At 37.9% G+C, this 144,179-nt stretch overlaps 3 protein-coding genes across 5 annotated transcripts in view; all 3 read right to left on the bottom strand.

Moving 5' to 3' along the window:
- The window catches only part of LOC117400165 (little elongation complex subunit 1-like), a 5,236-nt gene extending 841 nt beyond the window's left edge, over window positions 1-4,395 (bottom strand). Inside the window, exons 1-5 of one of the 2 annotated variants that reach the window (XM_034920647.2) lie at window positions 4,271-4,395; window positions 2,949-3,109; window positions 2,448-2,638; window positions 725-801; window positions 526-624 (exon numbers count right to left, since the gene is read on the bottom strand). In XM_034920647.2, the coding sequence (XP_034776538.2) occupies window positions 526-624; window positions 725-801; window positions 2,448-2,638; window positions 2,949-3,023 (442 nt within the window). In that variant the 5' untranslated portion in view covers window positions 3,024-3,109; window positions 4,271-4,395. Of the gene's footprint in view, window positions 1-525; window positions 625-724; window positions 802-2,447; window positions 2,639-2,948; window positions 3,110-3,596; window positions 4,161-4,270 lie in introns of those variants that run through there. The other variant, XM_059022954.1, reaches the window with a different exon arrangement.
- A 7,161-nt stretch (window positions 4,396-11,556) lies between these two features.
- LOC131737017 (little elongation complex subunit 1-like) lies at window positions 11,557-18,700 on the bottom strand. Its single transcript, XM_059023437.1, has 5 exons — window positions 15,601-18,700; window positions 12,679-12,790; window positions 12,280-12,362; window positions 12,153-12,190; window positions 11,557-11,672 (listed from the first exon to the last, which is right to left on the bottom strand). The coding sequence occupies exons 1-5, from the start codon at window positions 15,669-15,671 to the stop codon at window positions 11,557-11,559; spliced, it is 420 nt and encodes a 139-aa protein (XP_058879420.1). The 5' UTR covers window positions 15,672-18,700.
- Window positions 18,701-49,275: 30,575 nt separating this feature from the next.
- Window positions 49,276-129,701, bottom strand: LOC117400666 (A disintegrin and metalloproteinase with thrombospondin motifs 16-like). 2 transcript variants are annotated; one of them, XM_034000931.3, is made up of 23 exons: window positions 128,997-129,701; window positions 128,737-128,833; window positions 126,227-126,552; window positions 114,243-114,525; window positions 111,299-111,501; window positions 106,523-106,606; window positions 105,138-105,297; window positions 103,656-103,761; window positions 102,381-102,518; window positions 98,406-98,559; window positions 88,764-88,859; window positions 88,217-88,365; window positions 87,104-87,276; window positions 85,785-85,915; window positions 82,766-82,889; window positions 82,094-82,338; window positions 78,021-78,159; window positions 74,504-74,630; window positions 62,013-62,217; window positions 54,850-55,044; window positions 51,939-52,163; window positions 50,110-50,257; window positions 49,276-49,931 (listed from the first exon to the last, which is right to left on the bottom strand). In XM_034000931.3, exons 1-23 carry the CDS (start codon window positions 129,084-129,086, stop codon window positions 49,816-49,818), a joined length of 3,714 nt encoding a protein of 1,237 aa, XP_033856822.1. In that variant the 5' UTR covers window positions 129,087-129,701; the 3' UTR covers window positions 49,276-49,815. The 2 variants fall into 2 exon arrangements, with proteins under 2 accessions (XP_033856822.1, XP_058878935.1); XM_059022952.1 differs by lacking the exons at window positions 128,737-128,833; window positions 128,997-129,701 and having other exon boundaries at window positions 114,243-114,521; window positions 126,227-126,302.
- Window positions 129,702-144,179: the final 14,478 nt, after the last annotated feature.

Below are 144,179 nucleotides of genomic sequence, written 5' to 3'. Positions count from 1 at the left end.
AAGTTAAGAATCAAAGAACAAAGCATCACATTTGAGATCATTTGAGATACCGCTAAAAATAACACACTGTTTTTAGAATTGGTCATATAACACAAAAAATGTTGTTTTGTTTTCTGTGCATCAGCAATTCAAATTCAAAAAGATGGACTATCAATAAACACTCAGAAGCATGTCCATAAATATCAGCCTCTGTCCATAAATAGCATGTAAAATAATTAATAGAAAGTGAATATGCTAACTTTCAGCACTAAGAGTTATCTTTCCCAGACATACAGGTCTGCAGTACTTATAGAGTTAAACTGAGTGTGCAAAATAAAGACTGTTGAGTGCACAATGGCTAGTGGACTGAGTGAGAAAAAGAGCAAACTGAACTAAATGGTAAGATATTCTTTTAATTAGAAACTGTAGATGTAGAATGTTATATAAAATCACTAGAAAGTGTATATTTAAACAGAATGGAATGGGAAGGTATTTTATACCAGCGTTTTGTATTTGGAAGTTGTATAATAATAAAAGTAACAATACCTTCTGCATTAGCATGTCTGCCAAACATGTTGATGACTGTTGCAACATTTTTCACAGAATCAACATATCTTTTCTTCAGTCCCAGCTGTCCTAGATGCCCTAAAAAAAAAGAAAAAAAAAAAAAATAGATGCAATTTCTATTTAATTATTTATTTATTTTAAAACAGTAATTCTCAGTGGGCAGGATTATTGTACTTACCTATCAGCCGCAGGACAGCGGCTACTGTAATATCTGCCATAAAAACCCATTTGTTCATTATTGGCCAAAGCTCCTTGCTACACAAAAATAAAAATAAAAAATACAATTGAAACACTTTTGTAAACATGGTAGTCTAAGAAAAGCAAGGCCAACTTTATCAATTTATATATCTATTTATTTGTAAATTTATATATAAACACACACACACATACACACTGCTATGCAAAAGTCTTAGACATGTTGTAATTTTCTACTCTGATGCATTATGATCATCAACAATGTACTCAAAGCCTCCACTAGTGTTTTCTACTATTATAACAACCTTGAATTGCATAAAAGGAGGAAAAACATTGAGTAAAACAGCTTGCATCACTTGATTTTCAAGGTGTTGTATCTGAAGCATAATCAACAAGTACAAAGAAACATCATGCCAAGCCAAGGACCGGAAGACCCAAAAAGCTGTCTAAGAAGAATGAGCAATACTTGAAGATACTATCCTTAAGGAATAGAAAGAAGACAAGCATTGAATTGACAACAGAACTGGCAGAAGGCACATGTGTCGTCCATCAAATCAACAGTATGAAGGTCACTCTTGAAATCAGGACTTAAAGGATGTGTTGCAGTAAGAATACCTCTGTTAAGAAAGGGGAACCAGACTAAAAGGCTAAAATATGCACAAGAACACAGAAATTGGACTATGGAAAAATGGTCAAAGGTGCTTTGGACTGCTGACGGATGGACAATGACCTGTGCCTTCTGCCAATTCTGTGGTCAATTCAACGCTTGTTTATTTTATATTAAAATACAACAAATCCTATAGATACCAATCATTGTCAGACTCGTAGGCAAACACCACACTAAAATATTATTTATCCATTTTATTCCATTGATTGGTGTTAGGTACCAAACAGTATTTGCATGCTGCATTATTGGCCATCCGTTTTGCATTATTTTAAGATATGCGCATGCAGCAATTCATTGCATTTTATCTGTGTGATTACTCACGCTATTATTAATGTATTTTTAAAATTGTGAACTTTTCAGTATTATAAATGAGATGTATTTTTAAAACATAAAATAATTTCAAAAGGCAGGTTCACACTTTATATTTCACCTACAATAGCTTTATCAAAATAATGCAAAATTCGGCATGACATACTTAATACTTCAAGGTGTCACAGCTAATGATTCAATTACTTCCGGATTTGCTAGAAAATCTATACGCAGTTAAGTATACAAATATTTCAGTTTTGAGGTGGCTGATGGAATAGTAAAACAATATAAACAAGTCCTTGTTTTCCTCCTTGAATACTGTGAAGCAAAGCACTAAGTTAAAGTTATTGCTTTTCATATGTAAATATCTGTTAACATCTATATATATATATATATATATGTTTGATACTGCAATTATGTTATTATATTTTTGTGTTTTGGAACACTTCAGTATTATCGATCTCAAAATGCGTGCATGGTATCAATATGGTTTTCATATAGTTGCCCACCACTAATATGTACACACACACACACATATATATGCATATACACATAGAAGACAGAATGTATACAGTAGAATGTCCACCATCTTTAACCAGCAAGTCCATCTAGTGACACTTTTGACCTCTAGTAATGCCTGCATCTGAAATACTAGCCTCTTCCAGCAATCAATGATTTGTTAGTTTCATGCTACAGCAGTCAAACCACTTAATGTAATGGACAGATTTACCATATTAAATGGTCATGTGTCCACTTCCACTGAAGCTGGGAACACAAAAGTAATGTTGCAAAAATATGCTCCCACACAACAGGGCACAGGTCCTCTCCACATTTGTCATGAGGCTGGAATTTCATACAGACGCCTGTTTTTAGAGAAACAAGTGTACCAGTAACCAACTTTGCTACATCACAGGGAGGGTTCTGGAAAAGGTTAAACATGGTTTGTTCAGTGACATGTTTGGAAAGATTATACTCTCATGGTAGATAACAAAGTTTGACTCATAAGAACAAACAGCAGGTGATATGAAGCTATTAGTCATCTATATACAGCAGTAGGATAACAATCAGCTTTCTCTCCTAGAGAGTATCAGCATGCATTTATGATTGTTTTAAGTATGCATTGTATTTTAACATCCTGAAGTGTAAAATATAACATCAGGATTTATTGCTAAATGAATAGTGAGATATGGCTTGGAGGTTGTAAAATATAGAATAAAAGCTAATCAAATACCTTCTCCCAGCCCAGATAGGCACTGAGACACTTCAGAACTTGTCCTTTAGCTCGTTGCCTGGTTACAGCCTGCATTGCCTTATTAATTAGCCCTGGCAAGGAGAACACATTGTGCCAAGTACTTGCAGCAAATAAAGTGAGCTTGTCAGACTCTGGAAAATCTGCATTAAATATAAAAAACAAAATATTGGTTATGTTACTACTGTACCATTCATTTCACATATCCCTAAAACCTTCACACAAATTTGTATTTCATGTAAAAAGTACTGATTACATGTTTACAAACAAACATTGCTAAAACAACCAAATGCAATGCTTTTCCATGAACAAACTTAAGCAACTGCACCATATGGATCTTGTATAAAATGCAAAGCCCATAAAGGATTCTCCAGGTATGGTACCAAATTACTTTACTTTTCACTATTATCAGCTTAGTACCGCAGACTGATAATTTTATAGTGCAAATGAGCATGCATTACTATTGAATACTAGTAAAATGATCTAACCACTGAAGTTTACTTGCACCCTACAGATCCATTAAATTCAAATAAAATAAAACTATGGTATCCTACCAATACATGGTCAGCTTACACTGTATAGCTCAGTAATATTTATTGAGCTATTTGAATAATTCACATATAACATTACCTTCTTTAAGAATACTGTATGAAAAAAGGCGGGCTCTTTCCAAGTCTCCGTTCTGCCGACAAATTCCAACATAAACTCTACAGAGGGCCTGACGGTAGCAACTCTTAATGGTGTGTTTTCCTTTTGCAAATAAATATGGATAGGAGTGCTTTATGGTTTATGCCACTTTGTGATTCTGCATAAATTACAGCAATTTTACTTCTGTAACATTTAAATCTAAACAGTTTTGCGATTGTTTTACAGTCTAGTGTGTTTTTTCTTTTTTTAATCAAAGAGTATTCTGGCGCAGCTCTACAATACATATTTAAACAGAACAGAAACACAAATACAAGGTTTCCTCCCTTCCACTCATTTTCCCCTTGTTCTACTGGGTTTGGCTGCGTGGTTGCAATTCTTTTCTTTTTTCCTGCAGTGTTGCTGCTGACTCTGTGTCTAGGCATCACAGTGGAGAAAATAAATAATAAAAAAATATATATTATATATAATAATAAAGTTTCCCTTTGTTTTAATGTAACCCTGAGACTAATTTAATTGCTTCATAGTGTTACACTGAAAACTAATTACTTGTCGTCCCCCCCCCCCCCCAAAAAAAAGGAACACATTTCCTGTAATACAATATGCTATGCAGTGTTTGTGGTTTAAACTTTTATTTTGAAACAGTGATAATAGCTCACCTTGTTTACTACACAGAACTCATGGATGACCTCCTTCTCTTCATCTCTCAGTACTGGTACCTGAGAAATGTTTCTAACGTTGACATGGCTATGAATAACAGACATCAAACCTAAACAGCACTTTGCAATTTTTTCAAATGCCTTGGAAATGGCCTCTTCAGTAGGATTACTTTGTGACTTTAGCATTTCAGATGATTTAATATCAACTGGTTGTTCTAAACTCCCATGCAAATCTTTAGCTCTGGAATCCTCCAGAGATGAAACAGGCAAATTAATCTTTTCTGCTACTGGTGAATCGTTATCTAACCGAAGCCTTTTGGCACTTTTTGGTAAATGCAAGTTTACTCCTGGTCTTTTCCAGACTCTATCAGGCAATCCCATCAGCTTTAACCTCTCTGTGGGTTGTCCAAAACAGCTGTTTTCTGCTTCACAAGCTTTTCCAGTTTTGGTGAAAGCTGTTGAAGAATTGATGGCTTTAAAACCAGTGACCTGATTGACTGGTCCTGGTACATTGCTCCCAACTCCAGATGCACATCTGTTCAGCTGAATGTTTCCTTTGAGAATGTTGAGAGTCCTGGCACGAGCTGAAAGATCTGGGTACATGGTGTCAAGGATTCTAACAGAGTTTTCCTGGGGCATACCAGGGGAGGAGTTGATTGCATGAATTGCTGATGGAGGCAGTCTACCAGGAACAGAGACAGCGTGCCTGGGAGTGGCCGCACAGAACTGCAATGGGGAGGACTGGATCCTTCCATTTTTGGTTATGTCTGATGGGGATGGGGTGGCCCATAATGGAGATTTGCTCTTGGGTCCATCAGATAGTGTTGACATGAGTGGTATTGGTGTTTCTCGCAGTGGGGAAACCAAATCCTCCATAAGGGAAGGGAAAGATGACCTACGGCATGTTGACATGGAAGGAGAGATACTTTTTAGAAATCTTGGTGGGGCTATAAGTGGTGGCAGAAGTGGACAGAGAGGTGGTCCCATCTCTGTCCTAACTTTGCTTATTGAGTCTGGGGAATGCTTTGGTGAGGTTGGGGTGTCAGCAATGTCTAATACAGGGGGGTTTGTCTGGCTTGGTTCTTTATCTTTTTGCCTGGCTTTTGTACTATTCTGCACTGTAGCTGGATGTTGCCATCTGTGACTAGGCACAGCCGCTTCTTCTTTAGTCGCAGTTCTGGGTGCAACTGGGGGGATACCCTATTATTTGTATTACAATCTTTTATGCTTATATTTTCTGATTCTGAGCCTTCATTCAATACTATCTCTAATGATTCACACAAAAGGCTTTCATTTGATGCATTATCACCATGCTGGGCTCAGCTGTTAACACACAAACTAAACTAGTCACTTGTATATTGCACTCTGACCCATTAACTTCTATATTTTTTTTGCAGATTTCCATGTTTTCCTCTGGCTTATTCTTATATGCTATTTCATCCTGTTTTAATTTGGAATTTTCAATGGTTGTAGTTTCTGAAGTACTTCTATTTGAATGTTTGTTTAAGGAAGTATCTGTTGTGGTTAGATCTTTGCTGTCTATTTTTACTTTCAATGCATCACACATATCAATATTTGGAATTCCCTCTTCATACATTTCAAGTGCCTTATTGTGATTCATACTCATCTTATTATCGACTGGTGTTTGCACATCTATGAGGACCTCTGGCACAGATCCTTTGCAGTTGCTTAAATTGATCCCCTTTTCATCCAAACCAGAGCTTCCATTATTCTTGTTCTTGGTGTTCTTGACCTTTCTCTGCAGTATAAAACTCTCTTGATCATCCTCAGATTCTTCTTGCGTCATAGGACAAGCCTTGCGGGAGAGTCTTTCTTCCAACATAATGATGTCACTGGATGTCTCTTCAATGGAAGATTCCACATCAGTGGTAAAGTGATCATCTCTTTTTGTAAATGAGACTGACTCCAAACTGCAACTGGGGTGTTTCTCTTCTGTTATTCTGTCTACTCCATTGGGATTTGTTTCATAAGCATTTGGGGTTAAATTTGATTTTTGTAGTAAGCTAAAGGAAGTTTCAGTTATTTTTATCTCTGCTTCTCTTGCACACTGAGCTTCATCTTCATTACATGCTGAGCTGTTAATGGATGATTTATTCTCTATTACTGGATCAGTTCTATCAGTGTTGGATTTATAACAAGTTAACATCTCAGACTTGGCCAAGTGCTCTGTTTCATCTTCAGCACATCTTGTGCTGTTATTTGTGTATTCAATCTCGGTTGCTGGATCAGTTTCATCACGGTTTGGTTTGTAAGTAGTTCCTGTTAAATTAGCTTTGTGTGAGACGGAACCATTTACAGCGACGGTTTCAATCTATGTTGCATTTGTGAGCCCTGCTTCGTCTTCAGTAGATTCTGAACTGTTATGGGAGAGTTCATTCTCTTTTGCTGAATCTGCTTCATCAGAAATTTTTACATACGCAGTTACCTTTAAATTAGGCTTTTGTAAGACAGTAAAGTTTTCAGTCATGCCTACCATCTCGGTTTCTGTTGAGCACACCACTTCATTTTTAGTACACCCTGTCAACTCACCTGTCCAAGAAATCACCTAACAGAAGCTTCATTCACAGTCTCTGTATTGGTAGTGCCACTGCTTTGTGAATGATGAGGTTCTTTGATCTCAGATTCGTTAGTTTCTAGGAAGGTTGAAGAATCTTTTGTGGAAGAATCTTGGACTTCTTTTTCCCCTGGACTTAAATTACGTTTTGTAGGAGAATCTACGACTAGCATATTCTGATCATCACTAGCCACAGGAGAAGGGCTTTTTAGGTTATTTTCATTATATCCTCAAGGTGGCTTACACGATCTGCTGAGGCTGAGTGATTTATTAAACTTTCTTTAATAGCTTCAGTATCCTTTTCAGTTTCTTCTTGCTTTACTTTCTCTACCTCCATATATTCTGTTCCTGCTTTCAGGCTCTTGCAGGGATTGTATTTTTTTCAGTTGTTCAGAGTCTGATTTTAGAACACCTGTGTTTCCTTCATCAGATGCTGATCAATTTAAAACAGTCTTCCAAGGCCTCAACTTTCACACTGCTGTGTTGTGAGGTTTCTTTTTGTAAATGATCTACCAATGTGTCATTCTCTTTAGCTTCAACCGATGAATTAAAGCAGTCACTATTTTCACCAATTTGCAAATTGTCACTCTGAACATCCATCATTTCAGTGGACTCTTCTGGGAAAGACGGGTGGCTTTCCCTCATTTCTTGCTTTAAAACTGCCTTGTCATCACATTCTGCCTCCGTAAGTATACAGGGTGGGGGTTTGTGAAATAACACAGCAGTGGATGAAGTGTTGTTAGAAAACCCAACTAAAGGAAGATCTACGGTCGGAGCCATGCTTGGTTCATTGAGGGATTCAGGTTTTTTATTGGGTTTGTCACCTTCACATAGTTTATTTAACTCATTGCTGTTGGATTTCACTTCCTCTTCCTCCTCCTCACTTAAATCTATTGCATTGCCATTTAAAGTATCCTGAAACAATAAATAATTTCTGTAAAAAGCAAAGGAACAATAAATAAAACCTAAAATAATTCAAAAGAATCATATTTAAAAATAGACACACAAAGCATGAAAGTTACATGTAACAGAATATACTTTCTAACACAATTGGTAACTTTAAGTTAACTCATCTATCAATAATATGACATTTTATTTTATTTATAAGTTATCACCAAAATATTTGGTTTAATATTAACTTTCCAGTCTAAACTTCATGATAAATACATTTAATTCAGCATGCCTACCTGATTACAAGGCAATAAAAAGTGCACAGGAGACAGGAGTGGTGGAAGAGGTTTGAACCAGTCGAGTATTTCATCAAGGTTTTTGTCCAGGTACTGGACTTTGTCCCTTCTGTTCATCTCTGGAAACATGCAAAAGGTCTTTATTCAAGTATTTTTGTCCAGTTTCCTTATTTAAGATGGGGCCTTCATTAAAGTGGTCTCTCTCTCTGCTACTGCTTTCAGTCATTTGTGTGTGCTTAATGCTTGCGTGTTTTGTGTTGTGCTACATTTCATGTCCTGCTAGATTATGTAGATGAATAGAAGCTACCAGATTGTTTATGGGAATGGATAAGTGATTGCAAAACTGTATTTCTTTCAAGGGGTTACTGAGAAAGGGTGCATTCTTGCAATGTTGCTGGTCTTTCAATGGGCTATCAGGAAATGATGCTAGATTGCAATGTTGGTGGTCTTTCAAAGGACTACTGGGAAAGGGCGATTTCTTCAAATAGAGATGGTCTTTCAATGGGCTACCAGGAAAAAGTATCTGCATGGAATGCTGCGAGTCTCTGGATCTTCTGCAATGCTTTCCAGTCTCCTTTGCAAAGGAACCAGTAAAAAAGTTGAATACCAATGGTCTGTTTAATGCACAACCCATCTTGCAACATCACTGCTTTATTTGCATAGTTTCCTTGCATAGCTGTTGCCCCACTTAAGATGTATTTGTATTTATCTTTTTTTATGTCCCCTGTTTATATCGGATCAGTTAAGATGAATTACCAGTTTAAGTCTCATTATGACTATCTAACTCCATTATTTTGGATTCAAAGAACCTTAGAACCACACTGTATTAATATTATTTTTTCTCAATGTTTATAAATGTACATGTGTTCGTTATTCTAATTTTGTTTTGTTGTTTCAAATGTTACTATAACTACTTAACAAACAAGTAGAAAGTATCACGTTGTTTAGATCAAATGTTGCAAATGAGACTTGATTTTAAGAGGTCTTGAATACACCTGTTTCTTGCTTTCCAACAGTGTACAAGTTATAAACGGAAACAAATTGGCACAGATTCCTAACAATGTACAACAGAAAGGAATATTGCTAATATGTTAACAAGATGTGGGATTAGTTTACCAGAAAAGTGCTGAATTTCCTTCCTCTGTGATACCTGGGCTGAGGGTTCTATACACATCCAAAGCTCTTCCAGAAGCAGCTTGATTTTAGCTACAATAGAAAAATGAAACAAAAAAGATGAATAGATTACAAAGCTGAATACTAGGACATTCCATGTATTCAAAAGCTGGACTAATGTGTGGAATGTCCAAGCCTGGGATTAGGGGAAAATAAATAAATATACAACTGTGATCTAACCATGCCGTGAACACCTGGCTAGGAATATCCACATCACATTACTGTTGTCACAAAATAAGTAGGGCTTCTGACTTTCGGTAAACACACATAAAACACAATTTAATCAGTGTATATCCAATAAAACACAGGAAATGGTTACTCAATTCACATTTACTTCACCCCGTTCCCAGTAAAAAAAAGAAATAAAAAAAAGAAAAACTCCCAGTGCAGTTAGGCAATGTCCCTCTTTCCTGACTTAAATAATATGAAATAATGTAACTGTATGTAAAAATAATGTGATATTTTGTAACAATTGTAAGTCGTCCTGGATAAGGGCATCTGCTAATAAATAAATAAATAAATAATAATAATAATAATAATAATAATAATAATAATAATAATAATAATAATGACAGTCATTTGTTTATTTTCACAGCATTAAAGGTTTGCTGCCAATGAATCTGAGTTGGGAAATGATGGAGAGATCTGAGACTTAAACGTCCCAATATTTTATCTCAGATTGGCCCGGTCCTTTCAATACCTGGAAGCTAAGTGGTGGCAGAACAGGGATTTTCACAAATGAAGTTATTGAAGAATGACTGGTGGAGTAGGCTTAGTGACAGGCACTTGTCTGATCTACTGTTGATACAGCTTCAGAGTCCCGGTATTTCTGATTTTGACTCCAAAGAAGACTGTGTGGAGCTTACTGCCCATTCTATACCTGATGATGGAGAGTGTATGGAGCTTGCTGCTCCTTCGATACCTTATTAAATCCAATCAATGTTTCTGGGAATAAGCATTATTGTTTATTGTATCTTTTTTTTTTCTTTTTTTTTTTAAATCTAAATTTATAACAGTGTTTATTTTTTTTAGGAAAATCTAATTTAAGCCTAAAATTGTTGTTGTTGATTCCGGCTTAAGCACTTCACATGAGAACTAGTAAGTTTATATCAGGACTAGTTTTAAAAGTTACTAGTCCTTTGGACTAGAAGCACAATTTTGTTTGTTTCAAACCCTGCAGTTAGATAGGGTGAATTTACAGTACATGCTCCTGGGATTTAAAACAGAATTATAAATTGTGGCAAAATGTAACAAAAATGCCTAGACACACAAACCCCCCCCCCCCCCCCCGAAGAATGTGCCTGTGACCATAAGGATTTCATTGTGGAAGACAGCAAAGGAAAGAAGGTACACGTTTGCAAGCACTTTCAAGTTACTATACATACTGTGACAGAAAACAAAAAAGGCCAAGACTTTTGGAAAGTAACTTAAAACAATAATTTCATACAGCATATAAAAAACAAAACCCCCTAAAAAATAAAACTCAAACAGCTAAAAAATAAACACCAAAAAACAGAAGCCCTAAGGATAAGCCATAATATGCTACATAAGAACTTAGGCATTCTTTTTCAAAACAGTAAACTGATAAGTTCTTCAAATTAAAAGATTAAAATATACTTACTTCTATCAATTTCTGTTTCCTCTGTTGCATTCTTTTGAGTCCATGCATGTTTTAATAGTGCAAAAGAAAAGTGACTATGAATTTCGGATCAATACATAAAGTTTGATATTCATGAAACTGTTCAAGACTATAACTGTTCAAGACTATAACCGTTTCATGAATACACATGTTTTTTTTTAATATATATAAATGCAAACTGAAAAACTAAAAATGCAGAGTTGACATTTATTGTGAAAATGTTGAAAACAAGCATAATCAAAAGGGTCTAAATCACACAATGAGAAAGTAAACAATGTGAAAATGTGTAAACTCTTAATTGTTCCAAACATGACAAATAAAATGAACTAATTTAGTTAACAATATCAGAGATTAGTTTAGTGAATGCTTAAAAGCAGCAGTTAACACTTATAATTACCTTTCTATTGAATTCGTTTCTCAGTTTTTTCAAGATGTTTCTGTAAAACAAAATATATTTCAGTTACTTGAAGTGTTTGTAGTCCTTTAAAACCTCCCCCAATCACAATTCACCACTAACTTAATTATGAAGAGGGAGGTTGTGGGACCTTGCCTTTACTCAGTGTTCCAACTACTCCCAAGTGCAAATTGTCTTTATATTAGCAAAGAAGAAATGTTTTCTGCAGATATTCAAATAAAAGCTACTATTTCATCTGCAGACATTTTTGCATCCATCAACTTGATGCCATCACTCAAAACTAAAGCATAAAATTCATTATTTGATTGATTTGACAACTAAAGAGCTTATTTCTGTCCTCTTCAAATCTTTCTCCAATGTATTTTTCTCAGTTTTTAACTGTTTGATCTCTTGGCTCTGCTTGGTTGTTGTTTCTTGTTAAAACCAAACAAAAGAAGAAAATTAAAATCAATAATATCTCTAAAAGAATTAATCAACAAGACTACAACAACCGATCGCGATAGCAGAAAGTGTCTTTGTGTATGTCAGTGCATGCACGTAATTATGCAAAATAAACCTGGTTATATATCGTTATTAGTTACAATTGAGGAGGTGAAATTCAAAGCAAAAACTCACAACTACTTAAACTGTATAAGGTTTAAATGCAGTAAGTTCTCGGTTGTTGATACATCTTGGAAAGTTTATTGGGAAAAGTCAACTCATTACTCACAACTAACCTTTATTCTAAATCAGAAGCTTGTCAAGCTTTTTTAAAATCTACAAATGAATGCTGACATTTGTAAATAAGCTCAAAATAGAACAGCACGCAAACACACAAAATAAATAAATACATTTAAAAAATATATATAAAATGAGTTGATTATGTAAGCAGCTATTAGAAACATTATACTAACCTTCAAGCTTTTTCACTTGCGCTTCAAGCTTCTTATTCCTAAGTTTGGAAAACCGACAAGATGTTACAAAAAGCTTACAAAGTAAAGTACGATAAAAAAGGGAAACTTTGAATGAAGCAAATCTTACACAGCCTCAGTTTCATTATTCTCCTGTTTTAGGCTTTCAATTTCCAGATATGTCTGTTGGTACATCTTTATGGAGCTCTTAGCCTACAAAATAAAAAGTGGGATCTCTCTGCTATGCATTTTTGTATGGATTCTAAATCTTGTTATACAGTATCAGCTGTCAAAAGGCAGATTCATTTAAACTCAAAACAGAACATAACTTTTTTTAAACAAGGAAAGACCAAAGCAGGATCATATAATAGCTTTAAGTAGCCCAATTATACCTAGGTCTCTCTTTTTATTAGTGCTTGCACTACTGAGATGTACCTGTGCTGGCTTTGTGGGCACAAAGAGAATAACCTAAACTAAGTCTTCACCCAAGTTGTACAATAACAGAATTTCAGTGAATAGATGTATATACCCTTTTTTCTTCCAGCTCAGATTTCATGGCCTCTATTTCCTCAATTTGTTTCTCAAGTGGAGTACATTTCAAGAGAAGTTCATCCAGTTGATGATGGAGTGTGCTGGACTCCCTGGAGAGAGAAAAAAAAGGAGGATAAGTTCTACTTATGCATTTTCATTGGCAAAAAGAAGCAGGCTGAGCTATTTAACTCCATAACTAAAACATCTGCAATAACAATCCTTTGACAAAGAGATACAGTTTACATACAGCGCATCTTGTGATTATTGAATCTATATATATATATATATATATATATATATATATATATATATATATATATATATATATATAAGAAAGCCAACCAGGGTTGCATAGCTGTTGTGTCCAGGATTAGTCATTGCTATACTAATAATTAATATCACTACTATCACTAATAATAATAATCATCATCATAACAATAATAATATACACCCCACTGTGAGTAATAAGGCTGTAATTGTATCGAGGGTATCTGATGACATAAATCATGAGAGAGCTAGCTTGAGTGATTTACCAATGTCACTAGAAACCTGATATGAATTACAGCCTTATACCAGGGTTAGAAACTCACGCTCACCCACAGCAAATTAAATCTTAAAAGGACTACTTGATGTCTGTGTCTCAATAGTCCTCTGGGCGAGTACTTAAAACAAATGTACACATATACTCTTACGTTCAGTCCTGCGTTAAAAAAATGCATGTAAGTCAGTTTTCTAATGGTGTAGCAGTGGTGAATAAGCATTCACAAATAATGCTTTGAAAACAGTCACTCGATCGGAACTGAAACCTCCCTTCATCTCCCCTGCAATGCAAACCCCACTTAATGATGTTTTACATTTGTGTTCTCCCTCTGCGAGGGATGTAAAGTTTATCGTATGAATTTACTGAAACACGTTGCATCTTTTGAAGTGTAAAGTCATTTTACAAAAATGTGTTGATTTATACTGGGTTCGACCGTGACTGAAGAAGATGTCGTTAGCAAAGGGGGCTAGTTGTACGAACGAGGTCAAACAATAGGCCACGTTTTACGAAACATTTTAAAACTAATAATCAAACAATTACCATAATGAACATTATCGTAGTATGTTGCTTAAAACATAATAACACAATATATTCATAATAAAGTTGAGTTCTTATCTGTAAACAGTAATACATTTAAAGCTTGGGACTCGCTGTCTGTAGTTTGGTGTAGTTTACATTATCGTCAGCATATTTTAAGTGAATGGAAGCTGTAATTACTTTTTTTAAAACATGCTTTTCTTATACCAATACAGTACTGCTGAGCGGTAATCAGTTCGTTTGAAAAACAGACTTTAATCACTGACAATAGGTGCACAGGCGGTCATTCTGTGCACGCTCTGGGGCTCAAGCACCAATGGGGGAAAATAAAGTCCTGCATAGTGCAAATAAATCACCTGTTCTGTCAAATTATAGCGTGGATGCTTCACAAGCAGAACTGTTATTGCAGTGTTTAAAAATATAACATCCATTTATACAAATTCTCCCAGCTTTCTTGAAAAGATCTGTGTTTCCCTCATTTTCCTTTGTATTTGTTGTGCTCTTTTTAGTATCTAAACCTAGTAGACACAGCGTCTGTCAGTTCTGGCATATTCTACTGTACTTGCTAAAGCGGTTTTCTCCCACTGCTAATTAAAAAAAAAAAAAATGCCACCTATCAATTTCACCCCGAGGGCTACAGTGAAACGTACTGTGTATGTGAGTACATTAATTATTGTAGATAATAATTCATAGCCAGGCAGCATTTTTGTAAATAGCAACACATGTAATGTACAAAAAAATAAACATTTTATTTGTGTCATCTGTGTCAATTCCAGGCGGAGCTTCATGGTTGGCAAGGTGACACAGATGAGAGAATTTTTTCCTCTGTCATCCTGTCTGGTGCTGTCAGTGTCAGTTTCTCAGCACACAGTACAGTTAGTCGCTCAGTAACAAGATGCAAACAGGTGATTGATCGATCTGTATGAGCGTTTACGAAGGTGCTTTGTTAAAAAAAAATGTAAATCTAAATTTATAAATGTGTTTATTTTTTAGCAAAATAAAATCTAAGCCTATTTTTAGGGACCCCAACTGTTGTTGTTGATTCCAACTTAGGCACTTCACATCAGGACTAGCAAGTTTCAAAAGGTACTAGTCCTTTGGACTTGCATCACAATATTGTTAGTTTCTAACCTTGCTTATGCAATACATACAGTTTTGGTGTTATTTGTTATAATTATACACTGTGACACGCCAGAAATTGTACCAGCAATGTTTATGTTTAACAATTTAATAAGTGTTGAAAATAACACTGAAAACAGAACTTTAAAAATAAATAAATAAAACAACTATTTTTTTTAACAATTAACTTTGAACTGGGGGTGCACAGGAAAACTACATGTACAGGTATTATTACCAGGAAAAATGTAATCAGAGTAGAAAATCTGCTTGGCTTTTTAGGAGGGTGGTTGGATAATTTCCTTGTCACTCAAGAGCCTCTGTCTACACTGCCTGACATCCCACGGAGGGCATGTGGTTGAGGTAATTTATTGCTAAAATAGTCTTTTCTAAGAGTACTTGCATATTCGGTTCTTTAACAAATTTCTCCCCTTCTCTGCAGATTACACTTTAAATCTGCTGGCCACTGTTGTTTGTTTTGGTGTTGAGTGCTTTATATTCATGTACTGGTGGTAGAGATTGTTTTTAATGACTGAGGTTAGCAGTTTTATCATCAACCTTATTATACATGGGCAGTCTTATTACACACAGGTCTAGCGCCACCACCGTGTATAGTAAGACTGTAAATCCCTGAAGTTTATAGGGAAATTATTGTTCACAATGTATAATAATTATTATTTGACAAACCTAAAGCTATTTGCTTCAGAGGAAAAAAAGAATACTTACTCTGTGTCAATTATCTTTTGCTTCAGTGCTAGTACTGCAGCTACATATTCGTTTAAATTCTGAAATGACATGAAAATAGAAAGTCAATATTATAATGCAGTGGTTTTCAAACTGTGGGTTGTGACCCAAAAGTGGGTCGCAAGTGCCATTCAATGGGGTAAATGTGCACTTTTAAAAGGGATGTCACTTTGTATAATTTAACAGGTTCATTCTACCACCTATTTCATTTAACAGGTAAGCTACTTTTTTTTTTATTGGTACATTGCTGATTTTACTCACAATGAGTCTTTATACCTGCCTGAACTGGTTACCTAGCAACCAATTCATTTTTTTCCTTCTCTTGCATGCGAGTATCAGTAGAATTCTCACAAGTAGATGCTAAAGTGGAAGGGAGTTCAAAAAATTGCTGTAATAGAAACTTACCGCCAATAAACATTTAAAAATGAAGCATTTTCTGAAGAAAAGTGGTGGAAATGGCAGTAAGGGGAGTCGAGTTGCACTGCAAGCAGAATAAGTGCAGATAGCGAGGTTCCGAGCAGCAGTAAAAAACCAAGAAGCCGAAAATCTGATCCAAAGTATTTGGAGTTTGGTTTTAAATGGGATGGTTCCGAGTAGGCCAAAACCTTTTTTTTCTTTTATACACCAAGCAAATGGTCTCCATTATGTTGGGGGAAAATGCAACCAGTCAACTAGATTTGATTCCTCTGTCTAATGACACTCTTACCAGGTGTAGTCACACAGTGTGGCTGTTGATGTCTACAAGTGTTGCTCAGATGCTGACCTACATTAGATCTGAGAATGATGGAAATCTCGAAGAGGAATTTCTGTTCTGCCAGCCATTACTTCAATGTTCTACAGGGGAACAGCTCTTCGCTGTTTTGCATGGTTTTGTCTTCCATGCTGGTTTGGAATCGCTGTGCTGTGAGGGTGACAGTGCTCGTGCAATAACTGGAAAAAACAGCAGGTGAGTCAGAGTGCAGGCTGTTGCCCTTGTTGCAAAAGTTCTCAAAGCTGTTCACATTATCAACTTCATCAAGAGTTGTCCAACAAATGCACGCCTATTTGGAGTTTTATGTGATGAGATGGAAGCAGAGCATCGCCAGCTACTTTACCACACAAATTAGCTGGCTGTCTCGAAGTATGGTCCTCAGATAATTTGTTGGAGCTCAGAGAGAAAGTGAGAATTTCACTTTCTGACAATGAATCTCCACTGGCTGAAAAGTTTGTACATGCTAAATGGCTTGCTTTGCTAGCCTACCTGGCAGATATCTTTGATCACTTAAATATTCTTAAAAATTTTTTTTCTCTCACTGACAAAATCAAAAGCTGGATCAAGAAGCTGTCCTTGTGGTATTCTCATGTGAACCATGGCAGTTTGGAAACATGTTCTGCACTGGATGACTTTTTGGATGACAGTGCCTTGCAAAAGAATGACTTACAACTAAGGGTTCACTGATACTCAGTAGTCTATCGACATGGCACCGATTAGGAAAAAAAACACAATCGGCTATCGGCAGTTTTTGTTATTTTAGCCGATAATGTACACCGATATTCACGCTTGAACTTCTTCCAGCACTGAATTTAATATTTGGTCAGGCATGCTTACTAATGACGCAAGAACACGGAGACAGTCATTTTCCCAGTGCTGTGTAGTGTACAATCATCCTGCAGTAAATAAGTCTCAAAAGAGCGGTGTTTGGATTTTTTTTAAATATCTGGAGACAATAGGAAAGCGAGATGTGTGCAGCAGAACAGACCTGATGCTACATTAAATCCAATGATGAACTGTGAGTAGAATATTATTCTGATGCTTTTTTAAAATAAATAAATGGACTGGGGTGTTTACAGTTCAACCTGTGTTATAGCTTCAAATTTCTCTTATTCTTACTGTGACTGGCTGCAAAGGCAACAGGGCTAAACAGAGACTGGATAATGTTTGTTCTGCTGTTTTTTCTTGTGTACAGTTAGTGGAAGTTTTCGGGGAGGCAGACAAGCAGTGCAGCAAAATTATACGCATTAAATTTAAATTTAGTGCATATTTAGGATTATTTAACACGTAAAAACTGCAGGTACGCAGCTTATCTGGGCCGCTGGACAACCCTGGAAAGGATCAGAAAGCAGAGGGTGGATTAGAAATCCTTTTATTGCAGAAATGACTGTGTTAAAACCAAAGTGTTAATTTGCCACTTGCAACAGAAATAGCATTGGTGGATCTTTCTGTGACAAGACATTGAAGCTCAGATTTTCTCAACAATCTTGCTAACTTTTGGATTTCTTTGCATCAAGACTACCCAGAGCTATCATCTGCCGCATTGAAAACACCCATGCCGTTTTCATCTACCTAACTCTGTTCACTGAAAAACAAGTATAGGGCCTGCCTCACCACTGAATATGTCGGTCACCTTTACCTCAGCAGCACAGAGCACCCGATACGCATGCCAGCGTCAGTGACACACTGTCGCTGGAGGTGAAAAGCGCTCAGTGCCTACTGGCACTGGTGTATAACACCTGTAACATGTTAAACCAGCGCTCAGTGCTGCACCGCCGCGGACCAGCAGCCAATTGCGAGCTAGCAAGCCAATATAGAAAGTGTCACATGACAAGTGTTCGTGTGGTGTTTTAGCTTGCTGAAATCATCTTCTTTAGAAACTTTATTTTTATTTTTGATGGCGCACATTGTAAGTGATATTCTGGAAGAGGAGACTCCCTTTTCAAAGCGCGTAGAAACAAGCAATCAGCAGCGACAGTGCTTCCCGGCAGCTTTTGTCGAAATTCTCTTTTTATATTTATTTTCTGTTAACATTAGTTTATGGATAATCTTGTTTGCTTTTAAACCAATTAAATTGTTACAAAAAAGACTATTCTATAGTCCATTCATGTTAATTCCGTACAGTCTCGTTGTACTAGTGCTCAAATATACACTCCCTTTTTTCTTTCTATATTTACCCAAAATCTCGCTTAATATAATTTTAGGAAATGACATATCAGCACTGTGCTTGCATCCAGAGCGCGTCTGCCAATGAAAATAAAAATACGGCTAAAAACAAAACAGTATTCGGTTCAAATGAGACAGTCAGTATCTTAAAAACAAATAAGCTAAGTGCACATTTCCCACATAAACTGTAGAAGATACCACATTGACTCAGGACCCCAAACATGGGGCTGCGGGTGCTCTTAAAATGCCTGTTTTGCAAAAACTGTTCGCAATATGCATTTCAGCAAATAAAACAAATAACTGATTTTTTAAAAGTAGTATTTGTTGATTATAATTGATTTAAATGGCATATATTTGTTATTATGTTATTTACATTTGAGAAAAGTGTATTACAATTAGGAAAGCATTAAGGCAACTAACAAGAAGGCCCCAAACTGTGTCATTTTATTTTTATTTTTCCCGAATTACGTATTACGGGAGCCCTGAACCGCAGAACCGTACACGAGATAATATCTTTCCATAGATATTAACTCGTACGTACGTGATAATATCTATGGAAAGATATTGATGGATTTCCATATTATTATTGTTATTATTTATTCATATAGCAGATGACTTTATCTAAGGTGACTAGTTTTGCTATGCAGTAAGTGACAAATGCAAGAAATAAAACAAATTATTAATTACAATAAATTAATAACAAAGCAGTATTAGTAATAAAAAGTTTGCAGAATGCATCAGTCCAGTGGGTTGGCAGGTTATAGCTGGTGATGCAGTGCTGGAATCAAGGGTGTTGTAATTGAATTACAGTGCAGTGTGTAAATAATTCTTTAACAAATGACTGTATTTAAATATTTAATGAAGTGTGCTTTTAGAAAAAAAGACATGTCATTTAAAACCCAACATTTTTAGTTATCATTTATATGTGTGTGTGGTTGAAATTACTCCTTGAAAAACGGTTATTTTTTGCTTAAAGAAATGTCATACTGTAACTGTAAGCTTTAAGTTACCATGGTAAAATTGCAGTTTTCCAATAGTTATTACTAGTATTATTGCTCAAAAGGATATCCGAGTTGAACCTCCTGAATGACTTATTTCTACCCATTGAACAACTAATACAGTTTGTGCTTAATACATTATGACATTGTTGAAGAAATAGCTTACAACTTCAATACACATGTTTTTATTGTAGGCCTATCTTCTTATGGTGTGTGAACGTTGTGTATTGTGTTTGTACCTTCTCCTGTTGTCAGTGGGGGGCCCTTTAAATGTTGCATTCCCAGCTGGATTTATGGTACCTTATGTCCTGTATAAAGTGACTTCACATTCTTCCAGACAAAATCTGCACGGAGAAAGGGACTCCCGTGGTGGCTTAAGGGAAGTTGCTGTGCAATTTGTTAACTTCACAGGGGGAAATTAATAATTGCATGGTTAAAACTTATTTCAAAGATTAAGCTATTAATTACTGGTACCAGGAGTCTTTTTAAACTGTCCAATGAGATAGGATAGATCGTTTTTCGGGTTTCGAGTTTTATGTAAATAGTTTTTTTTCGAGGCTTTCGTTTTTGATATATTGTATGAAATTAGTGTTTTCGGTTACTTTCTAAAATGTTTGAGCGTTTTTTTTTGTGTCAAAATATGTATAGTAACTCAACAGTACTTGCACACTTAAGTTGTACCTTTGTTCCTATGATGTCTTCCACAACGAAATCCCTATGGTCACGGGCACATTCTTCTGGGGTTTTTGTGTGTAGGCATTTTTGACATTTCGCCACAATTCTGTTTTAAATCCTCCGTATTTTAACTGTAATACAGTTTTAAATCACGCTATCAAGCCTCCATCCTGATTGTAATCTCGTTTTAAATCTCGCAAGCGGAATCTCCAATAGAAATGTGCTGTCACTCAGTAGTTGGAGCAGATTTAAAGTATTCAGAACGAATCAATGATATATACGTCAGGAAGTCGGGATATTGGCAACAGCATTGGGAAATGTATTTATTATTATTTTTGTAGTAGGTTTTTAATGGGAAAAGGGGACAGTCAACGTGAATAGATTAACCATTTTCACAGTTTTTCCGGTGTTTATTGACTATACACCGATTTAATTTTTTTGCATCGGTGGTGTTTTATTGGGGTTTAGTGGATAAAAACCGAAAATCAGAACCCCTAATCATATTGCAAAAGTATTTGGACAAATTCCTTTTTTCTCCCTTTAGTCTCAACGCACAGTACGCCTTAATTCTGCAGGCCATCTTCTGCCCATTTTTTTAAAATATGAATTTGTTATTCTATGTACATTAATAATAAGGAGCATAACTTGAGTACATTTTAACAAACCAACCTTAAACTTGGTATAAAGTCAGATACCTTAGGTTCGAGAACTAGGGTTGCCGCGATTATCGTTTACTACATGTATGTTCGATATTGTATTGCTACGAGACTACTTGTCATATTGATTTTAAAATACTGTACAATATGATACAAAATCAAACCATTTGATAACCACGGTAATAAGTCATTATCTACTCGTATTGTCATCAATAGCAATAGTTTAATTTAAGATTTCGTGTGATTTCAATTGAAACATAAGAGAAGGTTGCACTCGTTAACCAAGGGGGCAAGACTGACGGTATATAAGAGGATGTAGCAAGGGGGTATTTTCCTTTGTTTATGGTTAAGCTGAAGTGGAAGGAGTACTGTGAATTACCGTGAGTGTTTTGTTTGTTATGTCGTGTCTGAAAATGTACTTGTTTGTTATTATTAGATGGCTAACACGAGCCGGAGCTGTTGCTTGAGGCTAGCACTAAACCCGGACACTGCACTATTGTACGTGGAGAAATTGTATTACGCCACAAGCATTACAGCACTCACTCTGGACTTGTGTTGTGAACGTGTGTGTCTTTGTGTGTATTCTATTATTTACAAACTGTGTCTCATTATTTTGCAACCCGTTGTTTTGGAACAGTGCAATACACATTGCTCACATTGCTGTGTATTGCCTGGGATTATTCTTTGTGGTCACCAGACCAGGATTATAAAAATAAAACCTGTTTGTTTTCTGTCTTCTGTTTCATAATCACATCACCACTACACCTGTGCACTGCAAACCACTTTGCCACACTGCCATTTGTTATGCCAAATATTATGTAGACTAATTTCAATATTGTTTTGTAGAATTTCAGTAATCGTAGAACAAAAATGGTTCAATAATCGAAAACTAATTTTGATATCGTGGCAACCCTATCGAGAACCCCTTTGAAAAGCAGTTGGATTGAAGTTTCTCAGTGGGTCAAATCTACCCAAGCAGGTCAAAAAATCCCTCTCAAGTGGCCATCTGGAAACAACAGCTAACGGTTTTCCTTTTACAAAAAATAAAAAGAAAAAGAAACCAGAAAGAAACTGTGCAGACTAGGGTAAATGGTTTGTGAATACAGCCTAACATCTTTGAAAATGGTGACAAGCTTGTGTTAAATGTTAGGTCCAGATGTTGCACTTTTTTAGTTTTTGTCAGATAAACCTGTTAGCTTGGATTCCAGCCAGTGCATTGAAGTATTAACAAATGCAGCTCTGCAGGTTCCCAGACCAGAAAAATGAAATCATTCCAGGGTGCCTCGCTTTAATTAAAGGAGAATGTGAGAAGGAACTGAAAAGAGGCCAGGAATCATCAGTAGCTAATATTACATTCCACTTTCTTCAGGTTTTTTTTTTTTAATTGCTTTATTTTTATTCTGGACTAAGCTCAAGTTAATTGAATGGACTTGGTATACACTTTACATGTTGAACATTGCTCATGTAACCAGATATATTTACTGATACTTATTACAATAATGATGTTTATTTTCTATATAATATGTTGATGACATGTATTGTGTGCTTGTGTGACTGCTGCTGTGACTCCAAGACCCCTTCAAAATGAGCTCCTGAATCTCCTGGGTGGTATCCTAGCCTGAACATTTTTAATTAAAAAAAAAAAAAAAAAGTGAAGCCAGTTCATGGAAATACATAATGAGAGAGAAAATCAGTATTTACTGACTACATCAGTTTAATGAGATATCCTCATCCATAAATTCCCACACTCGCATCTAATGGCAGATGATTTACTGGCTCAATCTATTACTGGCATATTTAAAAAACAAATAAATAAAATAATTAAAAAAAAAAAAATTATAATACTTATTAGTGCGTTTGATAACATTCCCAGAAACGGCACTATTGAAAAATAGATTCAGGGTGTTTTTTTTTTTTGTTTTTTTCTCAGAATATTGGATGGCACTTTTTTATTAATTGAATAAGCATTTTAAAAGTAACTTTTTTCACTTTAATTGGCTGTAATATAGTTTAACCCTTCACAGTGGAATTTACATTTTCATTCGTAATATGCTTTACTTTTTTTAATTAGGGCAGACATTTAGGTGTAGGCAGAGTAGAACAGACAACCTTATCAAGGCCTTAAATTAAATAGAGTAAAAGAGTCTTAAACAGGAGTACACAATTGTCAAAGAAATAGAACTGAAAATACTTGTAAATTCAAGCTCAGTTTTTGAGCAGGTTGAGAAAAAAAAAGTAACAATAATAATTTGAAACAATTATTTTTAAACACGATACGCTGCAGAAAGACGTGGCAGTGTGTATGTCTGGCGTAATACTTTTTGTTACACTGTGTACTTTTATGGTTTATTCTGTTTATATAACACACCCTGTGGTAAATTTATAATAAAATGTTTAATCAGATTTTAAATGAGAAATTCCCTTTAAAGACATGCTGAGGCTGTTTTGTGGTATTTATTTATTTATTTATTTATTTTTGTTAATGTAATAAGCTCAGTGGGCCCTTTTGATGGACACATGCAACGTAGGAATTTTCTGAAAAACTACATAAAATGCAAATGTAAATCAACATAGTGTTTTTTTTATTAAACAGACCTGTGTGTACAATAATTATTAAACAATGCCATTTTTTTACATTTTACTAAGTAACTGCATTATTTACTTGTACAATTAATAAAATACAAGTAAAAATGAACAGAACTTGAATCTTTTTTGGTACATTTAAGGACCTGTGACTCTTTCACTGTATTAGTTCTGGTATGCTGTAGTGTAAACACAGGGTTCACCTTTTGTGGTGGTAAGAGAGAAAGTAACAGTTGTCAGCCTTTTGTACATTTCTGTTTGCTGCTTCTTTTTCTAAAGGTTTACTGTCATAAATGTCATGGAAAACTTTTAAACCTTAATTTAATGTTTGGAATAATCACATGTCACATGTTGTGTGCAACACAATGTGTTGCAAACAAAGGTTGTTCTGTAAATATGAACAAATGTCCCTTAACCCAACCCCCATTTTGTTTTTAAATTCACTATACAGATGATAGCATACTCTATTTTGTAAACAAAAAACAAAAAAAATCTTATTAACAGTCAGTCACCTTGCATTTGCAACCTCCAATGTTCAGTCCTACTGGATGACCGATTATGAGGGTTTCTCTGAAGGTTCATTGTATGAATTAAAGACAAACAGCAGAGGGCACTCTTACACATTATATTAAACAGGAGGCGTACCATTAATTTAAATGTCTGTTTTTTTGCAATTCTGTGAAAGTTATTTTATATTTATTTTTATTATATGTGGGGATTCGTATTATATAAAAAAAGTATAGTCAACTATGGTTGTTAGGATAGACATTGTGTTGGACTAATGTACTTAGTCAACTTATATTAATAGAGAATTTCTTCTTATTTTGTGTAATAAATTCTTATGAAAAATTCTTGCATTGGTCTTCATTTTTCAAGTTTTCTTACAGTACATACTACAGTGTAAACCATGGTTATAACCATAATAATAACTATTTTAACTTTAGCGACTGCTGACCCTTGTGCAATGCATGGCAGGGATTGTGTTCACACGACAAGATCAGTTTATTGACATACAGTATGTCATACCCAGTCATATTGGAGGAGCGTATTGGTTTATCACTGCTGTTGCAATATGATTTGATGTGTGATTATGTTTAAAATGTGGGAGTCAATGGAATGCGAAGGACTGGAGTTAGCTACACGCATCATTTTCAAAGTTTCTGAGATATCATATATCTGCCAAGTCAACATACAGGGCGTAAAGTTGTCTTTAAGGCACACATTTGGTGGGGGGGACGTTGACTCAGGCAGGGGCAAAATTACAGCCATTATTGCAGAGGGATTATTTTTAACGTTAGGTAAATAGATTACGTTTACTATTAAGCATGCTTAAAATTCGAAGGTAGAGCACAGCACACAGCCACGCTAAAGAATCAAGAAGTGCAGTTAACATATTTAATGACTGGTGAAATACAATTCAAAGCTGCTGCAGTATATCCACTGTTTTGTCATTTCAAATCATTTCACAAAACAAACATTAAAGTGTCCAGTGCAAACCCACATCATGAAAAACTACATTTGTAGGTGAAAAACGCAAAATAAAAGTCAATAAATTAAGAACATTTATAAACACGTGAAATGTTCAGTCCACTAAAATAAAGTGCTTACATAATTTCTGAAAGTAAGAAATGTTCCGTACAAAAAAGGATGACGGAGTTACAAGCTCTTACAGTGTCTTAAGAAAAAAAACAAAAAAACATTCAAAATATGGAAAGTGTAATCAATCAGACTGCAAAGTCTGTGTCATCTGATCCAAAACCACAAACTCTCTCTGAACCGAAGATAACGCAGTCATTCAATGCACAGAGCAACTACTTCTAGGCAGTTTTTTTCTATTCATGTGTGCTGCAATATTTCCTCGCAGGCATTATTTGTGCACGGTTATTAAAAACCATAAATTAATGGTGAAAATGTGACTTTCAGCTGAAAGTTGGGGTGGGGCGATCGTTCAAACTGGGGCGTTGACTCAACAGAATCCGGTATATTAAATAAAGTCAGCCTGTCGGGTCAAGCAAGTGAAATGGCATCTATGAAATCAACACCAAAAACAGAAAGCGTTCATTTAACAGTGACTAGAGTAACAAATATTAATTTATTCTGAGCAGTAGAGTTAGTGAAAACCACGCTTCATCATGTCTATTTTTAGTATCATGATAGTCATGTGGTTTAGTTGGGGGCGGGGTGGGGGAGTAAGTCTGTTACTTATATGATAATGAGTGTTTGGTGTATGTGTGAATTTATGCGTATGACCCAATTCCCCCCTTAACATTCTATATACAATAAAATGTGTTGACCTCACTTCCTTTTTCATCGACCAGTTGCTAAGGTTGATGGAGGGCATTCTCATCAATGTACCCTAAATAGCTTATTCTCAAATCTGCATAAATGCATCTATTCTAGAAAACTGTTGTATTAACAGTCTGCTGATATCCATTTTCAATAACACAATGATGTAAGGCTACGTGCACGCGGAAACCATGCTTAGCTGCCATAAAGTGGGACTTTAGCGGACACTAAAATGTGGCGTATAAATAATGTTTTTGGAGCTCCCGAGTGGCAGATCCAGTAAAGGCGCTCCACGTGGAGTGCAGGATGCACTATAGTCTGGACGTCGCGAGTTCGAGTCCAGGCTATTCCTTTGCCGACCGAGGACGGGAACTTCCAGGGGGCGGCGCTCAATTGGCCGAACAATTAGTTAGGGCTCTGGACTCCTGACCAGAGGGTCGTGGGTTCTTTTTATCTTAGTCACCAGATTCCGGATCCTTTGATCTAATTCTTTATTCTTTACTATATCCATCTACAGTAGTATGCTGCTTTATACTGGTAAAACCCAGGAATTAAAAGGTGTTGAATCAAGGTGTTGAATCAGATGACCCCTTGATGAATAAGCATGCATTGCCTTACTACTAGTATAAAGCTAAAGTTTTGGTTTATTTTGTAAATGTCTTAAATATATTCTTTTTTTGTTTGTTTTTAACTTTAAAACTGGTGTGCCTCCTCTCTATTTTTCAAGAATATACACCAGGCTTTCAGTAACATTAAAAACACAAACCGAGAATATATATATTTAAAGATCTGAGCATGGTGTGAGATTGGAAACGGGTTGTTTTAATCACTCTGACTTAGACTTTAAAGATTTAAATATATGCCAAGTCACTATATGTAATGGGAGACACATGTACAAATAATAATAAAAAAATCTTTATATAGCAAGAACTAAAACAGCCTCATACTGTATGTGCACATATTGACACGTGTAATGTGTGTCTTTGTTTTTCAAATGTAAAAGAAGGATAGGGGGAACCTCAGAGCCACAAAAAAATTAAAAAATGTGAAATACCTTAAAAACACATTGAAAAACACCATGAGCCTAAAATAACCCAAGAGCTAGAAACACAATGGGATTGGATTAAACATTGCACACTGCACTGATATGGCACAAAGGTGACTACCGGTGTGTATTGGTTCATACCATTTTGATATCTCCAAGATACAACTGTGATATCCTGCTTAAGTATGTTAAAGAGAAAGTAGCTTTAAATGTCATTAAAATACGTTTTATCATTGTTGCCCCATTCTACCTAGGCGCTTAAGTACAAAACCATTGTGTTTAATTCGGTTTCCAAGACTATTTTCACGTTGAATTGGATGATGTGCAATTAAATTTTTCTACCACAATACTGTAGAGTAGATCCAATCCCTGTGCAGCAGATGTTAGTCTTATATTTTGGACTCTTGACCGGAGGGTCGTGGGTTCAGTCCCCGATGGGGGACACTGCTGCTGTATCCTTGAGCAAGGTACCTTACCTAGATTGCTCCAGTAAAAACCCAACTGTATAAATGGGTAATTGTATGTAAAAAATAATGCGATATCTTGTAACAATTGTAAGTCGCCTTGGATAAGGGCATCTGCTAAGAAATAAATAATAATAGTAATAATAATATTTTAAAGACTTTGAAAAATGCCTTGATTATACAATCATTTGTCAACAGCATTCAAGCTATAACAAAATAGTGCAACAAAACATTTTTCAAAGTAAGTCTACCTTTTCATAATATTTTCTTTATTAAACTGACATGCTGTAATACACACAAAAAAAACGCAAACAAATAAAGTGCAAACATTATTTCCATACACTTTTACCAATTTTACTTGGGATTTGCTAACTGACTTTTATTCTCATGTTTTTAAAGCCAGCATTTCAGATATAGGCCTGATTTATACAATTCCATATGGGCTGGCTTATACAAGTGACAGCATTCATGGCTTTACAGCACATTTCCCCACTGTTTAATATGTCCCATTTGAAAAGCCCTTGAGTGGCACCCATCTACAATTTCAATATTGTGTGAGGTTGTAGCGTGTGAGGTTGTAGAAAACTTTCCAAAATGAAAGGGGAAGCTATGACAGTTTCTGCTAGGAGATTATAAACAAGGATTTGTTTCAGCTGAGATAAGGCCCCATTTCCAGGACCCAGAGTACCCCACTAAAGTATGATGACCTTCATAAAATGTTGTGAATGCTCCTAATGGTGACCGGTCAGACTAAACATTGCTTACATCACTGCTTTAAACTTTGTAGACTTACAGCCCGCATGAGCAACACTTCTAAATGTATAAGTTCATGTGAACTAGGCTATCTATAGCCATGCACAGATGACTGCTGTAGCCTAAGGGCTTGTCGTTGATTACTTAACTCTGCTTTAGGTTGTGCTTGTCAATTACTTGAGGATTTAATTAGTTTTAAATAGTCAGTAGTTTGGTGGTACTATATATGTCAAATAGTTAATTTAAAAGGCCACAAATCAAAAGCCATAATTCAGCTATTTCCAGCATTTTATTTATCAGAGAACTTGCTTTACTGTTAATACTTATAACAGTATTTTCAGTATATCTTCCATCATTTAGAAATACTAAAAGAAACATAAAAAAATTAGATGACAAATGTTTTGAGAAAGACTTTTCGAAACATTTGTCACTGAATTGATTTTCTTTCAGTATTTCATATTTAATGATACATCTTATCTATATTTATATAAGAATAGATGCCTAGTGTTTACTGATTGCAAGTCTAACACTTAACATATTGGCAAATTCAGCTAATATTTTAAAGATAATTTATATTCAGAATACATTAGGTAGCTAAATGCATAATAAACCATATATTTAATGCACATATTGGATACAAAAAAATCATAGATATATCATATAATTTGTAAAATAAGAAAATGGCTTGTGGTTTGAAGATTGGTGCAAAATCAAGACAGTTATCATGTTCAGCTGGTACAGTGTGACAGACAGATGGACGGATAGACAACTAGTGTATTCACATTTTTTGAAAGACAACCATAATAAAAATGCTAATTACAATTTGGTGTACACTCTGTGACTAAAGCCCTGAAGTAAAGTTCTTGTTTAAAAAGGTTTGGGAAATGCTGATTTAAAAATACATGGCATCAGTTTATAAACTGTGAAACCCCATTCTATTTAGAAGAACGTTTTCAATTAGAAACTTATCACAAACATCTGTATGTTAAACAAAAATGTAACCCTGTGGTCATGAACAAGGGAAGACAGATCATTTCTCAAGTCTCCCATGGTCCTGCCTACAGAAATTCCACATATCCCTGGCCGGAACTGTGAGTCTTGGGAACAGAACACTGGGTTCAATGGAAAGTGCTTTCCTTCCTCTCACACCTCACATGGGGGTAAGAGTTTACTGTCACATGGATTGTTATTTGTACAAAGGCCTTTACTGTATGTACAATACATAAATGCATTTGCTGTACATTGTGGGACAGGTGCATATGTCCTACTCCGTCTTCTTTGCTAATGGTCAATACGTGGGAGGATGTCTCATGCGCTTTCATCTACAAGATGCATCAGCAAAATAAACCTCTAGACGTTCACAGACGCCAAATTAGCACTACTCTTGGACTACTGAATCTAAGTTAACATTAGATACTGTAGTCCAAGGTTTGTGCTAATCGAGGTCTGTAGAACCAGCAGTAAGAGTATATTCATAAGCTTGGGTGCACAACCCCTCTGGTTATTACAGTTGGCCCTTTACCCAGAGTTCCAGTTGTCAACGCTAGGGGTGAGAGGTATGAATAAATCTGAAACTGAGCTGAGTACAGGCCCAAACATAATCTAACCCTGGACACTGCACTTACAAGAATTCTGTAAAGTCTGTTTTGTGAACTGTATGTAGTTGTGTTTGCCCAAATAAAAAGAATGCTTGGAAGTTTTGGGTGTTGTGTGTTTTCAGCCTCCTAGCTGGAGACATTTAGGGAAATCATAAAGGAGAATTGCATATTATGAAAAATGTTGACATCAAAATTAACAATAGTAATGTGGATCACTCGTAGTCGAGATTCTTTTTTTTTTAGTGTAACACATGGCTAAATCCATTGCTGTTTCTATGGAGAACATAAACCCCCCAGAATGCTCTTTGGATGAACTCAAAAGATTTAAAAAAGATTTTGAAAATGAAGATTTTCACAAAGTCTGGTATCCGTAGGATTTGTTCTGTTGCTAAAAAAACCAAAAATATCGTAATGCTTTTAAATTAAAACCGGTCTCTCAAAGTGGTATTTTCAAACAATCAAATCTAATTATGTCTACCCTTTCAGGCTACTCCTACCTCTTTTGTCTAATGTTTTTTGGCATGCAATAACTCATAAACTAGTTTATGGAATGTAATGCATGTGGGTTGAAGGTTTTTTTGCTCTAGACACTTGGAAGAGAAAGGACAAGGTGGGGTCATTACTAACACCATTCATTATTAATACTGAGTGGAACATTCAATTTAAATCTGTTTTATTCTGCAGTACTATATTTTATGTTTTACAGAAGGGCTATATACAGTGCAGCTACTATACTACTGTCAATCAAATAGCGATTGAGTCATATAAGAACAAAAGAATGTTTACTAATCAGAGGAGGCCATTTGGCCCATCAGTGCTGGTCTGGTTCCAAGTAACTGATTGATCGCAAAGCTTTGTCAAGCTGGGTCTTAAATGATCCCAGTGATTCAGCATAAGCAATGTGGCTTGGTAACCCATTCAATATCCTCACCACTTTCTGTTAATTTAACTAATTTAAGGTTGTTTATGTGTTTCAAAACAATACAAGCATACATGATTATCGTTGGTAGAAGGCCAAAATGCAACATCAAAAAAACCTTTCTGAGCATGTTTGAGTTTAGTCTGCAAAAGACAAATCTTTTTCATCAGTTTCTTTGCTATTATTTTTGTCACATTTTTTGTTTTAGTAAAATAAACCTAATTACCATTGTAGAAGTTTACCACATTATTTTTGCATGGTATTTTTGCAGTTTTACTATGCTTTTCTCAGGGTTATACTATTGTATGCATTTACTGTAGTTTACCCTAGTTTGCCATTTGTTTTTATCATACCTCACTTTTCTGTATAATGCTTATCTATCAGCATTTTATCTATGCTTTATCATGCTTTCACTATGCTTTATTACACTTTGCTATGTTTTTATTATGGGAAACTTTTATAAGTATTTAAATGCTTAAACTTTATTACATTTGTATATGGTTATTGGCAGGGCTCTTTTAGCCAACATAGTTTTGTTAAACTATATCTGTAGTTCACAAGTATATTATTAGAGCCTTGAAGAAAATATGGGTAAACATTAAAAATACAATTCCAAAGGAATATACATTACAGTACTCTGTACAGGGCTAGGTCAAACCACAGATACTAATGACCTTTTCCATTTGTCAAATCAGAAGGAGCCAGAAAGTCCAGAAGAGGAAGCATACCCCGATTACACTCATTTTACAAACCTTGAGGTAAAGGCATATTTACAGTATGTCTTTATATCTATATTAAGCGCACCCTAATCCCACAAGGAGATAAACAGAGTCCTTAGCAGAGAGATATGATACAATGCTGTGTTCAGTCCATGATGAGTTATGTATCATAAACAAGATATAGATCATAAAAGAGAAAGGGGTGTAGATAAATATGATCATTGGTTATATATGGATCACTGGACCTATATGGTTAATTGCTCAGAGACAGTAGACAGTCCATGGCCAATCATCCATTCACCTCATGCTCTTAAATCAGAGGCAGTAGCTGTATCAGGTTAAAATCAAACATGAACTTCTGTAATTCCCAACAGAATGGACCAATACACTTTTAAAGATCAAGACCATGCTGATTCCTTTGGGCTACATTTACTCTGCATTATAGAAATTTTACAAAGCTTTAAAAAATAACACACTGTCTATGCCAGTCTGAGAGGCCCCTGATAAACCTTACATGTTTCTTGATAGTTCTGTAATATTTACTTTATTGAGCTGCCCTATATAACTCCAGCAAGACAACAGAACACTCATATATATTGTTAACCTGACTTCAAAAACAAAATTAAGGTCAAAAATGGTTTCTTGGTGCATACGTCCTGGTCAAACACCCAAAGGGAAAAATAAGCAGGGGCTCAACACCCACTCCATTACAGTTTTTGTTTTATGCGATAAAGGTGATTAATGATCTGTCATGTTAAAAACAGTGACCTGCAATCAAACATTAAAAAATGGCTAAAATTAAAAGGTCCCACACAGTGAAAAAAATGTCTCAGTCCATACCATTACAGTTCCGTCAAACTGTAGTGTGGATGCTTCGCAATCCGACCTATTGCAGCTATTGAAAAGTAAAACATTCACTGGAGAGTACCATTAGGTGGCGCCAGTGGCAAGCTCAGTTTAGGTTTAGGTGGCGGCAGTGTCAAGCTGGAAGGCTGAATAAGACCAGTAGGTGAGCCGATGTACAGTATGTGATTAATGGCATGTCATTATTGGTCTTGATTTTTGATTTGAGTCTGCTGTTAGTAAAAAATTGACAACAATGGTACAATTTGTCTCTGGCAGTGAGATGGTTAAAGTCAAGCAAGTACTGGAGTTTTATGCAAGTGACTTCAATGTGCAGAGATTAAAACTTCATAGAGGCATGTTTTTGGATATAACTCAGCAGAAATGTATCCCAATATCCAGTGTTCATGACGTCACCGCATTTCTAAAAACTGAAGGAAATGAATTCTTGTGGAATATGTTACCCAAGTAATGCAAATCTTTCTGACTGCACCTGTTTCATTCTATGTTGCAGAACGCTCATTGTCTTTGGACAGATGAGGCTGAATCCTGTTGCAGTCTTTAAAATTCATCAAGACCTTACCAGAGATCTAAATAAGATTGCCGACAGTTTCAGCCAGAGTTACAGTGAGAGGGAATGTCTTTAAATTAGGACATTAGTGAAGACCATGTGTGTATGTGAGTACATTCAATATTAAAGTAATTCATAGTCATTTAATCTGAGGCTGTAACTCCCAACTCCACAACCTCCCCCCCCCCCCCCCCAGCACATTTCAAAGCACCCAGAAACAAAAATCGGTGCCTACAATATGTCTTGGTGTGTGTTTAGCCTGCACTGCCTTGCAACCTGTTTGTCCATAAATACTGCCACCCAGGAAATCCCAAAAGATTTAGAATGCATACATAAACATGGCAAATTAACTGTAATTTCAACACATGTAAAGTGTTACAAATACCAAATGATGGTATTGTAATAGACAGCACAGTTCAGGAAAGCAATTAAAAAGGCAAACAAAATGCTTGGGTTTACATCCAAAGGTGTAGAGTACAAATCCAAGAAGGTTATGTTGAGGTTGTATAATGCACTGGTAAGACTGCACTTAGGGTGGATTGCGCAGATCGAGATTCACCCTGGATCAGACTTGATCTCAGATTTAATCCTGGATTGATATTTTTTCCGCTGCGCAGATCGAGATTCAAATTCAATCCTAGATTATATTCCAATCCTGGTAGTAGGTGGATTGAGTCTAGATTCTTGTGAAGATGTTCGGTTATTTTGGATGGTTAGATATCGTGTTGTTCATGATCGTAGCAATCCTTTTATTGAATAGTGACGAAGGTTTTATATAAAGATTCAGAATGAGAAAAGAAAGCGTAACGGAGCTGGTTAATATATTAAAGAGACAGAGACAAAAAGACTCTCTTCCTCCACTCATTAAACTGCTACTTGAGATTTCATGTCACTGGGTCATTTCAGAAAGTAAATCGGGTGCAGTACTTGTTTCATGTCGATGCGTCATCTGTGTGTAGTAATTCACAGGATCACTGAATTTATGTGAGCAATATATTCATTTTCCAACGGGAGAACAAGCCATCGTATACAGCAGCTGCTAACACAGTTTTTCACCATTAAACTAGGGTAAAATAACCGATAACTATTTCACCGATACACATGAATTTGAGATATATTTGCAGTAGTGAATTATTGGGGAGGTAGAAACTGTATTTTTTTTATTATAAACACAACATGTTTACCAGTATGTATTAGATTTAGAAAGAAAAACAGATATCATGTAAGATAAAATAGTTACAAGTGTACGGTATTTCTTATTCTGTACACGTTTATGTACAGTTATTACTGCTTATTCCTCTCCCTTTTCAAAGCAGCTATCTGGTAGGCAACTTCAGCTTTTTCTTCTTTTGATGCATGGATGTGCATTTTCAATGTATGCGCTTTACGAGCCATCTCCAGAAGGGTGGGGCCAGGGTCAGCTGATTCACATCTCTGCTTTCTTACAGGCGGCGAAGTGACAGTGGGCGGGCCTTGCTCTGTGGGCGAGAACTAGTGGCTGAGCTACAGACAGCGGCATCAGAGGCCGGGCCAGTATCAATCAGTACCTCAGAAAATGTTTTGTAAATAAATACATGTCCTAGTAGTTAATTCAGTTATTGATTATTATTCTTATTCATAACACAAACATAAATTAGTGTGGCGGAGTGTCCCGCCCCTATTTATTATTATTTGTATTTTTGTTTGCGGCGCGGGTAAAAGCGCCGCGTCTTTTATTATTATTTAAAAACCCCGTGAGGATGCATGGCTGATCAGCTACTGATTACTTAAATAGCTGACAGTCATGCATCCTTACCAAACGCGTGCAGACTCTGGCCGGGGGATAATAAGATAATTACCAACTAGTTAATCCCTCGGCCAGAGTATATAAACCTGCAGCTCTCTGCACTTGATGTGGGGGTGTTGGAGTAGAGAGTACGGGGAGCGGAGAGAAGGAATAATATTTAAAAAACAATTGCTAATACGTGCTGGATAATCCAGCACGGCACTTACTTGTTTGTTTATTTATTCGTTTGGCCCTCGTGCCCTTTTGTTTGTATTTTGTTTAAATATTTTGTTTGTTTATTATTAAATACGCTGAGTGCTTTTGCACTCAGTTTCACCCGCCCATCCACTGTTTTGGAGTCATTTACTTCCTGGTCCGTGACGTCATCCACCACACCACTGCGAGCCAGACTGTCACAATTAGTCATTTGTCAGATGAGTGTTGTGTTTTGTTTGGTTTGTTTGTAATTGTCTTGTCTTCTACATTACTAGACAGCTAACACAGTTCCGTAGCTGTCGCCAAAGGGCCAGCAGTAAACCGGACAGCACTTCACCACTGTCACAAATATAAACTTGTATCACCCACCACTAGCACTACTGCACGCACCCAGGACTGGTGACCATGTCTGTATTACTGTGGGGCGGATATTGTTTATTACTTGTCTTTTCCCGTGTTATTTACCTTGTGAAGTACACATTGGTGTGTATTGCTGGGGTATTATTATTATTGTTGCCTGGAATATAAATAAAAAGCACTTTCCAAACCGGATTACAAGACTGCCTCTTTCATTAACGCACTGCATCACTCCTGCACCTGTTTCCACTCAGCCACAAGTTATCAACAATGTAATTTGATAAAAGGTTTTTCTCAAAGAAGGAAAACTCACAGGTTTTAGTAGTTGCCATGGTTATGCTCCAATTACCACTTCACTAGTCTGTGTTTCGTAATCAACTATCTTCACAGACAACCTGAATCCAGGATTAAATCTCGGATGTGCAGATCCACCACCAGTCTTGATCTGCGCAACAGAAGTGAATCCAGAATCCAATCTTGGATTAGTCAATCCTAGATTGGGTCAAATATTGATCTCGATATGCACAATCCACCCTTAGAGTACTGTGTCCAGTTCTGGTCAGCACAGTACCAAAGGCACATTGTGGCCCTGAAGACAGCCCAACGAAGAGAAACCAGACAAATCCCAGGGCTTAAAAGGAATGAGGTATGAAGATAAGCTGAAAGAACTGAATTGGGAGGGGCACGATTGAACTCTTTAAAAATCTTAAAAGGAGTTGACATACTTAAACATAACCAGTAAAGAAACCAGGACCAGACGTAGGACAGAGGGAAGGAGACTTCACACAGGAGTGAGAGTATGAAATGGGTTACCTAGTCATGTTGTTGAGGCAGAATCACTTGAATCCTTTAACACCCAACCTGACAAAGTTTGGAGATTAATCAGCTACTAGGAACAGGACGAGCTCAAATAGTTCGAATAGCCTTTTCTCATTCATAAATATTCTTGTTCTTATGTATTTCTTTCAAATTGTATTGTGTTATATACAGTAATGTTACCATTTACACGGACGTATACTGGCAACAAACCTATATATAATCACTGACCACCAGACTATTTTAATTTTTAGTAGAAGGAATTTAATTCTTACAAAGAACAGGCCCACTAACATATACATAATGAATAAGCTGTCAATATATAATTACAGTAAATTAAAACAAAATTCAGATTTCAATTACAAATAAAAAGTGTGAAATTCTGGTGCAAAGAATAGTTAATCGGAACAGATGTCAGTATCAAAGACAGTACAAAGCATATTAGGAACTCTGGAGAACAGGCTGGAGAAAAACATTAATGGTGATGTTTAACATATGCTGAGAAAACTGTCACTCTTAGTTTCCAGAAGAAAAGCGGCTGATGACAGTACCATCTTGAGTGTTAACAGGCTTGGGGAGAGCTGAAACCTCTCCAACATGCTTTTAGCAAGACACTGCTGATATAAGCCCTATTTCAGTGAGGATACATCTGGGGTAAGTGAATAATCCAACTTCATGGGAACAAATAAACATTCACGCAAAGATGACCTTCACAACCTCAACTGACCAGTCATAAATCAAACCTTACCACCACTCCGTCTCGGTCAAGTTGTCAAAACGGAATGTATCTGCTTTTTCCTTAACTTTCCAGACATCTTACCAGCTTTCCCAGACAGTTTTGTTTTTAAAAGATAAGCGGTTTTGTTATTTGAATGACTCTCAGGGAGTCAATGCCAGTCCAGGAGTGTTATTTGTCTTAATCACTCACATTAAATTGTGGTGACCCCCAGAAGGCTAAATTACCAGCCTAGATCTTAACCACATACACTACGTCCTTAAAAACCACACGGTTTAGCCTTGTAGTGACTCTCAATGTATACTATTTTAATATTTGATGTATTTTAGGTTTTATATTTTTCCACTGAGGGATACAATGTCGGAATCATGACTACTTGTTTTGAGTACGGGTGATGGTAGTGATTATTGATTATTTGGCCGCTGGTCCCGCCTCTCAAGGAGAGAAAGAAGCCACTGCCCTCTGAAAGACCGATGAAGCCACGCACTTCCTCCCCCCCATCAAGGTGACTGTCTGCAATAAAGTGGTGGTTGGGAAGGTGGAGGATAGGGTTGCAACTGGGATTCCTACAGCAACAGCAAGGTGAGTTTACCAGAGGTTTAAAGAATGAATGGGAGAGGGATCGAAGGAGAGAGCAAGCACTTATAATCCCGCCCTAAATTTCAGCATAGGCCTCTAAAAGGTTTTTATTCTTTCCCCTGTTGTCTTGTTTGTGCCTAGGAATGTTACTTCCCTCTTCTGGTGATGTGGTCTCAGACAGGTTAGCATTTGCAAGCTAATGACATTTTGCTAACTGTTCAGTGTATTAAAAAAAATTAATATACATAATGATTTTCATCAATAAACAATGCATTTGATGTATTTTAACTACCAACAAATTATCACTAGGACTACAGGCAAAGTATTAATTCTTCGAGAAAACACTAAATGTTTAAAAAAATACCAATAAAACAACTGTAAACCAAGTTGTTTTTATTAATAAAGTTCAAAATTGATCTGACAGCAGTGGCTCAGAGCCAAACAATATCACTTTGTAGGATTACTGTCATAAAGTATGCTACTGAAATACATTATTATCTTGAATAAAGGTTTCATTATATTAGTTTAATCCTACTCCACGTATGAACGTTTTTTGGGGGGGAGTTTGACTTGTTTTCCTACATAGAACCTTCCCATACATCATAAGACTGTGCACATTTATCTGCTTTCATGTTCATTCTGGTTTCAGAGAGAATGAGCTCAAAATGGTCTGGAGACAAATATATTAAACTCCTGACCCATGGATGTCACAATAATTTTCTCTTTTGAACACAGGTTTCTGCTTAAATAAATTAGTGCAGATAGAAATAGTTACTTTTAATTCTGGGCTCAATGATAACTATGTCTAGCAAGAACGTGCCTGAACACATACTGCACCTGAGTAGGGCAACAGTGTGGAAACACAGCCTAGCGGAATGGATCTGAGCAACAGAGCGGAAACACAGCATAGCAGTCTGGATCTGATGCAACAAGTTGAGGAAGAGTCCTCAAAGTTCTCCGTAAAATGTTAAAATATAGCTTATTGGTATTTCCCAAAAAAGCTTTTCATTTTGATTTTCTATGATGAGGTTAGCATTAGCATGAAGCCTGGCTATCAATTAGCAGTAAAAAACAAGTATTACACTTTCATTTATTTTCTATTTTTGGCAAATCAGTATTCTAAGTAACCAACAGCTGTCGAGTTAATCTGTGCTAGTAGGGGAAGGTTGCCTAAAACAGGATAATCAGGTAAAATGGGACACCAATGTTTTCACCCCTGCAAACTGCAGCCATTTCCTGGCAGTGAGTGTAAATGATACAGCCACCCCCCATATGACCATTTCCTCATGGTAGCCTGCTTGTGAAACACGTTGTGTGTAAACTAGGTGAGTTTGTTTGATTTTTGCAGGGTCTACTATAAAAAGATGGGTCTGCAAACATAGAGTCTGTGTCTATAAATAGCGAGAGAATATGATTAAAAATATTTTTTTAGGGATTACACACAAGTTAATAAATAGGGTGTTATTTGGGCTTAGGTTTACACAGTTGCGTAGTAGTATCTGTTGGAATACAGCGGCATGGGAATGGGTAAAACGGGATATAGGTATACCGTGTTACCCGCCCGCAGTGGTGGAGCAATAGCCGATGCAGCCGGTGCAACTGCACAGGGGCCAATGCACTCAGAGGGCCCCAGAGAGGTTCGAAAGTTTTGAAAAATATATATTTAACAATGGTAATATCCTTCACATTTGTATGTGCAGATGTTACACATTTGTATCATTGTAGCTGCCGATGCGTGCTGGTGTGGACAGTGACAACGACCAATTCACTTGTGAACTGTGCTTGTAGACAAGCCTAGAATGGCCTTAAGCTTTCAGCATACTTTCACTTTTTCCTGTAGCTATAACTACGAATAAAGGTTAGGCATTGTTGTTCATTAACACGTGTATCCCATTTTACCAACATAGTGTGGGTAAAATGGGAAATTGCAAGGGTTTGAAAAAAAGTTTTTTTGCCCACTTAATACTTTAATTTTTTTTATTTTGCAGTTTTCTTATGGTAGTACAATATCCTCTTGAGTTTTATGAGCAATTGCAAAGTGATTGGTGTTCTAGGCTGATCTGCAGAAATGTCCAAACCTTAAGTATCCCGTTTTACCCAGCCTTCCCCTACTTCATGAATATTCAATACAATTTATGTTTTCGGTCTGAAAAATGTGGCATGCTGTTTCTGTTTTATTAAAACATGAGAAACACATGGAATATGAAAATTAAGTCAAATGGAATCAAAAACGTTTATCTCTGTATTGAACTATATCCAGGAGGCACACAATCTGGAAACAATAGAGTAAAAAAAGTACATTTGTGAGTCACCATGCAATGGGAGGTTTAGACGAATTTAAACTAGATAATAAGGGGAGAGAAATCAACAAAAAAACAGAAGGGAGACTACATCAAAACATGGGCAACAACTCAGGTATGATAGCCATTAAATGCATAAATGCTAGAAGTCTCAAAAACAAAATGTTAGAACTTGAAGCTAATGCACTAACAAGTAACTACGATATGGTAAGTGTTACAGAAACTTGATTCTCCGACAGTGATGGAGACCAATATAACATTAGTGGGTATACACTGTATAGGAAAGACAGGCAGGACAGAAGAGGCGGAGGGGTAGCACTATACATCAAAAATAGTCTTGAAGCCCAGGTGGGTCAGAATAATGGACAAAAATTCAAAGGGCATAATAATAGGTGCATGCTATAGACCGCCAAATTCAGATACTGAGCAAAATAATCTGTTATACAATGACATTCGAAATGCGTGTAGAAAAGGAGAAGCCATACTAATGGGGGATTTCAACTTCCCCCATATAAATTGGGAAAGCCTGGTGGGGAGCACGACAGCCAAAATTAAAATGGTAGAAATGACAAATGACTGCTTCCTAACGGAATTTGTCAATTCACCGACTAGAGGGGAGGCATGCCTTGATTTAGTCTTTTCAAATAATGAAGATAGAATAACTAAAACAGAGGTCAGAGAACCATTGGCAAACTCAGACCACAACATGGTCTCATTTGAAGTGCTTTTTAAAACCACAAAAGTAACCCCTAAAGCTTTTTACAAGTTTACAATTTTAAAAAGGTAAACTATGAAGGAATGAAACAGATTAACAGCAGCAGATTGGTGTAAAACAGAGAAAATATCCACAGAAAAAGGATGGCTATTTTAAAAAAAATAGTACTAGAGGCGCAAAACAATTACATCCAAACAAATCAAAATCTAAAACAAAAATGGCCAAAATGGTTTAACAGATCAATAAAAAAAATATTCAGAGAAAAAAGGCACCTTACAGAGCGTTTAAAAGGGACCAAGAACAAAGTTCACAGAAAGTACACAGAAAGAACTGCAAACACAAGACAAATAGGAAGTTAGAAAGGCCAAGAGAGAGATAGAAATGAACATCACTAAGGGGGCTAAAACCAATTCCAGAAAGTTTTTCCAATATTAAAACAGCAAAAGAACATTCAAGGAGGAAGTAAAATGTCTAAGAGATACAAATGGCAAAATCATAGATGAAAAGAAAAAATAGCAAATATATTAAATTATTACTTTTAAAAAGTTTTTACAAAGAAGGATATGGACAACTCTGCTCTTCCTAATCTACATTAATGACTTCGATTCTGGTATAGTAAGCAAACTTGTTAAATTCGCAGATGACACAAAAATAGGAGGAGTGGTAAACACTGTTGCAGCAGCAAAGGTCATTCAAAGTGATCTTGACAGCATTCAGATCTGGGCAGACACATGGCAAATTACATTTAATATAGACAAGTGTAAGTAATCTAAGAAAACGATCTAGGAGTTTATGTTGACTCAGAAATGTCGTCATCTATACAATGTGGGGAAGCTATAAAAAAGGCCAACAAAATGCTCGGATATATAGTGAAAAGTGATGTATTTAAATCAAGGTAAGTAATGTTAAAACTTTACAATGCATTAGTAAGACCTCATCTAGAATATTGTGTTCAGTTCTGGTCACCTCGCTACAAAAAAGGCTGCTCTAGAAAGAGTGCAAAGAACAGCAACCAGAATTGTTCCGGTTTTAAAAGGCATGTCGTATGCAGACAGGCTAAAAGAATTGAATCTATTCAGTCTTGAACAAAGAAGACTACGCGGCGATCTGATTCAAGCATTCAAAATTCTAAAAGGTATTAACTTTTTCGACCTGAAAAAAAGAAACAAGGACAAGGGGTCAGAAATGGAGATAGATAAGGAGCATTTAGAACAGAAAATAGGAGACACTTTTTTTACACAGAGAATTGTGGGAGTCTGAAACTCCCCAGTAATGTTGTTGAAGCTGACATCCTGGGATCCTTCAAGAAGCTGCTTGATGAGATTCTGGGATCAATAAGCTACTAACAACCAAACGAGCAAGGTGGGCCGAATGGCCTCCTCTTGTTTGTAAACTTTCTCGTGTTCTTATGTTCTTATTTGTACATCCATACAACCTACTAGACTAGTATTACAATCAAGTATACATTTACAAGGTTGTTTCAGCCAACCAGAGCACATTCATTTATTACACAGCAACAGCATGAACCCAGCCTAGTATCAAGTATCCTCATGCAGTATGTTTGCGTGAATGTCCATGTCCATCTGCTTTGTCTGTGTGTCTTTTTTCATCACAAATATATTGCAGACCCAGCACTGCACAAACCCAGTACTTAAAAAGTATGGCATGCAATAATGACAGCCCACAAAATGCAATTCATTATACAGACGTGCTCAAATTTGTTGGTACCCCTCCACAAAAAACGAAGAATGCACTATTTTCTCTGAAATAACTTGAAACTGACAAAAGTAATTGGCATCCACCATTGTTTATTCCATATTTAATCGAAATCAGACTTTGCTTTTGATTTTTTTATTCAACATAATATTGTAAATAATAAAACAAATGAAAATGGCATGGACAAAAATGATGGGACCGCTAACCTAATATTTTGTTGCACAACCTTTAGAGGCAATCACTGCAATCAAATGTTTTCTGTAGCTCTCAATGAGACTTCTGCACCTGTTAACAGGTAGTTTGGCACACTCTTCCTGAGCAAACTACTCCAGCTGTCTCAGGTTTGATGAGTGCCTTCTCCAGGCTGCAAGTTTCAGCTCTTTCCATAGATGTTCGATAGGATTCAGATCAGGACTCATAGAAGGCCACTTCAGAATAGTCCAATGTTTTGTTCTTATCCATTCTTGGGTGCTTTTAGCTGTGTGTTTTGGGTCATTATCCTGTTGGAGGACCCATGACCTGCGACTGAGACAGAGCTTTCTCACACTGGGCAGTACGTTTCGCTCCAGAATGCCTTGATAGTCTTGAGATTTCATTGTGCCCTGCACAGATTCAAGGCACCCTGTGCCAGGCGCAGCAAAGCAGCCCCAAAACATAACCAAGCCTCCTCCATGTTTCACTGTAGGTATGGTGTTCTTTTCTTTGAAAGCTTCATTTTTTCGTCTGTGAACATAGAGCTGATGTGACTTGCCAAAAAGCTCCAGTTTTGACTCATCTGTCCAAAGGACATTCTCCCAGAAGGATTGTGGCTTGTCAATATGCATTTTAGCAAATTCCAGTCTGACTTTTTTATGTTTTTCTGTCAAAAGTGGAGTCCTCCTGGGTCTTCTTCCATGGAGCCCACTTTCGCTCAAAAAGCGACGGATGGTGCGATCAGAAACTGACGTACCTTCACCTTGGAGTTCAGCTTGTATCTCTTTGGCAGTTATCCTCGGTTCTTTTTCTACCATTCGCACTATCCTTCTGTTCAATCTGGGGTCGATTTTCCTCTTGCGGCCGCGCCCAGGGAGGTTGTTTACAGTTCCATGGACCTTAAACGTCTTAATAATATTTGCAACTGTTGTCACAGGAACATCAAGCTGCTTGGAGATGGTCTTGTAGCCTTTACCTTTACCATGCTTGTTTATTATTTTCTTTCTGATCTCCTCAGACAACTCTCTCCTTTGCTTTCTCTGGTCCATGTTCAGTGTGGTGCACACAATGATACCAAACAGCACAGTGACTACTTTTCTCCATTTAAATAGGCTGAATGACTGATTACAAGATTGGAGACATGTGTGATACTAATTAAAGAAACTAATTAGTTTGAAATATCACTATAATCCAATTATTTATTATCTTTTCTAAGGGGTACCAACAAATGCGTCCAGGCCATTTTAGAATATCTTTGTAGAATAAGCAATAATTCATCTCTTTTCACAGCTTCTTTGCTTTATTCTATGACATACCAAAGGCATGCAAGTATACATGATAAAATAGCTTTTAATTTCATCACTTTTCAGGAGGAATGAAGCATTATTTCAATGATCTGTAAGGGTACCAACAAATTTGAGCACGTCTGTATATACTGCCTTTTCAACAATCATTATAGTGCAATCGTATTTATCCTGGCAAGGCGTTCAAAAGGTTGGGGGTAAAAAAGTGAAAGCCACCTGTCACAGGGTAGCTTGGGTGGCGTGTGTGGTGATGTCACAGACCAGGAAGCATCAGAGGTACGGGGCTGAAACTGCGTGGCAGCATCGTATATTTATTAATAAAGGAAAATAACACAAAGAAAAGACTTTCAAACACAGAAAATAAACCGGCACACGGGCCAAAGTAAAACAGAACACAAAACACTAATAAGTTTCAAAAACCGAACGAGTACCTACAAGGTCTCCCAGTTGGTAGCAATCTTTTTTCACAGTACTTTCCACAATCCTACTCTTAGCTCTCCCCCTTAATGAGCCGAAGCAGTCTCTTTTATATCCTGTGGCTGGAGCCTTACCTACCCATTGATCAAACAATTACATTCTCACAGGATTATTTAAGGATAGGGAAGCAACCCCATCCTTGCCAAATAATAACAATAATGCCTGCTTTTAAGCGGTCTTGCCGCTCTTTCTTCCCATTTTTTTAATTAAAGAAAAAGGGGCAATGCAGCCCACAGTGCCAACGGCACCCGTGATGACAGCCCTGAAGGCAAGGCCACAGAAAATGATGGCGGAGGATGACCCCGAGGCTTACCTGGTTGCGTTCAAGCAGCTGGCTACCACCATGTCATGGCCCAAGCAACTCTGGGCAAGCCAGCTGGGACCCTGCCTGATCGGGGAGGTTAAGGCACCCTACCAGGCCATGACGGACACCGAAGCCGCCGACTACAACCTGGTAAAGCAAGCCATCCTGCGCCGGCTTAACATCACGGGGGAAATGCACAGGGTACGATTCTGGGAGTACCGAAGATCCCCTGATACATGCCTCAGGGTGGTTGCACAGCAGTTGTGTGACCACATGTTGCACTGGCTAATCCCCCAGTTTCCAAATGAGTGAAGCCATAGCAGTGGAGCAATTCTGCCATGTGGTTGGCACCGAAACACGGGTGTGGATACGGCGCCACAACCCCGCCACCCTGGAAGCAGCAGTAACTGGCTGAGGATTTCGAGGACTCCCTGGTCTCAACCAACACCAGCCTGCTCACAGCTCCTGTCCACCGGAGCAGCCGTACACCACCTCCTCTCTCTGCTCCATCCACAACCTTTTAGATCTCCAGCCCCAATGGGCAACCTTGCCATACCAGCAACAGGACAGATAAACAATGTTTCCTCCTTCCCCCTACCTGTTTTAGATGCAACCAACTGGGACACCAGGCCAGGTCATGCCCATCGGCAATGGAGTGTGACGTGGCAACGTGTAATTGGGCATCAGAAGTGGGTAAGCAAGGGGAAAATGGTCGGGAGGGGCCTTGTATTGTTAATGCGGTTTTGGGAAAGTTGAAAACCCACGCATTAGTGGACACCGGGTGTGGGCAGACCTTAATTAAGGCAGCTCTCTTGGGGGGGGGGGGGGGGTGTCGTGGCAGCCGCAAGGCCAGGTGGTGATCTCCTGCGTCCATGGAGATACGCCGACATACCCCACCCTAAAAGTATATTTATCTGTAGGACCGATAAAATGCCACCTAGTAGTTGGGGTGACGGAAAGGCTACCACACCCAATAATTCTTGGTCGAGACTAGCCAAATTTTAAAGAATTGGTCAAATTAATGTCAGACTCGACCGCACATGTAAACAAGGTAGAAAAACAAGAAAAGGAAATAATTGATATTTTTCCTTTTCAAACTGAAATGTTTTCCCCCCTCTTGCGTCCTAGAAAAACTAATAAAGAGAGACGGATTAGAAAGTGGGAAGGAGCATTAATGAGACGATGTCTGGTGGGAGAACGCATGGATGCTAACAAACGCCAATCAAAAGGAGTCGGTACGCAGTGTGACCGAGAGGGCGAGCACGACCTGATTTTGCTGTGTGGCTGTTATCCCCGGAACAACAACTAACTCTAAACCTAACATTTCATTGGTTAAGCGGATGCACATGATCAACGTTGCTGTTCCAGGGACAACAGCCACATAGCAAAATCAGGTTCTGTGAGAGGGCGAGGTTACTGGGCCATCAAGGGCAGATGCAACTCCAGCCCCTCTCAATATACTGGACATGTGGCACTCAAGTGCAGACATAGTATGGGGACAACACAACGACCCCTCACTAGTGCACACTTGGAGACAGGACCGGTCTATTGAAGATAAGGAAGTTGACGGCGCGGTGCTAGTATTTCCACTTTTCATTATCGAGGGGCAATTACTGTGTAGGGTAAACTTTGCCACGGGCACAGGACAGCCTGTAACACAATTATTGGTTCCCCCGTCTTGTCGGATCGAGGTCGTGAGGCTGGCACATGATATCCCTTTTGCCGGGCACCTCGGAGCTGACAAGACAAGGGAGTGAATATTGGCTGGATTTTATTGGGTAGGACTTCGTAAAGATGTGACGAAATATGTAGCCACATATCCAGACTGCCAGCGAGTAGCGCCGGGTCGAGTGCACCCCGCCCCTTTGGTCCCACTGCCAATTATTTCCACTCCTTTTGAATGCATTGCAATGGACATAGTGGGCCCATTGCTACCTTCTGACTCTGGGTATATGCATATATTAGTGGTGGTAGGTTATGCAACGAGATACCCGGTGGCAGTTCCATTGAGGTCCACTAGTGCAGCTGCAATTGCGAATTATGCAGATTGTGGCTAGAGTAGGGATCCCCAAGGAGATTTTGACAGATCATGGAAACAACAATGTCTAACACATTACAGCAAGTTTATAAAATATTAAAAATACGTCCCATCAGAACATCTGGTTATCATCCACAGACGGATGGTTTGGTGGAATGCTTTAATCAGACCCTAAAGCAGATGATGAGACATTTTGTAGACCAAGAGCAAAAACATTGGGCATCGCTTCTTCCCTACCTCTTTTTTACAGTGAGAGAGGTGCCACAGAGTTCGACAGGGTTCTCCCCCTTTGAGCTCTTGTACAGCCGACAGCCTCGCGGCATCCTTGATCTGCTGAGAGAGAGGTGGGGAGGAGCACAAAGGCTTGTCCAAAAATGTAGTGCAGCATGTGCTCCTACTAAGAGATCAGATTGGATTTGTTTGGTTGTTTGGCCTAGGGCAACCTCAAATCGTCTCTGCGCTGGCATCTATGAAGGTTCTAGAATCTTGTTGCCCATCATTTGGTGCTCTACCTTTCTGGTATCTTTCCCTCTGCCTTCAAAAAAGCCTGTATCACTCCCCTCCTCAAAAAACCCCACCTCCCTCCAGAGCTACCGTCCTGTCTCCCTCCTACCTTTCCTCTCCAAAACCCTCGAGCGGACTGTACACCGCCAGCTCTCTGCTTTCCTGTCCAACCACTCTCTGCTCGACCCTCTCCAATCTGGCTTCCGCTCTGCTCACTCCACTGAAACCGCCCTCCTGTCTGTCACCAACTCACTTAAGTGTGCCCGAGCTGCCTCTCTCTCCTCTGTCCTAATTCTCCTCGACCTCTCTGCTGCCTTTGACACTGTTGATCACTCTATTCTACTATCATCTCTTGCTGACCTGGGGATCTCTGGCACTGCTCTGGCCTGGTTCTCCTCCTACCACTCCAACCGCACTTACCAGGTAACCTGGCGTGGAGCAACCTCCACACCTCACCCTCTCTTAACTGGAGTCCCCCAAGGGTCAGTCTTGGGTCCTCTCCTGTTCTCTCTCTACAGCCACTCCCTGGGCCTCCTCATCGCATCCTATGGTTTCTCATACCATTTCTATGCTGATGATGCTCAGATTTTCCTCTCCTTCCCCACCTCTGACTCCACCATCTCCTCCCGTATCTCTACCTGTCTGTCTGCTATTTCCTCCTGGATGCACTCGCATCACCTCAAACTCAACCTCTCTAAATCTGACCTCCTTTTCTTTCTCTCCTCCTCACCCTCCTCTGATCTCTCTATCTCTGTTCCTCTGGAATCTACCACACTCTCTCCCTCTTCCTCAGCTAAGAACCTTGGAGTCACCCTGGACCCCTGCCTCTCTTATTCCCAGCACATCTCCACTCTGGCACGCACTTGCCGATTCTTCCTGAGCAACATCCGAAGAATCCGACCCTTCCTCACCAACTATGCTACCCAGCTCCTGGTCCAGGCCCTGGTACTCTCCCACCTAGACTACTGCAACTCCCTCCTGGCTGGCCTCCCTGCATCCGCCACCCGTCCGCTCCAGCTCATCCAGAACTCTGCTGCCCGCCTGGTGTTCTCTCTGCCTCGCTTCGCCCACGCAACTCCACTACTCCGCTCGCTCCACTGGCTCCCGATCACCGCTCGCATCGTTCAAGACTCTTGTACTAGCCTACAGATGCCTTGACCAGACTGCACCCAGCTACCTCCAGACCCTCATCTCTCCCTACACCCCCACTTGACCTCTCCGCTCCGCCTGCACTAGAAGACTAGCTCTACCTCCGCTACGCTCCCCTGCCTCCAGAGCCCGCTCCTTCTCCACCCTTGCTCCGCAGTGGTGGAATGACCTTCCTACAGATGTCAGGACTGCCCAGTCCCTGACCACATTCCGGCGCCTCCTTAAGACTCACCTCTTCAAACAGCACCTGTAGAACTCCTCTGTTTGTATCCTGGGACACTATCACCTTCATGTAAATGTGCTTTATTTTGCTCTTATCTGCCCCCTATTTTACTGCATTTAATCCTGTACTTCAGAATACTGTAATCTGCCAAGTGTTTAACCTGTAGTACTTTGTATTTAATCACATCCTGATGTAACTATCACTATTTAATCATATCCTGAAGTAACTATCACTATTATCTGCTGTATTATTGAATTTTGGTTTGTCACACTTGTACTTTGCTTGAACAAAAGTTATTGTATTTCTTGCTCTTATTGTATTACTTGTATTGTAACACTTGAAATGTATTTGCTTACGATTGTAAATTGCCCTGGATAAGGGCGTCTGCTAAGAAATAAATAATAATAATAATAATAATAATAATAATAATAATAATAATAATAATTTTCATTACTCTGCAGTGGCAAAATGGCCAGGTGACTTTATAGCTATCCACAATATTTTCAACACAATGTGCCTGATTTATCAAGTTCTTTACACCCAAATTCAATAATAATAAAACACACTGCAGTAGTTTCAATAAAAATGTATTATACAATTTCTGAAAACATAAATATTTGAGAAATGTTTACAGTACAGCTGCATAATAAAAAAAACCTTTACAATTACTACATCACATGTGAAACAACAGAAATGTACAGTAGTGTGAAAGTTTGCAGCTTTTCCAGTTAAGTTTTCTTCTAAGGTTTCAGTGGCTTAGCTGTGTACTGATTAGGGATGAATTCAGCGTATTACTTCTAAGTATGAACCTTATATAGCAGGGACATAGCTGAATGAATAAGTCTGCTTTAAGCAACCAGAGCATGAAGAAGCCTTGATAAAGCAAGCCACTGTTAACTTTATTTCTAGCACTTAAGTCACAGACTTCACTGCTAAGAGCACATAGCACTTACATAAATAAAAAGCGCAACTAGTAAACCATTTTTTTTAGCTGTACATTTCTGCAAACATGAATATTCAGTAACAGAAACATCTGAGCGCTCAAGAGCTCAAAGTTTTGTTTTCTCTGATATATCAAACAGTAGCACCATAGTATCCACCAACTGCTCCAGGAAGTTCTCCACAACAGTTTGTGGGGTACAGTAATCTCTACTGGGTAGTGTAGCAAGTTTGATTCAGTGGTAAATGAGGTCAAATAAATATGTTTAAAACTATCCCCTTTTTGTGTTTATTTGTAGACCCCATAAAATTCCTCATTGTCTGTGAAAATCTCTACTGTTCCCTTCACATAGAGAAATACCATTAAATGTTACAATCCCCAAACACAATACTTAAAAAATAAAATTAATATGTTAATACTTAATGTGTGTTCCTAAAGGAGCGATGTTCTCCTGCTGCTTTCTTTAGAACAGATGCCCCAGATGTGTGTGTGCGGTTATGAGCAAGATTTCCATTGAGGACTATTATGCCTTCCAATGTCATTAAAAGCTAATGTCTTTGCGTATTTTTTTTTTTTATCCTTCCAAAGTCAAATTATGTTTTCCAATGAGAAAAAAAGGTCATGTTTAATCTTCTAAGCCTTGGGCAACAACTTCTCTAAGACTTAATTATGGTCAATGCCAGCAATAAGACCAAAGTTGTTGGCGCTATAAAGTTTCAATAAGGCACTTATTTGTATTCTAGTCTGATCAAAATGTCAGTGAGTTCAGTGTTATGTGCAGGAACTTCAATGGAAAATCTGTCTTCATGGTCGACAATGATGGGATGTTTCTTAGAGGCTTACAGATTTGACTGAGAGCAGGATTTGCAGCATTGTTTGCCATATAACTTGTGGTTGCAAACTCCATGCTGGGGGACCAGGTAACACCAATTGAAGTAATCCTTGCATGGCACATCTAGTTAAGAAAGACAAATAGGGAAATTATTTGTCAACCTCCAAAGGGAATTCATATCAAGAGACACTGATTTGGTTTCCATTACAGTCAGCAGTAAAGTACCAATTACACAGAGAGACAAAGAATTGGCTGGGCATGGGGATTAAACACCTCCCTAACGCCAAGTGAGGGTACATACCTTTCTTTTCAGGCTCAGGGCAGAAATTGGTGTTACAGGCCTGAGACATAACTGGCTTTTGATGAAAAAGGCAACCTGAGGAGGGCATTCCATGTGCTAAGCACTGCACTGAGCGTGCCTGAACTCCACCTCCACAGGGCACTGTGCACTGTTGTGGAAAAGATATGAAATAATGTTGTTGTGGAAAATACATTAAATAATGTTAGACTCCTCCTAGTATCACCATTAAAATAATGTATTTATTTATTTATTTATTTACAGTGGCTCTCAAAAGTATTCACCCCCCTTGGACTTTTCCACATTTTATTGTGTTACAACATGGAATCAAAATTGATTTAAATTAGGAGTTTTTGCCACTGATCAACACAAAAAAAGTCCATAATGTCAAAGTGAAAAATAAAATCAACAAATTGTTCTAAATGAATTACAAATATAAAACAGAAAATAATTGATTGCATAAGTATTCACCCCTTTTGCTATGACAATTTCCAAGGCACTGAATATCCCCTGGAGCACAGTAAAGTCCATTATTAAGAAATTGAGACAATATGGCACAACTGTGAATCTGTCTAGAACAGGCCGTCCTCAAAAACTGAGTATCCGGGCGAGAAGGGGACTAGTCAGGGAGGCCATCAAGAGGCCTATGGCAACTCTAAAGGAGTTAAAGTCTTCCACGGCTGAGCTGGGAGACACTGTACATACGGCAATAATAGCCCCAGTGCTTCACAAAACTGGCTTTATGGGAGAGTGGCAAAAAGAAAGCCATTGTTGAAAAAAAACGCACATCAAATCTCGGCTACAGTTTGCCAGAAGGCATGTGGGAGACTCTGAGACCAAGTGGAAGAAGATTATGTGATCTGATGAGACCAAAATAGAGCTTTTTGGCCTCAACGCTAAGCGCTGTTTGGCACAAGCCTAACACCGCACATCATCCTGAGAACACCATCCCTACGGTGAAGCATGGTGGTGGCAGCATCATGCTATGGGGATGCTTCTCTGCGTCAGGGCCTGGAAAGCTCGTGAAGATAGAGGTAAAATGGATGCAGCAAAGTACAGAGAATTCCTGGAGGTAAACTTGCTGAAGTCTGCAAGAGACCTGGGACTCGGGAGAAGATTCATCTTCCAGCAGGACAATGACCCCAAACATACAGCCAAAGCCACACTGGAGTGGCTTAAAAACAAAAAGGTCAATGTCCTGGAGTGGCCCAGTCAAAGCCCGGACCTCAATCCAATTGAGAATATGTGGAAAGAGTTGAAAATTGCTGTTCACCAAAGGTCCCCATCCAACCTGATGGAGCTTGAGCAATTTTGCAAAGAAGAATGGGCAACAATTGCAGTGTCCAAATGTGCAAAGCTGGTAGAGACTTATCCAAATAGACTCATGGCTGTAATTGCTGCCAAAGGTGCCTCTACCAAATATTGACTCAAGGGGGTGAATACTTATGCAATCATTTATTTTCTGTTTTGTATTTGTAATTAATTTAGAACAATTTGTAGATTTTATTTTTCACTTTGACATTATGGACTTTTTTTGTGTTGATCAGTGGCAAAAACTCCTAATTAAATCAATTTTGATTCCATGTTGTAACACAATAAAATGTGGAAAAGTCCATGGGGGGTGAATACTTTTGAGAGCCACTGTATTTATTTATTTAAATGAAGATATCTAATTGCATTTAAAACAAGATGAAGTATAATGCAACCATACATAAATAACTAAACAAAACACATTTTTACTAAACTAGTATTCCAAACCTATTCATATTTATAATGTTAAAAAAGATGAGGAATGGGAGTTGAGATCAGCCCTTTTTGAATGAGAGCCCTACCTGAGACCAGGGGGAGGAGTACCAGCCAGCCCGAGCACTGCTGGTGACAGTGTGAGTGACTAGCCTGGGACAGGCAGCCAGGTTGCATTCCCTCTCCAGCTGTACAGCAGGCTTCTGCACATGGTGGCATCTCTTGGGAGCCAGCTCTTTGTATTTCCCTGCAACATCCTTCTCTGCACATGTCAACAGCCTCTTCTGTATTCCTTTGCCACATGTTACGGAACACTAGGAAGAAAACAAAAACATAAGTCAAATTTAAGATCTAGTTATCGGAAATAGATGGAGACATCTTTGGAATGGCTTCAGACCAGAAACTCAGCCTTAGATCAGAAAGTGTTTTTTTTTTTTTTTTTGTAAATCCCCAGCTAGCGGAGAAGAGTAGAGGTTACATGTGGGAGCAGAGTAGTCAGCTCTGTTTCGCAGCTGCTACTGGGGAGAGGTGCAACCAATGATATAAACCTCTTTGAAAGTTTAGTAAACTTTATAGAATACTGATGTTAAAAGAGACATGCATGTAAAAGCATAGATTGTACCACCATTGTCATGAACATTATAGCTTAAAGCAGGGGTAGGCAATTTTGGCACTTCAAGTCCAGGTCTTAAATTTAACTAATTAAGACCTTGACCAGGTCCCAATGTTTACTCATTTAGTTATACCCTATAAACCATTTATACAATTCATATATCGTTTGTATTAAACCTGTATGATCATTACCGCTTCCAAATTATTAAATTGATCCATAGGAAGGTGTGACAGAGAGCGAATGGATCCTAGTCAACAATCTCCCTCCCGATCTATGAGGGTGCTGTTTAACAGGAACAGTGTGCCTCGTACTGGTTGGTCTGGCAGTTCTTTCCAGGGTCAGTCGGAAGACAGCCAGCCAGGAAGGGGGCAGAGTCACAATGCCTGAAGTAATCGCCCTAAAGCGGTATGCGATGTGTCAGTCATGGACTGGAGGAGACGTGACTGGACTAGCTATTGCAGGGGGGCATGACTAAGGGTATAATTGGGGATGTGATGATGTAAGGAAACAGCCTATCAGTACTCGTGAGTGAAGTGTTTTGTTTGTTTGTAACGGTCTGTATTTGTCTTTTGTCAGACGACTAATACGAACCCGGGAGCTGCCGCTTCAAGCCAGCACTAAAACCCAGACTGCACTGCACCAGTACTTACAACACTACTGCTAAATCACCGCACCTGCACCTAGAGCACTCACTGTCCGGAGACATGTCTGTATCTGTGTTGTGTGTCTGTGTTTTGTATTATTATTATTTCGGGACTGAAACCCCTTGGTTTATATGCTGACAATACCCATAGTTGGGTGGAGTCAACATTATTATTTCAACGGTCAAGCTGACCAAAAAGGAAATAAAATAATTGTTTGAACCGTGAACTTTGTGTCTGTTGTTGTTTGGAGTACTTGCATCACCACTACACCTGTGCACTGCAAACCACTCATTCACAAAGGTCAATTACGTAATTAAGGGTCTGGTTATAACTTTACAATGGTATAAAAGAGCCAGCTTTGCCTACCCCTGATTAAGTTTGATAATAGATACATAAAGGATCCTTGTGGAAGCTGATTTTTCCTCCCCAACTTTAATTAAATAATGCAATTAATTTTAAAACCTTGGTTATCACTTCTTTAATTTAACTTTGTTAAGATTTTCAAGACACCAACCAACTTTACACCAAAATATCTCTTAAATGAATTCTATCCATAAAGTCCCTAATAAATAACCTGCAGAGACCCCTGAATACATTATCAAAAAGATATTCAAATTAACAAAATGTTTAAATAAATCTTTAATTAATCAATCCATTACCTAGCAATTACTCAAAATTATAATATGCACACAGAACATTAATTCCAAATCCATCATGCAGTAAAAGGAATGGGATTTACAAATCATCATTAATGTAGAACGTAGCCCTTGTTTAAACAGAGCAGATGGATTAGGGTCTTCAGTGCCTTTCCTAATAGTTAATAACATTACTGCCACTGCATAAGGTACTTTTAATTTATACTGAAATGATGTATCTGGCAGAGGCATTCCCAGTATTTAATCTAGTTGTTAAATAAATTAATGAGACACCTTAAGGAATCCCTAGCCTTCAATGAAATGAAAAAATATAATTTATCATGGAAACAAATGACTGAGATGCACAAAGCATCTCTAACACATTAGCTGGTAATTAATTGTATTAAAAAATGAATCCCCAATGGCTACATCTGTCAAACTCAATTTTTACTGTAGTTTTCATTTACATAAAGACTCTTTAAAATACCAAGGGACATATTTTCAAAACGTTTCCCCCACAATTGAAGACTGGAGTAAATGCATTGAAACACATTAATAATATACCCCTAGACAGTTAATCTATTACTTCGTGGTATGCACAATGCACAATGCACAGTTCAGGATACATCTGCAAAAGATGCACATCATTCATCACACAGGTAATAACAATCAAAGAGGCAGGATTTCCTCAGAGCTCATTTGTCAGCCAAGAGCCTAATAATACTGGGCATTTAGGCAAGTTTAAATTACCTGAGTAAATCCCAGTCTTTACCTGATTAATTATAATTACTTGAGCATTTAAAAGGTAACAATTTGAAGACTTAAACTATTTTCTTATTGTAACTTGTTAGTTGTGCATGTGGCAGGGCGATGCTTAATTCATGTGAATAATGACATTTCAGATTTAAATTTCAGACAAGTATTGCCTATATCTTCACATCTCTTCAGCAATAACAGAAAAACTGCTGATCCACCAAATCTGGCAGCTATAAAGACAGCATTAGACATGAATGGGGTAACATGGAGACAATTTTTACTGGTTCATCTTCTACAATCTGTCTTAATTTGGGAGAGGAAAGAACCAAAATATAGTAGAAAAAGAGCTTACCTCTCTCCATGTGGAAACAAACCACAGGAGTTTGCGATTCTTCTGGCAGAGTTTCACCATGCAGGCCTCCTGGGGTTTGGGTTTGGGCTCAGCTAAGCAGGAGCTGTCTGGAAGTACCTGAGCCCTCGGAGTGGAGTTAGTACTCTTGCAGACCACTGTCCTCTTCTTCAGTCCTTTACCACATTTACGAGAGCACTGCATGAAAGGAGATTTAAGTATTTATAAACATAAAATATGGGAGAGTATGAACAGATAGATTAGGCTAAATTGTATACGAGTTACTGAAGAATAAAATGTACATCAAATGCAAAAGTCATGAAATCATATATTAAAAAATAAAATCATGAAGTATGAATATAGATAAAACAAAATGTAATGAAAGGAATGAAACAAAAAAAGGACAGAAAAGGACAGCAGTATTACTTTATCTGAATGCAACCGTTCTTCAAATTCAAGGCAGTGTTTGGTGTCTGGCAAAACACTGACATTTTCTAGACTACTGAAAATTATTAAATTCAACTGATCTTGAAAAAGGATTAATCAGATCAATAGATGTTGGTCAATATGTATTTAATAATACTGATATCACACCTGTGGAACTAAAAGTATCGCACACATATACACACACACTAAACAAAAGAACAAGAGAATTAATCTGGCTCCGATACTGTATATTCAGAGCAGCTGTGACTGGTGAGACATACAGGACTTTAAAAAACATTAGATCTGACACCCAGAGAAGTGCATGGAGTAAAAAAGCTGTTGAAAATGTCACAGCTACACAGGTGTATATATATATATTATATATATATATATATATATAGCTACACAGGTGTATATATATATATATATACACACAGTATATATGTATATATATATATATACACACACACACACACACACGCACTGAAGGTACAAAACATTAGGAACACCTTCCTAATATTGAGTTGCACCCCCTTTTGCCCTCAGAACAGCCTCAATTCGTCGGGGCATGGACTCTACAAGGTGTCAAGTTGTGTCACAGTTGTGTCAAGTTGGCTGGTAGTGGATCTCTACTCCGAATAGCTCGTTCCATCTCATCCCACAGATGCTCAATTGGATTGAGATCTGGTGACTGGGCAGGCCACTGCAGTAAGCTGAATTCACTGTCATGTTCGTGGAACCATTCCTGGACAATCCTAGCCTTGTGGCATGGGGCATTATCCTGCTGAAAAAATCCATTAGCAGATGGATACACAGCTGCCATGAAGGGATCCACCTGATTAGCAATGATGTTCAGATATCCTGTGGCATTCAAACGTTGCTCCACTTTTATCAAGGGGCCTAATGTGTGCCATGAAAACACACCCCACACCATCACACCACCACCACCAGCCTGCAATGTTGACACGCGGCATGATGGATGCATGTACTCATGTGGTTTTTTCCATACCCTAGTCCTCCCATCAGCGTGAAACAGCAGGAACCGGGATTCATCAGACCAGGCAGTGTCCAGTGTTTCCTCCAGTGTCCAGTGTTTTCGTTCCTTAGCCCACTGCAACCGCAGTTTCCTGTGTTTTGCTGAAAGAAGTGGAACTCTGTTAGGTCGTCGGCTGCCATACCCCATTCGTGTCAAGGTACGACGAGTTGTGCACTTTTATGGGTCTTTCGGCACCAATGTTGTACTGGACTGTCAGTTGACTAACTGTAGCCCGTCTGTTTCTCCGAACAATTCGTGTCAGCCTCCTTTGTTCTCTTTCATCACCGTTTTTGACCACTGGCCTGCCGTTGGCTGGATGTCCTTTGGGTGGTGGACCATCCTTGATACACACGGGAAACTGTTGAGCGTGAAAAATCCAGCAGCGTTGCAGTTCTTGACACACTCAAACCGACGCGCCTGGCACCTACTACCATACCCCGTTCAAAGGCACTTACTGTAAATCTTTTGTCTTGCCCATTTACCCTCTGAAGGGCACACATACACAATCCATGTCTCAATTGTGTCAAGGATTAAAAATCCTTCTTTAACCTGTCTTCCCTTCATCTACACTGATTGAAGAGGATTTAACAGGTTACATCAATAAGGGATCATAGCTTTCACCTGAATTCACCTCGTCAGTCTATTTCATGGAAAGAGCAGGTGTTCCTAATGTTTTGTACACTCAGTGTATATATATATATATATATATATATACAGTACTGTGCAAAAATCTTAGGCAGGTGTGAAAAAATGCTGTAAAGTAAGAATGTTTTCAAAAATAGACATGTTAATAGATTATATTAATCAATTAACTAAATGCAAAGTGAGTGAACAGAAGAAAAATCTAAATCAAATCCATATTTGGTGTGGCCTTCAAAACAGTATCAATTCTTCTAGGTACACTTGCACAAAGTCAGGGATTTTGTAGGCATATAGTCAGGTGTATGATTAAACAATTATAACAAACAGGTGCTAATGATCATCAATTCAATATGTAGGCTGAAACACAATCATTAACTGAAACAGAAACAGCTGTGTAGGAGGAATAAAACTGGGTGAGGAACAGCCAAACTCAGCTAACAAGGTGAGGTTGGTTTACTGTCAAAAGTCATACACCATGGCAAGACTGAGCACAGCAACAAGACACAAGGTAGTTATACTGCATCAGCAAGGTCTCTCCCAGGCAGAAATTTCAAGGCAGACAGGGGTTTCCAGATGTGATATCCAAGCTCTTTTGAAGAAGCACAAAGAAACGGGCAACGTTGAGGACCGTAGACGCAGTGGTCGGCCAAGGAAACTTACTGCAGCAGATGAAAGACACATCATGCTTACTTCCCTTCGCAATCGGAAGATGTCCAGCAGTGCCATCAGCTCAGAATTGGCAGAAAACAGTGGGACCCTGGTACACCCATCTACTGTCCGGAGAAGTCTGGTCAGAAGTGGCCTTCATGGAAGACTTTCGGCCAAAAAGCATTACCTCCGACGTGGAAACAAGGCCAAGCGACTCAACTATGCACGAAAACACAGGAACTGGGGTGCAGAAAAATGGCAGCAGGTGCTCTGGACTGATGAGTCAAAATTTGAAATATTTGGCTGTAGCAGAAGGCAGTTTGTTCGCCGAAGGGCTGGAGAGCGGTACACGAATGAGTGTCTGCAGGCAACAGTGAAGCATGGTGGAGGTTCCTTGCAAGTTTGGGGCTGCATTTCTGCAAATGGAGTTGGGGATTTGGTCAGAATTAATGGTCTCCTCAATGCTGAGAAGTACAGGCAGATACTTATCCATCATGCAATACCATCAGGGAGGCATCTGATTGGCCCCAAATTTATTCTGCAGCATGACAACGACCCCAAACATACAGCGAAAGTCATTAAGAACTATCTTCAGCGTAAAGAAGAACAAGGAGTCCTGGAAGTGATGGTATGGCCCCCACAGAGCCCTGATCTCAACATCATTGAGTCTGTCTGGGATTACATGAAGAGAGAGAAGCAATTGAGGCTGCCTAAATCCACAGAAGAACTGTGGTTAGTTCTCCAAGATGTTTGGGCCAACCTACCTGCCGAGTTCCTTCAAAAACTGTGTGCAAGTGTACCTAGAAGAATTGATGCTGTTTTGAAGGCAAAGGGTGGTCACACCAAATATTGATTTGATGTAGATTTTTCTTCTGTTCACTCACTTTGCATTTTGTTAATTGATAAATATAAACTATTAACATGTCTATTTTTGAAAGCATTCTTACTTTACAGCATTTTTTTACACCTGCCTAAAACTTTTGCACAGTACTGTATATATATATATATATATATATATATATATATATATATATATATATATATATATATATATATATGCAATATCAGAGAAGCAATGCAGAAATTCCTGTACTAAGAAAATAGACACATTTAAATGACATTTTTACAGAGAGAGAAGATATTGCCACACTTTATTTTAAAGATTTTTAACAAATAGCTTATTAACATATTCACAAATGTGTTTAATTTTTTTTGAATAAGTTAATATAAAGTAATCTGCTTACTGACTAATAAAATCGGTCAACCCCTAAACTTTTCAACAAAAAAGTGAATAGATAATCATGTTTTATCCAACTAAAATAGTGATAGGGATTTTCTAAAAAAAAAAAAAAAAAAAAAAAAAAAGATTGCATCCTTGTTTGGGTGTCGTTCCTGGAAACAGTCAATAAACAATGTACCCCTTAAAATAAAGCTTGAGTGTTGGTAGTGTCCCAGGAACAATGGATGTAAAATGGTGACCACCCAGCCAAGCAGTTAAACAGCCTATAACCCATCTGCAGGGTTCAAAATTCCTACGAGGAGTGCACCATTCACAGACACAGCACTGCTAAATCTAAAAGGGAGCCTCTTTTTTAATGTAGCAATCTCCAATGAGGACATATCTGAAGAATGTGAAAGAAAAAGTAAACTGATACACTCTTAGAAACTACTGACTTTTTATTTTTATTATCATAAACTCACATTTTAATTAAATTGCATTGTATATTTTTACTGTGGTTGTAAAGTATAAGATTTTGGGATACAAACCCCCCACTTGTGCAAAGGCATGTGTCACTGTCTTATCAAAATGGCTTCAGCACAAATAGATTGTACAGTTTTAGTGATTATGAGAAGTAAAACCAGCTGTACTATGTTAACACTAAATAGTTTCTCTTGACCCAGAAACCTGTTGTTTTGACTATTGTAGAGTGGTCCTTTTAATAAAGGACCTCTGGGAAAATGTAATATTTGTGTCAAAACAGCAGGGATATCAAAGGGAAGCCCATTACACCACCATTAACACCCAGGTACGTGTTAAATGCATGATTGTTTTACTTTACTGCATATGAAAGCATGTTATTGTACCGTTGGCTTCTGGGACCTTTTAGTGAAACCTGGAAAATATTAAATTTATACTTAATAATTACATCATATCCCTTCATTTTCATTAATGTATAACTGAATGGTAATAAAGCTGAACATTTATATGTATATATATATATATATATATATATATATATATATATATATATATATATATACACAGTGCCTTGCAAAAGTATTCAGACCCCCGACCAATTCTCTCATATTACCGAATTACAAATGGTACATTGAAATTTCGTTCTGTTTGATATTTTATTTTAAAACACTGAAACCCAAAATCAATTATTGTAAGGTGACATTGGTTTTATGTTGGGAAATATTTTTAAGAAAAATAAAAAACTGAAATATCTTGCTTGCATAAGTATTCAACCTCTATGCTGTGGAAGCTCCCAGTTTACACCGATGAAAGAAATTGCCCTAACGAGGACACAATTACCTTACCATTGGCCTCCACCTGCGAACCATTAAAGTTGCTGTCACATTTTCTGGATAAAAACCCCACTGTTGAAGGATCATTGGTCAGGCTGTGAATCTGAAGGAAAATTAAGACCAAAGAGCATTCTACAGAAGTTAGAGATAAAGTAATACAAATGCATAGATTAGGGAAAGTGTACAAAATAATATGTTTGGATATCCCAGTGAGCACAGTTGGATCAATAAATCAGGAAGTGGAAGCTGCATCACACCACCCAGGCACTGCCAAGAAAAGGCAGTCCCTCAAAACTCAGCGCTCAAACAAGAAGGAGACTTGAGAGAAGCCACAGAGAGGCCAACAATCACTTTGAAGGAGTTACAGAGTTCAGTGGCTGGGAGTGGAGTAATGGTGCACCAGTCAACCATATCAAGAGCTCTGCATAACACTGGCCTGTATGGGAGGGTGGCAAGAAAGAAGCCATTACTCAAAAAGTACCATCTGAAAGCCCGTCTGGAGTTTGCCAGAAAGCATGAGAGTGACCCAGCTGCAATGTGGGAAAAGGTTTTGTGGTCACATGAGACCAAGATAGAGCTTTTTGGCCAAAACTCAAAGCACTATGTGTGGCGCAAACCTAACACTGCCCATGCCTCAAGACACACCATCCCTACAGTGAAGTATGGTGGTGGCAGCATCATGCTGTGGGGATGCTTCTCATCAGCAGGGACTGGGCATCTTGTTAAAATTGAAGGAAGAATGGATGGAGCAAAATACAGGGAAATACTGCAAGAGAACCTGCTTCAGTCCGCTAAAAAACTGAAGCTTGGGAGGAAATTCACCTTTCAGCAGGACAATGATCCCAAGCACAAGGCCAAAGCAACATTGGAGTGGCTCAAGAACAAAAAGGTGAATGTCCTACAGTGGCCCAGTCAAAGTCCTGATCTCAATCCCATTGAGAATCTGTGGCACTATTTGAAAATTGCGGTCCACAAGCATCGTCCAACCAACCTGAACAACCTGGAGCAAATCTGCCAAGAAGAATGGGCCAAAATCATTCAGACACTGTGTGCAAAGCTGGTACATACTTACCCCAAAAGACTTAAAGCTGTTATTGCAGCGAAAGGTGGCTCTACCAAATATTAATGTGTGGGGGTTGAATACTTATGCAAGCAAGATATTTCAGTTTTTTATTTTTCTTAAAAATATTTCCCAACATAAAACCAATGTCACCTTACAATAATTGATTTTGGGTTTCAGTGTTTTAAAATAAAATATCAAACAGAACGAAATTTCAACGTACCATTTGTAATTCAGTAATATGAGAGAATTGGTTAGGGGTCTGAATACTTTTGCAAGGCACTGTATATATATATATATATATATATATATATATATATATATATATATATATATATATATAATTCTTATTTTTGTTATCCGCCAATTACTTATGTCTCCAAAAATAGCAACACACTTGTAATTTCCCAACACTGTTGAAACATTTTTAGTATTACTGAATGTGTCGATTATTTTTTTTTTAATTATTACTTTTTTCATGAAGGGTGTTGGACTTAAAGCCCTGGGGACTGAAGCCCAATAGTTGGTCCATTTTCTAAGGGGGCGAGACATTTGTTTAGTTTCCTGTCTAATCGTGTCCTTTGTAAAATATACATTTATTTGAAACTGCAAAGTAATATTACTGCATTAATAGTTTTGAAATAAGTTGGCTTTCTGGGAAACTATAAGATACACTGGTGGTACTAAAACAAAAGAAAAAAAAAACAACAACATTGTATTTCATTATAAACAACTCTGGATGATGAACCCCAAAAACCCTTAACATTTGATCTAATAGCTGTATGAATGTTGGTTCTTTCAGGGTCTCAACAGGGTTCTTACCTCAGACCAGGGCCCTGCGCTCCAGGCAGGGGGGCAGCTGTGGGGGTTACAGGTCTGTCTCCGCAATGGGACCGGCTGTGGACACTTTGTGTCAGTCACCGTCTCCATCTCGTTGTAATTCACCTTCTGTGTACAGAGGACTTGCCGGAGCTGCTCACCCATTCCACAGCTGCGACTGCACTCGCCCCAGTCTCCAACACTCCAGCTGCACAAAACATTAAAAAAGTAAGAAGTCACACGTTAACTTTATCACCAAGACATTGTTATTTGAATAGAATACCTGTAAAAACAGGCCACTTTTTCCAAAACCTTGGAAAACGAACACCTCCCGCACACACAAACAAATACATATTAGACTACTATACTACCGTAAACTTATTTATGATTGTTTGAAGTTCTGTATGAAGATATTATTTTCCAATAATAATAATAAAAAACACATTTACTATACACATCAACCTTTGTTATAAGTGTTTATGAACACTAATTAGTGTACAGTATTTCCCTCCACTTAGCCGCAGGGAGACCAGCTACTTGGGAGACCAGTTACTTAAGTCTTTTGACCACAGAGTCAGTTTGACATAGAAGTGTGAAAAACAACACATATTATATAACATTAATGACTCATGCTGTATATAGGTTGTTGAAACAGGGATTGAATATTATTATAATAACTCAATTTTGCCAGAGGGGGAGTCACACAATTATTTCCAAAGCTGTCCTCAATGGGTTCAGATTTGTATCAATTTCCTCAGCTTTAGCACATCTGTCGATCATGACTAGTATATTAGATGTAATAGAAAAGCATATTTGTTTTAATAGCAGTACAATGACAGATTTGTCTTCATATTACTACATTAGATATGATTATATAATGCTACTGAAGCAGATTAGTATCTAGTAAATTGTACATTAATCTCAGTAATATTATAGTAAACTTGGGAGAAGTTCAGAGAATGCAGTTCCCTGATTCCTATTCCTGACGCAAGACATTTGTTTCAATGCAAGTACATTATCCATACACAGGGTGGGTGCTATACATTTACTATTCATCTCAGAAAATAATAATGTCACTTAGTTTTAAACACACTAGACCAGACGTCAGGTTTATCGTCTTAGTAATGTTTTAGTGCACATTACGAGAAGGAATTTTGTTGAGAATTAAAAAAAAGTCAATTTCCCTTTACTGTAAACAGTAGCAATAGACTTCATATGCAATTTGATGAGGCTCTAAAATTCTTTGTAACACAGGTTTATTTTCACACTTTACTTAAGCAATAAGGCAGCAAAGTATTACATCATAACAGGGTCGTCACCGTGGTGAGGGTTGTAAACATTTGCCATCAGCCGCCACTAACTTGCAATGTGTATTGATTGGTTACCAAGGTTGTTTTGATAAATGTATTAAAAAAAAATAGCATTACAAAACGATACAGTTCGTCACCCAGACTGTGATCACAATATCTTCCTGAATTATGCCCTTGTTTTAAGAGACAGAGACAAGAAAAAAACTTGGCCCATCTCGGACAGGGTGCTTTGAAGATAATGTTTAGTTACCCTTGGCAACGGGTCCGTAAAGAAGGAAGTGATGCCAATGCCTTCCTATCATACAGTACCCCGATTAGAGGGCATTGCCATCTGGTAGTTGACTGGATCTTTCTCTTTCACTGAAACCTGATCTTTATTTGTTTTGTCTCCGTCTTGATCTTACTATTTTATTTCTGTTTCCAACAAACTAAAATTATGGAACTTTATTTCTCTTTAAATCCTGAAACTGCAGAAAATAAAACAATGTAAAACAAATTACAAGACCTCAGGGTTTTCTAACTGAATTTTCTTGAAGAATGTATGTTATATCTTTGTCCAGTGAAATATATTTTGAGAACTGATTCTAAGGAACAATCTCAAAGTTTCAAAGAGTTCTGTGTCGTTTCCAAATATTTTTTGTTCAAATCACCAATTTGTGGTCTGACTCAGGTTAATGTCAACCAAACAAAAACCTTCAGTCCAGCAACTTATTGCTGCTGGAGCCTGGAGCAAAGTAAATAAGACATTTTATTATACTATAACTTATTATGGTTATAGATTTGCATTTGTAAAGTGCATTGGCCTTAAAATCAAATTGCCTTAACGGTCATCATTATGCTCCTGGACATAATTATCTAGCTAGTAATGAATCATTACAGTAGATTATCCGACAGGAAGAACATGTTTTATTATTAGAAGCCTTGTAAACAGCCAAGCTAAAGAGATCCTGACCTAATGATCACGTTTCCTTACTGTCTGACAAATGCCCTGAGTGCAGACTTCTGGCCCCCAGCTCTAGATAGCCTGTTGGCATGCTGCAGGTAGTCTGACTCCTAGCTTGCGCTTGAGGTCAGATCAGTGAGCAGATTGACGACAGTTGGCTGGCTTAAGTGCCGAAGATAGAGAAAATAAAGAAACTTTGTGCTGTAACCCCCCCATCACTCCGCCTCCTCCCACCCAGACCACCAAAAACACAACTGTCAGCACTTCTATGCCTAACATTCCTTAAGTTATTTAGTAGATCGGTTACCTAGAACTGTAAAACACTTCCACATACACAGCATTTTGACACCACAGATGTCCCACCTAGTCTCAGCTTCCTCCTGTAATGCTTAATTTATCTGACTTTTTATACAGTAGAATCTAATCCAAGCATCACAGTAAAAGTATATTGCAGTTACTCTTCCAAACCCATCCTGGAAATTTTATATTTTGAAACAAGTTCTTGGTTCCATGGTTTAGGGTCTAAAGAACACTGACTGGGATTCAGAAATGGTTAATTAAAACGAAGCACACACCGGTGCACACATCTTAAACCATTTTTCTTTTTTTTTTTTTTGTCTTCCTGATAATGACATTTTTTTTAAGCTCCGAAAACAGATGCACAGAAACCACAGCAGCTTACATCGAAACACTTTTCTTTTACAGATGATAACATTTTGTTCAGCCGCTTCAATTAAAGGATCAGTTGTGATAATTCCAGCCCTAACCTCAATCTTTACAGACAGCAGCCATATTTCTACCAGAAAATATGACTGCTAGAAGTCCTATAAAAAGGAAATGGAAGAAAAGTGGGCAAACTGATAAAATGAACATTAAAGGGAGATAGAGCTTTCTCAGCCAGCTGCCGGAATCTCAAAATACTCTACTTTAGTCATAAGATTTAACTTTAGACTTGTAACTGTCATGCTCCATAGTGTACCAAATAAGGATAGGTTGAAGTTGAGTACCTGGCAGACATTGTGGGTGTTAAATTACTTTTTCTTTTTACAGGGTAGCTCAGCTTAAGTCATTCACAGTGTGTCTAATTAATTAAAGGCTAATGTGACATTGTACAGTCCAAACATTACAATTTAAAATTTACAGAGGTTGATAAGTGATGTGCAGTTTTGTAAAGATAAATCTTGAACTTTCAGTATGTAGGTAGGTATTTCAGTTAATGCAGGTGTTCAGGTGACATAGCACATTTAAAAATGGAATACAAATTGCAAATAATTACTTTTCTTAAAATATGCTCAGTACAATAAAGACATTCAAAAATACACTTCAATCACCTGTTTGTTCCCTTTAACATAATTATTTTTAAGGTGGTTGGGGTAAAAATACTGTTTTATATATATTTGTTTTTAAAAATAGTGTTTATAAACAATCTTAGGTTAACCAGTACTTCTAATCCTCTCAAACGTTTGAAAAATGCTTTGTGAACTGCAAACTTAATTAATCCAAAATATTAAAAAAAACAGACCTTAGCAGAACACTCCTTAAAGAGTTGTATTTCAACCTCTTCCAACACTGTTTATTGCTAAATGAATATGTTGAATACAAAGATTGTTTAATCCTGTGTAATTTTGAGTTCTAAAACCAACAGAATAAGATGATAATGGTATTCGTCTTCGTAATGCCTTACATTAAAATGATATTCTAACTGTAAAATATCTGGCCAGTTTATACAATACAATAAACAAAATTAAAAAGAACAGGCAAATCCTATATAAAATAACATTAACTATTTTCTGTTGTGTCTGCCCATGTATTTATTTAAGTACCAATATAATTCACAAATGACAGGTCTTTGTATGCTTTTCACATATAAATTCACCAGGATCGGATGTCAATGCGCAGGCAAGAAAACTTAACCATGGTTTCAGCGGAAAACTCTTAAGTCTTTCACTGTGAATTTGGATTTTCAAAATGTAACATACTTTTGATGTACATTTACCATCTAAAACATATGGTAAGCATGGAATATTAAAAAAAAAAATGGTGCTCGCTTCAGCTGAAACTGGTAATAATAATAATAATAATTAAAAAAAAAAACATATAATCTACTCATTAAGTATTGCAGTAAATATAGAGCCCATATAAATATGACAGATAGGAAGGAAAGACACATTATACCCTTATACTGGTTTAATGTACAAGAGTGGGACTGCTGCCAAACAATGCTCCAGAGCATGTGGAACACATCCCAAAGCATCACATGCAGCATGTGGCATTGATGTCTTCTGGATAGTTTGGGCAGAGTTTTAATGTCTTTCTCTGATCATGCAAACAGGATGAATGATGTCAGGACCTATATACAGTGTAGTGCCTGGTTACCATGATGTAACTACTTTTCAATCCTTGACGTTTGCAGACACGGCACAAAAAGCATTTCAGGAATGGGAATAATAAATCAACTAAAGCAGTACCCAGAAATGAATACATTCCTTTATGCCGTCAATCATTTGGGCTTCATTTTACATGTGTGTCGTTATATATCTAGTAGTTGTATGTTCCATGGTATATGGTAATGTACTGTGAATGTATATACCACAAAAAATAAACATATCACACCTGAAGCTTCAACAACTAATTTAACTACAAAGCATGAACAAATCTCAAACGGCATGCCTAACTGATATGGAAAGACAGGTCTAAAAATACCTCATCTTATGCAGACATGTCACCACAGATTAGATTTCATTAAGAAGTGGGGCTGCGTGCTAGTTTACAGCCATTCCAAACCAGTGGCGTGCCGTGACAAAATGGCCTGGGTTAGCAGAATCGTCGCAACCCCCCTCCTTTTTTATAAGTGGCAGCTACCTATAAGCCACAGATACCTTTCATAATTTCAATTCTGAAAGTGCCGAGCATATCCTTTCCCTTCCTGTGTCAGCTCGGGGATCTGTGGTGTATATCTCCCTTTTTTAACAATCTCCAATTTTTGTGTAAAATAAAATTCGAAATAATTATATGTTGTAAAGGTATTTGTATTTATCAATGTATATTTATAAGCAATATTGTGCAAAATCCAGTTATAACTGCAGTGCTAACCAAGGAATATTCATGTTTTGGGGTTGCTCACTAATGATTGGTCAGCTGTCAGAGCTTTGACTTTCCCATTGGTTGCTAAAGCAGGGTTCAAATGAGGGAAAGAATACCCTGGAAGATTTATGGCCCGCCTCTGCTCACTCCTGATTGGTTGCCTGTATTGGTTATGGAGTCTTCATTTGTTGCTTTGATAAAGGCTAGGAAAAACATGTTGAGTTTCTACCATAAACAAAAAATAGAGGCCTATTCCCTGCCCTATATTGGCCTCAACTAAGAGGCATAAAATAATATTGCAATCAGAGTGCATTTTAAGGGCTCCACAGAGGTTTACCATTTTATAGAAAGACCATAAAAATCTGCACCATGGCTAAAAACCAAATGTTCATTTCTCTGTGGTTACTTGGCACCAAAAGAACTGTAACTATTTCTGGGCATTGATTTAAATGCATTCTGCTTGCAATATTATTTTATGGCTCTTAGTTGTGGCCAATATAAGGCAAAACTCATGATTTTGGTTAAAAAAAAACCCCAAAAAACAAAAAAACAAAACAAACAAACAGTATTACAGGGTTATTAAGAATATATATCTATATATATATATATATATATATATATATATATATATATATATATATATATATATATATTCCCGAATTCAAAGTGCATAAGCATTCCTTTAACATAGTCTTACTGGGCTAATAAAGTGGCCCCATCTGTCTTTCTCTACACACAATTTGTGCAAAGTGCATTTTATTTCATGTACTTTAAAATAAATATACAATAAAATGAGAGCCAACTAAAATTGTGCTTTCTAAAAAGGTACTTGAGACAGGTCTCCTTATAAAGTGGCTTTGCGTTAGATTCTGTTACACTGTACTGTAAATGTGTACTATTTTTTACATAGCAGGAACATTGCCAGAAATGAACAGCTCCCTTGGAAAAGGCAAAAAGGCTAAGGTGTCAGACATTCTTTTTTTTATTTTTTAAATGGGCTTTTGGCCAGTGTGCACTGCCACTTCAACTAATCTAAGAGGGTGACAGAAGACTCTCACATGGTCTGTATGAAGAGCATGGAAGCCTAGGCTAATTGTGGAGTAATTTCAGAGATCTTGCGATCATGAAGAGCTTCCTTTTCATTGTGCTCTTACAATTCTGAGGGAACTAAAACAGGATTTGTTGGAGCTTCAAAGTCCAAACTACATTTAATGTGGCAACTGCTAAGGAATCCAAAAAAGAAATTTCTAGATATCATACATAAAAATACTATTCATCGAGGAGTTTGCAGATCATTGGAAACAGGACTACCCCTGTCTATTAAATGTCTGCCAGGATTACTGTAGGTTTCAGTAGAATTATATAGCAAGAGGGCAGCAGTGGTTAGGGCTCTGGACTCTTGACTGGAGGGACACTGCTGCTGTACCCTTGAGCAAGGTACTTCACCTAGATTGCTCCAGTAAAAACCCAACTGTATAAATGGGTAATTGTATGTCAAAATAATGTGTAAAAAGTAATGTAATTGTATGTCAAAATAATGTGATATCTTGTAACAATTGTAAGTCGCCCTGGATAAGGGTGTCTGCTAAGAAATTAATAATAATAATAAAGATAGGTTTCTTTTATAATTATGGGAGTGATCACATCATACCCTCCTCATCAAGTGTAAGTCGATGTCCAGTCTTAGGCCCCAATTCAATTAACTTTTAGTTCAGAGTTTAAGGAAATGCAATAAACAATGTGCATGCAAGTTCATTCCTGCTTTCTTTATTCATTGATCATGTGTTAAATCAAACAAAAATAGCAATTTACACACCCCTAAGTCAATTACGATCACAGATGAAACCCAGGACCTTTTAATCTTTAATGTACATACAGTATTGCTAAGTTTACATGCACAAGAAATGATTTCTTTGAAAAAAATTAATTTATTTAAATTCAAAACTCAAAACGAATAGCTCCATAAAACCTATTGTGACTGACACTTTCTTCTCCTCACCAACAGATCAACATCAACAGCACCTTTGTCAGTTTTGTCTTTAACTAGCAGATAACTGGACCGAGGTATAAAACTGCACATGTCAAAGTGAGGAATTTACACAGAGCACTTAACCCTGAAGTCAACTGACCACAGTGAAACAAGCTTGTAAAACTTTATTTCACCATCTGAAATAAACCATTCCTTTTCAGTTTCAGTTAATTCAGCTTCATTGCAATTGCAACATGAGTATTAGAACTTGACAATCTTCCACTTGCACCTTTTGAAGAGACAATGGCTTTATATTTCACTTTCATTTTTGTTTTCTCATTTCCTTTACTATTTTATCACGTTTGCAATCAATTTGCATGGTTCTGGGTTTTGTTTCCCTAAAATCTGCCTTTACCGAGCTTTGAGTTTGACTCCTGTGACAATGTGACCTTTCCACTCTGCCAGCCTCAACTATTTTATTCTACATTTATATAAACAGAGAAGGCCGTTGAAAAGTCATATTGTCACATCATTTGGAATGAATGAGGAGGCTGGTCAGTTCCAGCATCCTGATGCTCGAGCTCAAACCCAGGTAAAGGCTGATTTAGGAAAAAATGATGACTCATTATTGGAGCGACGTAACCCAGAGACATTCAGAATGATTGAAAACACCATAAAATAGTGATGAAACCACATTAAAATATACAAAGATAGGATGATAAGTAAAACATACCTATGAAGCTAAAAAAACATTTTATAATTTATTCCCAGTATCGACTATGCAATGGAACTAACTCTTCACAGTGACAAATCCTCAAATAAGTAATCATCAGTCATGTGCCTTAGAAACGACTTTCCCAGCTGCCTGCACTAGGTCCAGGATAGGCATTGATGATTTAGTAAAAGCCAGCTTTAGTTGGGGGGGAGGGGGGGGGGGGGGGGCTGAAATGAATTCCAGTACCCTGCTGAGACTGGGTGCCTGGGGGGATTTGGTAAGTCTGATGACCCTACATTCAGAGAGTAATTCTACACCTACAATGTTTTATAAATTTACAGGATCTCATCCCTTAGACATGGACAGCTGGGAGGCTGCCACAGCTTACATCACTGTAAAAACCTGGACACAACATCAAATGCCAAAACGAGTCATTTTGCTAGCGTGCGCTGAATCGTAATGACATGTAAATTAAAACATGATGTGAACGTTCCGATCTCTAGACAGACAAAAACCTATCAGCTTTGTTAACCACCTTTTACCAACAGCATTTTTAAGTACTAGTATATTCACTAGTCACACCCAATTTGATCCTGCTACCACACTATCAAGTCACTTCTTGTGCTGCCACAAGGTGTTAAAGAACACCCTGCAACGTTTAAACTGCGTTGCCTTTGCTGTGTCCTGTGTTGTCCGTATCGCAGCGTGATATTTTAAACATAATGACAACTCTTTAATTACACATTATGGATCATAAATGACACAATCAGGCGAAAAAAAAACAACCACCTTCTGAGGATCTCAGTGTATCCAGATCACGCTCCCCTGTGCAACAATGCTGGTTTTCTGTTCCCCACAATAAGGCACTAATTTCAAGCAAAGCATCAGCATTTTACAGGAGGGAGCATGAAATGGATACACTGCAATGTTTAGAAGAAAAATCTCTTTCTCCTGTTCCTGAGTAAAAGTAAAAAAAAACAAAAAAAAAAACTTCTTATTTATTAATCTGGAATATGTTGAAGAATATGGACAACAAGGGATACAGCAAGGTAAAGTAATAGGTTTCTTGTAAACACTGCAGGGGGTTCTGTAACACTAAGTCGTACACTTACAGCCTAAGGATGTATTTGGGGTCAATTTAATATTTTTTATGGTGTTAGGAGGCTGTGTTGTCCAGTGGTTAAAGAAAAGGGCTTGCAACCAGGAGGTCCCCGGTTCAAATCCCACCTCAGCCACTGACTCATCATGTGACCCTGAGCAAGTCACTTAACCTCCTTGTGCTCCGTCTTTCGGGTGAGACCTAATTGTAAGTGACTCTGCAGCTGATACATAGTTCACACACCCGAGTCTCTGTAAGTCGCCTTGGATAAAGGCGTCTGCTAAATAAACAAATAATAATAATAATGTTCACATTTGTTCATAGTTCTGTTGAGTCAATGTTTAGTTTATCTTCCTTAGACTATAGCTAATTCTAATAAATTATGCTAAGATATACAATAATTAAGGCAACGATTTTGTCTGGAGGTCACGGAAATCGTGAAAATCATGAATTTGAAAAGAAGTCAGTGAAATCTTGGAATGGATGTAAAAACACTTTTGATTATGCGCTTCCTTTATTTCCTTTAAAATGTGCAGTATCATGCACCACTGAAAATACAAATCTGTGAGTATCTAGAATTTGTTTGGTTGTTTCACGCAGCATTTTACATGTAGTAGGTCAGCGAATGAGATAGCTGAGGGAGGAAGCATGTAAATTGGTGACAAAAATGCCAAAAAATTGTGAGTGAGCTGTTTTTTTGAAGAACAAACACATCGGAGAACAGAAGTTTACCAACAGAGGCTTTCTTTACAACATGCTGTTTGTTTCAGAATCGTGCAAAACTCTTCTAAAGCCTGGTTCATACAGCACTTCTGTTGCAGATGAATGTGATCCATCATATAAATGCAATACTTTAAATGTTAACTGCATTTGCGTAATTGGATACATTTAAATTTAAGTAGATGTGCTGAGCTTGCACCTCTATACAATAGAATTAAAAAAATCAAAAGTGACGTCGTTGCTCCGTCCTCTCAACCAACAGAGAACCTGAAAGGGAGAATTTCAAACATTATTCAGAGAGATGTGGGTATGTGACATTGAGAGATATTTGAGGTATTTTAGAATGACAGATGAAAGGTTTGACGGTCTGTGAAGGCTGTATGCCTTTCCTAAAAAGACGCACGTCGCAAGATTGTTGATTAAGTACCTCTGACTTTTTGCATAGGGTCGGAGCAGTGTTGACAACTTAGCGAATTTGTCGCTAAATCTAGCGACTTTACGGGATGACTTGGCGACAATTTTTGTCAAATGCGACTGGCTTCAAATCTAGCGATTTCCAGGACAGTCATCACAGAATTTCAGAGATATAAAATCGCCAAAACATTTAGATTATCCTGTATTGAACATCCTTTTAGAATCATTGGTCAGTCCTTTTAGAATCATTGTTGGGGTAATTAAAATGAAATCCAATATTGCCCCGCCCCCATTTGAACACGCAAGGAAAGTCAATGCATCATTTGCTTAGCAACGGGCTTAAGGTTCTAAACAAACCAGCAACATGACGTCGCCAGTAGTAAAGTTGGTTTGAAGTTCGATATCACTATGTAACACAATTTTTGTTCCTGGGTAGTAAGTGTTATTTCCTAATTGCTTATGCCTCAAAAGTATAGAAAATGGCTATTATTCCCCACAAACTTTGCTTTTGTGACCAGGAGTGATATTTTGAAATTTACCTATTTCCAATGAGAAAACAGGTGAATTTGTGTCTTTTCGTTCACATAAAGTCAGAAAAAAACAACATGTGAATCCAAATTAACATGTATTTATACTAAAGTAATACAAAAATGACTACAAAAGATTTAGAAGTGAGTAGTTTTTCGAGATTTACGATTATACTGTAAATCACTTTCACGAATCCGCCCCCAAATGTAGTTTCCCATCATGTTCTCGTTATAGTCATTTTTGTATTACTTTAGTATAAATACATGTTAATTTGGATTCATATGTTGTTTTTTTCTGACTTTATGTGAACGAAAAGACACAAATTTGCCCGTTTTCTCATTGGAAATAGGTAAATTGCAAAATATCACTGTCCTGGTCACAGAAGCAAAGTTTGTGGGGCAGTTTCCTGCTGTTGGGATTTTTACTGAGACTCAATAAAGACATTTTTAGCTGGAAATATTGAGTGTGTGGTTGTTTTATTTTGAAGTTTTGTTTTTGCTCTTTGGGATTTGGAGCACAGTTGGTTGATTGTGATAATTCTGTATTTTAAAATGCTCCACGTAGCCTATTACATTTGATGTTGATATATCAACACCAGTTAACCATCATACTGTTTCAGGCCTTTGTTATGTTTTAAACCCAAATATCTTCTTGTACTTTTTTATTTTTATTTTAATGTATGAAATTTAGTCCGGGCGGGAAGCAATTTTTCATGCGCCGATCTATGAAATATAGTCCAGGAACCATTTTTGCGTACTTCTTGATTTAGGACTACACTACTGCATTACTATGTGTAGTTGTTGGTGTGTCTATGTGCTATGATTGTTTGGTGACTTTTGCTTTAAAATAGCGACTTCCCGAGGCCGATCTGGTGACTTTCAGATTTGAAAAGTTGGCAACACTGGGTCAGAGAGCCACGACTCCGACCAGAAATTATGTCTGAGTCTTAAGTACAAACTGTAAGTTTTGTAATCTAAAGTAACATTTAAACTGGTCAGTTGTAAAAAGCAATAGTCTTTATATTATTATTATTATTATTAGTTTATTAAGCAGACGCCTTTATCCAAGACAAGTTACAGAGACTAGGGTGTGTAAACTATGCATCAGCTGCAGTCACTTACAAGAACATCTCACCTGAAAGGAGGCTAAGTGACTTGTTCAGGGTCACACAGTGAGTCTGTGAGTAAGCCAGGATTTGAACAGGGGACTCCTGGTTACAAGCCCTTTTCTTTAGCCACTGGACCACACACCCTTTTGGTTTTGGTGTACTATTTAAAAGCTCTTGTGTATGTTGATGTAGCTGAAACTACATTATTTGGTGAATTTTCCGTGAATTCTTGTTTTTTTGCCGCACCTCGCCCATGAAATGCCCAAAAAACGACTGCCAAAATCGTAGCCTTAACCATAATTATACACAATATGGCTAATGGTGTATTCCAAGAGAGGTGGATATGTGATTTAATATAAGCAACCATGTCACGTTTTCTTACTAGGAGAAATTTGAGGGCAAAGGTGAAACAAAAATGAGACATTACAAATGCAATGAACTCCTAGTAGGAAATGTGATAACAACCTGTTTACTGAAACTGTGGATTTTTCTGTTTCTCATGAATCGCATTCAACATGCCAGCACCAACTGCTCTGGATTTTTCCCCCACTTGCAATGTAAAGACCCTACTGCCAATATGCTGCTGAACATGCTTCTTTCATACCTCGGAGGGCAAGCCTGTGCGTTACAGGAGACCAGTCCAGTCATAGGCCGAGACTTGGGGTTACAGAAGGACAGGCTCACTTGCATATGTAAGTTGCGGTAACAAGCTGCTTTCGTGGTCATCTGGCCTGCATTGAATAACACAAAATTATATATTACCAACATATCATAATGAGAAGAATGATTTTAAATCTGTTAAATAGTCTTAAAACTATTGATCTGTTTTTAGTCAATTGAAGATCACTCTTATAATGTCAATCAGACTGATTAATTTACTTATCTCGGTCATCCTCTTACACAGGATACAGGAGACAGAGGTAAAAGGTTTACATTGTCAATCTGCCCCAAAACAGCTGTACATACATGCCTTCAGTGAATTTACTACTAAATACACCTACTGATTGAGTCGTTTTGATTTAGTGCAGGTACCTAAAGTAAACTAGGATCATTAGAATTAGCCATCTACCTTGTAAACAAATTGGAAGCTTCCAGCCCAGACCCATTACTGACCAAAAGTGGTTTAAAAATCACAACTAATTCCTTCTGTATCATTGGTTAAATAACACTGTTTACACAATGAAGCATTTTGTTTTGAACAGTGTGTGGTAAATTACAGTAAAGGTTAAAGTTCTGCACTAGGCAAACAGCACAACCATTACACACTCAATCAACACCCTACTTAAGACACAGCCACTTTAATAAGCAAGGGGCCTGGCTTCACAATAGTACACAACAGCAATACGCTATCACATATTGTGATCTTTTTGTTTAACTCTACTGTTAGAGACATAACTTAAAATAAATCACCACACATGTTTTATAACATCTTTGTGAGGTGTCAACTTTAGATAAAACCTCTGGAACTCAATTATTTTATTTCCGTGGACAGACTGGTACCAAATCCCCAAAGTGAAGGCTGAAGAAATGTGTAGTATTTCCACTTGTGCTACCCTGCCTTCTCTTCTGTGAGAATCTGTCACAGAGAAAGTCGACCACCAAGCCAAGGCACATTCAAAACAGTCTGAAACCTTGCTAAGACACAGAGGACAGAGGATGGACATAACTTCAGTGCACAGATTCAACCTGACAGCTACAGTATTAAATGAAAATAAAACTATTCCACCATTTAATCTTCATGAAGAATGTATCCTTCATGTCCATTGATCACTAAAGCACACTGATGATGCAATGCAGGGGAATTCTGTCCTTCTGTTTTTGAAATAAGAACTAAGGTCAAAACGCTACTACTGCAGGGACTCGGAGTGACTTAATAATTGGAAATCTGATTCCCGTAACAGGAGCGTTTTAATTCCTTTGGTCTGCAATCATGTCTAGTCTGGTACACACCAAATACATTAAAATAATGCTATAATAAACTAGTTTCAATATTTAAAATGTAAATATTGGAGGATGGAGGGTTTTTTCTGGTACAGTACGAAGACATGCTTGTTTAAACATACTGTCTAAGTGACTATGCCTATGCTGCACAATTTTCACACAGCGGGGATTAGAAGTAGCTTTAGAATGGTTTCGAGACCATCAACTCAAACGACTCAAAAGGTGTTAATGAATCAAACAGTAAACCTAAAACTCTTACAGTATTTTTGTGTTTTTGTTTTCTATCATATAATTTTGCTTGCTTTACATGTACCATTTTAACAGTTTTCTAAGGTTACAAAACTAATATTAAAACAGTCAGGCAAACTTGCATGTCCTTAAATTAAACATCTTCTGATCAGTCTCACAAGTTTCCCTTTAGAGAAAAGACCTGATAAAGATGGCCCCCAAAGTTCTGCATTTTGTACATAAAGGAAAGCAATATTTTTAAAACATGCATTTAGGACCAATCACCACTGTATTACAGCACAAAGAAAAACAGTTCATACACATACCCAGGATCCTAATAATCATGAGAAGTATTTGTAATATTTATAAAATTAACAGTCCAGTAGATTATACCCAGTTGACCTTGTTGTAGAGAGTTACAGACTAGCATCAGAGCATCAGGGTCAACATTCTGAACGAATGCCCTGAAAAAAGCCATTCTAGTTTGCCATTTGTATCTGTTGCTTTAAATTGAACACAGGTGTTGACAGCCTGTGTCCAAAGGTTGTTGAAAGGTCTACGGCCTGCAAGGCGAAGTGAATTTACTTATTTTGGCTTTGTTCATCATGTTCCGTTGGACCTCAGGCAACTCCCATAAGCTTTGAAGACCTTCGTAATTATTGGCCCTTGTGACAGAGACAAAATTATTCTTGTTGAGACATCTCCCTTCCGACCTGTGAGGGCGCTGTGTAAAGAGATCAGAGTGCCCTGGACTGGCTGGCCAGACAATTCATTCCCAGGGTTAGGTGGAAGTTGGTCATCTAAAAAGGGGGCGGAGCTCCGGTACACTAAATCATTGAACCGGAAGGGAAACGATGTGGCAGCTGTGGAATGGACGAGCTGTTGCACTCGTTAACCAAGGGGTCATGATTGATGGTACAAAAAGGGGATGGAGCGAAGTGATCTGTTCCTTTGTATGGGTAATGGTGAACCGGAATGAGAATTGGAGAATTATTCTCATGATTATCTTGTTTTGGTTCTGTTGCGTCTAAAAAAAATACACTGTTTGTTATTATTAGACGGCTGAATGATCCGGAGCTGTCGCCAAAGGTCAGCACTTACCCGGACATCACTGCACTGTTTCACAAATAAACTGTAAATACACCACAAGCACTTTAACACGTACTGTGGACTTGTGTATGTGTTTTGTGTTACGTGTGGGTGTTTAAGTACGGGACTATTATTATTTCTGGACCAACCTGTGGATTACAATAAAGCAATACACGCTGCTGTATTGTTATCACCATTATTATTTACTGTGTTGTTGTGTCATCAGACCATTGGATTTAAAAATAAAATAACATTGCACCTGGATTATCGTTGTCTATCTGTTCATTGATCACTGCTGTATTCCTGCACCTGCACACAGTTAACCACTTCGCCACAGCCCTCCATAGGGGAAGAAAAGGGCCACAGATCATTGTTACAGGTAATGATGGGACCTTTCCACTCTGGCCTGCAGCTAAATTTAACAAAGTACTAATACAGGTGATTATTTTCAAACAATATTGTTTAGGTTCTTCAACCCTTCTGCCTCCCGTGGATGCCCTAAGGACTTCAGAAGGGAGCATGACTTACAAGTCAACCTGTAATTCTGGATTCTGATGGGGATCTCTAAAATAACCCTCTGAAAGTTCCAAGCAGTAGTGAAGCTGTAGTTCCAGACATTGTTCCAATTATGTCCTCAAACTATTTACTTGAGCAGTCTGGTGCCTTGTTTAAACCAGATTCTTAAATGCGTAATTGAAGCTAGCAATATTATATTGTTATTCATATCTACAGCGTTTTGGAGTGCATGAACATTAACAATGCATAGTTTTTCAGCATATTCCCTAATACTTCAGTTAAAAAAATCTGTGCCAATGCCAGATACCATGATATATTTATTTAAAATGCTGGTCCAAAGACAGTACCTCCCCCACAGGACACTGAGCACTCAGATCGGACTATGGCCCATGTGTAGTTGTGCTTTGGTAACCTCATCTTATCACCATCTGGTTTTGGAAGAGCGTATTCCCAACCAACCCCTGGATTTCTGCCTTGAAGGAGAATCTGCATGGTAAAAACATATTATCAGAAGGTGGTTTTTAATGTTTGATCTCTTTCAAGTCTTCTTTTTTTTCTTAATTTATTAATCTAATGTTTCGTCCCTGTAATCTAGCACATCAAAATGACATTTAAAAAAATAAAAATAAAAATGCATACATTTAAAAACAGGGTAAAATCTGCATGGACTTTACAGTAATGGTGCTGGCTTGTCGTGGGTTGTCTGAATGAGGGGGACCACATTTGGAAATGCAAGTCTATCGTATATAAAATACCTGTTTTCAATACTAATGAGTATGCTGATGTTTCATCCATCAAATAGCGTCAGTCTAAAGCCAAATAAAAATGATACATTCAATTTAAATGTATACAAATCTGTGTTTTCTTTTTTTTTTCCTTTAAAAAAAAATAAACATTGAGACATTTTATAAGGAGAATAAATCACTATGGGCCATGAAGTTATGCTGAAATTACCACACTTCCCTGGTGAATAATAAAAATAAAAATATAAAAAAAACACTGGGAATGTAAACTAATTTCAGCATGTCTCCACATATTGGTTATGGGCAGCAGTGTGGAGTAGTGGTTAGGGCTCTGGAGTCTTGACTGGAGAGTCGTGGGTTCAATCCCAGGTGATGGACACTGCTGCTGTACCCTTGAGCAAGGTACTTTACCTAGATTGCTCCAGTAAAAACCCAACTGTATAAATGGGTAATTGTGCGTAAAAAATAATGTAATTGTATGTAAAAATAATGTGATATCTTGTAACAATTGTAAGTCGCCCTGGATAAGGACGTCTGCTAAGAAATAAATAATAATAAAATAAATAAACATAATAAAATGTTACCATGATGACTTATTCTCTATATAAAAAGAGAGCAGTGTATGCCACATAATCATTTTCCATTTACAAGAATATTTTATTCCTGTTCCTATGGCTGTTCACAATATTCACACATATTTTACCATTATGGAACTAAGTCATTAGACCTTGTTGACTTAACAGTCTGTTTACATTCCCTTAAATCGTAGTGGCATTATAGGCACACAAGCTTTCTCATACAAGCCTGTGAACTAAATGAGAAATGTTCCTGACAGTACACACAGTTGTGCTGTGTGCTGTGTTCTGTTTTCCATATGTTTTAGTTTTGTTATTATTTTTAACCCACTGAATCTTCAAGTACACTACTAACAGAAATCCCAAAGCTGCCTAATTGCTGTAATTGAATATCTACTCTATAAAGTCTGACCACCCACATAAGCTGAAATATAAGGCTTTTAAAAAATAAAAATCTTATGTTTAACATAGTTACATGCAAGATAAAGGTAAAGCAGATGACATAACAGAACCACCTACCTCTACTCCCAAATGCATAGTTAAACATTACTTTCAGATACAAGTGAAGCTAATAGCATTATATCTTACTGACAGCTATATATAATCCAAGTCCTCTGGCAATGTACCACAACATTAAACTTGAATGATTATGACACTTAGGGACACAAGCCCTCTGACACATGGTTTCTGTTAAAATCTATGATCATCACAATAACAAAGACATTCTTTTAAAGAGAAACAGGAAGAGATCACATGTGCACGAGCATATCTCATTTAATCTAAATTAGATTAAATCTAAACAAGACAGAAGATAATAAAGCAATAATGAAAGTGTATGTGGAAGTTCGAGGTCATGCTACCCTACCCTTAATTATGTTGGCACTCAAGCCTAGTGCTAACATCATTAGGGAGAGATATAAAGAGTATACACATATTAAACCATGGGCATTAAATTATGGTCATTGCTTGTTAGTGGGTTCTGACAAAAGCAAGTGATCCTAATGAAGACACGGAAATCAAAAAGCTAAGGCAAATCAGTGCTCAGGCAGAGGCTTGGCACAGTCTCAGTGTCATGTGCTATTAGTCCTAGATCTTACACACTGTACAAAAAAGAGTCAGTTACAGACCTGATGCATTGCCTCATTTACACCGCAGGGGTCAATCAGTCACAATTTGTTCCTGCATCACTCACTCTGTGTTTTCTTTGACTTTGTTTGTGGATTGTATCTTTGAATGGATTTGTACAGTATGGAAACCTAACATTGTTTGCGAGTGAATATATAACCTGCTCCAAAAAAATTGTATTGTACTCTAAGGGGGAGATTCAGTCAAAAAATACAGGACCTGTATTATTTCCTTTTTCTATGGGGACATTCAAGCAAACTTTTAAGTGGTGTGATATAAATGTGTTTTAAATTAAGGACTATTAGAATGCTAAGAAGTTTGACACTTTTTCCAATCCTCCTCTATACCTCCTGCAGTGTTTTATATATCATCATCATCCTCCTCATCTTCAGCCTTTTTCAATCCACTGTGGGATGAGGGCCTCCCCAAGATTCTTCTACAAAAGCCTGTCTGCTGCATCCCTCATCCACATTGCTCTAGCGTGTTTCCTAATTTCATCTTGCCATCTTCCTGGAGGTGGTCTTCTTGGTGGCTTTATATCTCTTGAGATCCAGTCCAGTATCTCCTTGGTCCAGCGATGGTCTGTTCTTCTTGCTACATGTCCGACCCACTGCCATTTCAGTTTTTTCGCTCTTATAATTACATTGCATACTTTTGTTTGTGCTCTTATGCATTCATTCCTGTCTCTTCTTGTTATTCCCAGCATGCATCTTTCCATACTCCGTTGAGTCATTTGTAATTTTTAAGTCAATTTTGCATTAAGGGTCCAGGCTCTGCATCCGTAACTTAGCCCTGGCAGCATGCATTGGTCAAAGACTTTCCTCTTGAGTCATAAGGGTAGTTAACCTTTCAGAACCATGCTTAATCTTCCAAGGCACCCCAGCATATATATATATATATATATATATATATATATATATATATATCCTCCTGCCCAACACCCCCAACCGATGTTCAATAGAATTAAGGTCTTTTCGCCATCAAACCACTGAATAGTCAAATTCATAGATTTCATTTAGATTTACAGTACTATATACACAGCTTACAGGATGCTGAACCTACAGGGATCCACTACTACAACAAGGGGCTTCATATTCACAATATATTTTAACTGCAAAAAGAAAATCATTTCCTGCACTGGAAACCAAAACAAGCCAATTTGTATTCATCCTCTACCTCGATACGTCCCTTTGTCAACACACCATAACAGCGATTAAACAGAAATAATTGAAGAAACTAGTAAAACATGGCTCTTGTTTAAAAGGGACAGTTCTCCTGCAGGTGTTGTGCCCAAATGCTGAACAGGCTTTTGTGAAAATAAAAGCAGTACTGTGATAAATGGGTTGTTTGTCAATGTGACTTTTGAACTTTGTTCTTAGAGAGGAAATAAAAGTATTTTAATTACTGTGTTGCCACCAGTCTTCTATAGACTCTTTTTTTCCCTGTGTCACAAAGCCCATTGCTTAATGTTTCCCAATGGTGATCACTATCAGAAGGCCAACTCATTTAATAATGCATGATCATGCCATCCCAAACTATCGTTATTTTCTAAAAATAAGTTGAAAGCTGTTTTTAATAAAAGTGCACAGAAACATAATTAAAGTCACAATTAATCGACCTGCAAAGTCACAATTAAAGTGACCTGCAAAATGTCATGCTTTCCAAAAAAGACATTGTAGTAGTGTCCTGGTATACTTGTCTCAGGCGGCCGAGGAGAACACACAAGAGACTGAGGTAGAGAGATTTAATTAATAAACACAAACCAAAAGTAAACAATAATGTCATGTGAAGCTACCAGCAATAGTAGCGCACATTGGACGGTACAAGACTGTACAAACACTCAAAATTAAACACAATATGACAAACTATAAATCAAAGGTACAGTGAAAACCTTACAGCAGCCCCGATTTGGATTGCTGTGAACGTTGCTGTTATTAATATAAAAAAATGGTTTTATAAGTAACATAAAACACATACCTCTACCACTAAAGTCTCGTTTGTAGGTCCTGTGGCCGTGAGGCTCTCAGGTCGACTGTACGGCCTCTTGTATTCGAACACAGTCCCTGAAAACGTGTGCCTGCCAGGCCAGTCTACAGTCCAGTACCCATTGAGGTAGTACTTGTGATAGGAGTTTCTCACCGCCAAGTAGGAGCTGGAGCTGTTCATTTCATACACGCGAATGCTGCGGGCCCCTGCTGGAATGGTTACTACACTGTGGTATTCTATTAAGAGAAGGTCAGGTATTTCAAACCATTAGAAAACACATTAAAATGGTACCTGAAATTATATTTTGTCCTGAGTCCGAGTAAAACAAAAAACTGCTATAAGTATTAATTTATTCACCAGCCAATTGTATACAATATCCTTAAAATAATAACACATAGTGGTAAAGCAGTGTAAAGCACCATGCAATTTTGGGAAAAGCATAGTTAAAAATTGGAAAACCACAGAATTACCTTAAAACATTTTTATAAGGGATATGATTTGTTTTCATCCAAGGTGTTTATTTTTAAAGGTTGCTTGATGAATAACATATCTATTTCAAACCACGTCAGTTGTTCTGGCTACCTGTTTTACATTCAGAGCCAACATGTGGATTTGCCATATACAGTATGTAAAGTAATATCTAAGTGTGCATATAGTACTCACGATGTGTGTAATGCTGTTTGTTGTATTGGCCTGTGGATATTTCACAAGTTGAGTTGTTGCCTTTGCAGACACCACAGACATCCAGCACAGCGCTGGAGCCCAGCACACGGTCACAGCCAACAAGCTGCAAGAAAGGAACATTAACATTTCATAAAGCATGAGAGTCAGACAAATACAGAGAAATACATTTCAGCTGGGCTTCTTAAATGCGACATAAAAAACATGAAACTGATACAAAATACATTGCATAGTACTCCTTGCTAACCCACAGCTTACTTTCAAAAGCACATTGTTTAAGAAAATGTCTTTAAATGCTTGTTTACCACTTGTTAGAGGTGCACTTTACACCTTTATTCATAACAAACAGACCTGGATTGCTTGTTAACATAACTTGACTTTACTCCACCCTTAATAAGTCTTGGTGTTTTAACACTCTTTCACTGATTAATGGGCTGTAACAATCTGGCTTCTACATTCACTAAATCCCAGTAAAACAATTGTTTGTCTCAACACCCCACTCTTGTCATGTTCAACAAAGCTGCTTGCCAAGCGCTGATGTAATGTGACAGGAGAGCATTTATTAAATGCAGAAAAATCCACAACAGATTGTAGTTAAAACACAATTATTATAATGATGAATAATAAGTAATTTGAACCAAGGGCAAACACTAGATGCTGCAAACCATATTTAATATCATAGCTTTTGTGATAATATATATATGGTCCTTGGTGATAAAGACCTTGTTCAGAAAGGTTTATTTTTAAATGAAGATACTAAACTGGATAAACAGTAAGAACAATACCACCATTTCCAAAAAAAAAAAGAAAAAAGGAAGGCATATGGGATTAAAAAGTAGCCTGTACTACAGTTGGCATTTAATAATGTTGTTCAAATAACATTACATATACACTGCTGTACAAAAGTCTTAGACATGTTGCATTTTTCTACTCTGATGCAATATGAGCATCAACAATTTACAAGCGTTGAATTGACAACAGAACTGACAGGAAGGCACAGATGTCATTGTCCATCCATCAACAGTCCAAAGCACCTTTGACCATTGTTCTATAGTCCAATTTCTGTGTTCTTGTGCATATTATAGCCTTTTAGTCTTGTTTCCCTTTCTTAACAGAGGTATTGTTACTGCAACACATCCATTAAGTCCTGATTTCAAGAGTACTGTTGATTTGATGGACAACGACACCTGTGCCTTCTGCCAGTTTTGTCGTCAATTCAACGCTTGTTGTCTTTCTATTCCTTAAGGATATTATCTTCAAGTATTGCTCATCTTTGTTAGACAGCTTTTTGGGTCTTCCAGTCCTGGGTTTGTCAATTACAGATGATGTTTCTCTGTACTTGTTGATTATGCTTCGGATACCACACCTTGAAAATCAAGTGATGCAAGCTATTTCACTCAATGTTTTTCCTTCTTATGCAAGTCAAGGTATAATAGTAGAAAACGCTAGTGGAGGCTTTGAGTAAATTGTTGCACAGCAGTATATATATTTTGCACTCCGTTTATAAGAATCACATCTGTCCCGGATGTTTTGATTTTAATAAGCGGATGATTTTTAAAGGCAGAACGATATGATTACTGTGGTGCAGAATCAAACTTAGTATGAGAATGATACGAGCTTGTTCCCTGGCTGCAGTGTAATGGGTTGACCACTAGATGTCACGAGTTCCCACATGTATGCACGCCCACAAAAAATCCACAGCTGCTTTCCTTAACGAATTATGGATAATAGTCAATTGGTTAACTGTTTGTTAAAGTTAATGACACCTTGACAGAAATGGCTTAGCTGATAGCTTTGTGACGGGGGTATAGAGGCGTAAGGAAGCAGAAGTAACAAAAAGAAACCAAAACTCGAGTAAGAGATCTAGTGTTTGTTCCACACGAAGTACTGTTTAGTTAGTGCTCCAGCTGAGAGCTAGGTTTATTTTGTTTTTTTCATTAGCGGTTGTTTCGCCACCACAAAGTGTAAGAAAAATAAAACCAACACCAGTTTAAAACTGTAAATCAAGACTCCAGCCTGATAATTTACACTGTCCTCAGCTGCATTACAATTACCAAAGGTGAGCCATCAGCAGTTTAAATACAGTATACAGATGTCAATGGTGCTCAATCACTGAGGGCAATACATCAAAACAAGTCCTCGTGGGTAAGCAGCTTGTTATATGATCATGATTATGTTTACTCAAGGCTGCAGAATCCTATTTTACTACAGTATACTTGAGAAGCGAGGGTGAATTAATATGAGATTATAGTACAGTATTTTACTGTCAGGACTAGCACTGCATTTAAGCATCTGTGGCTTATTTATTTTCTGTTGCGATGCAAACCTCACAGTTTTTCATTAAGCGGAGATGCAAAGCTCTGGAATCTCCCACCCCCTCCTCCTCCTCACTGCGTCGCGTCGCAATCCCACTCCCTCTACATGCATATCACACAATAACACTGTTGTACTCAGTATGTATTCAATGAATGTGTATTCACTTTATGGAAACAAATGTTCACTAACAGAGAATACACAAAACATAGCTGCACAATGCACCTTTGATTACAAACAATGCAGTGTTTCCTGCATCATTGCACTATCCATGCTGCTGCATATGTGCCTAATCACGCTAGGTGTGATCAAATTCAAATTCAAAAACAGCTTTATTGGCTATACACGTCATTGCACTTGACACAGTACCGTATTACATGTAGTCAGTTTGCCCCAAAATGATTCTTATAAGCGGATTGCTTGATTCTTACAATTTGGTCCCAGTGGGTTATATGCAGTTGATTCTTATATCAGTGATTCTTATAAATGGAGTGCACAGTATTCACATTTTTGTGTAACTACATTACCTTTTTATGTTTGATCTTGCTCCTTTTGGTACACAGCAGTTTTCTTTTTATTATCCATCTGACTATCTATCTATCTATCTATCTATCTATCTATCTATATATATATATATATATATATATATATATATATATCTTTTTATTTTTTCATTTTTTTATTTTACCTCACATACTCCGTCAATGCACACATTTGAACTGCTCTCTGAACATGAAGTACCATCTTTGACTTTACTTGAGAGGGCGAAGAAGAAGTCAAAGCCTTCTGCGGAACAATACAGTTTACACAGCTCCTGCTCTGCGATTAAAAAAAAAAGAAAACCAGACACAATAATAATAATAATAATAATAATAATAATAATAATAATAATAATAATAACAATAATAATATCCTGCATAACCCAATTACTACTAATATTAAGTCAGGAGCTATCCCCAATGATTTCACAGTTAAACAAATATGGCATTTTGGTTGAAGTTAATCTACTGCCGGTAACTTGCAGCTAATGTCCATGATTGCCTGGTGCAGACTCCTGATACCCTCCAGCGTGCTTCAACAAAGTGCCCAGGAAGGTGGTAGTTTCAGTGGCATTAAGTAGTGGCATAGTCAACATGCAATGCACGCTTCCAGTTAATGGTTTCAAATTTCCATGGTATCTAACTTTTTTATTTTTTTCCTCCCCCAAAGATTATTTCATACCATAGGGGCACAGCAACTGAATTATTATTATTATTTGTTTATTTAGCAGACGCCTTTCTCCAAGGCGACTTACAGAGACTCGGGTGTGTGAACTATGCATCAGCTGCAGAGTCACTTACAATTACGTCTCACCCGAAAGACGGAGCACAAGGAGGTTAAGTGACTTGCTCAGGGTCACACAATGAGTCAGTGGCTGAGCCGGGATTTGAACAGGGGACCTTCTGGTTACAAGCCCTTTTCTTTAACCACTGGACCACACAGCCTCATGCTATGCTAAGCAGGCAACATAAGACCTTTTCAGTGGCACTTGACACACTAGTGGAACTTATTATTAAGGGCAGCAGTGTGGAGTAGTGGTTAGGGCTGTGGACTCTTGACTGGACGGTCGTGGGTTCAATCCCCGGTGGGGGACACTGCTGTTGTACCCTTGAGCAAGGTACTTTACCTAGATTGCTCCAGTAAAAACCCAACTGTATAAATGGGTAATTGTATGTAAAAATAATGTGATATCTCTATAATGTGAAATAATGTATAATGTGATATCTTGTAACAATTGTAAGTCGCCCTGGATAAGGGCGTCTGCTAAGAAATAAATAATAATAATAATAATAACTTGAAGACAAGCTGTATTTAGGAGTATCAACCTGTAACAAAGAGCCAACATAACCCTTTTGGAGGCATATTACAGTTTTGCACACAAGAATATGCAGTTGCCTTCTACAGTTAAACAACATCCAGTTTAAGAATGTCTGTGATGATTTCAGGAAAATAAAAAGGAACACCTACCATCGACTCGAGTAAATGGCTTCCATTTGTAATACCAGCCCCTGAATTGCTTGCTGTTGAATTCTGCACACTGTTTGGCCCGGAAATCAATGCTGCCTACAGGGCAGTTATGAACATTGCAAAGTTTGTATGCACGAGAAGAGCCCTCACAGAACTTCCCACCATACATCGACCTGGTTAAGAAGAAGAAAAAAAGAGCAAACATGGAAATGTAGTTCAACAAAATGATTATGAAGGCATAAGCTAAAATGTAGTTTATTTACCATAACAATATTTATATTGTTTTGAATTTGCATTTTTAACATATGGAAAGTATAATTTATATTATATTATTAGAAAAATAAAAAAGTTCTCACGTTATCGGGTTGTTTGGTGAAAGTTGAAGGAAATTAATAAATAACCCAAGAAGGATAAAGTAGTGTAGCATTATCCGTGTACACAACAATATTTATACTGTACAAAGACATACAGGACATAAAGATAACAATCTGCATAGAGGGTTGGTTAATTATTAAATTCATCTAGGTAGTTCATGGGGAAAATATATACGTTACACAACAATTAGTGGCAGACTTGCATCTCTCAGCATTATATTATATTATATTAATGTATCTTTGTGTGTCCTGTACAAGTCTTGGTTAATGTTTAGATAGCAAGCAACTCTTGCAGGTGTGTTTCCTGAGGCACTCAAGCACTAAATCCCTTGGCAGGCCAATTACATTCCCTCTAATAGGGCTAAAATGTACCTCCTGCTGGGCTCCATTTTTAACTAATTTGGTTTGTTTCTTGATAGGATCTTGGCTGCCGAGACTATAAAAAATGACAAAAGATCCTAAACATATTGGTATTTTATTGTCACCTTGCAATATTCTCAATGAAAAGGTTGCAGCAAATTAGGTCAAATATGAACAAGATGATTCAAAATTAACCACAGCAGCTAACTAAAAATATGCACTTAAATATAAACAATATAGACAGTATGTGATGCACCTCAAGTCTTTTTTCTTTGAACCTTCAAGGCTTACAGAACACTCTGTGGTGTTTACAAGAAACTCCAGTAACTTACGGTATAGGCTCCCAGAGCTAGATACGGATAGAGGTGGCATAGATTACCTTGGATTATTGCAGTGCCGCTCTCGATAGGTCACCCCCGCTCCACAGCTTCTTGAACAACTAGACCAACCTGACCAGACTGACCAGTGACCATCAACAGAGCGGGGGCCTTCATCTCCATGGTTCAAACACTGACCACGGCGACACCACTAGGACAAAGCAGTACCAATACATAAAACATAACGTTTTCTAAGTTGATGACATTTTACAATTGTACTTTTTTTGCCAGTTTACCATTATGTACTATTGTACTGTAAAGAATTTAAATCAAGCCATTGATTTAAATACTTGTGTTGACTAATTTATTTGGCAAAAACTGCATTATCCTGTCATGCAAATAAAGCTTATTTCAAATTAAAATGAACAGCACACACCAACAATATATTTTGCATAGTGCGGTTTTAGACTAAATTGTAGATTTGTATCTAAAGTAGCATCAAAATAGTTGTCAATTGTCACCCATTAACCCAAATGCCAAAGCTGAAAGCACAGACTCACGTAAACAAAGAGCTGTTTGAAAATAAATAGTCTTGTGATTCATTCTCACCATATCAGGCCCACAAGCAGTGCCCTCAGCAGCTGGCATGAACTTGGTCTCACATTTTCTGCCAACCTGGTGGCACCACAATGCTTTGCAAATGTCCTACATCGAAAACAAAAACAAAAAGGCTATTTATTGATTAGAATGTTCAATTTGTTTTTCTAAGCCGTCTAGACTGACTATCAGATTTTGTATTTTATAGCAATTGTAGCCCCTTCCCCATTACAGTACTACCGGTACGCTCTTGTTACATGAGCAAAGGGAGGGGGAAGGCTGAAGTCGCTACCAGGCCACCATGCATTCAGCATTCTCTGCTCTGCTGACAGGCTATGAATAGGTAATAGGGGTGAAGCATTTAGTAATTCTGAAAAATGTAAGTTTCAATATGCACCATTGAAACAGATAGTAAAAGTAGATCTCATCTTGTTCTCATATCAACGTAGGGCTCCTTCTGAAGTTGCTTTTTTCAAGTAATTGTTTGCTTGCTGGTTGCCTCATGTATTATTTGCACTTACAGTCTTGATGAAACAAATTCTGTATGCTGGCCACTAGGATGGAGTTGCATCCAGCTTAATTTTGCCACAATCTTGGTTCTGATATCATACCAAATGGTCAATGCATGAAGGGCACAGAAGTGGCCACAACAATGGCACAAGCACAAGTCTCCACAGGCCTGATATAACATGTACTGTATAAGATCATTTTAAGCATGGTAGCAGGAAACCATGCATGTCACTCTGCAGGAACCGTACCTGGCAAAACCAAGACAAAGCACTAAAGTGGTTCATGAGTATCCTATGTGGTTCATGTGTTGCTGCTTCCTAAATCAGTAGCTGATGTCATGAGTTCCCACATGTATGCACGCCCACAAAAAATCCACAGCTGCTTTCCTTAACGAATTATGGATAATAGTCAATTGGTTAACTGTTTGTTAAAGTTAATGACACCTTGACAGAAATGGCTTAGCTGATAGCTTTGTGATGGGGGTATATAGGAGTAAGGAAGCAGAAGTAACAAAAAGAAACCAAAACTCGAGTAAGAGATCTAGTGTTTGTTCCACACGAAGTACTGTTTAGTTAGTGCTCCAGCTGAGAGCTAGGTTTATTTTTTTTTTTTTTTATTAGCAGTTGTTTCGCCACCGCAGTGTAAGAAAAATAAAACTAATACCGGTTTAAAACTGTAAATCAAGACTCCAGCCTGATAATTTACACTGTCCTCAGCTGCATTACAATTACCAAAGGTGAGCCATCAGCAGTTTAAATACAGTATACAGATGTCAATGGTGCTCAATCACTGAGGGCAATACATCAAAACAAGTCCTCGTGGGTAAGCAGCTTGTTATATGATCACGATTACGTTTACTCAAGGCTGCAGAATCCTATTTTACTACAGTATACTTAAGAAGCGATCGTCTCGTGAGGGTGACTAGTTTAACTGCCGTGCAGTGTTATGTGTAATGACCTTTGAATTAATATGTGATTATAGTGCAGTATTTTACTATCAGGACTAGCACTGCATTTAAGCATCTGTGGCTTATTTTCTGTTGCGATGCAAACCTCACAGTTTTTCATTAAGCGGAGATGTGTTGCTGCTTCCTAAATCAGTAGCTGATGTGGCAGCATTTTAAAAAAGCCTAATTTTATAGAGCAAAGGCATGTTTTCAGAGAGGATGGTATTATAATGGTTTAAACTACCAGGAAAAAAGCTAGTGACTCCAAGGTGCAGTTACATTATTTTTCTAATTGGTTTCTTGATTTTATACCATTAAAATTATTGTCTTTGCAATTGCTTCATACTGTCTTCAAACTCAGGTGTTTAAATTATTCTGAAAACGAACCCGAGCCGCAAGGCTCGTTTACAATATATATATATATATATATATATATATATATATATATATATATATATATATATATATATATATATATATATATATATACACAGTACTGTGCAAAAGTTTTAGGCAGGTGTGAAAAAATGCTGTAAAGTAAAATAGATTATAATGGATTATATTTATCAATTAACTAAATGCAAAGTGAGTGAACAGAAGAAAAATCTAAATCAAATCCATATTTGGTGTGACCACCCTTTGCCTTCAAAACAGCTTCAATTCTTCTAGGTACACTTGCACAAAGTCAGGGATTTTGTAGGCATATAGTCAGGTGTATGATTAAACAATTATACCAAACAGGTGCTAATGATCATCAATTCAATATGTAGGTTGAAACACAATAATTAACTGAAACAGAAACAGCTGTGTAGGAGGAATAAAACTGGGTGAGGAACAGCCAAACTCAGCTAACAAGGTGAGGTTGCTGAAGACAGTTTACTGTCAAAAGTCATACACCATGGCAAGACTGAGCACAGCAACAAGACACAAGGTAGTTATACTGCATCAGCAAGGTTTCTCCCAGGCAGAAATTTCAAGGCAGACAGGGGTTTCCAGATGTGCTGTCCAAGCTCTTTTGAAGAAGCACAAAGAAATGGGCAACGTTGAGGACCGTAGACGCAGTGGTCGGCCAAGGAAACTTACTGTAGCAGATGAAAGATACATCATGCTTACTTCCTTTCACAATCGGAAGATGTCCAGCAGTGCCATCAGCTCAGAATTGGCAGAAAACAGTGGGACCCTGGTACACCCATCTACTGTCCAGAGAAGTCTGGTCAGAAGTGGCCTTCATGGAAGACTTGCGGCCAAAAAGCCGTTCCTCCGACGTGGAAACAAGGCCAAGCGACTCAACTATGCACGAAAACACAGGAACTGGGGTGCAGAAAAATGGCAGCAATTAATTGATAAACATAAACTATTAACATGTCTATTTTTGAAAGTATTCTTACTTTACAGCATTTTTTCACACCTGCCTAAAACTTTTGCACAGTACTGTAATATATATATATATATATATATATATATATATATATATATAATGTAGCCGCTGGCTACAGACAAGGGGACAAGGGGGAGGAGGTGAGGAGCCCACCTGCACCACAGCCCCGATCGCCACCCTTGCCATCCAGTCTGGCGCTCCTTTATACGATCCCTTGCCCCTGACTTCTGGACACCCTGCCGGATTGCCTGGACCTCCATGTGCTAGACCTGGAGCACAGGAGGCTGCACCGTCGGCCACAGTTCTTCCTCTGGTTCCCTACTCCATTCTCCCCGAGCACCAAGAAGTCACTGGGCTGCTACCAGACGTCGCTGGCGTCCCTCATTGCTGGTCCATGGTCCCTACCTGTCTCTACCTGGCTGTGCCGGAAGAGGAACCGACCCTCCCTCAGGTTCGCCCAGGTTCGTATTTTTTTTGGGGTATTTTTGCTTTATGCCAGGTAAATGGCTTAGCTGTCCTGCGAGCTAGTCAGGGACCTGCATAAGTTTAGGTAGTGCTCGAAAAGAGCTAGGTGTTTGTTTTCATTTTGATTTTTAACCCTTTGCGGTCCTATGTTGGACCTGGTCCGATATTGCAATTTTCCCTTTCCAGTCCAATGTCGGACCCTGTCCGACATCATCAAAAAGACACAAAAACCAGGTATCTAGTCGTTTTTTCTCCGGAAAAAGCAGAGAAAACCATTCAATGGCCGAGTGAGACCGATAGGAGCAGAGAGAAGCCGAAAAAAAAAAACAGGCGTATCTCATGAATACTGATAGCCCCGACACCACATAGATAACACGGACATAAACAAACAAAATAGCTGCTTCCGCATCCAGCACTCAAAGAATATCACAGACATTTGCAGAGCTTTTTTTAGATGTTATAGTAATAAAATAACGACTTGGATCGCATTATTGAGGAGTTTGGTGATAAAACGAGTGATCAAGAAATGATTTATCCGTATGTACTATTATTAAGAAGTATTTGAAAAATATAGCGAACAAGGGGTGGGGCGGGGCTGGAGATGCAGTACTGAGGGTCCTGTTGATATGCACTGCCTTTTAAACCTGTTTTACTGTGGAAAAAAAAACTTTTAAACAGCACGTCTAAAATAAACTGTGCGTGTGAAAGCCATGAGGCTCTGTTACAATATATATCTCAAATCACTTACTGAGTTGCTGACATGATTCATCTCTCAAAGTAGTAGCATTTATGAGAAGGAACCAGTACTAAATTTAACAGTCTGAAAGCAGAAGCTTCAAAGGTCCAATTGTGCTAAAGGTTATGAGAACTTTCCCAATAACAAGCATTTTGCTATTCTATATCTGAGTTCTCACAAAGTAAAGTAAGGGAATGCTGGCTAGAGGGGCACAATATTTTAAAAGAATTTCTCAATAGACCACTAAAAAAAAAAGAACTCTAGAGTATTATATTATTTCACAAACAATGAGCTACTGCAGGACTAACAATAAAAAAATGGAATCGATGGAAACAAGTATGGTAGGTCTTAGATAAGCAAAAATGCTATATAACAAACAAAATGCATAATATTAGCAATAATAATAATAATAATAATAATAATAATAATAATCATTTGTAGAAATGTAAAACTACTTACTGCAACCCTGTTTTGCCTTCTTGAACAATAACAATGGCTTGAATCATCAACCTTTGAGGTCAAAATACTATCAACCATCTACCAATGGCAGATTTTAAGAGCTTTTTGCTATTCTTCAATTAGGAACACCAGTTTTTCCTGTGATTTGAGTGTGTGTATTGTTTCCACAGTTGCTACCAAGGCTTAGGAAGTTCTTCCTTATTTAAGAAGAGGCAAAGAACAGAATATGATTAATTGAGCTCAACTAATTTCTGCCCATACTCTCTGTTCCTAAGTCACATCACACGACAGGCCGTGAAATCACAATGACAACATAGCAGCAACATTTGATCGTTTTGGGCAAGAACCCACCTCACAATTAGAAGATGGACAGGCAAAATCCCTATTACAAGCTGGCTGGCGGGTTTGTCAAGCTATTTATTATTATTTGTTTGATTAGCAGACACCTTTATCCAAGGTAACTTACAGAGACTGACAACTTTTTAACTGTTTCAAAGCTATTTTCCAAATGTCTGCTCTAGTGCACTGATAGTGTAAGGATTATTGCTCACAACGAATCATGGTGTTTTTTTGGGTTTTTTAAATCGCTCTTCCTCCAGTGATTTAGAGGACATATCTCAAACCCCAGTGCACTAGAGCAGACATTTTGAAAACAAGCTTTGGAACAGACATTTAAGTTATAAAAGTGTAAAAAAGTTGTCAGGATGTTACAATGAAAACAAAAATGACAGGTACATTATTTAAATAGTTGTAGCAACACGCGGGGACATGTAACACTATATTTTTCTTTTACCAAAACAAAAAGGTGTTTTTTTATTTATTTTTTATTTACAGTATGTCTAGTTTTTATGAAACCTTGAAATAACAAAACAATGTGTGGTGAAAAGTCAGTCCCAAGGCTATATATGTAGACTGGCAACAACTGGTTTTCTTAAACACAGTGGATGCATATTTTGCAGGGTTCAGTAACTTTATACTAGGGTCGTAGTTTATACCCAGGGTTAGAGCCAACAGAGTTTCCCATTGGCATCCTGTACTGTACAGAAATATATAAGAATGTTCCAGGGTTTACCTACACAATTTTACTCGGATCAAAGTCACAGGGGTAAGCAGCCCAGGATCCAATAAAAACTAAAAGATGTAACATCCCCTGGTGATCGTCTGTGTGTGGGCCAAGTCTCAGCAAGGCTTGGGGAAATCATGAAAGCCTGACATTTACAGGGAAACCTCCCAGCCTCCACCCACACCAGAGAGTATGTGAACTCTGCAAGCCTGTCAAAAAGAATAGTGGAGAAAGGCCAAGCTGTCAGCGGTAATCGCTGCCCAGGCAAGACACCAAAAAAAAATTTAAAACACAAATTGAATAACCAAATTCAATTAAACAAAATACAATCCAATTTCAGGAATTAAAATGGGTGAGCTTAATTATTTTCTAACTATTTCACCAGTAATTATCATTTCAGCTTCATCTTGGTACTATATGACCCTCCATTTTAATAAGTAAGACAAAGATTACCTGTAATATGGTTTCTTCATTGGATGATGAACTCCACACAACGTGAACTCCCGGTATCCATGTCGCTTGGGTCAGGAGAAAGAACAAGATCTCTTTCCCAGAGATCCTTTTTATATTCCTCATTGGCGCCAAATACGTACTCCTCCTCCATAACCCCCACCCCACGTAAGTCGGGTTGTCCAAATTTCACCAAAACAAACCAAACCAAAAAACAAGAAAAAAGGGGGGACAGGAGGGTGGGATATAGGTGTGTGGAGTCCAATGAAGAAATCATATTACAGGTAATCTTCGTCTTCTTACTTAGTCTGATGAACTCCACACAACGTGAACTATACCAAAGTATGTAGACTGAGGGGCAGTAGGTTAGATGCTGGTAGAAGAAACCACAGATAAAACAGAATGAGCAAATTTAGGTTGAGAGCAAGATACATTGCAGTTATAGTGTTTGATAAAAGTATTGAAAGATGCCCAAGTGGCGGCACTGCAGATGTCCTGAATTGAAACAGATTTTAATTTTGCCCAAGTAGTAGCCACTCCCCTTACTGAGTGGGTTTTGGAACTGTTTTGCTGTCAACACTAACAGAACTCAATGTATGATGTTATCCAGTGATAAATCATCTGTTTAGAGACAGGTTTTCTGTTGTCTGGTGAGTTGATGGAGATAAAAAGTTGCCCTGATGGTCTGCTACCGATAGTCCTGTGGATGTAGAAGTTTAGGGCTCTGACATCTATAAGATGAAGTCTAGCTTCTTCACTTGATTTGTGAGGTTTTGGGTAGAAATCTGGAAATGTTATGATTTGATTTATATGGAATTCAGTTGCCACCTTTGGTAAGAATTGAGGATTAGTTCTGCACACAATCCTGTCCTTAAAAGACTGAAAATATGGTGCATCAATAACCAGTGCTTGGAGCTCGCTTACTCTTCTTGCCGATGTCACTGCCATCAAGAATGCCTTCAGATACTTCATGTCACAAGTTGCTATGGAATCTAATGGTGGTCCTAAGAGCTTATTAAGTATGTTTTTCTTTTGCATCAGAAAGTGTCTTGAGTAATGGCCCTGGGTTTGTGAAGATAAGGGGACCTCTTCTATGGCATGGGAATGCAGCATATTTGTTATTTCCTCTTGCAGGCAGATGCCCTTTGGCTTTGACCAGTCTAATACTGTCTGGATGATGGCTGTTGATGGTGGAAAACCTGGAACGGAATCCTGTAGCCCTGTTGAATAAGCCCCAGGACCCAGGGATCTGATGTAATTTTTTCCCAGCTGGTTAGAAAATGAGACACCCTTCCTACCGTTGGCAGTGGAAGGGGTGGGGTGGGGTGGGGAAGGGGGGGGGGGGGGGGTTTGAAGGCTGAGAAAATGTCAGGAGATTGAGGGTCAACCTCCCTCTTTATGATAGCCACGTACTGTTCGACATGATCTGAACTCCAGGCCACGTTAAAAGCAGCCCTGCTTGTTGAACCATGGTAGAGGTGGCTTGTTTCTGAATGACCTTTGTCTCTTGAAAAAAACCCTGTTGGACGGTGCACCTCTCCCTGTAATAGAGCAAGATCTAAATCGCCTGTCTAGCCTTATCATACAGGGAATCTTTCAGGCTGGTGCCAAATAAAAGATCCCCCTGAAAGGGTATCTCCAATATTTTAATCTGGGTGTCTGCAGACAGAAAAGATGTTTTCATTTGGATGCACCATCTTGCAGAGATGTCATTAGCCACAGCTCTGGCTTTAGTATCAATGGAGTGTGGAAGGGTGGTGGGGAATTCACTGACACACACACGGGAGGCAGAAGATTTATTTGCAATACATGCACTGGTGCCCAGTTTTATTATTTTCTTTTATTTGGCTTTATTTTCTCTTTAGCCCGCAGAGGGCGTTGTTGTCTGTGGCCTGAATACCGACAATGGCAGTCAGGTCCACAGTAATACCAATACAGGTAGTCCAATGTCTCGCACTCACAGGTGCTCAAAAGAATAATGAAAACAAAAGGCGAAAGAAAAAGGGAACATAAAACACAGTAATAAAACTACAAAATAAAGGTTCTGCACTCGGCAGCGTTACCCCGACCGTCGCTATCCACACGGCCCGGGTCGCCGTCCTATGCTCACCCGATCCCTCAACCTGCTCGTACTGTTCGGGGTTCTACCCAAGTTTTTCCCTGCTCCTAAAAATTCATTTTCTTTTTCTTTTAAAATTAATTAGTTGTTGTGCTCGTTCTTCTCCGGCCGTGCTCGGTCCGTCAGCAGAGCTTCCGCCAGCTGGCTCGTTTCATCTTAGAGGGGCAGGCTGATGGAACAACAGAGCATTATCTTATAGGGTCAGCAATCCCCCAAGGCCCACCTCTCAGCCACAGAGAGAGGAAAAGCCAACACACCTTCTTCCCCACCTCTACATGTCACTGCCATGACTTTTTAAAGAAATGATCAATTCTTTTTTATCAGATCCATTCAAAGAAGCATATCTAGAGGACATACCTGCAGTTGGTGTAGCTATGATAGTATCCAGTTTAGGTTGTTTGAAAAGGTGTTTTTTATGATCCACTGGTACCATGTATAATTTATCTACTCTGGGCAGGCATGGTGCAGAAGTAGCAGATCTTTGCCAAATAGCCTCAACAGGCCTCCAGACCACCACATGGAAGGGGAACCTTTCATAGACTTTTTTATCCCTTGCATCTAAGATGCTCTGGAAGTCATCCTGATCTGCACAGGTCTGGGGTTGTACTCTGAGAGAGGATGAAATCCTTCTCAGTACATCATCTGCATCTGTGTATATGGGAGAGGGGTCGTCTGTGTATTCAAAAACGTCCTCCTCGCTGGCGGAGTCAATGACATCATCATCCCCTAGGGTGGGGGCACCTGGAAAGTATTGCTCCTGTGTACTTCTGGGTGCAACGGTACCAGAACTTGTTGTATGAGCTACAGGCTGTAAAGGCTGAACCTGTTTTAACTGCTCATATTCCTTTAGCCATTGAAAAAATAGATCTTTAGGCATTGGTAGCTGTGGAAGGGATGGTTGAATCGTGGCTGGAGCCTCCATAATGGTGGTCGCTGATTTCGCCGGCACGTCTCTCTCCCTGCTGCTGTGGGAGTGTGTGGATTTTCTCGTTCTTTTCCTTGGAGGAGAAAAACCTGAACCCCTTTGTTCTCTGGGCTGCCTGCTTTTTTAGAAGTAGAGGGTGTAGAACAAGCTTTATCAAAACGGTGAACACCAAAGGGGAAGGAGCTTCCTTGTGAGTTGGAGTGACTGACATGTCTACACACATTAAACATACATTTGTGTTAGACGATGGAGAAAGTGGGGAACCACACTTAAAACAGATGAAAGGCATAGAAGCAGAAAAATGAAGAGAAAAAAAATCCTAACCCTATACTTTTTTTTTTCCCCGAACAAAAATAAGCACAGATTTGGTGCCAATGAGGATTATAAATAGGATCTCTGGGAAAGAGATCTGGTTCTTTCACGTGACCCAACCGACATGGAGACTGGGAGTTCACGTTGTGTGGTTTCATCAGAAGAGGTAAGAATCTTCTTTATGCTCTGACGGAATTCCACTCAAACCGGCAGTAACTGGATCAAAATGTGAGCCTTCCTACACACCCTTTGTTCCTCAAGTATAATCAAGATTCAATGCTCTGTCCTTGCCTTTTTGAAGTCCAATGTGCAGAGCTTAGCCTTTTCCCCAAACTGCCACTTGCACTGGGTGTCTGCATCATACAGCTCCCCTGGAAGCTTGTCCGGATACTTGTACTCCCTCACAGACTTGGGCTCATCTGCAAGACAGGTGGCCTGGGCAGAGCTGCAACAACAACAGAACAGATTGTTGGTCTAGAATCCATCATGTCCTTAAACCAGCATATCAAATCAGAGAAAGTGTGACAGTAGTATGATGTTCCAAAGCTAGCTGTTATTAACCCTTTTCACTTGTACCACCACCTCTTAGTAAGTGGTCACATTCTAAGGTGCCAAAATCAAGGTTTTAGCTTAGTTTTTTTTAAATATCGGTTTTGCATTGAGCATTAAATACTTAAGAACCTAAATAATGTATAGGTAACTGTTTAACAAAACGGCATGTTTTTCTATGTCCGGCTACATTCATATTGTAATACATCACTATTCACTTTATGCAAGCGCATCGGGTAACCATGTGTGGAAATTACATTTACTAGTGATTTGCGTTCAAACATCTGTATCTATAGCAAGTTTGCTGGTCGGCCCTTTTTGAGATTTTCTTTAGAAGCTTTAAAAGAACTGAAAGAATGTTTACATATGGAATAATAATAATCTAGCTGCTTTATTTTTGTGTCTTTGATTCACCAACTTGAACAACTAGCCGCATTCCCAGGACCCTAATTAAAATCATATAAATATGTTGTGTCAGAGGTTATGGCCTAACAGGTAAAGAAATCAACAATGCCAACAACAAAAAAGCAACAATTAAGCGGAAGAGAAAATGTATTTCTTAAGTGCACTTCAGCACCCTACACCAATCACAGACGTCCTCCGATTCGTTCTTTGCCATAACAATGTTGGTGGTTGTACAAAGACCAGACAAGCAGAAGTGGGGAAAAAAGGACATAATGGCGCAATTGTTATCAATAATAAGTCTTGGATGTTGCCCTTTTTTAACCCTTTGCGGTCCATTTATTCAGCGTGTGTCATTTATTTTCATACGCGCAGTTTATTTTAGACGCGCTGTTTAAAAGTATTTTTTCCACAGTAAAACAGGTTTAAAAGGCACTACATATCAACAGGACACTCAGTACTGCATCTCCAGCCCCGTCCCACCCCTTGTTCTCTATATTTTTTACATACCTCGTAATAGTAGTACATACCGATAAATCATCTCCTGATCACTCGTTTTATCACCAAACTCCTCAATAATGCGATCCAAGTTGTTATTTTATTACTATAACATCTAAAAAAAGCTCTGCAAATGTCTGTGATGTTCTTTGAGCGCTGGATGCGGAAGCAGCTATCTTGTTTGTTTATGTCCGTGTTATCTATGCGGTGTCGGGTCTATCAGTATTCATGAGATACGCCCCTTTTTTTCGGATTCTCTCGACTCCTATCGGTCTCAATCGGCCATTGAATGGTTTTCTCGGCTTTTTCCGGAGAAAAAACGACTAGATACCTGTTTTTTGCGTCTTTTTGATGATGTCGGACAGGGTCCGACTTTGGACTGGAAAGGAAAAATTACGATGTCGGACCAGGTCCGACATAGGACCACAAAGGGTTAAAGCTATTATCACCGAAGAATAGCTTGACTTCATTTCGCAAGACTAAAATCCATTTTCTTAGCTCTTATTAGCACTGTTAGCACTACTACTGCCATGCCCTGCAGCTAGACAGTGAGTTTGAACAACAAAACAGGAAGTGATTAGGAATCAGGAAGCAAAATAAACTTTTTATCTATAGCACTCTATTTGAAATATCCTGGAATAGGCCAGTGATGGTGCTAGGGCTGACATCTATACATTTATGTCACATTTACAGTAAATTAAAAGAGATCCACGTAAACTCATTCTATCAATGTTATTGCTTAACTTACAGTGTGAATGGCCTCTTTCAGGGACAAACAAATCTACTGATATACCCATCACTGCAGATCATGCAGCTCAAAGTCGAGGGCCTATCCCGCGCCAAGTGTGAATACTTTGCCAGGCACCTGAGGATCCAAAACACTGATATCCTTGTGCTGCAAGAAACCCACATGGAGAGTGAAGGCCACCGATCGAAGATCACGGATATGCCCTTGTCTCTGCAAGACACCATTCGAAAAACTGACTTGCCACCAACGTCAAGTAACACGTGAAGGACACTGTACAGGTGCTGCCTATCATGGACTTACACACCATCACTATTAAGATTGGCAAATTGACAGTGGTAAACTTGTACAAGCCACCATGTACGAAATGGCCATGCCCAGCGCTTCCAGCACCAAATCACCCAGTGACCCACATCGAGGATTTCAATAGCCACCATACTTTATGGGGCTATGATAACAACAATTGAGCTGGAGAACAACTATCATCATGGGTATATTGAAGACGTCAAGCACTGTTGTACTTTCAGGTCAGCCCAGTGGAGAAAGTGTTATAACCCAGACTTTGTATCACAAGACAATAACAGCCTCCCACTACCATCTTCAAAGTCAGTCCTAGACAATTTTTCTCACAGTCAACATCAACCTGTAACGGTCCACATCGCCCTACAAATCCTGGTCATCAGATCGGTATCGAAGCCCCGCTGGAACCTTCAATCTGCAGATTGGTCAGGATATACAGCAACCATTGGGAAAACCATCTGACGGATACCACCAACACCGGCCAATTTCTGCCGCTTCATATGCCTCATCAAAACAGCTGCCATGGAGAACATTGCCCACAGTGTCAGAAGAACGTACACTCCTTGCTGGTCACCTCAAAGTGAAGCACTCTTCCAGCAGTACAAAGCCAACAAAAAAACAGACACCGTGACCGCACTGCTAGAGTCATTGACTTTATGAGGTCAAGCGGCAAAGCCTGGAAACTCCTCCGGTTCCTAGGTGGGGTCGATCTGGCATCTCACAAATCACCACAAATAAGCACAGACTCCATCATCTCGCTGCTAAGCAACAACTCTAAATCTCCGATAGATAAAACCACCATATGGCTAGTTTACAAACAACTCTACCGCATGACATCTACATTCCAATTTTCTACCCACTCTCTATGCCCTACTTAGTAGAGGAGGTAAACAAAGGACTCTCCGAGACAATGTCGGAAAAGCACTGCACGTTTAATAATAATAATAATAATAATAATAATAATAATAATAATAAATGTAAGGTTTAAACAAACACAAAATACTTGTACAAACAAAACGGCACAGTGGCCAAAATAAACAGACAAACAGACATGGAACAAAACAAACAAGTATCGTGCTGGTGTATAACCAGCACTAGTAGCAATTGCTTATATTTCTATATTTCTCAGTTCTCTTTACTCACGTTCTGCCTCTGAACACACACAACCCTGCTCAGCCACAGCTACAGACTTTTATACATGTGACCGTCTACAAAGTAGCAAGAAATTAATCTATCTGGAGACCGCCACATTCTACACGAGTTTAGCATGTATGGGGAATTTTAATCCCATTCATTCTGCAAAATAACAACAAAACATTGTGTTTTTACAAACTAAACAATGTTTTTAAACAACAATACAACACAAAAACAAAATATTAGATACACACACAGGGGCAGGGTGTACCCCATCACAGAGGTCCACTAAAATATGTCTTGTTCTCGGTTCAGTCCTTCTGACAACATATAGACTGTGCAGTACAGAGCAATGTGGATGGTTTATAAAAGACTCACCTCCTCTCACATTAAACATCTTTAGAGAGTCTTCTGGCTGACTAAGATGAAGAAACCTTACTGCCTTAGGTGAACATGTTAGGAGGGTTACCGCCAAGAAGACCACGGCTTACCACACAGACAAAACAATGCCTGATAATCAATGTTATTGCGATTAGAAACCGGTAAACACTGCCATTATTACACCTTTAATCATTTATTCCAGCACCCTTTAATGGAGATTTCTCATAATTATAATAAAGTAAAAATGGAATGTGTACCTCAGAAACCTGTGAAGATATTGCCGACTGCATGCAGACCATGAAAAGATCCCATTGTGGCCAGCCAGTGTTGGAGACATGATGTTGCCTTCAGACTTTTTGCAAACATTTCCTTCACCATCATGAATCATGCCAAAGCTTAAAAAAAAGAAGAATCTATGTGAAGAAATTTTACCAAGCATATTTTTTAGGCAAATGATAGCACTGAGCTGTGAAGATGACATACAGCCTTGTCTCAGCCAACAAAAAACAAGAGATTTACATGGAGTCTGAGAGTTAATTGTAAACGGGTAAATACTTGGGTCAAATATAGTTCACAATTAAAGGATTATTTTTCTTCCAAATTGTCATATTAATGTTTCATAGGGTAGCAGTGTGGAGTAGTGGTTAGGGTTCTGGACTATTGACCGGAGGGTCGTGGGTTCAATCCCAGGTGGGGACACTGCTGCTGTACCCTTGAGCAAGGTACTTTACCTAGATTGCTCCAGTAAAAACCCAACTGTATAAATGGGTAATTGTATGTAAAAATAATGTGATATCTTGTAACAATTGTAAGTTGCCCTGGATAAGGGTGTCTGCTAAGAAATAAATAAATAATAATAATAATAATAATAATATACATGTACAGTAATATTATGGTTTGCAAGATTAAGGTATTATATAAACTGGTACACATAAATCACAACACTTGGGTGTCCCCAAAAGATTGTTTCTTTGATAAGAAGTGAAATTGAGGCCCTTCTCAGTTGCTATCAGCTGTTTAGAACAAGAACATACAAGCACCCTAATAATTTACAAGGCTGGTTTATGCTTACTCTATCTATAGGGTATTTTGTTTTTTTATTACTGTATTTCAAATATCAACGAGTGTGTTCCATAATTTTCAGTCCATCAAATTTTCTAATACAAGACACTGTATTCAGTTCACACTTCACAATATATGCTTGTAAGTGAAACTGGCCACCATTTCACTGGAATAATAAAATGTTATTTCTTTTTTTAATTCAGGGTACCCCCCACCATTTAAAAACAGAAAATAAAATTGGAATTAATCTGTGCCATCAAGTTTTAAACTAATATGTAAATCCTATAATTTTGCTAGTAATAATCTAAACTAATAGTCACCCTAGAATGTTTTTGCACTTTAGTATTGTAGGTGCCCAGAATGCATATCTTCAAATAATTCAATAAATTGTTACTCTACAAGACACCTCTACTCCAGCCACACATTACAGCTAACCCAGCCTTGTCAAATCTCAGATGAAGAAATCTTACTTATGACCCGATTCATGTGCGATAGTGAAAGCCAGTCCAAGTCCAGTATCTTCGTTGATAGTACAACTGCGATATTTACTACACATCCCGCTGATTGGTGCAAAACCTGAGGGGATATCATTTTACAAATTCAGTTATACACATATGAATCATTTCCCAACCTCTGCTTAAAGAGTAAGTACCAAAAAATATAGCGTTGCACGTCCCCACGTGTTGGTCCAACTGTTTAAATAACGTACCTGTAATCTTTTCATTGTTATTATCCTGACAACTTTTAGACTTACAACTTTAAATTTTGTTTCAAAGCTCTTTTCTAGTGCACCGATAGTGTAAGGATTATTGTCCACATTGTCAAACAGGTAACAGCAATAACGATCCATGTGGTACGGAACAGAAAACCATAGCACTTGTTATGTTTTTTTTTTGTTTTTTTTAAATCGCTCTTCCCGCAGTGATTTATAGGACAGATCGCAAACCCTAGTGCACTAGAGCGGCCATTTTGAAAATAGCTTTGAAACAGACTTTGTAAGTTGTAAGTGTAAAAAGTTGTCAGGATGTTAACAATGAAAATAAAATAAAAATTGCAGCAACATGTGGGCACACATAACAATATATTTTTCGGAACCTATGTAATTTCATTTCACCTTTTTATTATGTTTTGAATCAACCATTCTGAATGGTTTTGGTGAAAACCAAAGTCATTTATTTACAAACACATTTGTATCACGTCGCCTTGCACTACTCGTAACCTTGGTGACCTTTTGAGGAAGTCACTGGTTACGTAGTCAAGGGTTTATACCATATTAATACCTTAACGTTTAAGGCATTCATAAACCCTTGTACCTCATTGACATATACTAAGATAGGGATATAACATATTTCTGGGAACCTATCCTGAAAGGGAAGTCATCACCCATGCTGTTCTTTTACAAGTGCTAAAAAAGCTCACCCATAAAACAGATGAACCTTAAATTGTTAATCTCATCTAAAAGACACAAAACTCCAGCAGTGAATTGTCCCTACCTTAACAGATCTGCAACTCGCTATGCTGGGATGTTAACCAGAGGGCATACTATCCAGTTTGTATCCTTTTCAAAATCTACATCTTTGTGTAACTTACCGAGTCACATTCAGACTCTAGCTTCAATGGCCACAATATTAATCTCTAAGTCCCTACTTAACATACAAGTGTCAAAAAACCCCCCCAAAAAAACACGTCATAATGCTGTAAATATGGACACCATTGGCAGCCAAGACAGGACTGATTATAAGTCTACAAGGCATTTACATGGATTGTTCTGAAGAGTTACCTAACCTTTTACCTAACCTTTTAAAAAACAGCAACCACCTCAAATACAACTACCACCTCAAGTGTGCTCTCTGACATTTGTGAGGTCCAGTCTTGGATGAGGTAATCAAATCAGAAAGGACCCATTGGTCTTTTTCTAAGTTTAGATTTGCAGTTAAAAAAAAAAGGTTTACCTAAAGTGTCACAGGGTTCATTCTTCCAGGAGCAGATATCCAGCCCGGTCAGCAGAATGGCATGGTCGTGGCGGCTCCCATCCTTTCCACTCAACCCTGACTGCCACTGACAGAAGCTGTTCAAAGTGTGGTCGGCATGGTGATTGATGACCAGCCCTGCCTGCCGTGAACCCCACCGCCAGCACCACAAAAAACAAGAGAGAAGAAAAAGGGAGAGATCATTGTTTATTCATTTATACCTCACTTCTTGCCTGAACTGAATAATTGTCCATAAAAAGATAAAATGCACAGGGACAGGCAGGCATACAAACCACCTCAACATCTTTGTTATGGTAATGCTTCATGAAAGAAGAAACAGGCAGGGGATATTGTGATCCCCAGTGAGCCCTGGATTAGGTAATCAAGTGGTGCCAAGGTAATGCTTCATGAAAGAAGAAACAGGCAGGGGATATTGTGATCCCCAGTGAGCTCTGGATTAGGTAATCAAGTGGTGCCTTGCAGAATCAAAAGGCAAATGGGTGTACAGGACAGTAAGCATTGTCTTATGTAAAATAAAATTAAAATCAGGTGTCAGCTGGTAATGGCCAGGACAAAGCAAGAGGGCGCTCATCTTTTTACATTCTGCAGCGAATGGTTTTAAATTCATTAAAATTAGCACAGGTGTGCGATCTACAAAGATAGCTTTTGCTCCCTACTCCCACAGCCCCCTTATTATTATTATTATTAGTTTATTTAGCAGACGCCTTTATCCAAGGCGACTTACAGGCACTAGGGTGTGTGAACTATGCATCAGCTGCAGAGCCACTTAAAATAACGTCTCACCCGAAAGACGGAGCACAAGGAGGTTAAGTGACTTGCTCAGGGTCACATAATGAGTTTGTGGCTGAGGTGGAATTTGAACTGGGGACCTCCTGGTTACAAGCCCTTTCCTTTAACCACTGGACCACACAGCCTTCTATTCCCTTAACTGGAAACCGCATGGCAACGATCCATGTGATTGAACAGCCAGTAATTAAACTTTAAAAGCGCAAAGCCATTCAGCAAGCAAATTGAACAAAAAAACAGCAGTTCTAGGGATTTTAGGTTCAAAGGGAAACTAGTCTTAGAACTGTGCCACCTAATTGTAAAGTAAGCACTGATAAGATGTTTATAGGATGTACAAATCCCCCTGTGATGTAGTACGCTCTGAGCATACGTGTAGTATATTTTTAATATGACAGCAGTACACTGTTAGCACACTCTGCATGCTTGTAAATAAGCAGGAGTTATGGCAAGAACAATTGGGTTCTCACACAGATCTAATCCTGCCTTGTTGGGAAATTGCCCCTCTCCTTAAAAACAAAGTTAGTATCCAGATACATTATTTGTAATACATACACACATACCTGATCGTCTTCCAAAAGCACGAGGCCCACAATTGCAATATTTATGTTTCCTCCTATTGTTCCATCTTTGAACAGCGCAGACACCTTACAGAAAGAACAGGTTAAACAGAATTAAATCATGGATGGGGTGCTTGTGCCTTGCCTTTGAGGAATATGTATTGTATTTCTAAACATTTCCGATAACACAGAGCCAGCAGGAAAAAAAAAAAAAACCTCAACAGTCTTGAGAATTCGATTCCCAAAATTCTGTTTTCAAAATGTCAGCCCCTGTTAAAACATTGCTAGTTTTCCCAGGTTTCTCACCTCTCTGTCTACTTTGAGTAGTTAGGTATGACTCCTCACTAACTTCCCTAAGCATTTTTAACATAAAGCAATATTGTATACCTTCATAATTTGCATAGTGTTACATTTGTTATTTGTTTATTATTTAAAGATATGTTATTAATCATCAATTATTACTGTTTGACATGTTTCATAAAGTCACTCGCATGTTTTACCTTCCGGACTCCTTGAGCAAGGTAGAATGCAATATAGAAATTAACATGAGGGAAATACTTGTGGTTTACAACCCTGAAACAGTGAGTTTGTCAAAGATCTTCCATTGTAAATCTTTAACAAACTCACCAATTGCACATCCCTAGTGATTATCCAGATAAAGTTTATAAACTCTGAGTTTTTAGTTAACTGGAAATGTAAAACACACTTGTGTCTAGGTCTGTATTTTACCGACTTCTAAACTGTCCCTTGAATAAGGGTTATTGGTTTTCACTGGCAGGGAGACAAGTATAATTTCCTAGTCTGCAACTTTATTTACCTTTTCAGCACAGCAGTGCTGTGTAAATGGGTTTATTTATACTCTGTCTGCCATGTTAAATGATCCACACAGCTTTCTTGGTGACCCACAAGGTATTAAATATACCCGCACGGACTGACTTTTTCAGTGCTACCCTTGTAATCTAATGCTATTTTGATTGCTCATCTCGAGTGGTGAAATGTTTTGATCTGATCGTTGAAATATTTAGAGGGATATTTAAAAGAGGGCCACTGTATTTAGCACTCAGATGACGCTACTAGCGTGGCTAGACGGGGTGTCATAAAGCCAGGATCAGCTGTTTTACAAGGAGCCTGTTTACCTTGTCTCACCACCAGTATCAAATAAGCATCAGTGTCCATGTTTGGATCCAATAGTACTGGTATGATTTGTTTCTCAAAGCATCTTTAATGCTTGCATATGAAATAGCGTCAGGGCTTGATTTTAATAAATCTGCAGCTCCTCTAATCTCATGTTAGTAAGTCAGTGCTTCAACATAAGTTATGTTAATCAGTCAGTGCTTAAATGGCAGTTGAATGTTTCTATCAACTTTTGTCTTACCTTTTTATGATGCTTTCCAAACTTTCTGTTTTAAAACATTCAAGTAAAGGTTTCTGTCATGCAGATATTATATTGAGTTGTATTAACTTCATGTGAGTACCAAAACTATTAAATGTTATTATCATAATCCTGGTTCCAGCACGGATATCCGTTGCCCAGATACACGTCAGTAGCGTTTTATAGCCCTTGTATTATAAAATCAATCCCCATTATATATATCACCAGTCACCAGTTTTCTGATACAAAGCCCATCTCTTCAATGTTACAATGTACTTTATTAGTCGCAGCCTGCGTGTTTTTTTTTTTCTCATGTGCCAACTCAGTCTGTCTTCATTGTGCATTTACACAGCGTTTCCTCCAATTTCATATGATGAAAATGCAGCAAAAACAAAGCGAACAAGACAAGCTACATGCGGAGGTGATAGCAAGCAAGAAAGCTTTTTTAAATAATAAAAGATGGGTCGGGATGCCATAAGGTCTACTGCAGCACATTTGCAGTCTCCACGGCTGGCCGCCCAGGAGCTGCATCAAGGCTGAAAACCAGATCCTCCTGGGCCAATATGGGGCTACTAGGAGCACCTTGGCCCGGTCCTGCCTGATTTTCTCCAGACACAGCGGGAGCAGGGTGAGCAGTGGGAAGGCATATAACAGATGCCTTGGCCACTGGTGTGACATGGCATCTATTCCCTGCAATTCCCCACCTCATATTATGGAGAACCAGAGGGGACAGTGGGCTGATTCCTGGGAGGCAAAGAGGTCTATCTCTGCTCTCCCAAACTTCTCTCAGATGAGGCTTACCACCTCAGATTGAAGCCTCCACTCCGAGCTGCTGGGGACTCCTTATGAGAGGCGGTCCGCCGGCAAGTTCGTCACCCTGGGCAGATGTACTGCCCGCAGTGAGAGGAGGTTCTCGTGCACCCACAGCAAAAGCTTGCAGGCCACACAATGGAGACTGGGCGACCGCAGGCTGCCCTGGTGGTTGATGTAGGCCACCACTGTTGTGTTGTCTGTGCGTAGAAACACATGTCTCCATTGAACCTTGTGTACAAAATTCTGCAAGGCCAGGTAAACCTGAAGTTCTAAAACATTGATGAAGTTCTAAAACCTTGGGGGGGTTCCACACACCTTGCACACCCCAGCCATTTCACACAATGCCCCAGCCCAGGCTGGACCGTCCGTGGTGATTACCTCCCTTCTGGTGACACTGCCCAGCGCTACGCCTAGGCGTAGATGGGCCGGCTGTTTCCACCAAGAGAGTGCCTTTACACAGAGATGGGACACTGTGAATAGGCGGTCATGGTTCAACATGGGCTGGAAGACCCTGCTGTTGAAGGCCTGCAAAGGGCGCATGTGCAGTGGACTCAATGGGAAGCTGCTGCCATCAAGCCTAGAACTTACTGGTACGTACTACAGGTAGTGCTCTGTTTAGCTGAAAGAGCACCAAGTAGGCAGCTATTCTTTGCAATCTGCTGTCCGACAGAATGTCTAGCATGGACTAGTAGTCCAAGTACACTCCCAGATAGAAGGCTGTCTAGGAAGGTGTCAACTGGCTCTTTGCATGAGTCACCGTAAGGCCCTACCGATGGAGGTGGCCAGTGACAAGTTCCGCATGAAACTGTGCTGGAGACTCGGCACAGATCAGCCAGTCGTGCAGATAATTGAGTGCTCTGATGCCTTTGAGTCGCAATGGGGCCAAAATAGCTTCCAAGCACTTTGAGAAGGCACATGGAGCTATGGAGAGGCTGAATGGCAGGACACTGAACTCGTACGCTGTTCCCTGAAAGGTAAACCACAGGTACTTCCTGTGCGCTGGTTTTATTGGGATGTGGAAATAGTCATTTTTGATGTCCACCTTGGGGAACCAGTCACCTGGCCTGATTGACTGCAACAGCCATTGCACTGTCAACATTTTGAATCTCCTTCGACTCAGACACAGGTTAACCTGTCTGAGGTCAAAGATCGGTCTGAGGCCACCATCCCACTTTGGATCTAGGAAGTACCTTGAGTAGAACCCTTCCTCCAACTAAAGGTGCTGCTACCTCCTGAGACAGCAGCATCCTGTGGTTCCGTGATTGATGTTGCTTTGCCTGTGGCTTGGCCTGCACCTTCTTTCTCTGCGTAGGGCAGAGGAACCTATTATGGTCTCCACTGCGAGCCAGCTATGCCGATCTTTGACGCTGCTGGGCCTGATGGCACCAGTCTGTCACTGGAGGTAGTCACTTGGGAAGCAGGTGAAGTAGCTCCTTAGTGGATTCCCATGAGCTTAGACAACCAAAGCAGATTTTTGTTCACCAGGCGCAGCTCATCCAGCTGTTGTGGCGAGGGCCTGTGGCTTATGTAAAGGGAAGGGACAGCAGCAGCAGCAGCGGGTATGCTACCAGGATACCGGCATAGCTTGTTAGGCCAGGCCCAGCTTTTCCGCATCTTGCACCCTGTATCTTGCACCATGTCTATCGAATGGGAAACAGCAGGAGCTGATGCCAGATGGTCCCAGGAGGACTGGATTTCATGCAAGGGTCAGACTCCAAGCACTCTTTAGCACTGTGGGACAACCTCATCTCCAGTGTTGGCTTGAAGAAAGGGGCATGAAACTAGCAGAAACTGCGGTTAACTAGCGCCGCCTTGGCATGCTCTGGGCCCAGGCAGACTGGCCTTGCATCTCACAGGGATGGAACCTGGGCTGGGTCGGTTCTGTACTGGTTTGGTAACTTAAGCACCAGGCCAGTATAGGGTCGGAACTGATTTGGTGACTTTAGCACCAGGTCGGTACAGGGACGGTACCGGGTCGGGAGCAGAAGCGGGTTGGCGACCTCGGTACCAGCAGTACAGATCCACCTGGTCGCATTTGCCATGGGTGGCAATGCACAAGCAATGTACAGTAAAAGCCACTGGCAAAACCACTCAGTGAGTTCACCAAAGTGGCATTGAGAATGTGGTTGTGATACAACCAACAAAAAGCAGAAGTTAGTATCTGGGTCCTGCGCAGATCTGCTGAGCCCAGCAGCTGCTCTTACTGTCTGCGTGTCAAGCATCACGCAATATCTGTAAAACAGAAATATTTTTCTCAGTTTCAAAAAAACAGTAATTTAACAATTACACAAATATAAAAATATAAATAACCATCTTGAATTGGCAAAGCAACAAAAACGAGACAAAAATAATAAACTACAGCCGGAGCTATGCAGCCTGGGGGGAGAGCACAAAGTCAGCCGACTTAAGATGCTGGGTCCCCTGGGAAGGAGCGACTTGAGCCACAGTTCTTTTGATCCCTCGGGGGCAGGGTCACGACTGCTTCACAAGCTCAATTGTTTGGTAAACAATTTTCAGGATTCAGGTCTTTAGGAGGTAAATACCCATTCGGCAATGGTTACATTTTGTACTTGAAAGGGAACTTAGACACTTACCATGTTTAGTATAGTCAGAACATATGTAGTTATATTTTCATTTCCGTGATTCTGCATCATCTTTCTATCCACCACCACCAGGGTCTCCACATTCAGCTTCTCGTTTCTCTGGGACTTGAACATGACTGCACGTTTGCTTCTGGACAGGTATGTATATTCGTCTGGCAAAATGTAGATGTCCTCCTCTGGAGGTTTAGGCTTATCTGATTTACAAGACAGAGTTGAAGATGTTACACAATATACATACTATACAAACCATATAATTCTGTAGAAAAAAAAGAAAAGAAAAGAAAAAAAACAGGGGCACTGCTTTAAATCCAATAACAGTTTAACCGTGCTAGCTTGCTGTTGAGGGCAGGGTATAAACTATATTAGGTTGAGAAGGGTATTCTCCATCTTGGGTGAAGGGCTTAGATGCATTCAACCAATGAGAGATCTGCCTTTCCACTAGGCTGTATTAGTGAGCAGGAGTGGGACATAAGAGTCATCAGTCTTGGTGAAGCAGACTTCAGTCACACAGCTATATAACTATCATGATAGTGACAGACTGTCTAGTTGTAAGGTTTTTTCAAAATCAATTTTGTTACAAAACCCTTTTCTAAAAAAAAAAAAACAAATTATATTAAAGAATATCTTAAACAAAAGGCAGGATTAGATTTTTCATTTTGGTATATAGCCGATTGACAGTTTTACTTGGCAAGCAAAGCACAGACAGAGATAAAGAGTATCACAAACGCATTCAGCAAACGTTTGTGGGAGGGAGGGGTTCACAGTTCCTCTGCTGCTATCTCTGTCACATGCCACAGAAGCCAATGGTTGTTAACCAAATGTGATGCTGTGGGTTCTTGATTTTTTGTTATACCAATTAAGCAAGGTTAATTCACTAAGGTCAGTTTCAGATTAAAATAATCATATTCAAAACATTTAAGTGACTTGTGATGATGTATTTCATTATAAAATGTATTAATTCCTACCGCTTACTTGCAGTTTTTAACTCAATGCGTACTACCTGTGATCATGTATTGTTTTGGATTAGATAACTATACTTTGGGTGACCAGACGTACCGATAAAATCGGGATTGGCCCGATATTAGGGGCTTTGTCTCGCGTCCTGATTGAGGTACTGTCGGGATGCCATTTGTCCAGATTTTTTGAGTAAATGTTGAAAACCCAGGCATAAAATGTGAATGTTTTATTTTCTGGTTAGGAAATTTTGTATACGTGGCTGCTGTGCTGTCTCGCGGTGCAACAGCATACTCTACTGGTTTAGGGTGTTGTTTGAGTGACTTACATTGGCACATTACTGGCAAAGTGTCATGGTGGCTGGTGTTGTTGACGAGTCTGTCACTAAAATGCAAAGTACCGAACGCAGTGGGGGAAAAAAATGGATTCAATCATATGACTGTGTTACAAAGGCAGTTTGTAAATTGAGAGCGTGGCATCACACGGCGGCGAGTTGGATGTGAAGCATCATGCCAGAGGGATACCTATTATTATTATTATTATTATTATTATTATTATTATTATTATTATTATTATTATTATGGCTGTGAATTGAAGCTTGCGCGAGTAATCAAAGCTCAAGAGTAAAAATGAATTTCAGCACGAGCTGCAAGGAGTTCTACAGTTATGTCATCGTAAAAGGATGTTATGCGCATGGCCAAGTCATCCAATTAGGATTAGGATTATAATTAGGATTTTGCGGACTTGTTTAAACATTAAATACACCTAGATAATATTTAATAGCACCATAAAAGCCTGTCATTTGTTAAAAGGCATGCCGACAATTTCTGTCTTGTGTGGATTTGCCCATACATTGAGACTGCACCTCTGCATCCACTGAATTGGTTGGAAGTGTAAGGCAAAGCTTTGCCAAGTTATACAGATGTGTAAATCAATTAGAAATAGTCCCAAAACTCGGCTACCCAAAGGTATTTGGCATTCTTTAATAAAGTCAATATATGTAGCACGTTCGTTGTTATTTGTCCCATCCAGAAATTTATTTGATCAGTATCGAGTCAAAACAAAGAAAACGTGCCTATTCGGGTCTAAAATTCTAACTGCGTTTAAAAAGTAAACAGCAGGTTGTTTGAACCGAGGTAGCTGTGCTTAAATTGTACCTGTAGTGCTGATTTAACATGGCTACAACCGACACAGGAATACTTTTTTCTGTCTGCACTGACTTTCCAGTTTGTTTTCTGAAAGCTGTTGTTTGTTTTACGTTCCGTTCAGCAGCCTCTGTAGTAGCCTTTTGTTTAATGTGTGATTCTGAAGTTAAATAGCGATCGATTGTATTTTCTTTAACTCACATTACAAGATGTGCAATCCAATTACCTCCATCTGCAAGTACTGGACCAGCTGTTATATACAGAACATATTTATCTTAACAACAGTGTAACCGTTACCTGTTCTCCTTCAACCCTGTGCCTTTAGTGAATATAAGAAATATATCAGCAAGAAATAGCACATGCTGCAGAACAAATTTGTTATTTATTACATCCAATGGAGACAGGGTGTTGCTGGTGGACAGGTTCATGCTTAAATTCTGATGTACCAGCTGTACTGGGAGATGTGTTTGAGAGCTCTATTGAGGCCACAGAGAGTCTCTATACTTAGAGTCTTAAACAGTCACCAGGATGTGATGACAAACAGAAAATGATATACAACATGAATTGAATAAGAATACACTAGTTAAGATTAATATTGTAACAGAGTGACAGCAGCACTGTTCACGGCAGGGGGGTGAGGCCCCTGGACTGTGGACTGAGTGTGTAAGTGCCCATTGGTTGTGTTAAGTTTGTATCTGTATCAGTGTGGTTCTTGCCTGTGTGTATTGTGAATAAAAGTGACTGTTCATTTTACACGCTAACTCCTTGTTCTTTCCCCCACTGCTGTAATCCTCTACATTGTACTTGGAAAAAATAAGAAGAATGCTCTTACATACATTTCTTGCGCCTTCCACAGAAATGTTGCTTCTGCAGCTGCCCAAACTTGTAGTTGTTGCGTGGATGCTGGTGACGAGGCCCTTCACTGTAGTATCCCATGGCTTTAGGTCTTCTAGCAATTATAACCTCATTGTCTACTAAGTGCCTCTGGCTGTCTGTGGACCTCTTGTAAAGGATGTGAGGCTGGTGGCCAGTAGAAGCTGTAAAGTTCTCTTTAAGTGCAAGATGCTGAGGTAGAGGCTTCAGAAAATAGTCTGCATCCTGTGTCCTTATCAAACCTGACTAGAAAAAAAAAATATTTATATTAACTGAATATTGCAATTTTATCATCACCTAAAATATCTCTCTTTAAATAATGCCTTTGGTGTAGTAAAACAATGTCATATCACAAAGCAATGCTGTGACAGACTTCAGTGATACGATTGGATATTCCCCAAACTAGACATTTGTTAGTTGACCAGTACAGTATGTTCCTCGTGCATTGTACGCTATCATTTAAAACTGAGTCAAAAGTTGCATGAATATCACATTGTTTAATCATGACTCCTGCAAAACACACTTATTCTGCTATGGAAGTGAATTTACAGCACTGTGGCAGGAAGAATTGGCTTAGAAATGTGCCTTGGTTATGACTTATGAAATGCAATGTATATCCCTGATTGCAATGCAAAGAAAAGCCAACGCAAACACAAGAATTGATTTCCAATTTTTTCAGTACAGTAATGTATTTCTTGAGGTTTAACCGAGACAATCGAAACAGTGGAGATTAGGTTAACATTATGGTAAAGCTTTCAAGGATCTAGACATCATGCAGACCTGAGGTTTCTTTATTGGAGCGATTAAACTACCTAAGCATGCACTGTATTACACACATGTTTAAAATCAATGCACCAGGTGATTATTGTTTTGTTGTCGTTTATTCCCCTGGATTCTGTAGTTCAATATCAATGATGGGGACTGCCAGATTCTCTTTACAGAAGAAACTCTTCTCCATTTGTCAATTTTCATACATACTATAATTCCTATTTTTTTTATATCTTGTCTGCCACCACTTTTTTTGTCCTTGTATGACTTTGCACAGTGAGACCGAGCTAAGAAAGGCAGCAGCAGTACAATAAAACATATTCCAATACAAAAATAAAATACATTTAAAACACAGACAAGTCAGTTAGTGACTCTCAATATAGGTGTAATCAACTACTTAAAACAGGCACAACTCTCAATTAGGTAATCATGCAGTTTACTCTTAAACTGTACTAAAGTTATTTGGGACTGCAAGTTAAGTTTAGAATGTAAGTCATTCCAAGACTATGGAGCAAAATAAGCTAATTATCTTTTAGCACTTTAGGAACTGTAAAATACAAAAATGAGTGCAATCTGAGACTGTAGTTACTACCAGCAACTGTAAAGTATTCATTTATATATGGAAGTAGCTTACATAGAATAGCCTTGTATAAAAAATAAACCAGTGCTTTAACCTTCACAATGCCAAAGAGGTCCAGCCAACTAAACCATATAACACACAATGATGAGTATTGTAACTTGAATTTGTAATATATCTCAAGGCTGCATGATATATGGGATCCAATTTGCATAAACTCAATGTGAAGGAAATGAGGGTTCAAGAGTAAGGGTCATTGTATGTTCATGACGATCAGTGGAACTCATGTCACACATGTTGAGTTGTGTCTCTGAAGGTGAACGAATAACATTCGGAATAGTTTTAAAATTAGTTTTAAGGACTTTTTAAACTAAAAATAAATACAATAAAATAAAATAAATATTTACATCCGTCATTGATTTCAGGCTAAGCAACCCCTGTTGTCCACTTTAACTAGAATGACCAGTGTTTAAAACAAAACAAAACAAAAAAAAACACTGTTTATCATTAAAATCTGACACAAATCATGGGTCATATTAAGAACATTATTATTATTATTATTATTATTATTATTATTATTATTATTATTATTATTATTATTATTATCATCATCTTCTCAACATAATTGTTCTTCCTTACACAAGAAATCAAGGCAAAACATGAATTATTTAATGTACTGCATGTTTCAACATATAGGTAAATATTACTACAAGACTGGTGGGTGCATATGTATTCAATGCTTTTTTTTAGAACCTATAGATTTTAATATATATGAAAACAATATTAGTTGCCTTAAACATGTGCATAAATTCAAACCAATCATTAAAAAAGAAATTGCACAGGGTACCTAACAATGCCTAATAGGACAGTGCTTTGTCAACTGTGAAAAGAAAATTGGGCCATAAAAAAACATGATGAGCTGGTGATGAGCTTCTTATTAAATAAGCATTGCTCTGATTCCAGTGTGGCTGGGTGTAGATGTGTCAAGACCAGTTTGTTCTGTTATTTTAACGGGCTGGAGTGCTTATTTTTCAACATTTTTTCACATTTCAACACCACAGACTTGTGGCATACTATAGGCTGCCTAATGCAGGGCCTCACATAGTAGCACCTGTACCACAACTTGTATAAAATAACCCCTATATGATTGTAGGTTTTTAAAAGTAAAAAAAAGTTACAAGGTATTACTGGCAGTGCATACTAATTCTTCTTAAAACGTCTGATTAACCTTGTTTGAACTTGGTCTGCAAGGCTGAGTGTTTTTCTATCCTGCCACTTTAAACCACAAGACATACCTAGTAACACATTACTTTTGAAACTCCTATGAACTCATCTAGTGGTTTGGGAAACCTCTTAACAGATTTATACAATGTAATAATTAAAACATCCATCTAAAACAGGTTTGTGGTACAGTAAGCAAGCTACATGTATTTATGTCTTTACTAGTGAGTAGATACTTTTTTTAGTTTTCTTTATCTGCCCCATGCCTAATTAACCATAAGACACCCAGGCAACATCTGGTGCCATTACAAAATTGGAAATGTATTCAAAGTTTTATATGTACTATGCAATATGTTCCCAAAATATGATTGATGATTGTGATGTTGAACCAAACTGTGGTAAGCTGATAGCTAAGCAATTAAAGCTCCAGTAAAGTGAGCCTGGCGTCAAGCTAACGTTATGCATGGCTACTTCTAATATCTGTTCAGTTTTTTTCATGTTTTAGTTTCCAGTGCTGTCATGAGCACTACATACAAAAATGAAGCACAAAAATGCATTTCAATTTTTTCTAAAGTGTTTTAAAAAACAAAAAACCAAGACAACACCAGAGCAAAATCAACTTAAAATGGACGACTAAAATCTTTACCAAAGAAAAAAAACTGCACTGCTTGGGAATATGCAATGCTATTTTATTCTACTGCTCACTTGCGCTGCATTCTTTTCAAAAGAGCAGTTAAAAAAAAAAAAGCACCTGCTAAAGTGTAATAAAGTTTACTATGGCACCTATTTATAGATCATCAAAAGGGGCGCCGAACATGCTAAACATTTAGCTGACAGTGACTAGTTTTATACAGCCTGAATGGGAATCCCAAGATCATTTTAAGCTGAGGCTGAAATTCTAGGGCGGGATCATGGTAGTTTTCCCAATTGATCCTGTCTGTCAATTCTATGTAAACCTCAGATGGACACATATAATTGATGGTTTTCAGTTGGGATAGGGGCTAAAGGATGTGAGCAACAAATAAAGATGTAGGTGTTGGTTTATTCAGATAAGCAGTGATGCTTTGTAATTTCAAGTGTGTGTGTGTGTGTGTGTGTGTGTGGGCTGGTATTACTATTGATGTGCGGACAACATTTGAGAAAATGTCCCCACAAAGATAGTAACTCCTGAAAAAACAATGTTGTGGGGACGTCCCCACTTTGTAAAACACCTTTTTAAGAATTAAATGAATGTGCGTGCGTGCATGTCCTGTTTGTATTAGTCTTATATCTAAGGGTAGCAGTGTGGAGTAGTGGTTAGGGCTTGGACTCTCGACTAGATTGCTCCAGTAAAAAAAAATAATAATAAAAAAATCCTGTATAAATGGGTAATTGTATGTAAAAATAATGTGATACCTTGTAACAATTGTAAGTCGCCCTGGATAAGAGCGTCAGCTAAGAAATAAATAATAATAATATATCTGTAAGGTTAAAAGTGGATGGGTAAGTAGCTTACTCTCAGTTCTAAAATACTGTTATAAATCAGTGACAGGGATGGGATCTGGCTTCTAAACCTTAGCTGCAACAACTGGGCAACACAGCCTTACTGTTAGTGCTCATCCTCAAGAAGCAGTGGCTCAGAGGACTGCAACCCTATATCCAGTCTTTTGCCTCTGTGCTGCTGAATCATTTGGATATCAGGTTAGGAGGCAGTATAAAGAAATCTCTCAAACGTATTTATTAAACTCCTTGTAGTTAGTTTTGTCATGACACAATGTATTTATATTTGAATACACATCTGTAACAAATTATATATAGTAAAGGATATGTAAATAGTCAGACAAATGAATCATGTTTTAAATACCATTATACACAGCTGTAACAATTACTATATTCACACATTTATTGTTTTGTGAAGCAGCTTTTATTTGGGAGCTTCCCTAAATCTATTGTTTAGAAAGATACATGGTATTAGTGCAGTATACACTTACATTTGTGTCAGATAATTTACACAGTAGCAAAACGTAAAGGTTTACGGAGAAAAGAAAAAAAACTGTAAGTATTGTCCATTTGCTCAAACATTATAAACCCCCCACCCCCATAAAAGTAGAAAACTGAAGTTACAATAACATTTAAATGCACAGTACTTACATTACTGTGTTGGAGTAAAAAAGCTGAGTCGGATCGGCTTCGGGTTGCTGTTCCAGCCAGTCCAAAGAAACTGTCGGAACCCAATACAAACTTTTTAATCTCTGAGGCAGACTTTTTAATTTAAGTCACAGTGCTCTTTCCAATTCCAAAATCATGTGCTATTTTATCCCTGGTAACTCCCTTTTCCCAAAGTGAAAGTATTTCCAACTTTTTTTCAACTGTAAGCACAACTCGCTTTCGCTTTCCTGTAGCCATTTTGCATTTTTGCTGTACACGTGGGTGACGTTGCTGAAGAGCTTGATCATGGTGGATAAACGGTCAGGGCAGATATGTGACGAGTGGATACACGACGGATTACTATATATATTAAATGTACTGTATATTCCTTTAACAACAGTCTGGAATAGTGCATAAAAACTTTACTTAATTGAAGCTTTGTGAACAGAGCACAGATTCAGCAATCATGGACGTTTGCACCATAAGTATAATCAAAGCTGTTTTAGAGTGTCAACCAAGCTCAACTAAGTGCAAAGATTTTAAGAGAATAAGGATGTGGTATTATTTTTTACTCTGCTTTTAATGACTTTTACAACTCCATCTCCATCATGCACTCTCCTCTTCATTACTATGCACCCAGGCAACATTTTTTTTTGTCCAAAATTGTATATAAAACGATCAAATTGGATAACAACTACAACTGCAGTTGGATAAAACTGCGATAATTGGAGAAGGCACAACACAATTTGAGATTGTTTTTTAGTGCTCCCAAAATAAAGGTTTTACATTTCCAGTATTACACCATTACATAGTGTACACCAGGTATAAAAGCAGTTAAATAATCCTACAGCAAAGTTTCCCAACAGGACAGAAAATGTTCCTTGACCAATTTACTTGAAAATTTTATTTGTCTTTTAAACCTTCTCTCATTTCAGAAAAAAAAAAAAGTTTGGTTTACTTTTCTTTACAGAACCACGACATGACTCTGGGCAATTTTCCAAAATCAAATAACAGGAGACTGTAACTTTTTAGCAGTTAATTTATTGTACAATGAGTCTACAGAGTTAAATGCAGAGCTGCAAAGGGAACCTGTTTATTAAACTACAACCAGGACTACTGCATGCTGTAACATGGCAGCATGTGGGTGTACATTAAAAGATGCACTTTCAGATAAAACCAAGGTGATGTCTGCTTTGCAGATGTTAAAACTCCCATGGTGCTTGTACAACAAAATTATGGGTAATAGCCCAGGTGGCCTAGATAAATTACCTCTAGAAACTTTGATATCCAAATTTCACACAAGAAGAAGAAAAGCCCTTTAGAATCAAAATTGCACATTTAAAGAGAATGATTGTTTTGGAAGTTGGGCCAGTTGAAAAGTTTGCTGGATGAGGAAATGTGTGCATGCTAGGCAGTCATGCTAGGCATCAATCATGGGGTTTACATGCGGGGCAATTTACACGTGAAATGGCGATTTCACATGCACATTTGGGAGAATTACTCGTGTAAATCTGGTTTGTGGCCGAAAAAAACGGCCAAAGAGAGGGATAGGGTAAATCTCATTTACTTGTGTAAAACACATTATTAACCAACCAGGCACAAGGTATTTTGCTTTATTACAGCAGCTTAGATTCACTCGTGTACCAGTTCTCTGCACATGGAAATCACATTTTCACTAGTAATCTTCAAAAACAGCACGAGTACTTTACGCATAGCTAATTTACATATCAACCCCCACCTTTTGCATGACGTCAGGTGAAAAGTCCAGTTTACTCGAGTAAAATAAACTGAGTGAATGGAAACCCAAAAAAGCATTTTACACGATACATTTTTCTCGAGCTTAAAAAAAACATGCATGGGAACTCCACCAATGATGGCAAAAAGACAAAGGGAAAGGTGGAACGCATAAATAAAGTGACATCTAAGACCACATGCAATGTCAATGCTGTTGGGCCCAAAATTTCTCTCAGTGACCTAAGTTTTAAACCTTTAAATAATGAATAGCACATGCATTACTGCTGACATATGCTGTAATTTCCTCTGTTATACTCGCTTCCAAAATGCATTTGCTTTACTGCGGTGCATTACCATGCCTGTATGGACTGAACTTTCTTTTTCCTCCAAGGCACGCTGCTTTAATAATATTCACATCTGTTTCTGTTTCATTACTTTGATGCTCTGTGTCGGTAATTATTGGGATGAAAGATAGCAGTGCAGGAAGAATGAAGAAAGAAGAGACATCAAGAGAAGTTACAGAGAAAGAAAGCCAAGTGAGCAAGTAGAGTAGAGAACATGCCCATGGTACTGTATTCGCTAGCATTATCAAATAAAAAAATAAATCAATTATTAGGTCTCCGCACTGTTGTTGAAGTGACTGATGGCTTCTCAGTGGTTTCAGTTAGCCAAGGACTGTAATCAAATGTTCTATCTGGTGGCTATTGGGGTCTAGGGGAAGTCCAGACGGTCTCAGCTCCTGATGAGCCGATGCACAGGTGTCTGTATCACAGACAGCAATGTTAAACTTGGCCAAGTATTGTATCCCCATTAACACTGCATTATGCTGACTATTGGAGGGAAGTCATTCCATGGTTGTCCATTGTGTGTAAACAAAGAGGTTAGTCCAAAGTGATGTTAACTTGGCACACACAAAATACATTTATTCCAGTTCAAAGCAATGTCAATTTAGCATGGAAGAAATACAATTAATTCTAATGCTTGTTACAACAATATTACAGAAAAAAACAGTAGAAAATACTAGCGTTCTTTCTATTGTATAGGAACAGAGGTGCTGCTGTACATTGGCAATAGACAAATTTGCTGTAAATGCTTGGTTCAAGTTTCTAAAGCTACCAAAGCATGTCATCCTATAAAAATACATAATAAAAGGTCAACAAAGTCCACCCAGGATGGGGACCTTCATAAAGAATGCAGTACTTGTCCAGTTACATCTCAACAGGAGGGTTGCAGCCAATTACGCCCTTTATACATTTAGCAACTCAACAACAGTTCATGGCATTGTTGCAGGTTTACTTTTTTTACGAAAATTCCATGCATTTTGAGCTAACAAAGTTTTAAAGTGTTACTGAACATTTGTTGTACATATTCCTTCAATATATTTTTTCATAATAAATGTGATTGTTCTGATATTTTTATTAACATACTCCTTGTCATAAACTGATATTTTCACTTCACATCGGTTATGCACCGGGTCTTCCCATCAAAACGTCTTCTGAATTGACAACATTGAATGCTTCAATACAACTTGTTGAATCAGAAACATTTCACTGGTTCCCGACTCCTCTCACAAAGTTCAGCATGCTGATTGGTTCATCTGTCCGTCATCTTTGGCAGAATCCTACTTGCTTGCTCCGGCACAGATTCAGAGGGGAGGGAACAAGTTTATGAATATGCATGACAAGTCCCTGTGGAGTCAGCAGCAAACGTTCTCCGGAGCAAGGATCTCCCAGCAATAGCATAGGGGCATCCCCCAGGCAATGGTGAACAGGCCTCTCCAGGCGATTGCAAACAGGCCTCCCCAGGGGTTGCAGGCTCGGCAGCCCAAGGCAGTGCAGGCTGGGCAGTCCTAGGCATTGCAGGCTCAGCAGCCCTAGGCATTGCAGGCTCAGCAGCCCCAGGCGGTGCTCTGGACAGGCAACCCGAGGCGGTGCGGGCAGTGGCTGCCGAGGAATGCCAGCATCACGTCCTGGTCCTTCCTCTTGTGGTGGAGGTGGGAGCTGCAAGTAGTCTCCCTTTGGTGGTGGAGATGGGAGCTGCAGGTAGTCTCCCTCTGGTGTTGGTGATGGGAGCTGCAGGTAGTCTTCCTCTTGTGGTGGAGGTGGGAGCTCCAGGCAGTCTCCCTCTAGCCCTATGAAGGTGCAGGTAGGTGTGGCTCCTCCAGCTCGGAAGTTAAACTGTTGGGGCAGTCCCATCTCAGCAACCAAGTAGTTGATCACCACGGTTGCCATGTCTGAGAAGGATGCTGGGTGGTGTTATTGTTCCCAGCATTCCCAATGCTCCCCATCTCGGCCCACAGCTGGTCGACCGCCATCGGGAGGTCCTCCCCTTCCACTCTGTCATCCAGTCGAACATCTCCTCCTCCCTCAGGGCCGCCGGATGTTCCGGGACTTCTCTCCACCCCTCCTCCTCATAATGGTGGAAGACACAGTCTGCAAACCGATGCTTCTGTTTGCAGAGGGGGCACAACAGTGATGGTTGGTCACATCGCCCTGGGTTCCTGGCCTTCAGGCAGAACTCCTCCTCCATGCCCTTCACCTCATGGTCTTCCTTCCATCCCATTATTTTTTTTCCCCAAAAAGTACACTTTTTTTCCAAAAACCAGCCTCCAGCATTATTCTTTATTGGCCTGCATCCCTGGAGGCGTTGTTATCCCACTCTAATGCCACGTGTGGCAAGCTGGCCTGTGCAGTGACGTCAGACCCAAAAAAAACATACAGCACTGTGAGTGAAATGCAGAGACATCCACTGCAGATTGGGGAAATGATAAATGCGCTGCTTGCGTGTTTATTAAATGAACAAATAAAACACTTGAACAAACAAAATACTTTGACAAAACAAACAGGTTGAACAAAAATTGACTAACCCTAAACAAAGAGGGACGAACACTCCACAAACAACTACTGTGCTGGTCCTCCAGCATGAAGTAGCAATTGCTACTATTTATTTATTTTCTCCTCACTCTCTCCCATTCTTTCACCCTGAACACACAACCCCGAGTGAGTGAAACGTGCACCTATATATACAGTTGTGCCAGGATTCAATTACTAATTAATTATTCACTTGAATCCCAGCATGTGAACTAATTTGTGCATTCCCCGTTCTCACATACTAATACACATTTTATCTGCATGTGGAGTGATTGTGTAATCCCCGTGCCTAAATACATATTATAAATAAACATTTTAAATCACTCGTGCTCCACATAGCCCCATTATATCCTGTGCACCAATACCTATACCCTCGCCTTGAGAGTTCAGTAGCTTGGTATCATCTGTTGATTCGGTTTGACATTGGCTTGAATGAGTTGCAGTTCAGAATAGAGTTACTTTTTTATAGTGTTGATAAGTTAATATAATCTACATCTTCAGAGGTGTTAACAACGGTGAGATAGCTGCAACTACAACAAATCAGAAATTTACTGAAAAATAACAGATTTAATCAAATCCAAAAAACTTACACTTTACTGTAATTCAATGGACTGCTCAAGAGTATTATATATCAAATTAAAAACTTCCTAGGAGTAGGGGACTTTTATATCTTTCTGTTGCAGCATGCACATCAAATTTTTTTGCTACATCCGCAATCATTTTGTGGTTAAAGTTATAATTTCGTACTGTTTTAAACTGTCAAAATGGAAATGGTGTGCATCTGTTCTAAAATGGCAAACTAAACAGTAATCTTGGCTCATCAAATCAAATCATATGCAAACACATATTAAACCACTATGGCCAAAAGGCTTGCATCACCCTATATAATTAACTCATTTTGCTTCATAAAGTCGAATGAAACCTGCTGAATAATGTTATGTTAACATATTGAATTACCTTCCACTTTGTAGTTTTTCATGTACTTAACGAAAAACTGACAAATTGAAAAATGTGATGTTTCGAAATCAACATGAAATACTGTACTACTATTATGGCTTCTGGTTGACTTTTGAGATACCATTTTGTAGTTTTTTTGATTACATGATGTTAAAAAAAAAAAATCTAAATTATGTTCATATATTTTTGTTTTTAATTATATCTGAATCCTAAAATTCTAGGTGATGCGAAACATTTGGCCATAGCTGTACATGGCAAACCCAAAGTGACAGGGATTTTGACAATTTCTGTGAAGTGCAACTTTTGGCAGGAAAAAAATATATATTATTATTATTTCAGTGGATTGTTCTCAACCACATTTTACTAATAAACCAGTCCATCCTCCCATTTTTGCATTTTAGTCCAATGTTTTCTTTTAAAAAAACAGTAACTGCTGGGATTAAAGCAAGGCTGGATGCCTTAGCTTCTGCCAGCAGTTCTCTATTCAAAGTGAATTTATGCCCAGGCCTTAACAACATGGCACTATTCACATGTCTTGGCTCTTCAAAAATCAGTGGGAACTAATGACTTTATATTCCTAATGTCTTAATGACCTCCAGCTGGGACCCTCAGCTTCTCTCCAATCCAAGAATATCACATTGTAAGCTATAAACAGTTTTGATCCATAGTGTGCAACATCCTTAGATATTTACAATATAATTATTGTATTTCTTTACATTGATTTAAATTTTGTTTGTGTTATGTTATTTTTTCGTGTAGTGAAGGGTAACCTTTGGCAAAAACATCAGCAGTTATGTGTTGTCCCTCCATTTTGTCTCAGCTCCTAAAAACTATGCGATATCATCTTACAATATGTACCACCTTTACATTCTGAACATCAGCTTCAACAGCACCTTTTGACCTCTTGTCTAGGGAAATTTAACAATTTGGACACAATCCACAGCAATTGTGCCCACCACCCCATGAGACTGGATAGTTGCAATTTTTAGGTATGCAAATGTCATTTTATGCCACTGTTGACCAGGAACCCCATCAGTATGTCAGGTTTAAATTTCCTAAGTCAACCTAAAATATCAGAAAATAGTATATATATATATATATATATATATATATATATATATATATATATATATATATATATATATATATATATATATATATATATATATATATATATATATATATATATATATATATCCATCCAGCAGTGTGGAGTAGTGGTTAGGGCTCTGGACTCTGGACCGGAGGGTCGTCGGTTCAATCCCAGGTGGGGGACACTGCTGCTGTGCCCTTGAGCAAGGTACTTTACCTAGATTGCTCCAGTAAAAACCCAACTGTATAAATGGGTAATTGTATGTAAAAATAATGTGATATCTTGTAACAATTGTAATTCACCTTGGCTAAGGGTGCCTGCTAAGAAATAAATAATAATAGATGGGCTTCAGTGATAGATAGATGTATTATTTGTATAGTATGTAAAGATGATAGAATAATAGATTGGCTACAGGAAAATAATGTGGTATTATGCCTTTTTTTTCCAAATGGCTCAGGATGCAAACATAGCCTTCACTCATGTATATATATCATGAAACTTCTCAAACCAACTAAGATGTTGGTTGCAAGCATCTCTACAAATGCATATTTTACATCTTTCTTGTTTTGTATTTCACATTCCTTTGCCAAATTTACTCACCATGCCTTTACATGTAGAAATTGCTACTGAAGAGTTGATCTTCGATCTTAACGACCCCTGATAAAAGCAAAGGTCTTCATGCTGGTAAGTCTCCACACATTTTGTCCCACTCTTTCCCAGTGTCTGTATTGTAAAACCAGGTGCTAACAAGCTACCTGAAGACTGGAGTTCTAAATGAAAGTCCTGCCCGAAGCCATGTAGTCTGAAGTGAACAGACTCCTCTGCCCTGTTCTGAACAGATCTTTTCCTTCTGTGGTGATGGGCAACTGCGTGAGAGATGTATTTCCCTTTGTGGTTGACTTCATATGGAGCTACAATTTCATATTCTGTGGAGCACCAGTAACATAGAATTAGGATCACTTTAAGCATCTGTCAAGTACAAAGAGCATAAAGCTCAATGAGCAGCATGAACATGTTTCTAACTTACAGGCTACAACATATCTGTAAGGTCACAGTTCATGTCACAAGCTGAGCACACATCAAACAAGAATTTTACTTAACATTTTTAACAAAAGTGAACTGCTCCCTTGAAAATTAGTAAAATATTGTTTGCAATACACGCGTCTTTTATCCGATATAATTAAAGTTGTGATTTCAATTCTTGAAATGTAGCAAATAGATAGAAATGGAGGAGGGGTTGTAAACTAAAACAAAGCATCCCCAGGAGCATAATAGAAGCCTCTCTAATGAACAGTTAGTAAGAATTAAGTTAACTTATTATGGAAATAGGCACTGTGTAATTAATATAGACATTAATGAAAACTATGTGGCATACATAGTATTGAGAGTAACATGAACTGCAGGACACATATTAATTGTTCAAACGGTGCTTCCTTCATGGATTTTCAGTATCATTACATGGGAAGGATACACTTAAAGTACAGTGATTACATGGAGCCAAGTTGAACTTTAAATATGAACTTTAAAGAGTAAAAGCTATTTTAAAAATGTCTGCTCTAGTGTACTAATAGTGTAAGGATTGTTGCCCACATTGTCAAAACAGGTAACACAGCAATAACAATCCATGATGTGTTACGGAACAGAAAAGCCAGAGTACTTATTATTATTATTATTATTATTATTATTATTATTATTATTATTATTATTATTATTATTATTATTATGTAACGTTATTTTTCAGAAACCCGCTACTTACTGTTTAGACAAGAAACAATTAGGACTCCTTTCCCAGAATATACACTGCTGAGAACTACATGACCACAAACATGCATTTATTTGTACTGAACTACATAAATTGCTGAATTGCTCCACTGTAATTAAAAATGATTTTACACACACACACGCACGCACGCACGCACACACACTAGAAACAAGTTCTGGAAGTTGAATCCACAATAGCACACCATTGGACGAGACGATTCAAAACACAAGGAAATAATTACCTCTGTCAAGTACTGTACTATGTCGTTGCTACGATACAAGGCCTTCAAGACACTAGATGGCGCACTAGGTGTAATTAGTTAAATACTTTCCTGCTGTAATCATTCAGCACACTATGTGAATAGTCACTTTACTGTTACCCGACACATTTTAGGAGACGTAGTGAGAAGAAGCAAGCAGCATTAAGAGTCTCCTAATAATAAAGCTAATAGGTGTCTTCATTTTTTCATATACACATCGCAAGTCCTGTATTCTCTTTTTGACCCTTACCTGTTGCAAGTGCAAGTAATACAATCGTAATATTGTGTGGTAGCCAAATTCTCCCAAGGTTATCATTTCAACACATTTATAAAATTCGTCATAAACTGCCTAGTAGTTGGCTTTAATGATAAATATTCTGTAATGTAAATGTGTCGTGCTTATGAAATTGCTAAAACATTAATCGACTCCCGTGTCTAGGCATTTTGAGAATTTCGGGGACACTATCTGACACCTAAGGTGCCAAATCCTGCCAGGAGATTTGAATACCGGCTCGCCCTCTTGGCTCGTTGTTCCCCTAGTGAGCGAACACCCTAACGCTGCATCTGTATCGCATGCGTGGATGCTTCACTCGCCGAATTGTATTTCAATCTAGGAATTGATGCACGTTTACCTGCCTCGCAACGAATGGACCTGAATAATTGTACTGAGCAGTTGGTTTTGAAATACAAAGAATCTGAAACCATCTGTTATGTTTTTGTGTATCTGCTCTGCATCCAAGAGACCCAGGTTCCGTATGAAATCAAGTAAACATGTAAAACTAGCATCTTTCTTCTGAATTGCAATACTACAGCTAGATGGGATCAGCAACCTATAGAATGTATGCAATAGGACTGGGTACGTACTGGGGAATTTACCATTTGCGTTTGTGTTGTTCTGGCAGCAACTATATATTCGTGTTGTCACACGCTATAGCGCAAATCTCCATTACCGAAACAGTGGTTGACGTGATCTGCAATTTAAATAAACCTATAGAAGAATAACGTTAATGTTGTAGATTAAGGCGCGAGATCAATGGGAAAAAGACCAAACCCAGAGAAGACTCCAAACTCGTATGCATAGGTACTCACCAGTGCTTTGTGCCAATTCTAGCAACTCCAACAGGTTGGATTGACAGAGAGACCTGTCGTCATCTTCATGTCTGACTTGCACTGTCTCACTGGCACACTGTTGTATATATTGGGGGAAAAAAATATTTTAAATATTAAAACAAACGATGTTTTAAAATGTATTGTTTATTTATTTAATTACTTATTTGCATTGTCTACACCACAGGGGAAAAAAAACTCTGAAAAAACAATTATATATATATAAAATTGGCAAAACTTACCAAATATATAGCCAATGTAAAGGTAAACTGCAATACAGAAAAAGCTGTCCTCAAATGTGTCCTCTTTCCTAAAAAATGCAAGAGAGCCATTTCTCTCGCACTCAGTGCATCCAACGCTAGTCAGCAACCTAAGCAAGTTCCTCCAAATACAAGATGAATAGGAAAATAAAAACCATCGGGGCTTAGTAATGTTTCTCAGGTAGGCATTTAAATATTCAATGTTACTTCCAGTCTTGCAGCATTTGTGCAAATTTAATTTTTGCTTCCAACTTCTCTCATAACACAACCGCCTTTCTGTGAGGCAGTCAGCACGCAGGAACCTTCCAGGTAATTTCCATTGACAGTTGTCGTTTCCACTCAGTTTCCACTCATCGAACGTGTTTTATTCTGTGAGTCTGGTTTTGCTGCTTCAGATATTCAATTTCTACTTGGGTGGGGGGGAGAGACAACAAAAACACATCCTTTTATTTGAACTGGGAATAAAGTTGTCCACGGCCTTTTAAATATACATCTGTCCGTAGTGTGGTGAGATAAGGCTTTCAGATATATTTTGCGTTATGTGTTAATAACACCTTACTGCTGTCCCATGTCAGTATATCTCGCTTCTTACTCTCTGCAGAGCACTCTTTGATAATCTCGCTCTGCCGGCTTTCAGCAGAGGACGGCCCATTCAACCAATCAAAATCCACAACACCTGTATCAAGGCACGGCAGAGGGCGTAACGCATAAATCAGCTCCCAAGCCTTGCTTTAACCCTTACGGGTATAGCCTGAACGACGTTCTTATACTGATGTATTTAGATTTGATTCAATATCTGTGTTTATGTGTCACGGATGCATTTTTTTTAAAAAATATTATTTTATTGTCCTATTTCAGACTTAAATAATATAATAAAGAATAATTTGTAAATCTATTTTATGGTACATTGTATAAGGCGTGAATTCAATGTTTAGCATCTGTGTAGCAACCAACTATATTTTACCAAGGTTATCATAACATTTCAAATATTAATTAAATATTTCCCCTTCACTTGTATTTACTACATTCTCGTGCTGCCTATTTAAATTCAAAAATGCAAAAACGTCCAACCAAAACCGAATTTGCCTGTATTGGATTAGGTGTCACATTGTTCAATTTGAATATCACTGGAGGGTAAATCCTGTCTTAACCATTACACAAATTATACAAAGATTTTTTTGCACTGTATCATGGTTTGTATGGCAAGCCAAATGATCATTTAGAGATATCTCAAAATATTTGAAGATTTCTAGTCTAAATCATTTTAAGATATCTAAAATACATTTAGATATCTCAATTATTTCCAGATATCTTTAAACGCAGCATTAAATGAGATATCTAAAATTTGTTTTCAGATATCTGAAATTTAATTTAAGATATCTGGAAATTACTTGCTGTCTATTTTAAGATATCGCAAATTATTTTTAAGATATCTGGAAATGACTTCCTGTTTATTCAGAGATATCTCTAAATAAATTCTTGTTCATTTAGAGTTATCTCTAAATAATTTAAACATATCACAAAATAACTTCCTGTTCATTTAAACATATCTCTAAATTCAGATATCTTTCAAACAGTCTATTTACAGATATATAAAATTAATTTAATAGATATCTCTAAATATTTCAAGATATCTTAAAATGCAATTTGAGATGTCTCTAAATGATAACTTGGTTTGCCATTTGGTTTGGACCCTCTCAAGTGCAACCTTATGGTTACCAAGCATTTATCCAAACTGCTGTACAAAAGGAGTCCCATACAACAAATATGAATGTTGATGGATATCCACACAGATGTCCAGTCTTTGATCTGTGTACATATGAACTCTTTCCACGCTTGATCTGTCCATAGTGCACATACAAAACGTTAACGTGACAAAACACACACACACCCACATAAAATGAAATGTCCTGCTCTTCCTTTCCATCGTCCATTTACCAATTTTGGTTTTCTATGGGCAACCATGGTGGATAGCCATGGCCACTGACCATGTATTCTCTTTGGACTAACCATGTTTGACAATGGGTGTCTAAGGTCATAAAAACAAGATTTAGGAAGCAGCCTGTAAAGATAACCTAAGGCACATTTGGGTGTCACATGGTTCCAGGTTCCCTAGGTTTTCTAAGTTACGTCAGAATGCGTTTTGGAATGCCGTCATTGTAGAAAAAACTGTAACGAAGTACCAAGAATTAAAAAGGCATAATTGTCCTAAACTGTCCCAATGAACCTGGGTCTAATGGTAAATGTGACTTTAATAATCTGTTACTGTATATCTGGGGGGGGGGGGGGGGGGGGGGGTTGGAATAATACATTTATTAAAGGAGAGGGTTAAAAGCTTAATATGTTTTTAATAGGAAGCTTAATCTTAATACTTTGTTACTCGACTGAGGCTTGTACTTAGATGGGGGGATACAAGAAATGGAGATACTGCAGCCAATTGCCAAGAGTGTAATTAGGTGTGATGGGGTACACCCTGCCCCTGTGTTTATTTTGTATTATTTTTGCATTATTATTATTTAAATGTATAGTTTTGTGTTTATTTTAAACTAAAGTTTGTTATTGTTGTTTTACAGCATGGATAGGGTTAAAATGTGACATTTTATGAAAACTGTGTTTTCCTGGTCTGACGTCACCACCAGGCCATCCTGTCCACACTGGGGTTACAATAAAGCAATATATTTGTTTTTATGATGTGCCGACAATCATATTTTTACCATTTCAAGTTTGCCAGGACATAAATTATTCAGTAAAAACAATGATCTGCGTCAAATTTACATGGTCATCAGCAAAATGTCAAATAACATAACTCAATGTTTAGGCTAACAGTTAAGGCCTTGATCCCTATTAGGATATTTTTTTAACATTTAATTTCCCATTACTTCATCATAAAAACATTACAATGTATTTGTCAGGTTTAAAACCATGAACAACTGCATAAATGATAGGTATGGAAACATTTAGCTTCTAGTAGTGACCATTTTATTATCAAAAATAAATCCAGATGAGTTCCGTTTCCAATATGTTTTAATATTTTGTGTATTATAAGCAGCTTCATGGCATGCTGCTGAATTATAGCTGCCAGTGACAGAATATTGAAACAGATGCCCTCCCTCTGGAATCTGAACAGCTTCATCCAAACTTGTAATATTTAACTGCTGATTTATTAGAAAGAACAAGCTGATATTCATTCGTTAGATGCCAGAACTAATAAATGATAAATGCTAGGAACAAGTTTAACTTTTAGTCCCATATATTTTTATAGAGCTAAGGGTGCTACAGCATGCAGGCAGACTTGATGAAAACTGCATTTAAAAAAAAAAATATTCCAGTTGCTGCACAAATTTGCACTTTTTTCTGTTTTTATTAACCTCATTTGAACTTTTTACTTTTGACATACACCCTTATGTGTATGTTTCCCGTCAAACTTGACATCACATATGACATCATCAGTGACATCGGCAATGACATCACTAAGCACATGACAATTTTTCCCCATGGCCATACGGACATAACACTGGGTAATCATAGTCCTTGTGATTGGTAACATGTTCAGTAACTGCATTAGCATTCCCACAATGTTTGCAATGAAATGGTTGAATCAATTGTATGGAAATGTGCCGTTCTCCTCCTAATGACGTCATTTGAATCAATGTACATTTTTAAACAAGGTATAAATATAAACATAAATACATTTATATTCACATATATAACAATATATTCATGTTGTTATTAATAATCAATTAGATAGCTAGCCTAATGTAAACTTAAAGTATTCATGTTTTTAACAATTGTTAAATATGTTATAGCTTAATAATAGTAGCTTGTTTTATGTATTATAAGTCTATGTATATGTGTATAATGTATCTAAAATGTGGTCCTACTTGGCAATGTTTGTTATAATAGTAGAGTATTTTTCTTATAAAAATAAATAAATAGCAAACCAAAAGCATTCTATTGCATGTAAATATAATGCTTTAAACTTCCAATGAAAAAGCCTTCCAATGAAAAAATAATGGATATTAAATACAAAAAACTACGTTTTTACTTGGCGGTAGGAGCTTACAATTCCAAAAAAGATGGGAAATTGTCAGGTAAGGCTGCTACTGCGCACTTACCTGACCCATGTTCTGACAAGGCTTTCCAGCACACACTGCTTAACTGGTACAGCAGGTGGGTTTACTTCAGACAACATGTGTAGTCACCAGTGGGTTGCTGAGGATTCAAAAGTTCTCTTAAACAGCCTAATAGATATCCTTTAAAAGTTTAGAAGAGTCGCTGTCATGAATGGATAAGAAAAATCTATAAAGTTCATGACTGATTGGTTGGAAAATGCTTGTGTAACATATTATTTGTCTCCTTTCAATGATCTCATTACTACGGAACCCCTAAAGGGACATGGTGTAAATTAAAAAGGGAACCTACTATCTCATGCACATGACTAACTATCTCGTCAGCACGTGCACACAAGATAGTAGCCTCCCATTTTAATTTTTACACCATGCTCTGTTAGTGGTTCCATGCATTGCTATGTGTGACAGGCTGGCTCGCAGTGGTGAGGTGTGGTGACGTCACGGACCAGGAAGTAACTGAAACCAAAACAGTGGATGGGCGGGTGAAGCTGAATGCAATGGCACTCAGCGTGGATTTATTAACAAACCAAAAACAAAAGATTTAAACAATAACAAAACACAAAACAAAAAGGCGCGATGGCCAAACAAACAGAAACAAGTATATTTTTAAATATAGCAATTGTTCTTTTTCCTCGCTCTTTCTCTCCGCTCTCCCGTACTCTCCTCTCTATACTCAACAACCAACCCCGCAGCACGGACAGCTGCCGGTTCTTATACTCTGGCCGAGGGGTTAACTAGTTGTTAATTATCTTATTACCCCTCGGCCACAGTCTGCACGCGTTTGGTGAGGATGCATGACTGTCAGCTAGTTACATAATCAGTAGCTGATCAGTCATGCATCCTCACAGGGTTTTTAAATATAAATAATAAAAGACGCGGCGCTTTTAACTGTGCCGCAAACAAAAATACAAATAATAATAAATAAATAAATACATAGGGGCGGGACACTCCGCCACACTATGCCACACATACATCACATTTATTTTCCACCATCGTGTATTTGTGTCCTTCACAAACAAAAACAAAATCCAAAAACAGAAAGAAAAAAGCTGAAATGGTTATGACAGTTGTAAATATTTATATACGTGGAAAAGCACACAATAAATAACTTGTCTCACTCCAGATGTGTTAATATTCCAACTAATTAGCTTTTACAATTCACATATAATTATATGACATCATGAAAACAACCATGGTTGTTCTGGTTTTAGACCTCACCTGACCTGCCCAGTGGTGACTGCACATGTTGCCTAACGTGAACCCACCTGTACCAGGTTAAGCAGTGTGTGCTGGAAAGCCTTGTCAGATCATGGGTCAGGTAAGGGCGCAGTGGCAGTCTTACCTGACAATTTCCTGTCTTTTTCAGAATTGACAACTCTTCAATTATTCTTCGTTTAACTGATACATTTGGGTTATTTATCTGATGCTCTATCATATCCTGGATACTCTGGTCCAGACTATTCCATGCCATAAGGGCGCTATAGCTAAATGCTGACTGGCCAACCTAGGGCCTTCTCCAAGGCACTTGATAAATAAGTGCAAGACTAGATCGTAAACTATACTTGGGTATATTTACCTGTAGCAACCTGGCAACAAACCTATTAGTTTTACGCACAAAAAGTATCCAGTATGATTGCCTTCTACAATTAAGTGACATCCAATTTAAAGATGCCAGTAACTGGCAGTGATGGGTTTGAGGGTGGCATTCTAATACAAATCTGGCTGCTTTGTTTATTAGTCGATCCAATTTTTCTAATTGCTCAGCAAGTTTTAAAAACTTCAGTCAGTCCCTCCTAATCCTTTTTTGTTCTAGGACTCATAGATCCATAATTCATTCATTTAAATACCTTGATTACTCTGGTTTCTCTTTACTTTGCTCTCTCCAAGGCCACCATGTCCCTTTCTATCATGCATGCCATAGTACCATACACATCATGTTCAGCCTAGAATCCCAAGAAACACCCTGTATGTATTGTAAAGCTGCCATTCACCTGAGCACATAGATTCTCACTGAAGACATGCTCCTGAACATTAAAAATCAAATGATATAATCTCAGCAAACACAATTTACACCATTATATACAGCAGCTTTATTTACTGTTTTATTTCTGCTATCATAGCCCAATGGTACTCATTAAATACTGAAGAATAAATCTTGAAATGTTGGCTTGTCCTTTGAGGAGAGACCATACTGTATGTTGTAGTATATGTATACTTTATTTGAACAATTGAAAAAAAGTTGCCTAGAATCTGTTGTGCAAAAACATCCACCATACTGACTGGCCCCGTGTAAATTGATTTGTCTTCAAGGAAATAGTCAGATTTTTCAATATCCATAACAGATTACATCTTTATTGTCTGGAAAGTTGGACACCTGTGGAGCGTACAGTCTTTGGTGCTGCAGACTGCTCTTTCAAAAACTGCTCTGCCAACTTGGGATATATTCGGTGATTAACTCGATTTACCAAATTCCCAACATCTGCTTGAGATCACAGACTTCCCTTACCATATCACTATAAATTTCAGCTGTCCCATTTATTATGCAGTTTCTACTATTAAAGTAAAACCATGTTAGGATATTTTCCCTGTACCGTGTTCATCTATACAGTTCATTTTAAGGTACAGCTGAGCTACTGCAGACTGTGTAGTTAAAGATGGCTTCCTCCATTTCTGTATTCATTTCTCAGCAGCACCACAACCTAGGACTGTTTGTACTTGACTTTTGTCTTCTAAAAAAATATGTTGTATACTTTGAAATTCAGCAACGGCTCTTGTAAATTGTTATTATAGTCGTGTGTGTATGTGTATATGGCTCATGTGATGAAGTATATTTTTACATCCTTTTCATTGTGAGGTAGTGGTGTCCCCATATCCCACAGTAACACTTCAGATGTGACCCTACAAAATATTACTTTTTGATATACAGTTTGGTTCTACAGGTTATAATGTGCTTAAAATGCCTGTTTTTTTATTTTATATATGTGATTAACCATCTATACAGTGTAAATTATAAATTAAAGTCTACATTATCAGGGAAGTACAGTAAAAGTGGATTTGTGGGATTGCACCAATAGTGGTAACACGGTTATTTATAAGAAATGAACCATCTACTAAAATATTACTGCTATCCTAAAATACAGGGACATTGAACTGCAATGTGTTTGTTCTTTGAGAATAATGTGTTTTGTTTATTTCTCTCTCCTGCTTACTTGCCACATTAAACATTTTTAATAGAAATAATCTTGATGTTTTCAAGTATAAACAATCTAACCTAGTTTGCTATTAATTCTATATAATTCTATTATTCTGTTCATTATTATTAATATGTATTTAGTTGGATTTTTCAAAATAATAACTGTGATAAATATGTACAGCTTTTGTTTGTGGTAAACTGGGCTTTGGTCAAGGCTAGTCAACGGCAAAACACAGACCCAGAAAGCTGCAGTTCAGCACTTTCCACACTATTATTCTCTACAAAACAAACAAAAGGTTTAAACAAGCTAATCATTTAAATCATAAAAAAAACACTTCAAAACCAGCACCCAAGCTATGACTATCTTGTGCAGTAACCTAACCTCTCTTTCAAACTAACTCTCCCCTAATTTTAACTCTCTCTCCTTCTCTGCCCCACAAACAAACATTTCATTGTTTTTATAGCATGTGGGCAGGGGTTAATTGACAAGAAATAAATCAGTTACCACCTGGCCACATTCCACACTTTTCTAATGAACTTATTAAAACTATGTGGCTGTGCAAACGGTGGCCGTCTTGGCTCCAGGCTGTTCACCCGCTCTTGAGCCAGCCACAAAGAAAACATATTTTTATTTGTGCATAGCCTCTGCCCTGCCACAGTGTTAAAGAAACCAGTTTCATACCGGTACCCTTAACTTTGAGAAAATGAAACACAATTCCTCAATGTGTGCAGTGATGTTTGCTGACAAGATAAAGCGTGTGCCCTTTGGCCTTGTGGCGCTCCTGCTTGCCTTCTTGATATAAAGGCCTCAGTCTGTTTTTTTTTAATCTTTGTTTATGTTAGGTTCTGCAACACTGGAGATGAGAAGGGTCCTTAGTTACGCAGAAGCTCCATGGACACCGGTAGCTCAAAACCACAGCAGCAGTTCATCACGGTGGGAGGCCCTTTATTACCTGTTCACCAATAAGGATCACAAAGCTCTTTTAATCCTTAAATCCTTAAAGTGACGCACACAGCATACATATCCTGATATAAAAAATGAAATAGATTATGAATGAATTATAGCTGATAGCCCCTTTATATAATGTAATAGTTGTGTATAGGGTGTCTGTTATTGGACAAGGGATGTAATTTTAAAATTTAATTTCAGCTTCATTTTGCAGTTCACTCGCACAAAGTTCAACAAGAGAAACCCAACACACAACGTATTCACTTATATAAGTTGTTCTGGAATTTTGACAACCCTCTAACCCTTGTACTTTCAGGGTGTAAACACATGAATACATACATACATAAATATACACACATACATACATACATACATACATACATACATACATACATACATACATAAGCAACATCAATAGTTACTTGTGTACTGCAGAAGATTTTCAGTTCTCATTTTGCATTCTAATGATCAATCAAGATTTGCTTAATTGTTCACAAGTTGCTGTTTTCATTGTGACATTAGTAGATTAAACTGGATACTCAGTAACATGTTGTTTGAATTAGAAAGGAAAATAAAACACAAATCTACTTGCTTGTTATTAAATGCTTAGGATAACAACTGGCCTGACACTTATATGATTGTTATTATTATTTAATTTTTTACCTACTGGGAAAAAAATGTAAAACTTTCATCCTTTCTACGTGAATGAAGCGTTCTTCTTTTGTATTATCCTGTTTATTAACACTCCAAAATGCAAGGCATGCCTTTGGTTACATTGGGCTAGAGATACTGTAGTGACTGAGCATCAAAACCAGACAATTCCTCATATCTCTCAACTCAGTTAGCTGCCAGAGAATGTTTATTCCACTTGACTATTTTCAGAATATTTTTGAGTAAGGATTACAGTATACTAGTAAACTACAATGTATGAGTCAATGTAAAACAACTATTAATAACTGATTATACAGTAGATTATATTTACAGTATTAAAAATGAACATGTAAAAAAACAAAACAAAAACAAAACTGTACATTAAACTGGAAACTTGGTAACATGTTGTTTGACTAAAAAATATGAAGTAAGCATTAGCTGATTGAATTCTTAAAACACAGTTCAACAACCACCTTTGACTTTGTATCTGTATGGATTTTGCAAAAGGGAAAGAAAATGTTATACCTGTTCTTAAATCACTGCATAAATCATTTTCTGATATAAATGTAAAACACAATCACATAGCAGCAAATGAACATGTTATTTGTGGCTTAAAATGTGCATTAGAACAAAGTGTAACACAGCTTTATGAGTTTTTATCAACATGGACTTGAGTGTGGGTTTTCTTTAGTGCAAGTTTTCAGTATTAATACTGTCAAAAAGCTTGGACAAGCTAAACATAACAAGGAAATTGCACCAAATGCTTATCAGTGTTAAAATGAGAAGACAGCCTGTGGCGTGTTTGTTGATGTTCAGATGAACTGTCTTGAAATCTTGTCATATTACTGCTTGACAGAAGACATATTTGACAAGGATAAACCCAAACTCGTTTACCTTTGGCCGAGCACTGTTCAATGCTATTTTCCCCATCAAGTGTTTAAACCATGTATCCTAAATATACCATCCAAGGAGGCTTTTCAAGAAAGAAAATATTCAGGCATTTTCTGCAGTAGGGATGGCATCAACCTTTTCACCATTACAGGAAATTCATTATTGACTAGACACTATTAAATAGCTTTTTTACATTCACTTACACAGTCATAGCATGTGTGAAACCTGTAAACCTGTGAACTTAAGAAATATTTTGCAGATATGAACACCTGCTAATTTAAAAAGAGTACAGTAATTAGCTTCTGTGACAGGGTAGCCGAGTAGATGACACCTCCAGACCAGATAGTTGCTACCATGGATCTGCCAGACCACATCCAAACCAATAACAAACAAAACACTTTTTTTTTTTTTTTAAAACACAAAACCAAATCATACAATACATTTATTTTAAATAATAATGCAATACATCACCAACCATTAATTAAATACACCCGTTCAAAATAAACAAACAATACAATTTAAATCTAAACAATCACCCGTGTTTTTAACCCCATGATACATTTATTTTATACGCAGGGCTTTGCCCGGCCCCCTTTTGTTATGTGCAGGGCTTTCCTTCTGGGTGTAAAGAGGAAGCTGGCTCTGTCGTGAGATTGGAAGATGTCCACTAAAATGTCAGGTCTCCTGAGCTTTGTAGGTAATTTGTTTCTGGATTTTGCAGAATTAAAGCTGGAGGAAAAGCGATGGTCTTTGTCCTTCAGGAGCAAGGTGAATTAGTAGACACGGCTTTGCAGTTTTGAGGAATTTATCTTGAAGAAAGTTGGAAAGTCAAAACAGCAACTTCCAGTAAGCAGCATTCAAAAGCATTGACAGAATTAGCAAAGTCTTACCAATACCAATCGTATTACCTCAGACTCGCATTTAGCTTTGTGAATGTATTTTCTCTAGAGTTTCTGAAGAAAAACTTAAAGTTCACTAACAGAGTTACTTAATTCCCCAATGTCTTCTTTAAGTAATAATATAGACAGAATACTGAGGGGTAGATGTACTAAGATGGGCCAGTCGCAGCGCAAACATACAGCAATTCGCATTTTCCTTCAGACAATTCACAAAGTATATATTTTGTCATATGCACTAAGAGAAAATATGTTAATGAGAGCCACAATATACTAATTTAAATATTTATTGTGTCATCTTTGCGAGATCTTTACCACTGTGAAAGTTGTGCGATATTTTTTGGAATAAATAATGACAGGCAGTTTAATCCCATCAGATTCTATAGTGTGGCCCCCACCTTTACCCCCAAATAAAAATGTGTTTCTATCAAAAAGCTTTTCATAAATCATACAGTAGCCCCTCGCTAAACCGGACATGTTTGTCCGACATAAGGAGGTGTTGGGTTTAAATAAAATACAATACAATCGCACACACATACATTTATAGTGATCAGTGTATTTTAAATGTATAAATCATTGCGCTGAAATAACACTAATGTGTTTTGGGTAGGCTACACATTACATTATGTAAAAATATAAATCTATACAGTACAGCACTAAAATCAAATGAATACCTAGCATGCTTTTTTGTGGTAACACAAAATACATCGTGCTGCAGCATTGTACACATTGGTGTACAATGCGAATAAAAGATTCTTTTAAATTAAGAAAATGAATGATTTTAGCGTTTTTTTATTATTATTATTTTTAACTTGGCCTACTTTGTAGCCTAGACAATTAACACAAAATAGGTCATGGTGCCGCATTGACACGTTATGATATTTACAGGAGGAAAGCCAATTCTTGTTTATATGAATTTCAAGGGACCGGCAACAAATTTTGCATTATACCACTAATTTGTATTATCATGAGTAGCCTATAAGCCAAATGTATACTGTCAGTTTTTATTTAAGTTAGTCAGTGGTGCAGTGCTGAATTGTGCACAATTACAAACCACCTGCACATTAATAGAATAGGTGTGTTTCCTATTCCTATACAGATCTTCAGAATGAGCTGGAGAGGTTAGTGGCATATGTGTGCAGTCTATTGCTCCCAACACGTTGGGGAAACCAGAAATGTTATAGAAAATTGTTTTCAAGGCTTGTAAGTACACCCTGATTTTAGGGAAAAATAGGTATTTGGGTGTTTGCCTCAAAAATGTATTGAGCACAACTGGCAACACACGAGAAAAAGTGGACTGGGAAATGCCAGCAACATTTGCGACTGTTTAAAATGTGCTTTCAAAAGTTCTTAACAAATTTATGCAATTGTAAATGTGGCAATTCAATTGCTGGCAACTTTAGTACGGCTTATTACAATACTTGAGAACCCTCGTTATGCAGGAACACCCATAATTGTATAACTGCTACCACAAAGCATTCCCTAAAAAGTCGTCAAAAGCATAGCGCTTGTTTAGTACATTTCACCCTAGACTTCCGACTCGACTATTGCGACAGCCGCAGCACTTTACTACATCTACCTCTTAGTGAATTGCTCATGAGATGGCGTCAGTAGTGTTTTTCAGGAACAATGTTTTTAGCAGAGGAATTGTTTGAAATAAAACACAGGTTTTTAACCTCTAGGAAAGAAGGCAATAAATTCAATACATCCAATCATACAAGGGATATCTAATGAACAGCACATTTTTGTCCCAGTGTCATTTATGATAGGTCCATGCCCTATCTTCACATACTAAATATATGTCAGGGCATTCTAATCTTGAAGTTTACACAAAATGCATAGTTCTATTGAAAATTATTTAGTTTTTGTTGATGAATCTAATAGTACTTTTCATATCCCAAGTTTATAATATTTTTAAATATAAGAGTTCACAAGAATATTTTCTTAATTTTATTGAGTTTTAAACCTCTGCATTCTTGGTTCAACATTACATCTTTTACAGTATTAGTTCAACACAACTTCCATCTTTCACCGGAGGACACTGGTATCATGTATTTGAAATGTATTTCAATAGAATTGTAAATTATCCTTTGATGTTTATGGCTGCTGATCTCACAGAGGATCCATTACCTGTATCTGTATTCGGGGACATCATATTCATATTAGTATTTGTTATTCGGAGCGCAAGTGGAAGTGGGTAGAGGCCATGTTTGTGGGCATGTTTAAGTGCTTTGTAGTATATGAGTCTGTGGCAGTGAGGGCTGCAGTGGTGACGTCAGATCAGGAAATGAAACCGAAACACAAAACGTATGGGGCTAAACTGAGGCACAGGGGTGCTCAGCTTTTTATTAATTAAACAAAAACAAACAGTTGAACAAAATACACAAAGAATAGGGCTCTCTGGCCAAAGTAAAACAAACACAAACCATAAATACACTTTTAGTAAAACGAGTACCTTGGTTCGTTTACTGGTAGGATTTGCTCTCGCTCTTAACTCTTCTTAATTCTCTCCTGCTCCGGGTGTTTTACACTGTGGCTGGAGCCTTAATTACCTATTAAACAATTACTATATACAGTGCTCACCCCTTATAACTCTAGAGTGGGGAGCCATAGTTACAAGACTGTGCTATTTGTGTTCCGCCTTATAATGAGTATAAAAGGGCTACTGTAATGGCATTATGGAGCAAATGGGAGCCACGACCCTATCGTGTTATAACCGATTCCGCACTATAACGAGGCATGTTATAACGGTGAGCACTGTATATATATATATATATATATATATATATATATATATATATATATATACACACACACACACACAGTTTCTTTCCAAAAACAAATTTTACTGTAAACTGTGATAAACACTGCAGCGTTCTTAAATAAGCATGATTAACTATGACTTAGTACAGAAGTAAGTCGCAGCACTAAATAGCCCAACGTTTTTTTCCACAAAGCCAAGACAAAAGAAAGTATGTTTTATTTTAGTGCAAACTGAATGCTGCCCTGAAACAGCCTCTCACACGCAAGTAACTTTTGTTTTGATGTAAGATTACACAACTGTTCAATTAAGAAAAAAATACAAGTCAAGCTTTTAAAAAAAGAAAGTGTTAAGGGTGCAAAGAGAAGGATACAAATCCAAAATGATCTGTCTTTATTCGTTATTTGGAAAAAAGTTGATTTCTGTTACAGATACAGATATAATATTGAAGCATTAAGGTACGACAGGGGGTGGGTTAACATGAGATAACTGCACACTTAGGGCATTATAAGGCCCGACCCCCTGGAGTGCCTTAATGCTATTATAAATCGAATTTAAAATTATTATACTTATTTACTTTTTAAATTAACACAACAAATTAAAAAATATGTTAAATAACAGTAAATATTACTACGCACAAAAACTAGTTCCAGTGTAATGTAAACAAAATTTGTTTAAACATGTTTATTTTTATATATTAACTTACGTTTATTGTAAATGTAGCATGTGTTTATTAAAATGTTAACTATATTTCTGTATATCAATTACATTAATTATTATACCAATTATAACTGTGTAAATTACATAAATAAGTCTAACACGATTTTTTTTAGCTTCTTCAGGTCTGCAGGTGTTATTGGGGGATAGTGTGTTGCTTTGTCATTTCCACTTCATCTCAGTTTTGAATTACTGCTACGAATACATTGTTAGCTGTGTTAAATGCAGAATCTTTTGCTGAATTAACTTTTCTCCTGTATGGCGGATCATTCAAAAAGTGATTGATTCCAGCTCACAGACTGATGAAGCTGGAAAAGCTGTACTGCCTCCATCTTTATTTCTTACGGAAGCATAAAATTCCCTAAGGACAATTCTTCCTGATAAAGTAATTGAAAGGTAACAGGTTTACTTTTTTTTCTTGAAGCCAGTTTTTTATGATGTTCACAGCCCAAAAGCTTTTATTGTGATTCGAGTTGATTTAGTTCTGTTTCTGTTGCCATTTCCTCTTTTAAAGTTAATTACTGGTATGGTACTTTGTCAGATTCGGGAAATTGATCTTCATACCATTCGTCAAATATTTTTTTCCATTAAAAAGATACAGATCTGATACAGGTCTGTCATTTTTAATGATAATTTATAGATATTAAACATTATAGAATAATGGCTGTGACGGAAATATAATGAGTTCTGGTTGTAAATCTCCCTCTCGACCTGTGAGGATACGAAGTAGCGAAAGGGAAAGGCTTTGGACAGGTTGTCCAGACAGTTCATTCCCTGGGTCGGGAAGTCAATCAGCCTGGAAAAAGACGAGACTCCAGTGCGAGAATGTATTGACCTGGAAGGTAAACGAGGTAGCAGCTGCAGGCAATAGAATCAGCTGCAATCGTTTACCAAGGGGTCATGCATAATCGCATAAAAGGGGCTGGAGAATTGTAAACCTTCGCTTGGGTTTTGCTACGAGGAAACTGGAAGGACCG

This window comes from Acipenser ruthenus, chromosome 4 (assembly GCF_902713425.1).
Source record: "Acipenser ruthenus chromosome 4, fAciRut3.2 maternal haplotype, whole genome shotgun sequence".
Classification (NCBI taxonomy): domain Eukaryota; kingdom Metazoa; phylum Chordata; class Actinopteri; order Acipenseriformes; family Acipenseridae; genus Acipenser; species Acipenser ruthenus.
The sequence above is the reverse complement of the archived record's forward strand: the minus strand, read 5'-3'. Positions and strand labels throughout refer to the sequence as shown.

Coding starts and splice junctions, on each gene's coding strand:
- LOC131737017 (XM_059023437.1), bottom strand. CDS start 15,671: ATGTCATTTCAGAATTTAAACGAATATGTAGCTGCAGTACTAGCACTG. Junction 12,191..12,279: donor AATAATGAAACTGAGGCTGT/GTAAGATTTGCT, acceptor TTCCAAACTTAG/GAATAAGAAGCTTGAAGCGC. Junction 11,673..12,152: donor GCAAGTGAAAAAGCTTGAAG/GTTAGTATAATG, acceptor GGTTTTAACAAG/AAACAACAACCAAGCAGAGC.
- LOC117400666 (XM_034000931.3), bottom strand. CDS start 129,086: ATGGCTCTCTTGCATTTTTTAGGAAAGAGGACACATTTGAGGACAGCT. Junction 78,160..82,093: donor ACGAGACTTTAGTGGTAGAG/GTATGTGTTTTA, acceptor TTTACCATGCAG/ATTCTCCTTCAAGGCAGAAA. Junction 52,164..54,849: donor TTGTTTCCACATGGAGAGAG/GTAAGCTCTTTT, acceptor TTTTCTTCCTAG/TGTTCCGTAACATGTGGCAA.